A 144,179-nucleotide genomic window follows, 5' to 3' on the forward strand; every position below is an offset into this window, starting at 1 on the left:
AGGAACACTAGTATCGATGATCAATATTGGTATCAAGTAAATTACAATATAAATACAAATTACATGTTAGTTTTACATTTGGTGACATGCTTTAATATACAAAATATACTGCAAAAATATTCAAAGATTCTGACATAATTCACAGGGCTTTGTCCATTTAGAAACGACTGCACTTGACATGACAGGGTTCCTGTGCTAAGAGAAGGTTAAATAGATTAGGGTCTTTAAAATAGATGAAAGCAGTTTTAGTAGTTCAGATGCTTTTGTATATTAAATAAGCATGTTTTCAGTATTTTACAATAGGATACTTAGTGACAATGTTAAGGGTGTCAGGAAAAGTGCGCCGGAATCAATTAGACGAGAAGTCTATTCTCAAGAGCTGCCAGTTTTTTTGTGAAGGCACCTAGTATAAAAATTGTTAAGGACAATATTGCATGAGTCAAAACATTAATCTTCAGTGTTTTGTATAGAAGTGTTCCAATGGTTCCAAGTTTTCATTGAATTATTTATCTTCAATCTACACCATATATGTGCACACAAACATGAACCTGTCACACATCAGCTAACTGACAGTAAATTCCAGGTACTTAGCAGTCAAGTAACAACTATTTCTACTGTTCAAAAAGTCAAAAATCAATTAAAAGACACCTACAAAATTTTTGTAGATAACAGAGGTTTCTTCCTTCCACACTTCCCATTGCCTTGGAAAAGCAGCCAGCATAATCAGGGACCCGAACATTCTCTGTTTCACCTTCTTCCATCAGGAAAAAGATACAAAATTCTGAGATAATGCACCAATCGACTCAAGAACAGTTTCTTCCCTGCTGCCATCAGGCTTTTGAATGGGCCCATCTTATATTAAGTTGATTTTTCTCTATAGCCTAGCTGTGACTGTAACACTACATTCTGCATCTCTCCTTTCCTTCTTCACTGTCCATCCCTAATTTTTCCTTAGAAGGCTATCTTGAACTGCTGCAGTCCATGTGATGTAGGTGCATCCACAATGGGAGTCCCAGGTTTTTGACCCAGTGACAGTAAAGTGGCACCCATACATTTTCAAGTCAGGATGGTGTGTGAACTGGAGGGGAGCTTGCAGGGAGTAGATGTTCCTCTGCACCTGCAGCCCTTGCTTTTACAGGTGTGTTGAAGAAACCTTAGTGAGTTGCTGCAGTGCATCTTATAGACGGTACACACTGCTGCCATTGTACGCCGGTGGTGGGAGGAATGAATGTTTGGTGGATGGGGTGGCAGACAAGCAGTCCGCCTTGTTTTAGATTGAGTGTTGTTGGAGTTGACTCATCCAGGCAAGTGGAGAGCATTCCATCACACTCTGACTTGTGCCTTGTAGACGGTGGATAGGCCTTGGAGAGCCAGGAGATGAGTTATTCACTGCAGAATTCCCAGTCACTGACTTCCCTTGTAGCCACAGCATTTATATGGCTTTCCAGTTCAGATCTGGTTAATAGTTACATCCAGTATGTTGATGGTAGGAGATTTGGAATTGGAATGCTACTGAGCATCAAGGGGAGGTGGTTAGTTTCTCTCATTGCCACAATGAATTCTCATTGTGTGATGAGAATGTTACTTGCCACTTATCAGCCTAAGCCTGAATGTTGTCCAGGTCTTGCTGCAAATGGGCACCAACTGTTTCATTATCTGAGGAGTTGTGAATGGGACTGAACACTGCACAATTGATGAACATCTCAATTTAGACCGAATGATGGAAGGAAGGCCATAGTTAAGCAGCTAAAGATGGTTAGGCCTATGAGACTATGCTGAGGAACTCCCGTAGCAATGTCTTCAGGCTGAAATGATTGGCCTCCACCAAGCTCAAGCATCTTCCTTTCTGTTAGGTATAACTCTAATCATAGTGGAGAATTTTCTCTCTGATTCTCGTGGAAGTCAATATTGCTAGGGTTCCTTGATACCAAGCATGCTTAAATACTGCCATGGTGTCAGGGGCAGTCACTCTCACCTCAGATCTCGAGTTCAGCTCTTTGATCCATGTTTGGACTGAGGCTGTATTGAGGTTGGGAGCCGAGTGGCCCTGGCGTACACAAACTGAACATCAATGAGCAGGTTATCTGCTGAATAAGTACCACCTGATAGCACTGTTGATGGCACCTTCCATTATGTGTGCATCGGTCATAAGCAGCAATGCGTATTTCACAGCAAGAATTCAGAGCAGAAACATTTATACCGTCTTTTTTTTTCCATTATGATGTTAGGGGGATTTTCACAGTGATTTCATTGCAGTGTTAATTGAAGTCTATTTGTGACACTAATAAATTAATCATTTTACAGTTAACATGTGGATAATTGCATCTTAGTGTATTTTTATGGTGAACCACACATGGGATTAAAAGGATATGTTTCGATGTCAGTGTTTTAATTATTTTCTCGACCTTTCTCTGGAATTCCACAAGTGATTCGCAGGCACACGGGTCTTCGGGTGGTGCAGCTGAAAGCAAAATAAAACAGGTGATGGAAAAATGCAAACATATTCCAGCCATGGCCACCAATCCCTAGCTGCAATGCAGAACGTGCTTACTGGGATGTTAAAAGCAGTGAAATTGAAAATGCTTTGGTTTCATGAATGATACTTGGATCTGGGTCTACACAAGGCAGTTTTTGTGCCTTCCTCTGTGATGCTCTTCGATATAGATATATTGGTTGTGACACAATGTAACTGTATCCAAGTGCCCACTCTCATGTGGTAAGGGGCAGGGGATTAAGTGAGGAGTTTCCCCAGAAGGTGGTGGGAACCTGGAACTCACTTTGAAAGGGTGGTAGAGACGGGAACTCTCACAACATTTAAAAACCATTTAGATGAGCTCTCGAAAAATCATAGCATACAAGGCTATGGGCCAAGTGCGGGAAAAAGGGATTAGAATAGTTAGCTGCTTGAAGGCCAGCACAGACATAATGGGCCAAAGGGCCTCCCTCTGTGCTGCAATGACTCTATGTGCAGACATGGCATGAAGAATAATTGACTCAGTTCTCTTTCCTCTTATTCTCATTTCTAGGTCTGATTTTCCCGTTCTCCCCATTTTGCGGGGTTGCGGGGGAGGTGGGGGTGCAGAGGTGGTAAATGGTGGGGTTGTTATAACATCACTGGACTGTTGTTCTAGAGATCCAAGCTAATGCTCTAGGGACCTGGGTTCACATCCCACCTTGAGCTGATGGCATTTAAATCCAATTAGTTAATCAATTCAACTAATTAATTTTTAAAAATCTGGAATTGAAACCTAGGACTAAATATTCCTGTCCTGCCTGCCACAGGAATTGTTGGGAAGGTCCGTTGACCTCTGGCAGGATTTTCTGATTTTGGGGCGAGTGTGGCTGGAAAATTCCACCCTAGTCTCGGTAAGATGACCATGAAACTCTTAACATCTGTCTGAAAAATTCACCTATTCTTTGAGGAAATAAATTTATCTTTTTAACCTGGTCTGGTCATATTAACTGCCCTCGGAAACGTAACAAGCCACGTGGTAATAGCAATTAAGACTCAGCAACAAATGCTGACCTTGCCAGTGACATCCTGTGCATACAGGTTGCAGCAGTAATAGATTAAATTACCAACAAGTGGCGAGATCTTTTCCACGATGCTAACAGACGCATGTGCTCGCTGCCATAGACATTGGTTATTTGCCCACAGACTGCGTAGGATTTTGCTCCATTAAAATTAATTGACCAAGAATCTTAAAAAAATCTTTACAGTTTAATAAATCATGCCATAGTCTCTTGCTCTCTGCACTGAGTTTAATTCAGGACTGTGTAGTGCAGTCAGTATGTACACATAATGTTGCACTTATTTAAATTAAAGGACATTTTAAGACATCTTAAAGGACACTCTAACTATGACTGTAACACTATATTCTGCACTCTCTCCTTCCCTTCCCTATGTATGATATGTTTTGTCCACATAGCATGCAAGAAACAATACTTTTCACTGTATTCTAATACATGTGACAATAATAAATCAAATCAAATCAAAACCTGCTTGCATTAGGCTCGATCCCCTGGGGCATTTAAATCTGCTTACAGAGATTTCTTCTCTTGCATAGTCCTGATACTTGCATACATTTTTGTGTCACCTGCAACCTGTGGACTATTTGTCCAATGCTTTTTCTGGGGCCAGTTAAGAAAATAGTTCGGTAACCTTTTAACTTCCCCAAACAATTCTAGTTGACTGGTTAAACACAACATCCTTTTCCAGAAGCCATGTTGAGTGCCTTTGATGATATCTTTTCTATCTCAGTGATCCCTTATCATTCCCTGGATCCAATTTATCTGCCTTTATGAAAAGCAGCACGAAGTAAGCACGCTCCCAATTCAAAGAAAATATCAAAACCCCACGGACTGTTAAAAATAAGGGCAAGAGGCTTGCAAATCAAAAACAGGAAATGTTAGAAAATCTCAGCAGAGCTGATGAAGAGTCATCCAGACTTGAAACATTAGCTCTATTCTCTCTCAACAGATGCTGTCAGACCTGCTGAGATTTTCCAGCATTTTCAGTTTTTGTTTCAGATTCCATCATCCACAATAAATTGCTTTTATCTGGGTTTGCAATTCACATGCTTCAGACCATCAATCACCCTCAGACCCACATCTCAATCTACATCAAGGTTCTTTATTCCAGCTAGGATACCTTCCCCTTTCATTATAATATACCCAATTCTCATCTTTCCACACAATTCATGTCTGATAACTTTCAATTGACCAACGCAATAAAAATTAATTATGTTATGATCACTGTTGCTTGGGTGTTCCACCACATGGAGTTGCAATACAGTTTAAGATCAGTACTGAAAGCCCATGTCACATTATAATCAGGTAAAACATGTAATTATTGAGACAAATCTTTTAGCTAATTTACACAAAACACTTTGTCCATTTTATGCAAAGGACGTTGAAGTCACCAATAATATAGACAAGGCCTGATTCAGACCTGTGGACATTGTATTTCTGTTGCTGTAAGCTATTCCTGCAACAATAGCACTGTATCCCTTTGACATTGTCTTTCTGAAATTACAATATGGGTTTATAGATAAAATTTCTCAACAGTCCTCAAGCTCATGGCAATGTTACAGAGTCTTCAGAGTGTGTCAATATTTGCAAGGTTTCCCAAACTGAAACGTTTGACAATGTCCAGATTAAGACAGCAATAATGAAAGACTGAATTGTATTGAAAGATTATCCCTTACCACATATTTTGACCTGTAATTTGTCTGCAATTTGATTCATTGTCTTGAAATCTGCAGTATAATGATAATGATCCTTAACTGGATCTGAAGCAATTATCCTTAATTCTTCCTCAAGTGCATTCCCCACTCCAACTGCAAACATCCTAATTCCTGAAACAGATGAACATGAATTTCTAATTACGTTTTGTACATAAAAATCCATGGGGACGAATATCAGCATTGCCGAACATTTTGTACTTAGAACTTTCTATGGTGCTGTTGTTACTGCGGACTCAGTTCTTTGGGATTGTGTAACATAGAATAACAAATATTGCAGAGCCATCTGCTTGATGGATAATTGCAACAATGAGTCAGATCGAGTGGCATGTTCATCCCTAATATTAACCGATTTTGTCTAGAGCAGGGGAATTGGTGTTATTGGTGGCACAGTGGTTAGCACTGCTGCCTCACAGTGCCAGAGACCCGGGTTCGATTCCAACCTTGGGTGACCGTTTGTATGAAGTTTGCATGTTCTCCCTGTGTCTGCATGGGATCCCGCCGGGTGCTCCACTTTCCTCCCACAGTCCAAAGGTGCGCAGGTTAGGTGAATTGGCCATGCTAAATTATTCCTTAGTGTCCAAAGATGTGCAGGTTAGGTGGATTGGCCCTGCTAAGTTGCCTCTTAGTATCTCAAGATGTGTAAGTAAGGGAGATGAGCTGGGTAAATATGTGGGGTTATGGTGGTTGGTCCTGTAAAGACTCGCATTCTAATCAGTATTCTGTAAACTGTGTGTGCGTTTATATATCCTGTTAGTGATCAGAACTTCCCATTCACCTGACGAAGGAGCAGCGCTCCAAAAGCTAGTGGTGTTTACTACCAAATAAACCTGTTGGATTTTAACCTGGTGTTGTGAGACTTCTTACTGTGTTTACCCCAGTCCAATGCCGGCATCTCCACATCAAAATCCTAGATTGACAGGAACAAAGCAGCAGATTGAGTTGTTGCTTTTCTACTGCTCCTCTCCCACTCATCATAGTTAAAAACACCTCTTATAATTTTGTTCAAGCTTGGAATGTGTATCAGAAAAATGTGCTGAAACCTTGATGAGCAAAAAAAGTTAACATTTTTAACTTACCTCTGTTTAACCCCTTTAATCCAATGACACATGATGGAATCATGACATCAGCAGCCCTTCAAAACGTCACAATTTAGTCATTCCCCAGTATAGAATCCCTGCCAGAGAGTCGGTGCATATTCACTGGGCCAAATGGCCTCCTTCTGCATTGCAGGGATTCTATGAGTTTTAATAAGAAGAGGAATTATCGATTTCACATTACAATCAATGACTTCTGTTGTATATGTGGGCAATTTATTGACGTTGGAATGGAAAGATTTCAATGATTAATTAGCCTGCCATCACTTTTATGTTGACTTCCAATGGGCCTCCAATTCTCGAGGACTGATAGATAGATACATGACTGCCACGCACAGAAGAACAGTTAAGGACTGTGATAGATATAGAGGCAGATGTTGCAATAGACAGAGTCAGATTTCTAGGGCAGAATTTAATGCCCGCTATACAATTAAAGTTTATTTATTAGCCACAAGTAAGGCTTAACACTGCAATGAGGTTACTGTGAAATTCCCCTAGTCGTCAACTCCGGTGCCTGTTCGGGTCAATGCATCTAACCAGCATGTCTTTGGGAGGAAACTGGAGCACTTGGAGGAAGCCCATGCAGACGCAGTGAGAACATACAGATTCCACACAGACAGTGACCCAAATTGGGAATTGAACCCAGGTCCTTGGCGCTGTGAGGCAGCAGTGCTAACCACTGTGCCACCATGCTGCTATTGAGGCAAGTTTGCAGGTTGACAGACAGAACAAAGCATTTAAATTATTTGCAGAATTTGCTTTATTTTGTTTACTAGGCAGGTTGTTAAATAAATTGAAATGTAAATGTGCTGGAATATAGAAACAAAATATTTCCTTGTTAATGGTATTCTTCTAAACATGCCTTTCATGAACCTTTAATTTTGAAGAAAGTGCAATCTAAGTTCACATCTTCTTCCCAATTAAATTGATTGAATAAATGAGCCTGTGTTTCTAGTTTCTTATTTAGTGAAATCAATGATTCCATTTCGGGATGATTCTGTGAATGAAAAGCAGAGGGAGTTGAAGAAATATGAAGGCAGAGCAGGAATTGACCAGATTAGATATATAGGGAAAACTGAGAAATTTAAAGGCAAATACCTGATGTTTTAAAGAGTAATGTGCTCAGTAATACATGTTTAAAATTGCACAAAATGTCAAGATCCAAATTGTTGCAATCTAAAACCAGTATAAATCCAGTTTGAAATGAGTGTTAATAGTTCACTCAATAAACTTGGTTCCACAATGCGGAAGAAGGAATAATGCCACTTTGCTACAGTGAGGGTTACTGTACTATGGCTAAAGGTGAGGAATATTGTGGGAATGGAGTAGTGGAAAGCCTGTTCTCCGTTTACATCTGCTGCACCTGACTTGGGTGTGCTCCATCACTAACAATGGGCGTCTAAAACAATTATTTCACACAACAGCACTGACGTTGCTCATCTTGAGGAGTTCAGAAAATTAAGAATGTAGATGGAGCGGCGCAGTGGCACAGTGGTTAGCTCTGCTGCCTTACAGCACCAGGGACCTGGGTTCAATTCCAGTTTTGGGTCACTGGCTGTGTGGAGTTTGCGCGTTTGTACCAAGTCTGTGTGGGTTTCCTTTCACATTCCAAAGATGTGCAGGTTAGGTGGGCTGGTCATGGTAAAATCCCCCTTAGTGTCCCAAGATGTGTAGATTAGCCATTAGGAATGTGTCTGGGGTTATGAGGATAGGGCAGGGGAGAGGGAGATTCTGTGTCAGAGAGATGGCGCAGACTTGATGGGCCAATGTCCTCTTCTGCACAGTAGGGATTCTATGATTTAAGAGTAAAAAATGAGCAGTTAAAGAAATGGATAAATGTTCATTTGCATTTTAATTAGTTCAAATTCTACAGCCTGTCATTGTTCAGACAATCCTGGGTTCTTAGTAACATTGCCACAAATAATCTTCATAGAAAATAGGAACAGGCCATTCAGCTCTTCAAGCCTGCTCCACTATTCATTATGATTAATCCCACAAGTGATTTCCTCAGTCTATTAGCATTAGATTTATTTTAAGTTGTCTGTACATCAAATGTTGCACCAGGGATCAGCAGGTTCAGCTTGTCACACAGCGCATTTGGAATTAGACTAATTAAAAAAACTGTTTCTAGGCAGCAATTAACCCTGTCCTGATGAAGGAAGGGAGAGATGGAGTATGGTGAGGTCAAGGGAATTTTGTCTTTCTGATCTCATACACTTTGTGGCATTTAACAGTAACACACACAGTCGCTAGGAAGCAGGTCACTTTTTTGATATCCTGATTACAAAATAAACAGGAGCATAATGCATAATGGGAAGGTGTATAAAGAGAAGAAAATGGAGGCAAATCACAGCACAACTTCCTTATACAAGCAGAGGGAAAGCTTTTCCAGCCCTTCCTGCTCATGGGGTTTTCCAGTCCTACCAAAGTCAAATGGGATTTCAATAGATTGCCCATCATGTGAGGGAGCACCATCTGTGGCAGGGTCTGAAAATCTGGCCAAGAGTCTCAGTGGAGGCCATTCAGCCCCTTGTGCCTCTGACATCCCTTTGAAAGAGCTATCCAATTAGTTCCACTCACCTTCTTTTTTCCCATACTCTTGCAGTTTTCTCTCCTACATACAAGGATTGTGGATAATGGATTTTGTTGGAAAAAAAGTAAATTTTTCAACAAGTATTACCTTTATCTTTAGCCTTCTGAGCAAAATCATTAATGTAATCCTGTGAACGGCCATCTGTAAAGACGATTCCAACTTTTGGAATGTTCTCTCTTGCTCCTTGCGAAGGGACAAAAATTTTTTCAGACAGATGTTGCAGTGCCAGGCCTGTCATTGTTCCTCTCTCCATGTACTCCATCTTCTTGACTGCGGACTTGATGTTTTCTTTAGTTTTGAACTTGTTGAGAGGGAATTCAGTCCTGACTGAGCTTGAGTATTGGACGAGGGCAATGCGTGCATTCTGATCCCCAACTTCCAGGGCATCAACTATTTGATTGATGAATTTTTTTACCAGTTGGAAGTTTTCAGGTCTCACACTCTTTGACCCATCAATGACAAAAGCTAAATCAACACCTCCTGCACTGCAAGCTGTGCACAAAGTTAAAAGCAAGAGTTAAAGGAGAAAGAACTTACATATTCCCCATGAACTATAACAATGAATTATAATATGAGCCAGAGAGGTAACCAAGGAACATTTCCCTTGAGGGCTGTGTAGATGAGGCCAAAAAGAAGATATACTCAGGATCAAGGTCTTTGGAAGAGGTTCAAAAAAGTGTAAAAAGGTTCCCCTAATCTAAGAAGTGAGAGAAAAGTTGGTTATTGTGTTGCATTTGAGTTAGAATGTCCAATTCAGATTCCTTTAGAGCATTGCTGCTAGTAGGTGCATAAATGCAGCAAGAATATTAACCTCTGATCCAAACAATACTTCCACACATTTGATGGATAGTGCAGTCAGTATCCATTGAATCCCTACACCATATACATCAGTACAGGTGGGTTAACTTGTACAATGCATACCTGACCATCACCAGCTTGACATTGTGTACAAATGTGGGTACCATACAGGAGAAAAAAAAGGCCAGTAATCAGATAAATGAAGTTGGCTGCCTCATTCATGATGAAAGGCTAATGGTTACACACATACTTACATTGGAAAAATTGGGAAAAAGGCAGCTTAGAGTTAAATGTATTTGCAGATTCAGAAGCTTTTTCCCAGGGTGAAAGAGCCAATTACTAGGGGGCATAGGTTAAAGGTGTGAGGGGCAAGTTTTAAAAGAGATGTACGAGGCAGATTTTTTACAGAGTGGCGGGTGCCTGGAACTTATTGCCGGGGAGGTAGTGGAAGCAGATACAATAGTGACTTTTAAGGGGCGTCTTGACAAGTACATGAATGAGACGGAAATGGAGGGATATGATTCCTGGAAGCATAGGGGATTTTAGTTAAGTCAGGCAGCATGATCAGTGCAGGCTTGGAGGGGCAAAAGGCCTGTTCCTGCGCTGTAATTTTCTTTGTTCTTTGTTCTTCATTCATATTAATGATCTTCAAGAGAATTGGTGAACTGGATTCCAGAATAATGTTTATTACCAAATATGCTCTGGGACAATGAAGCACAGAAAAAGTTAAGATATTTTTTCACATCGAGGGTGGCAAATATATAGAAAGTTTATTGAGGATAGTTAGTACAGATGGTACATAGAGAGTGAAGTGACCCTAATTGCAAGCGCCTCGGGCAACATCGCCTCTGCTTCAAAAACCATTAAATAAGGGACTGGGTACAGGACAGCAGGACCTGCTGGCATACGCCCACATCTTGGGTTTCATTTTCACTGAGAGGCACCAATGTTCTTCCTACACTTGCCCAGATTCACAGCTGCGTTGACACTAATGGGCTGATTTGGGAAGATTGAGAATAAGCAAATCACTTCGGTCTATCTGAAAGTTGCCACTAGCTCCTAGTAAAGGCTAGGACAAATCTAGACTTGTACATTTGATCATTTATCAAGGGCAACCTTGGTCTCCTGAAGTTAACTTGACTGGGTTAGGGAACTGGGGAGGAACTTCCCAAATTCATCCTGAAAATAGCCACATTTGTTTTTTACCCCTGTGTTGGCCCATGTGCATTGCTAGCACTGGGATGGGGCAGTATATAAAATTGCACAGCTGAATGGATAGGGCAAGCACCTTATATTCTTACCTTATGAGTGTAAGGGCAGGTTAGGTAACTTACAGTTTAATAACTTTGTGATTCCACGCTGAAACAAAACTTACTGCCGCACGTTCTTCCATCCGGATTTAATGTGAATCCTTCTTTGCAGGCACATTTATAAGAGTTAGGAACGCTCACGCAGATGTGCTCACAGTCATGATCTCCACTGGCACACAGATCCGCCACTGCAACACCAAGATTCAGGTAATGTCAATCACAATAAAGGAAATATATGGAAATGTGTGCATCCAGACTCAAATACTGAGAGTTTCAACAGGATTATCTGGTAATTGAAATGTGTTTAGCCACAAGTCAAACTCCCCAGAATTCTATTCCTCTCAAATTGTTTGATCAATGATTCAGTTGATGACTTCCAGCCCAACTCTTTTATGACACATACATATACTGTTAATGTAATATTGTTAAATCCCTATATTAGAGAGAAATACAATATGCAATTATGGTTATTATTTTAAACTGTGCAGTACTGGATTATATACAGTAATGACCCCTGCCATGAATCATCATTATCATCATGTGTTCTGATTGAAGGCAGGTCCTTGGCTTATAGTCTTCTCATGTCTCTCTATCCTTTTGCCAATAACTTCTTTCAATTTTCAAGCCTTCAAGCATTCTTATTCTCTTCCTCTTTTTCCTCCAAACCTTCTCTCTATAACATCTCGTACTGATCTGTTTCCTCTGAAGATGTTCCCTGCCCAATCTCTTTTCCGAATTACCTTCAGCAATTTTCTTTGTTCATTCAATCTCATCATTTGTCACTTCTTCTGTCCAACTGATCCTTTCTATTCTCCTCCAAACTTTTCAGAGCTATTTAGCATTTTGGTCTTCTCTTTCTGTCAGATCCAAGTCTCACATCCATTCAAAACAACACTCCAAATCAGGCTCTTTACAAGTTGCTTCTTGAGTTGTTTATTCAGCTTTCTGGTTAACAATTGTCTCTTGCCAAACACAGCCTTTTGCATTGCTATCTTTGTTCCTATTTCTTTGTCAAAACTCCCACTTGCAGATGTTATGCCTCCTAAATACTTGTTCATACAATCATACAAATTGGAAACAAGAGTAGGCTACAAGGGCTCTCAGGCCTGCTCTGCCCTGTTCTATTTCTCTTTCTCCCATGAATACAGGAATGTCTCTGGGAGATTTCGAGATGTGCATCACCTCAGTTTTGTCAATGTTCACTTTTATTCCAAAATTCTTGCCTGCTCTTACTAGTCTTTTAGCGCTTGTAATCCTTCTTCTGCGCTTGCTGCAAATGCTTTGCCATCTTCAAATTTAACAGATCATTTCACCCCCCCACCCCAATCTTTACGCCAGGTCCCATATATTGAAAGGCTTCTTTAATCGTTGTTTCAGCATAGGCATTGAAGAGGATTGATGATAAGCAACACCATTGTTGAACTGCTCTTCTAACTACACATGAATCATGTCATCAGTAAATAAAATGATTCTGGAAACAGAAGGAGACCATACCTGCTTGAGTACCAGTTTAAAAAGGGTACCAGTCTAGTTTGAGCACAGGCTGGTCAGTATTATCGCCCAGAATTATGATCGAATGGGCATGAAGACTGAGGCAGCCTCTTAACTGTGACATTACTGGACCGACATCATTCGTCTTCCTTTGGTGCTTTACTCACCGCAAAATGCTTCTTGGAATTTCTTGGAGAGTTTCTCTATCGCACTGTAGCTTTCCACATAGTCTAAGTGCTCTTCCAGGGGCTCGCTGGCAATCTCACGCAGTGAGCTCATCTCTGCCCTGCCCACGCCAATGGCAAAGATCTCAATGCCACTCTGTTTGGCTTGTGTGGCTGCCTCCTGTACTCGGTCCTGTGGCCGGCCATCAGTCACAATGATGGCAACCTGAGAGCAGATAGGGCACAAAAAATGGTCAGCTTCTTTCAGTAATGAGGACTGATTAGACATCACCCACTGTGGATTTTATTCTGTTGCTGATTTTTCCTTTGGCGTGTAGCGATGCCAGAAAAGCCCATGTATCTGTGCTTATTACCACAATTGAGCCTTAATCCATAACCACTTCAAAAGTACTTTTTAGTCAATGCTTTTTAAAGCATTTAACCTTAGAAATGATACTGGCACCAACAGGAGGCATAGTCCTTAAGCAGGGATAGACCAGGGACACAGCCCTGAGGTTAGTGTTCTAGGTGCAGAGTATTAAATGCTGTGACCATGTTGCTATGTTCATTGGGGTTTGTGGATAGATTTATGCTTTATGCACTTGGAATTAGTCCATTTTTATGATATAAAGCTCAAACCTGTGAGACAAAATGATATATTTAACACATCATTTTGGTAACTAAGTATTAACAGAAGTTAATATTTGTTTGTTTTGGAGGCATTTCCGCCCCGCCCCCAATCCCCTAAACAGTCATTTAATGAGTTTACATTATGTGTTTTCTACTATTATAGGTGAGCAGTGAGTAATGGTCTTTGGCCTGTATTTTCTCTATTGAAGAGAATGAAATGTTTATTCTGTTGTTTATGATGGAACTGACTAAAAGGGGGTATCAAAAGCACCACACTAACTCCTCACTAACTCCTCCTAAACCTCACTAACTCCTCCTAACTCCTCACTAACTCCACATTAAGCTTGCGTGGAAAGAGTATCTTGATGTGTGGAGTCTGCCCATTCTCCCCATTTCGGCGTGGGTGCTCCAGTTTCCTCCCACATTCCAAAAATGTGCAGGTTATGTGGATTAGCTATGGTAAACGTGTAGGGTTAAGATGCTCTTTCGGTCAGTCAGTGCAGACCTGATGGGCTAAATGGCCTCCTTCTGCACTGTATACAAGACAGAGAGTCTCTTCATAAGACCCACATACTACATCTTACAACTCTTTCTGACTTTATGCTCTTGTTAAATAACTTTTTCTTGAACACTGATCCTTCTAAAACTATAACTTTATTCACTGTTGCATAGACACACAATTCCACGGCACACACATACTGTACAGTTCTCAGACTGTACCTCTTCACAACTACAACAGGACTTCTTTGTTCTCTGTGCAATTTTCAGATTGGTATTTACCATTTGAAAGCAATTTATTTTATTTGATTAAAGTCAACCGAGACCCAAATTCTCAGAGAATATTTCTGAAGGGAATAGAAATATTTGGAGGCATTCAGCAGTTAGGATATAGTGGGCTATGTTAGAAAAAGGATATTTAAAACTTGAAATTAGTTTGTGGTGGAAGTAGTTGTTAATTCACAACAATTCTGATGAAAGGCCTTTGGTCTGAAATGTCAGACTGATGCTTCTCTCACTGCGGATGTTGCCTGGTTTTGTCTTGGATTTCCAGCATCTGCAGTGTTTTGCTTCCTGCTCACCAACTTGGATTTTAAAGGAGACAGAAATTTTAGCTTTTTTTTTCCCAACTTTGGAACGATAATAATGGAAGAGAAAACAAGTCAGCCTATGACTGCAACCCACTGACTTTTGATAAAATACCAACATCATGGTCGCGATTCTCCCAAAAATGTTCTAAGTGTTGAATTCGTGGGAAAACTGGTGTAAATTACGCTAGTATTTTCAGTGTGAGTTTAGACAAGAATCTCTCACGCTCTGTTTAATGCAGAAGTCACAATTGGGAATATCATTAAAAGCACAGGGGATTTACTCGGAGGCTGACTGTTCCTGGCCTCTGCACACGCGTCTGATGAGCAGTGTCAAGGTGCCCCCGGGCAAGGGCACTTTGCTCCTTGGGCAGTGCCAGGGGAACAGGCTGGCACTGCCATGCTGGCCATGCCCAGGGGGCAAACTCTCCCTGCTGCCCATCCCCCTGCAGAGTCCCGGTTTCCCCCCCTTCACTCCAGCAGGGTCGTCCCACTAGTTCCCTGAAAATGAAGAGTTGGTCTGAACCCTGCTGGAGATGCTCATGAGCCCCGAGAATTCAGTCCTGGACCCGCTAATCAGGTTTAAATTACACTAAAAGTAGATTTAAATCACCTACCTCGTGTTCCCACCAGTTTTCCAGCACGGCTCAGATGGCACCGGATATCCGGAGCTGGGAGATGCACACGCGGCGGGAACGCATGCGTGAATCCTGTGAATCTGCGCACACGCAATTCTCCCAGCCCACCCTGCTAAAAAATTAGTGCAGTGGGATGGGAGAATCACCCCCGCCATGATTTTAAAATGCCCGGAGAAGACCTGTTTTATTGGATGGTAATGAAGATTCCAAGAAAATCTCTGAAGAGTATTGAAAGATGATGTGTGAATGGAACTTGGTGTGAGTTAAGATACAGACAGTAGAAATGCGGGTGAGCTGAAATAGTGTTGGTTATGGGTTGAGAATGGGATCAGGCTTCACATTAATGCTTTCTCAGGTCAAACAGCCTGGACTGTGCACTAAATTTGAAAAACTCAGGTGAGGTTTTGTAAGCCAGTTAGCACGTGAGGGTACTTTACTGAAATTCTACCTTTCCAAGAGAAGAGGGGAGAATCTCGTCCACCTGACGCTACCCCCGACATGTGATTGGATTGAAGAGGCTCTCAAATGGTGCAAGACCCATGTGGCGGGGACTAGTCTAGATTGACAGCATGAGACTTGTTCTTGAGGATCCAAACCTCACTGACCCAACTTGAAAGCACCTAGACAGCCATTGATAAATGGCTTCTCGTGTTCCTTAATGTTGAATTACCTTTGATAAGTCTGAAGCATCCAGTCATGCATGTTGGCAGATTAAATTGTGTAATTAGAGTGCTGTATTCAACAACCACAAGAATAAAACACAATTAGCAATGCAGCCTCTTTTTAAATTCATGCATGGGGTGTGGGTGTCACTGGCTAGGGCAGCATTTCATTCCCATTCTAATTGCCCTCGAGAAGGTAATGGTGGGCTGCCTTCATGAACCTCTGCTGTCCATTTGTGTAGGTACACTCACTGTGCTGTTAGGAAAAGACTTCCAGAATTTTAACCCAGTGACAGTGAAGGAATGGAAGAAGTCGGGATGGTGAGTAAATTAGAGAGGAACTTCCAGGTGGTGATGTTCCCATGTGTCTGCGGCCCTTGTCTTTCGAGATGATAATCATGATGTGGAGAAGCTGGTGTTGGACTGTGGTTGGCCATAAGAAGTCTCACAACACCAGGTTAAAATCCAACAGGTTTATTTGGTATCATGAGCTTTTGGAGCCCTGCACCTTCGTCAGGTGAGTGATGAAGATGGCAATGTCGTGGGTTTGGAAGGTGCTGCCAAAGGAGCCTTGGTGAGTTTCTGCAGTGCATCTTGTAGATGGTACACAATGCTGCCACTGTGCATTGGTGGTGGAGGGAGTGAATGCTTGTGGATGGGGTGCCAGTAAAGTGGGCTGCTTAGTCCTGGATAGTGTCAAGTTTTTATATTATTATTGGAGATCCATTCACCCACTTGCCCGGATGAGTGTAGCTCCAAAACCACTTCCCAGTGTTTCCAGATTCCAGCATCAGCAGTAATTTGCTATTATATTAAGGATGGAGATATTTATGAAGCCTCCTCCTCCAGTGAGTTGTTTAATTGTCCATCACTATCCATGACTGGATGTGACGGGATTGTACAGCTTAGAGCTAATCTGTTGATTGTGGATTCTCATTGCTCTGTTTATTGTTTGCTGCTTATGTTGTTTGGCATGCAAAGAGTTCTCTGTCAGAGCTTCAGCAGGTATACCTAATTTTTTAGGTATGCCTGGTGCTGTGTCTGGTATACTCTCTTGTACTCTTCACTGATCCCCTAGCTTGGTGATAATGGTAGAGTGGGGGATATGCTAGGCTCTGAAGTTACAGACTGCGCTTGAGTGCAATTCTGCTGCTGCTGATGGCAACAGCACCTCATGGCTCAGTTCTGAATTGCTAGATCTGTTCGAAATCTGAGCACGGTGACACTGCCACATGAGAGGATGGAGGATGTCCTCAATGTGAAGACAGGACTTTGTCTCCAGAGGGACCGTGCTGTGATCATTCTTGCCGATACTGTCATGCACAGATGCACCTGTGGCAGGCAGGTATATGAGTATGATTGGTCAGCTGTATGTTTTTTCCTCTTGTCAGTTCCCTCACCACTGTTTGAAAGACACCTTTCTTCTTCAAGGAAGATCTCTGAGTGCATGCATTGTTTGCAAATTACAGGCCTATTACATCACTAGGTTCTGCTGAATCTATAAGTAGTGATTCTGTTGTGGCAGGAGGATAGGAATATTAGGAGTAATTGGTTGGAGGAATACACAAGTATTGCAGTGAACTTCTTACTCTCAATCCCACTAATCAAATACCGTACAATAATGCAGTTTTGTTTTAACGTTGAACTGTTGGCCACTTCAAAGGTCAAGGGACCATCAGCTCCCCTTTGACCTAAGATAATCTGAACCGTACTTAATAAATGGCAAGCACCAACAGTTTAAATCTTTGCACTTTGCATTGTGACTGGTCAGGTATAGGGGACAGTAGAAAGATATCAGGCTTGGCAATGCCATTTAATGAAAAGAGAAAAATGTCCTTTGGTGAATTGGCTGAACATTTCAAAGCCACTTAACCCTCACCGCAACTGAAACTCAGAGCACAATCAAATTGATTCTGATCAAATCACTTTAAATACAATAAAATTATTTTTTTTATATGAAGAAAAGTAAATTTTAAAGTATTATTCAATACCAGACTGTCAAAAGAAGTTTCCATAGATACCTTGCTGGCAGCGTTGGCTTTGACCCGCGCCCCATTAGACTCACTGAATGCAACATTTGTTGCAAACTGGATGGCGAGGCCAGTCATGGTGCCAGAGGAGAGTGGCTGGATCTTGGAGACAGCTCGCAAGACGCTGGCCTTGTTGCGGTGTGCCTTGAGGGTGAATTCATTTTTGACGGTACTGGCATAATTAACCACCCCAACTTGGGTGGCATTTGGACTAATGTCGAGGGATTCGATTACCTGGGACACAAACACTTTCACCTGTTCAAATTCAGAAGGGCGTACACTCCGTGAGCTGTCAATGATAAAGACCAGGTCAGTTGGTTTGGTCTTGCACAGGCCTGTAAGAGAGAGAGAAAGAAGCAAAGCACAGAGTGAAAGAAAGCAAAGTAAAAGTGATAACAGAAGTCATTTAAAAAAAATGTCTCTTTAGCTGAAGCTAAAGGGCAGTTTTACAAACTTGAGATCGATGTTAAATTCAGACTTTGTGGTAAAATTACTGAAAAAGTCAATTTTTAAAAAGTTAAATTTTAGTTGCTGATGTAGTATTTTAAAGTTAATCTTTGATTGGTCAGCTGCTGCTATTAGCATGGACAGTTTGTTTTATTGAAAAAGTTCTGCTCTTATCCTGCATGTATATCCATGCAGGTGTTCATTCTAATTTCCAATGTTACAGGTGGAAGGCATGGTTAGCACAGCGGTTAGCATTGCTGCCTCACAACTCCAGGAATTCAGATTCAATTCCAGCCTTGGAACAATGACTGTGTGTGTGAAGTTTGTGGGACTCCCCATGTCTGCATGGGTTTCCTCTGGGAGCTCCAGTTTCCTCCAACAGCCCAAAGGTTAGGTAGTTTTGCCATCCAAATTATCCCTTAGTATCCAAAGATGTGTAGGTTTCACAGGGTAAATGTGTGGGGTTAGGGGGATAGTTTGGGGGTTTGGCCTGGGTAAGATGTTTTTGGAGTGTTGGTGCAGACTTGATGGGCCGAATGGCCTCCTTCTGCACTGTAGAGATTTGATGATTTCTCTGATATTGCTCTATATAGGGTGCAGTTCTGTCAAGGAAGCTCATTGTCTGCCTTTTCAGCCAATTGTCCATTCATGTATGTATAAAACCAGACAGTAATTTTCAACAGATAATTAGGTCACAAGGGGACTGGAGCCAAGGCCTACCCTCTTCTCATCCAATATCCATCTACATTCTGCCTTCCAGCAGGGAGTTATCTTCTCCACTTCAGCCTAGGGGCACTGAGGCCGACTGAAGTATCCCTACCACTACCTCGATAGAATCAGTCAACAATCGACACCAGGAATGTTTCCACACATTAATTATAGTAACAACTTGTTTAACAAATGAGCTACTGTGAAGTAATAGCACAGCACCCTTTCTTAAAAATAATGCTCTGCTTGTAAGTTGGTAGCAGAAACTTTGCAATCAACAGTAGAATGCTAGGATCATGTACACACAGAAGTGTGTTGAATACAGAGTGTTATCACTTATTTCTGTCTCAAATTAACCCTTTGTGTTGGGCAACCCCAGAAAGATCGAGTTCAACTTGATCAAGTTCACTTCCAAGACCATGAGTTCTGATTAACAAACTCATTGAAACTGAAATGTTGGCCGCGATTCTCCCATTGAGACTGCAACTTTTCTGTTGGGTCGCTGTGGGAGATGCTTGTCTCTTGCCTTGAGCAGGAATTTACATATGCACCTGGAACGCACGTGCATCTCCCACAGCCGATGAACAATAGCCAGCTAGACCACGCTGGAAACTGGTGGGAAAGCAGATAAGTCATTTAAACCTTTTCTGCATATATTTGAAATACGTTTATTAGTTAATTATTGGGACCGTTCCCATCCTGCTTGGAGTACTTCATTCCGATGGGGTTCAGACTAGCTTCCCACCTTCGGAGAACTAGCAGGAGACCCCGCCGGATGAAGAGGGGGCGTCAATTGGGGCCCCCAACAGGTTTATTTGGAATCCCAAAGGGGTCGGGCGGCAGGAGGGTAGCTCCCGCTGGCACTGCCCAAGGTGCAAAGTACCCATGCCCAGGGGAACACCTTGACACTGCCCATTGGGCATCAGGCTGTGCCAAGGGGCAGGGCCAGGGGCAATTGATGGAGTTGAGGGGGTCCTGCTCCCACTCTACATGGGGATCAGTCTGGGATGGAGGGAGGGCAGTGATTGAGGTGGGCTGGTGGGTTGGGGGTGGGGTTGATCTGTCAGGGGGGCCTGCCTCTGGGGGGTTCTGACTCCCGGGGTCAGCGGGAGTGGGGGGTCTGCTGCGGTGATGGGGGTGGGGGCGGATCGCCACTGCTGGGGGTTGGGGCCTGGATATCGAGGCACTCCAGGACCGGTAGGTCAGGGCTGGACCGGGAATTATTGTGGGGGCCGCGATTGGACTGTGAGTCGGGGGGGGGGGGAGGGGGGGTGGTGTGGTCGGAGGGCAGCACTGCAGGGGTCCTGGGCTGGTCAGTGATTGAGCTGGCAGCAAACAGAGACCGACAGATCAGGGCCAGCTCACATTCGCAGAGTTCCAGAGCTGTCAGACTCCAGCGTGAATAGACCCCGCCCCCTGGGTTTTTGATGAGATTCTTGATTGGGATCTCTTCAGCGCTCAGAGTGTGGAGGTTCAGGTGAGAAGCTGAACTGACCAAACAGTTGGGATTTAGAACAGCTCCCCCACCAATTCAGCACTTTTGGAAGAATTGCGGCCATAGAAAATTCCCAGCACAGAATGAGGCTATTCAGCCCATTGTGAACATGCTGGCTGAGAAAGAGCTATCCCACTTTCCAGCACTTGGTCTGTAACCCTGTAGGCTATGGCACTGCAAGTTTACAGTGGCACAGTGGTTAGCACTGCTGCTTCACAGTGCTATGAACCTGGGTTCAATTCCCAGCTCGGGTCACTGTCTGTGTGGAATTTGCATGTTCTCCCAATGTCTGCATGGGTTTGCTCTGGGTGCTCTGGTTTCCTCCCACATTCTGAAAGATGTGCTGGCTAGGTGCATTGACCTGAAAAGGTACTGGACTGTGGCAACTAGGAGAATTCCCCAGTAATTTCATTGCAGTAAGCCTTACTTGCGACTAACAAATAAACTTTACTATATATATGTATATTTGGTAAATGCAGTGGGAGTTTCTGCATCCACCACTCTTTTAAACAGTGAATTCCAGACCCTGACCACTCTGTGGGTGAAAAGTATCTTCTGAACTCCCTTCTAAACCTTGCACTAATTACTTTAATTTCATGTCCCCTGTTTATTGACCTCTCTGCTCAGGGAAATTGGTTCTTTTCTATTATATCTCAGCGCCTTATAATTTTATGTATTTTGTTTAATGCAGCATAATTTTGGCAAACTGACTAGACAGGAAGAGTTTTGCTGTTTGTGTTAAGAACAGCAAGCAGCGTAATGCCATGAAATCAACACCACAATGGTACAAATCATGATTAATCATTTGCAAATTTGATAAAGAACAACCACTATTAAGAACATAACGGGAGGACATAAGAATTTGGAGCAGGAGTAGCCCATGTGGTCCCTTGTGCTTGTTCCGCTGATTTGATTGTTGCCTCAACTCCACTTTCTAGCCTGCTCCATGTAACGCTCAACTCCCTAGTAGATCAAAATTCTGTCCAAGTCAGCTTTAAATATATTGCAGCCTCCACTGCAATCTGGAGTTGTGAATGCCAAAGATCAACGATCCTCTGAGAGAAGAAATTCTTCCTCATCTCCACCTTATTTTGGAATTGTGCCTAATGATTCTAGATTCCCTCATGAGGGGAAACACCATCTCAGCAGCTGACAAGCTGACTTCTCCCCTGCACCCCACCCCACTCTCTACACCACCCTCCCACCAAACGTTTCTTATATGTTACAACAAGATCACCTCGCAATCTTCGAAACTCCAATGAGAATAGACCAAGACTGCTCAACCTTTCCTCATAACACCATCTATTAGAAAAGGAGAGATAATTGTAATGACCAATCCAAATCCCAGTAAGAAGTATCACAGCACCAAATCAAAATCCAACAGGTTTATTTGGAATCACAAGTTTTTGGAGCACTGCTGATCTTTACAGGTAACCAAGGTTACCTGTAAAGACTCACATTCCAACCCTTATCTTGCAACTGTGTCTCTGTCTATGTATGCCGTGTTTGTGAATTCATCCCTCCACTCACCTGATGAAGGAGCAGCACTCCAAAAGCTCGTGATTCCAAATAAACCTGTTGGACTTTAACCTGGTGTTGTAAGACTTCTTACTGTGCCCACCCCAGTCCAATGCTGGCATCTCCACATCAATCCATAAGAACATAAGAACATAAGAAATAGGAGCAGGAGTAGGCCATCTAGCCCTTCGAGCCTGCCCCACCATTCAATAAGATCATGGCTGATCTGTCGCTGCTCAGTTCCACTTTCCCGCCCTCTCCCCATAACCCTTAATCCCCTCTCTTATCAAAAACCCATCAACCCGCGTCTTAAAAATATTTAGCGAGGCAGCCTCCAGCACTTCAACGGGCAGAGAATTCCAGAGATTCACTACCCTTTGAGTGAAGAAGTTCCTCCTCAACTCTGTTCTAAACCACCCCCCTTTTATCTTGAGGCTGTGCCCCCTAGTCCTACTGTCTTTTTTGAGCCGGAAGAGTCTTTCCACCTCTATCCTATCCATCCCATTCATCATCTTATACGTCTCAATGAGATCTCCCCTCATCCTTCTAAACTCTAACGAGTACAAGCCCAGTTTATTCAGCCTCTCCTCATAGCTCAACCCCCTCAACTCCGGTATGAGCCTAGTAAACCTCCTCTGCACTCCCTCCAAGGCCAAAATATCTTTGCGCAGGTGTGGCGCCCAAAACTGCACACAGTACTCCAGCTGCGGCCTCACCAATGCCCTATACAGCTGCAGCAAGACCTCCCTACTTTTATATTCAATCCCCCTCACAACAAACCATTACAGTGCAAGTAGAAAAATCATTTTGGAGCACTGTGTGCAGCAGATACATGATCATTCACATTATTATTTTTATTCATGCAAATTTCTGCTTCCAGTGAATGCCAGCAATATCTACAACACCAGCTCTGACATTACTAACCACTGGAATAGGAAACATGCAAAAAATCCTTTCCATTGATTATTACCTCAACAACCACATAATGCATCAATAAATGAGTGATATTGATGGTTAAGTTTGCCCTGTGTAATGTGTACTGAGTCATACAGATATGAAAGTCCCCTAGAAGGCCACCTGGGGCAGCACGGTGACACAGTGGTTAGCACAGCTGCCTCGCAGCGCCAGGCACCTGGCTTTGATTCCTGGCTTGAGTCACTGTCTGTACGGAATCTGCGTGTTCTCCTCATGTTTGCGTGGGTCCCCTCTGGGATGCTCCAGTTTCCTCCCACGGTCCGAAAGACGCGCTGGTTAGGTATATTGGCCGTGCTAAATTCTCCCTCAGTGTACCTGAACAGGTGCCAGAGTGTGGCGATTAGGGGATTTTCACAGTAACTTTATTGCTGTGTTAATGTAAACCTACTTCTGACACTAATAAATATAAAAATATAGTTTCATAACTGATCTGTGCTGAGTTAGCCCATCTTGACTTTGGTAGCAACTGTGATGCTCCAGTTGGTTTTACCACTCAAAATATCCCACAGACATAATGAAGTCTGACTGACACAAAAGTGATTCATATATTCTGTGTGTTTGAGATAAAGTTTTGCCCAATGATTCTGTAAATCCATAAGACTGCAGAAAATTAAACAAAAACTCCAATTCTTCAGCATCTTGAAGCACTAATTAATCACTAAATAATCACTAATTATTTAAAGGCATATGACTATTCACCTGCACATTGAGTTTAAATGCTAAGTATAATACACCTTGAAAGACTGACTGAAGTCAGGTTGTACTCTTTAGCCCAGTGACAATAATAGCGATAACCAAGATTTCAGCCAGAAATTTCCACAACCCAGAGACCAGATAATCTGTAGGAAAATTACCGCCTGAATAGCAGAGTCAAAATGTTGCATTAACCACAATTTCAGATATAAAATTGCAATAACATCACTAATTGTATTATTTATCCAACATCATATTGATTTGAATGCAGCAGAAATTTCCCCAAAGTCATTTCAAGTCGGGTGAAAAATCTTAAACAGCAATTTAAGAAAACTAGTTCTGAAGAAGTAATTTTTAACTTGAAACTTTAACTCTGTTTCTCTCTCCATAGATGCTGACTGACCTGCTGACTACTTCCACTGTTTTTATTTCAGATTCCCAGCATTTGCAGTATTTTTCTTTTAAGAAAAGTTAGAAACTTTTTTTTTAAGTACTGGTGATTTTCTGTACTTTATAGGTTAGAAGGGTCCAAATATCATCAAAGAATCAAATTGAACTAGTAGGCAGAGTTCTTAGTTTTTTAAAAAGCAGTGATGCGCGAATATAACGTCTTACCAGCTGGAACCTGGGGACCAGGTTTTGCAGATCTGACTTTGGGCACTCCCTTAACCTGAACAAGGATTAGGGCAAAAAGAAGCAATCCACTGAGCAGTCCCTTCATCTTGATCAGAAGTAGTTGCAGGAGTCCCGGCTGCAGACAGAGTGTGGCAGAGAGCGGTACTTGGTCCAGGTATTAACACGCCACCCCTCATAGAGGCTGGAACACAGCCTGACACGTGCGGAATACCTGAAAGGGGTCCAGGAAAAAGAGATGAAATTTAACTCTTTGACAAATTATTCCCCAGTCTTTAGCGGTTTCTAGATGAGAAAATAAAGCGGGGGAACAAGACAGACAAGAATTCAGAATGAAATATCGAAAACATCCCAGTAACTATATTACCAGATTAATGTTTGATTTTTTTTAACCACATGAATATTTGAATTTATCTTTCTAGAAAGGTTTGATTTGTGTAGAATGCTGGGTTTGAGTTTTCGTTGCAATGGTTTACATTTCAATAATGTTTATTTTCTTTTTTAATAGCCTAACCTCGACCAACCCACACTCGATGACTGTTTCGCAAAAAACAAAAATGACAGACAGAAGGCACCAGATTGAAACCTCACAATAACGTTTAATTCCTCAATTTCCCCGAGATAAGGATACAATCTTTGCCGCTAATTCCAGGCACCAGCTAATGAATATGATTGGGGCAGATCACACTGTAGCGTTGATACCGCTGAATACTTTCTGCATTATTGATTTCAGCTGAAAAAATAAACTGCAAATCTGTAGGCACTTTTCAGCACTGAAGCGTGTTATTGTACACAGATACAGACAGTCACTGCTTTATTCTCCAATCCTGTTCTTTGACTTTCAGTAATCTCGAAAATGATGCGCTTAATCGGGAATTGGTTTTCGATCGTATTTAGATTTCTTTACCTCTTCTATATTGACACAATTTAAAACGACTTCGCCTCCCTACCACAGTTGCCCCTCGTTGTTTGTCTTATTTGTGATTTATTAAAATTACCCATCTGCCAAATGATCTGAAAAGGTTGATCTTGTGTTCTTTGAAATACCCGTCCGATGCATAAATCCTCCTAACTCTATAGCCTTTCTTAAACTAATTCCCAAACTTCCCCCTATTCAATGATCTATTGCATCAACCGTCCTCATATGCAGCTACATCCCAGATAATGCACAATACTCACTTTGTCGAGGTAAAGGAAATAAAATGATTGAAGAAGAGTTATTTTGATTATTGCTATCCTTAACGTATAATAGTTTCACTGTTTAAAGAGATAACGAGTAATTATGGCATTCGTTTGAAGAAATTAGCAAATTTGAAAGTCTGTTCACAGTGGCACAGTGGTTAACACTGCTGCCACATAGTGCCAGGGACCTGGGTTCGATTCTTGGTTTGGGTCACTGTGCAGAGTCAGCACGTTCTCCCCATGTCTGTGTGGGTTTCCTCCAGGTGCTGTGGTTTCCTCCCACACTCCAAAGTTGTGCAGGTTAGGTGAATCGGCCATGCTAAATTCTCCCTCAGTGATCCTGAACAGGTTATTGGAGTGTGGCAAATGGGGATTTTCACAGTAACTTCATTGCAGTGTTAATGTAAGCCTGCTTGTGACACTAATAAATAAACTTTTCAAGTTTTGTAGCATTTTTGGTTTTGTTCCTTCATTTGAAACTAAACAGGGAAAATGATTTGATTTGATTGGATTTATTATTGTCACATGTTCACATACAGTGAAAAGTATTGTTTCTTGCACGCTATACAGACAAAGCATACTGTTCATAGAGAAGGTAACAAGAGAGCGCAGAATGTAGTGTTACAGTCATAGCTAGGCTGTAGAGAAAAATCAGCTTAATGCAAGATAAGTCCATTCAAAAGTCTGACAGCAGCAGGGAAGAAGCTGTTCTTGAGACGGTTGGTACGTGACCTCAGACTTTTGTATTTTTTTCCTGATGGAAGAAGGTGGAAGAGAAATGTCCAGGGTGTGTGGGATCCTTAATTATGCTGGGCGCTTTGCCGAGGCAGTGGGAAGTGTAGACAGTCAGTGGATGGGAGGCTGGTTTGCGTGATGGATTGGGCTATATTCACGATCTTTTGTAGTTTCTTGCAATCTTGGGCAGAGCAGGAGCCATGCCAAGCTGTGATACAACCAGAAGGAATGCTTTCTATGGTGCATCTGTAGAAGTTGGTGAACGTCGTAGCTGATATGCCAAATTTCTTTAATCTTCTGAGAAAGTAGAGGCATTGATAGGCTTTCTTAACTGTAGTGTCAGCATGGAGGGATCAGGACAGGTTGTTGGTGATCTGGACACCTAGAAACCTGAAGCTCTCGACCCTTTCTACTTCATCCCGTTGATGCAGACAGAACATAAGAACATAAGAAATAGGAACAGGAGTAGGCCATCTAGCCCTTCGAGCCTGCCCCGCCATTCAATAAGATCATGGCTGATCTGTCGTGGCTCAGTTCCACATTCCTGCCCTCTCCCCATAACCCTTAATCCCCTCGCTTATCAAAAACCCATCAACCCGCGTCTTAAAAATATTTAGCGAGGCAGCGTCCACCACTTCAACGGGCAGAGAATTCCAGAGACAGGGGAATGTTCTCCACTATGCTTCCTGAAGTCAATGACAATCTCCTTCATTTTGTTGACATTGAGGGAGATATTATTTTCACTGCATCTCTTCACGAGATTTTCTATCTCATTCCTGAACTCTGTCTCGTCATTGTTTGAGATCCGACTCACTACAATGGTGTCATCAGCAAATTTGAAAATCAAGTTGGAGGGGAATTTGGCCACGTAGTCACAGGTGTACAAGCAATATAGTAGGGATGAGAACAGAGCCTTGTGGGGCACCGGTATCATCCATTTTCCCCACGTACAACAAAGCTGTTTAAATGAGGTGGGTCAATTATTCTTTGTATCATTTTGAATAACTAAATAAATTGAAAAACCATTGTTATAAAATCACTTGTGGCTGTATTTTCTCCTATTATCACACAGATCTGGCATTACACATCAACGTTGGTGTCTTTGCTTCAGGGGAGTTTCCTGACTTCAACAACATGCCATTTTATTCCTTTCCACCCTTCTGTACTCACCTGGGTTTCCCTAAAGTGAATTTGTGCTCCTGGCTTTAATCATTCCAGTGGTAGACAGTTCCACACTCGGATTGAATACAATTCTCCTGAATTCTTTAATGATCAACACATGGAGTTACGGGGATAGGGCAGGGGAAATGAGTCTAGGTAGAGTGTCCTTTCAGAAGGTAGCTGTAGAGTCAATGGGCACTGCAGATTTTCGATGGATTTATTGGTGAATATCTTTTATTTATGAACTGCAGTTTTTCTAAGTTACAAGTCGAAACATCAAACCACTTCACAATTTTGAAAGTGAACCCTTATAGAGAAGAGCCCCACTCTATGATCTTTCCTGGCAGCAATAACAACTTAGCTTAGGCATTATCCCTCTAATTATTTTTGTGCACCTTGTCCTGTATCTCCAAGACTTTTTGGTTATATGGAGGGCTGAACTTTGTACAGTGCTCCTGTGTGATAGCTAAAGCATTTAAATATTTGCCGTCACCTCCCTTTCCCCCTAAATTGGAACATTTGCAAATGTTCTGTGAAATCTTACACTGCCCGAAGGAAACAAAATGCTGCTTATATTCTTCACTGGCGGACCGCGACTGATTAAATCAGGAACATACTCCAGCTTAGTAAATATTTACTTATTCCGGCATTTTTCCAGGAGTCCGTTTTTACAACAAATCCTCATCTATATAAATGGCCTCTATAAAAGTGGAGAAAGCGGTTTCAGTGCAGGTGCTTGTGTTTGCTGCAATTTGGACTTTTGTATGATCAGGGGACCTGCACATTCTCTTGCTGAGGCGGCACTATGGCACAGTGGTTAGCATAGCTACTTCACAGCATCAGGGACCTGGGTTCAATTCCTGGCACATTCTCCCTGTGTCTGTGTGGGGGTGCTCTGGTTTCCTCCCACAGTCTGAAAGACGTGCTGGTCAGGTGTATTGACCTGAACAGGCACTGCAGAGTAGCAACTAGGGGAATTTCACAATAACTTCATTGCGGTGTTAATGTAAGCCTTACTTGTGACTAATAAATAAACTTTAATATGCTGGATGGAATAGTTTGAAGAATTCAACGCCAGTTGCTGTGTGTGATAACTGGTCCCATGAGGTCCATCCAAGTCACAGTTTGGGAGGCTGTAACCCCAGGGAGCTTTAAGCACTTCAAGTTGTTTCCCCCCCCCACCCCACCCCCCAATCACCATTCATCCTCAAATTTCAGCTTAACAGTGAAGGTAACAACTCCTTTGCTTGACTGCATCATGCTACTGGTCGGAACATGACCAGAGTCTGGAGACATCTCTAACAAACTAGGCAACATTAAAAAAAAGAAAATACTGGAAAGTCCCAGCAGGTCTGACAGCATCTGTGGGGACAGAACAGAACCAACATTTTGAGTCTGGATGACTCTTCGTCAGAAGATCACATCAAAACAAAATCCAGGTGGTTGGATACTTGGAATTTTGAAGCCAAATTACTCACTGCCAACCTACACATTTGCAAAGGTTCTGATTACAAATTCGAGTGCATCAGTGTTTCCATGGTATAGAGAAACTCTAGTCTCCGGCAGCAATATTGGGGTCATCAAGGAGCCAATCCATAAAAGAATTATCAGGCCTGATTGTACTAGGTTTTATCATCCACTTTTTATTTTTGTTACAAAAAAAATTCAGAATATCGGATTGGATGAAGGTCAAAGCTGAAATATCAAATTTAAAAATTCTATGGAATTTTTAGCATGAAATGGAGATTATTTTCAAGCCCAAAGGATTGTTTAGCAAGAATTGTTTCTAAACAGCATACGAAATTAAAGTTACATCACATTATGATCCCAATCAAATTGATAAATTTAAAATAAACTTCCCATTATCGCTGGATGGATGGAAAGTTTACTATAATAGTCTAAAACCACTATTGACAAAACATAATTTATAGGCAACTCAGAAACAGAACGTTTAACAACTGAAAAAAACCACTACATTATCATAGAATCTTAGAATGCTACAGTGCAGGAGGAGGCCATTTGGCCCATCGAATCTGCACCAACCACATTCCCACCCAAGTCCTATCCCCATAACCCCATGCATTTATCATCGCTAGTCCCCCTGACACTAAGGGGCAATTTAGTATGGCCAACCCACCTAGCCCACACATCTTCGGACTATGGGAGGAAACCAGAGCACCTGGAGGAAACCCATGCAGACACCAGAAAATGTGCAAACTCCACACAGACAGTGACGCACGCAATCTTTGGGTTGTGGGGCAGCAGTGCTAACCACTGTGCCACTCTGCCGCCCAGGACCATACTTGTCCTTCAAGTAGAAATTCTATTTTTCCCCAAATTAAGTTCTCCCAGAATGACTCCAATGTGATTTTAGCTCCTGGGAATTAATTTCCAGTCTCTTCCTTTTTCAGCTTGAAAACATTTAACTCATGCTGCAAGTTTTCCTGGAGACTTCTCCCTCTAGCTAAAGTTAGGCAAATATTCCAGCCCCATTTTTAATTCTTCACAAATTTGGTGTTTTCAATCCATGCACAAGCTCTCATCTGCATTCCTGTGCAGTGAACAATCTGATTTCTCTCTCTCTCTCTTTGGGCCCTGGAAGATTATCTTGTCTATGATATTTATCATTATTTTAGGAAAATGTGTAACCTGATTTCACAATGACATCTGTTTCCTTTCCTCTCAAAGTCTATCACATGGCAACATGAATCTCACAGAGCTTGCAGAAACACTGATTAGTTTTTTTTTTAAAAGGCCGCAACTTTATTTGTGGAATTAAATTGACGGTTTAAAGCATAATCATTTATAATATGACATATTCAATATGTTCCTGGGACTTTGAAGACTCTCAGGCTATCAACTGTTAGCACATAGATTCTTGCCTGAGACAAGGTGTAAACACATCATACCTTCTTTCCAGTAAAACAATCTGGATCCCCTTTAATCTTTTGCCATCAAACCACAGTGACTTGCTGTCAGACAGACTGCAGAACAGGTTCAAGCTCCCTTAAATTACGAACAGTCCCAAAGCATAACACTCCCAAAACCTCATACAATTTTAACAATAAAGTTAACTTATTCAAAGGGATTTACTTAACATCAGGTTAATCACAGGTGGTGGACCAGACACTAGTTTAAATATGCATACAGCTGAAAATATGTTCATCACAAACAGAATATTATCACTCAAATATATCACAGAATGTTTTCAACCAAATTTTAAAAAAAGTTACAAAATGCTGCCTAATTTCACTGATTCGTAGCAGAGTTTATGTTCATAGATAAGGAAATGATTGATTTGGGTGAAGTAAACACTTCTCAAAAATTAGAACAATTTTGAATGCAATTTGTACGCAGATTGCCAATGGCACTCGGTGCTGTGGTGCCTGTAAAAATGAAAGATTTTACAGTTGTAGGTGGAAGTGCTCTTAGTTCTTTGTGCATTTTCTTCAGCTGAGAGACTTGGAATTGTGGTAAATGATGAGATAAGAAGATGGTGCTGATAAAGCTCTGTGCACTATAACTGAACATGGATTTTTGCATGGGGGAGGGGTCTCACATTGGATATGAGCTTCAAGTTTCCAACAATTTAGGTTTTCGAACGACTCAAAACAAAATTTGTTTGTACAATTTATTTATGGAAAAGCTCAATTTACAGAAGCAGAACCAGCTTTAAAAATCATGTTATTGATTGCACAGAAATGTGAGGACAGTTGCATTTGTCACAGTTTAGCCATAACAAAGTATCACAGATTTCAAAATGTCATATAAAGCTTTAAAATGCAAGCAAAGGTTACATTTTAGTCATTTCACTCTTACTAAAATTTACACTTAAATGATCTTAGAGGTCTCAATCCTTTCAATGCTTCATTTCTCATTCTTGCAAGCTGCGGATATTAAACAACACAAGTAGCAAGTATTAAAGCCAACTCAGTTTTGAAATGGTTAATACATCACGGATAAATTGGGAATTTTATAATGGACTCAGTTACAGGTATTGCAGTTAGAACAGTACAAATATGCAGTAATATAGAAACAGAAAATGTTCAATCAGCATTCAAGTAGCGAACAGGCAATACTAAAACCTCAGCTATCCCATGCCTCAAAATGCAACAGTAAATAAGATATTAAACATGCGTGTAAGGTTTTGATACATTGTCCTTTCAAATGGAAATGAAAGAAACCAACTGTTTTTGAAAAAAAGTTCATAATGGATTTGACCAAATCAATTTTGAGAGGAGAATTTCTGTTGTTTGTTTTAGTAGTGGCAAAATCAAAAATGTATAAAGATCAGGTTTATGATTACATTAGAATCATATGGGGCTCACTTGACAACTTGATAAATTGGTTCTGACCTGATGCATCTCTGTTGGAGTACCGATTGTTCGTTTCCTACTTGTGGATTGTTCAGGAATCCACTGAAGCTTGCATCTTCTACATTAAAACCCCAGTGAATCGCCTTCTGCTGATCAACCTACACATTCTTTGACTAAGGGTCAAAGTTGTACCGGAGATGTTAGACGAAAGCAGTGTGTGCCATTATATTAGAAAAGTTATGAGTCGTTGGTCAGAAAAAATATGTTAAAAGCCTTAAGGATTCTTGAATTAGTTTGTAATGACACTGGCATGTGCAACACCCAAGCAGTTTCACAGTTGAGCATCATCTAATAATTGTCAATAATACTCTTTAATATCAATAAAGCTCTTAAAATACAACTATTAGGCAAGTAAAACATGATGGGAGACGAATTTTTAAGTTGGTAAATGCACTTATGAGGCACTGTAGTTTTGTGAAACAAAATCTTGCTATTTTCTGTTTAAAATATCTTAACTGAAAGTGCGTAGCTATGAAAAATTCATTTCTGAAGATCTGTTGATGGGTTACACTCATCAATCAAGAAATGCTGGAATGGATTTGATGGTGAATAGAAAATCTAGCCATGCTATACCTGAACATTTCCAGTGTTTTCTGTTTCTAATTCAGAAAATCTAGACCGTTATCTAATAGTTCAATGCAATACCCATCAACTTTACTGGAGCACAGCTGCAATGTATTAATCCCAACACACAAGCATTGTCATCAATGACCAATATTAAACTTTAATATTTACTACAGATAATACACATCTGACCCTGAAATGCCCACACTTTTATAGACACTGACCTTGTGATTTCCATTTTATACAAACAACTGAAAAACTCCTCAAAAATCACAAGAGTAACAATTATAAAATTCATTCATTGGACTGTCAAAAAAAATACAAGTAGAAGAATGCTTCGGAAACTTAGCACATTGCCTAATACAATACTGTTCGCTAACATTATGATAGATACTGAACATATGCATGTTCACATTTGGCCATTTTAAATTACATTGGTGTGTAAGATGGTGGGGACTCCTTGTGTGGCAATTCTTCTGGTGCCTTCTTTACAACTTCCTCATATAATGGCAACTTCATAATGTCTTCTTCATATGCTGGTGACTTGGCCTGGATGCAAAATGAAGTACTTCATTATGCAATTATATTAATGAATACAGTTCAAGTAAATCAAGAAGTATTTCAATTCAGCTAAAATGCATAAAATGGTGGAAATTTGAAAACGGTTGTTAAACCAGTTCTTCAGTTCAAAGAACAACCAGAAGGAATAAGTATTGAATTATATTCATGATATGATCCGATTTCAAAAGAACCATGAAGAAATCTATCTCAAATAGCAGAAATCAATAGGTTAAGAGTGCTCTAAAAATGTAACATTCTCACAATTGCTCTGTCCTAAGTTGACATACAATCCACCTGAGTTTTTCTTCTATAGATGATTTAGACAATTTGTAACTGTCTATGCTAAACTATACTCACTATTGAGTTTTCGGTTTATCTTCTGGTGGAGATCTTTCCTATTGTAAAACCCAAAGACAAAAAAAATTTACGTTTTCAAGACAGAAGTCGATGTCTTAAATTAAGGGAATTCAATTCTCACATCCAGCATACGTATGTTAAACACAGACAAGTACACATTTTGACACTTCTACTTGTTCCCATCCTAGCTGCTTGAACTGATCTCAAACTTCCTTTCTTTAGCTAATGAAATCAATACTATGCAGCAGACTCTTCAGTATTAATACAATTGCACACTTGGGGAAAACATTATTCAGTATGCTATCAAGCCATAGAATCAAGAATGTTACAGATTGGGCTAGATAAACATAACTAGGACACCAGGAGTTAAAACTGCTAAGGGGATACTGGGGGATAAGATAGGAGGGATGTACAGCAATGACTTGCTGTTCACTATGCAGAATTCCTACTTCAAATTGCAATTGTGTTAGATGTGATTAAAATGATCCTGATACTTAAATATCTTGCAGATAATTTACCATGAAAGATGGTCAGTTGGTCACATTACTATGCAAGAACAAGTGGCAGTGGTGGTGGCGGAGTGATGATAGGTACTCTTAATTTTCCACTGTCAGTAACAACCCATAAAGACATACCAATTTCTTAATTGTGAGACATTAGATTCATTTATAGAGTCAATATTCATGCTAAAAAAAAACTTGCCTATTACAACAAACAAATGTAAAATGCTGTTTTGATTATACAAGCTTTACTAGTTTTGTTACATTTAACAGCTCACCCTTCTCCTAGTTTGTTTTTTGCATATGTAAAATCCTGAGATTTTACAAACTATAAACAGCATTGGTGAGTACAGAGCAAGGTACCAAGTAAAATAAGCAATGTTGAAGATTACATGGCAATGTAAATCTATAATAACCAATATGGCGTTTTACTAATACATCAATTAACACAAATGTACAATGAGCAATGAGCTTTAACTTTAAAATATTTACAGACCATCATAAAATATCCAGGTAATGTAGTAGCCCTGATCACAATTGTGCTAAAATAACAAATTATCAATGATAGAAGTTAGTTAACGAGTCTGGGCGAAAAATCATTTGTGGTTGTGAAACAAATAGACACTCAAAATTCTACAATGTTCAGTCTTACAGACATGGGTCCACAATCAATCTCCATGTTATCCCAATGTCAGTATAATTAAAAGGCATTGAGCATATATTTTGAGGGAATTCAGAATCTGTTTTAGGATGTACTCTACTGATCACATCCAAATAAAGGAAGACAACATATTGGATATGCTCATCTATCTACTTCCTGCTCGTTAATCAACAAGCCATGATAACCTTAACAACTCTTACCCGAGAACGAAGATTAAGGAGAGTGTCGACTAAGCTGCTTTCTTGTTCCAATTCCTTAATAAACTTGTAGCAATTCCACATAGAGTAAATGAAGAAACACTACAGGCAAAAAATCAGAAAATGACTTGGATCAAGATACAAAATTTATTTTAAATGCTTCTCATTGTAGTTTATTGGTATCAAGTAAGGATTTCCACTATGATGTTAAAAATGATTATTTTAATGGGATGAATGCCAAGCTGCAAATCAATTTGCACAAAGTTGGTAAGCAGCATGTATTAAAACTTGTTAAAGTTTTAGCTTAAACTGATATTTGTTCAGGCTGACAAGCAAAGAGCAGAACTGTGATTGCTGTGTTTTTATTTTGACTCTTAAATCTCCCTTGATATAAGTACAGCAGATAAACATCATTTTTCAGCTCTAACAAAGTGAATACTTGAACTAAATAGCTTGTGTTTTCACAGTGGATATTGACTGACTTAAGTGTCTCCAGCAATTGTAGAATATTCGAGTTTAGTTACTGAAGAAATCTGGATACAAGTTAAAAAAAGGATTTTATAGTGCAACTATCAGTGCTTATGTACAGTCTAGTTCAGAATGATACCATGCTAGTTGATGATACCAGCTCCCTAATACAAGAAAATCAGGTATTTTGGGTAAAAAAGTAGCATCGATCATCAAGGGCAATGCATTTCATCCCTCCTTGTTATACAGAGAGTATAGTGAAGGTTTACCAGGCTGAATCCTGGGATGGCAGGTCTGTCACATGAGGAGAGACTAAGTCGGTTGGATTATATTCATAGGAGTTTAGAAGAGTGAGAGGGGATCTCATTGAAACTTATAATATTCTGACAGGGTTAGACAAGGTAGGTTCAAAAAGAATATTCCCAATGTTGGGGCAGTCCAGACCTCAGGGTCACAGATTGAGGATAAGGCGGAAACCTTTTAGACCTGAGGTATGGAGAAATTTCTTTATCTAGTGGCTGGTGAATGCCTGAAATTCACGACCACATAGTGTAGTTTAGGCCAAACGTTTTATTTCAAGAAGAAATTAGATATAGCTCCTGGGGCTAAAGAGATCAAGGGGTGTGGGGGAAAGGTGGGGTGGAATCAGGATATTGAATCTGATGATCAGCCATGATCAAAATGAAAGGCAGAACAGGCTTGAAGGGCCAAATGGCCTACTCTAGCTTTCAATTTCTATATTTCTATCCTTTGCCTCTGTTAGAACCAGTATGTTAGCTTGAGAAATTCAATCTTTTATTTTTGAAATAGGCAATCTGGGAACATAAAACATCTATTAACACCCAAGCCTTCACTTTAAAATGAATAGATTCAGCATTCTAAGTTTACAAAACTGCATTTTTTAAGATGTGACGATACAACAGTAAGTCTATCAGGTTAAGTTATTGTCTCGAAAGAGAGGAAAGGACAAAAGAAAGAGCAACCTGAACAATATCAGTATTCGAGTTCCCAGAGTTCAGTTTGAAGCCCTAATTCAGATTATCAAAGATTTTACATAGAATTAACTGCTCTGAAACACTCCATTCAACCCAACTGGTCTATGTTAGTGTTTATACTCAACACAGGCCACCTCCTATCCAAATTACCTTTTCCCATCTTATCTCCGTAACTTCTATTCCTTTCACATGTGTGCATACCTTGCCTTAACTGTCATACGTCAATGTTAGCTATGTCAATGTTATCTGCTTCAACCTCTTCAACAAAGGAATTCCTTCTTAAATTCTTTGGTCAAATGGCTTTGCTCTGATGGAAACAATTTCTCCTCAGCTACCCTATCAAACCCCTTCATAAAATTAAGTCTCTTTTTCTCCTGATAAAATAACCTCAGACTGCTCAATTTTCCTGATACTTGCATCCTCTTAATTCTGGCAAAATCCTTGTAAGTATTATTTACATTTTCTCCAATGCTTCCGCATCCTTTCTGTTGTGTGAAGAACAATATGTATGCAAGTATGATTTAACACAAATGACCCAAAGAAATTTAACATTTTGCATTCTATTTCTTTAAAAGCAAACCTTAGTACTCTGTATCTGCATTCTCAGATCTCTTTATGCTCTACTCCATTTAGTGTATCTTCGAAGGGATAAGTGACTGCCTTACTCCTCCAGACAAAATGACTTGCCTTGCTTTCACCATATTGAAGTTTATTTAACACTTATCAGCTCCCTCCGCAAGCACGTTTTGTTGTCCATGTATTTTGCCGTACTTCTTCTTGTTATTAGCTATAGACCACTGTTTAAGGTTATCTGAAAATTTTAAGTCCATGCTTCCAATTCCCGAGTCCAAATCATTTATGTACATGATAGAGTGACTCTGCAAATTCAGGCAGCACACTATTTACCACTTTCTGCCAGTCTACAAACGTTAACTTGCATCCTAGATTTTTCGCTTTGTAGGAATCACTTAATCCATTAATTTAAGGCACCAGCTCAGGAAAACAGATAAAATAATGCCTTGTATGCAGTGGCTGGGCTATAATTTACTAACCAATTACAACTAGGGAAAAAATGTACAACAGTTTCAACTGACAATGCATCTGCTTGGAGAAGTAGACTATCAAACTCCTTCAACCCTCAACTGTCTCTTTTCTAAAGAGAGCCCCAGACAGTTCAGCTTTTCTTGCCAAGTATATTCTAACAGTTCAAATACCATTCTTGTAAATCTGTTTTGCAACTTCATCAGTGTTCCTCTGTTTTACAATATGGAGAGTAGAACTGTTGTAGTATTCTAAAAGAAACAGGAGGGGTCAAAGATAGATTCTGGGAGGACTTCAAAGGTTATGGTGCTCGAGTAGGAAGATAAACTGAAAATGTTTTTGAGAAAAAGTAAGAATCACAAAGGTGATTCTCAGACGACAATTTGACAGATGGATGACAGAAGAGCTGTGTTGAAGGGATATGTTGTGGTTAACCATGTCCAATGCTGAAGACAGGTCAAGAAATGATGAGGAGGGATCGCTTACCATGGTCACAGTTACTTAAGATGACATTTGTGAAGCAGTGAAGATCAACACTAGTCAGCCCAAGGGATTTCAGGGGCCAGTAGTTATAACCTACCATTGCTATAGATAATTTTGGCAGTATTTCTACCAACTTTTGTTTTTATTTCAAATTTACAGCATCCACAGTATTTTACTTTTGTATTAGCAAAACATTTTCACCTTAGGGCAAATTAGCATATGGAGGCATGTACTTAGGATCATCATTAGAACAAAAGGGTAGTTTGGATAAATGTTTAGATCTGTAGAATATGAAATCCAGGGACAGGTAGATACATAGATTATTGTATATATTCTGATGCAAGATCAACCATTGGTACGGGGCTAAATAACCTTTCTGCGCTGTAAGTGCAATGAATCTACAAAAATGTCATATTAACATTGACAATATCCAATGGGTTCAATATGGACTCCAGATATTTCTGGTTAAGCATTAGCTTTTGAACAAAGAATTAGATTTTGAACTATCATAATAATAGCCAGTCGACAGGATACAATGTATGTTGCTGATTTTAAGTCTTTTAATTTAATTTTATATTAAATTTTGCATTCAACAATATTCAAATTTCTTACCTTCAAACATAGAAAGCATAGAAATATAACCGTGTACAATATAGTGGTTTTAGAGGAGTCCGATTGAGTCACAATTTCTCTTTCTGGGAAATAAAACTTGGCAGGAAAATTATCAGTCATTTAGAAATACAAACCATGTAACATTAAATGAAAATAAAAAAAAAAATCTAAAAATCACTGACACTTCACATCAATAAGGGGTGTTCCATTCTGTCAGACTATGTTTCCTCTTACATATGTTAAAAGGAGGACTGGATGATATAATAATTATCAGCATCTCAAAGCACTTTTGAAATCAAGCCCTGACTGATTGAATGAGAATCTCACCTGTCTGTTGGCTTTAAAATTAATATGTATTCACAGGAAGAAGCGTGGCAAAGCGGTATTGTCACTGGACGAGCAATCCAGCGACCAACGGTAATGTTCTGGAGGCCTGGGTTCGAATGTCAAACAGATGGTGAAATTTGAATTCAACAGAAAAATCTGGAACCAGCATCGATTTTTGGAAAAACACATCTAGATCACTTTGGGAAAGAAAATCTACCATCCTTACCTGATATGGCCAACATGTGACATCAGTCCCACAGCAATGTGGTTGACTCTTAAAGGCTTTCTGGAATGGCACTTAGTTCAAGGGCAATTAGGAATAGACAACAAATGTTGTCTCAGCCAGCAACACCCAAATCCCATGAATGAATATATTTTAAACAAAAATGACATTGCAGATACTACAGTGTCTGGATGACAAAACCAATTGTAGGCAATTGTAAGCTTTTACATTTGAGAGATTAAATTGACAATACATCAGAGAATGATACCATGGGGATGATTCTCCCAGTCTGCTGTGCTGCTTTTGTTATGCCTGGGAGACTCAAGCTGAGGCCATTCTGTGGGCTCCCTGCTGGGCACCACAGCCTCCACGTGTCTTGGGCAGCTGGATTTCCGGTGCCATCAACTTCATGCCTGAAATCAGTGTGGAGCTGCATAATTTATGCAAATGACAATTTAAATCTATTTTACATTTCATTAGTGGGCCTGGGATTGAAGTCTCCAGGTCCACAAACATCTCCCTTCTCCACCCAAAGTGGTTCACTCCAGCAGGACTTACTACAACTCCCACTTGTGAGGACCTAGCAACCCAAGCCTGCTGGAATGAAGGGGTGCAATCAAGGTCCTCCAGAGGGTCCAGGCCAGAAGGGGTGGGGTCATTGCCACCTTGGCAGTGTCAGCCTGGCCCCTGGCTCTGCCCAAGTGGCAATACCCAGGGAGCATCTTGGCATTGGGCTGGGGGAGGGGGTTCTAATGGGGGCAGAGCCTCTAGGGGGGAAATTGGGGGATGGACGGGTCCCGCTGCATACAGATTGCAAGCAGAGGGAGGGAGGCCAGTGGGGTTGGGCATCAGGTGGGGAGGGGCGCCAATGCAGTGGGGGGGTGATGCATGTTCAGGGAGGCCAGCGAGCAGGCCACTGGGGGAGGGGAGGGGGCGTTGTACGGGCAGCTATGGGGAGGCCACTGCTTGTGTGCTGATCCCGATGGGTCTGTTCAGTGCTATGCTACCCTTCTCTCCAGCGGGAATAGGCCTTGCCCCCAGCTTTTTGGAGTGATTTATGCTTGTGCACTCTACAGTGCACAGGAGTGTGGGAGATTCATTTTGAAAGTCCTGCTGGGAAAAAAACAGCTGGATTTACTCCAATTTTTATGCGAATTCGACACTTAGAATTGTTTTGGGAGAATCGCCCCATACATATCTTGAGATCAGAATCCTTGTATCGTGTTGCAATTGTGGACCTTAGCTCAACTGAATCAATGTTCATTCTTTTAACTCAAAAAAGCAAGTGGTATTTCAGATCTTTGATCAAGTCTGAGCAATTCGTATTCACACACTTCCTTCAAAGCAGGAAAATATTCCAGGAGCATTATCAAGCAAAAGTTGACAGAGTTAAAAGTCTGACTAAAAGGTTGGTTTTGAGGAGCAAAGGTTCAGGAATTTTCAGGGTTTGGAGCCTTGACATAAAGGTAAAGGCATAGCCAATGGTGGGAAAAGGAAGTGCAGAATGTGCAGGAAGCTAGAGTTGGAGGATTGAGGAAAGCAAGGCTGGAGAAAATTACAGAACTAAAATGAGGAGAAGCAGCTGTGGAGTGATTTGATTATGTGGAGAGAGCTTTCATAGAATCTTAGAACCCTACAGTGCAGAAAGAGGCCCTTTGGCCCACTGAGTCTGCACCAACCACCCAGGCCCTACCCCCATATCCCTATATATTATTACCCACTAATTCCTCTAACCTAGGCATCTTAGGACACCAAGGGGCAATTTTAGCATGGCCAATCAACCTAACCCACACATCTTTGGACTGTGGGAGGAAACCGGAGCATCTGGGGGATACCCATGCTTTGAGGTGCTGATACACCAGGAGCAGACCTAAGTCAGAAAGTAAAAGATTATTAAGATACGGAGTGCAGCATTTTGTATAAGCTCAAGTTTATGTGAGGTAGTAGAAGTATGGATGGTTGTTTTGAGCACGATGATTGAGGTAGAGAGAGGTGGGTGATATTGTGGAGGTGAAAGGAGGCAATCTTTACGATGGAGAGCATATGGAGTCAGGGGCTAAGCTCAGGTCAAATAGGAAGCCAAAGTTTCAAATAGTCTGGTTCAACCCACAACAGTCACCAGGAAAAGGGTGGGGTGGGGTGGTGGGGGGAGAGTGGTTCAGAATCAATGGCTAGGAAGTGGAGTTTGTCACACAGCTAAAATCAACAGCATCAATCCTTCATTGTGCAATTGCAGACAATTACTGCTCATCCACAACTAGGCAAAAATGCTGACAATACAGATGTAGGTCAAAGACTGTCGGATCAGATCACATGAGGGCAGCACACAAATGGGAAAGGGTAGGCAGCCAAGGATAGCATGTGAGTGACTCTAATGTTAATGGCATGGGGTGGGAATAGGAGACATTGCAGAATATTTGCAATTCCCAAATGGATATTTGAAAGTGGAATCAGGCAAGGGCATTCCCACCAGTTGGGCAACATGAAAATGTTATCAGAGGATGGCATGGTTAACCATACTAAAGTTTGCAATGCACACCAGGCTCACATTGGTAGTGGTACCACTTGGGACTTGACTAGGGATGTTTCAGTACCATAACTGCAGATACTTGGTTGGGGATGTTCAAACAGAGCTGTAGGAAAATGAACATAGAATTAGAGGGTAACAACACGTGGGGATGAGGTGGTAGTTTGGAAGGATAGTGAGATGATGGTGTCGACTTTTTTGAGAAGTTGATAATAACAGATTTCCAAAGGGAGGTGGGGACAGTAAGCAAGCCAAGGGAACTATCATTATCAATCTTATCTTCAGCCAAGGATACAAATACAAAGAAAAAAGTAAAAAAAAGCATAAAAACTATTCCCTTTCAATCAGAAAATTCAAGACCCTGAGAGATAAAACTTACCACATTTTGAATATAATACTTGGCATGCATATATCCTGGAAGTTCAACATAGATGCCAAGCACTTCTAGACAATAGATGATGATGTCAGCTACCAGGTAACATATAAATGGAATCAGAAAATTTGGAAAGTACTGGACAAGAAAAAATAGGAAAATAGTCAATAGAAGCACATGTCTCGCCAAGAATGTTTCTTGGATAATTGAAAAACTGAAATAATTATCATTGAAAATGTCTTACTCCATGTGTCATGGGTGTACATTCCTTCTGGGTTCTGCTGGTATTTCTTCCTCCCCACACCTCTGATTGCGCACAAAGTCTCCATCCCTTACTGACAACTGTATACTATTCTTCTAGACCTCGGCTGCTGCATCCTGCCGCCAGATTCCCCACATTACCTGCCCTCAAGTGGCAAATCTAGACAGCTGTCAGGCAGGATTCTGTAAATGCTTATTCAAATGAGGTTCTGCTGATGATGTCATTAAAAATTTGGGGTTCACTGCATGCTACTGGAAATCCCTGCACCCTTACATGCCCCTGTAAAAATCACGGCATGAGGATATGCAAAAGATAAAGAACAAAGAAAAATAGAGCAAAGAAACAGGCCTTTCAGTCTTCCAAGTCTGTGCTGATCATGATGCTCTAACTAAACTAAAAAATAACCTGCTGCCCTTACTTGGTCTGTAGCCCTCTATTCACGTATCCATCCAGGTGCCTCTTAAATGTTGCTAATGTGCCTGCTTCCACCACTTCCTATGGCAGCGCGTTCCAGGCACCCACTACTCTCTGCATTAGAAACTTCCCCCACACATTTCCTTTAAACTTTCGCCCTCTCATCTTGCCCCCTTATAATTGACACTTCCACTCTTGGAAAAAGCCTCTGACTGTCCATGCCAATGCCTCTCATGATTTTGTAGACCTCTATCATGTCTCCCCTCAGCCTCTGTCTTTCCAGCGAAAACAATCCTAGTTTATTCAACCTCTCCATATAGCTAACACCCTTGAGATCAAGCAACATCCTGGTGAACTTTCTTTGCACTCTCTCCAAAGCTTCCACGTCCATCTGGTAGTGTGGTGACCAGAGCTGCATGCAATACTCCAAATGCTGCCTAACCAAGATTTTGTACAGCTGCAACATGATTTCCCAACTCTTGCACTCAGTGCGCTGATGAAAGCAAGTATGCCATATGCCTTCTTAATCATCTTGGCCACCTGTGTTGCCACTTCTGGGGAACTGTGGACCTGCACACTCAGATCCTTCTGTATGTTAATATTCCTAAGGGTTCTGCCATTTACAGTTTCATTCACACCTAAATTTGATCCACCAAAACGCATCACCTCATATGAGTCTCTGGCCTCTGGCAAAACAGACCAGGACTTGAGCACACTTGTGCCTGGAATGCGAGGATGTATTCAAGTTGCACAAGGAAAACACTGAGCAAAATGCAACTTTGGATTATGGCTTTGCTTACAGAGGAGGGGGCAAAATTTCACAGATCAATTTTTGTGGGCCTATTTGGAAAGAAAATTGCAGATAGTGAAGTAAGACTTCTGCTGTGATTACTCGTGGTTTAATGCAGACCTCACACTGAGATAGTGTTCCGGTATCTAGTTTGTACTGGAGCAAAATGAACTCCTGTGTCTTCATAGGTAAATGATTGCCTAAAGCTCAACTCTCTGCAGTTGTGAAACAAAAATGCCACTGTTGTCCCATCTTAAAAGAAGCCAACCAATCCAAAATGAAAAACCATCAGGATGTTTTTATTTCTGAAATTTAGAAAATAGGCTTTATACCAGGTTCCATTACATGACAGATTCTGTGAAGCTCAATCTCTTCAAGGTGGTGCCACATTGGGTCCACTCTCCATTTTGTCAACCAGATTGGCAATCTCAGAACAGATGTACAAGTTTAAACTAATGCAATAGAAGTTTTATATTATCAAAGGTTGGTACCTAATGTGGTTAAAATGGACTGTTTTAATGAATATAACTGTCTGCTAACTTTAATATAAAATTGGTTGATCCTTACCTTAATAACACCATAAACTCCTAAGCCACTGATAGTAGACATTGAAATGTCAAAGACAAGAGATGTAAAAGTCTCCACTGAAAGATATAGTGCATTTCTATGCATTAGTGGAAAATGGCTTTGAACAGTAGAATTAAACTGAGACAATTAATCATCGAGTTAGGAAACTGCCTTAGCAAAGATAAGTGACAGAAGCACTATATATTCAAAATTTAAACTCATTCCATGAAACTGTTTTAAATTAATTAGCCTGTATTTTAACAGTAAGGTTGAGAATGAAAATTTTATTCAATTAAGCTTTCAAGCATATTTATAAACCAGCATATTTTTGTATTTATGTATAGTTTCAATTTTGCCCAGCACTGACATTGGATCTAAATATGAGTATCAGGCCCAACATTCAGCATCAAAAGGGATACACCAATTTTCATTTAACTTGAAAGTAGCTGCCAAAGAGAAATAAGTCACTTTTTCCTGTCTCTCCTGCCCACCTCCCCAAACTTAGACTTAAATAAGTTATTACGAGACCACATTAAATTAATTTTTATCTCTGGTTGCACTGGTATAGACTGCATCAATGGGAAAATCTATAGTGATGTACCTTTGAATTTAATATATTTTAATGTGTGTGATTGCTTGCCACAATCTACAGTGCTAAAATAAAATATTGCCACACTATGTGTGAAACATTTTCACAGCATACTGCAGATTTTCTACTCTAAATCACTACAAATTAAGACAGGAGCATCCAAAATATTTATTTACCTCTATGAAAGACACCTTCAAGACGAATACCAACCATAGAGACATCTACTTTTGAATCTGGCCTGAACAGTCTCACCAGCTCAAATCCAGCCATTATTGTCCAAAGAACCTGTTGGAACAAAAAAGCATTTTGTTATTTCTAAATACATATTGTAATAGTGATTGTCCAATGGTGAGCTGCAAGATGCACAAGGCTGGACACAAATGCCGTTCCAAGTCTTGATGTTGCTCAACTGCAGAGCATTACATCAGATGTACTGCACAGAAATCAATCATTTGGCTTAACTAGTCCATTCCAGTGTTTATGCTCCACTTAAGCCATTTCCTAACTTTTCTCACCTAAATTTACCATCGCAACCATCCATTCTCTTCTCCTTCATGCTTGACTGGTTTGCTCTTAAATGCTATGCATTTAATACCAACTAAATACCATTTAAATACTATGCATTTTCTAGCAAATTCCACATTCTTTTGGTAAAGAAATTTTCTCCAAAATCTTTATTGAATTGCTTGGTGACTTTCTTAAATCAATGTACTCTAGTTGTACTCCAGTTGTACTATTTCCTAAAACAGAAAATTTTTTTCTGTATCCATTCGATCAAAACCTTTTCTAATTTTAAATACTTCTATTAGGTCACCCTCAACCTAATGTTTTCAAAAGAAAAAACCTAGCCTATCAAACCATTCTTGAGATTTATATCTCTGTATGTTTAGATCCTTTTTCTGATATGGAGGCCAGAACTGCACAGAGTACCCCAAATGTGGTCTGTCCAAGGTTCAATATGAGTTTATTATAACTTCTATACTTTTCAATACTATCCCTCAAAAAATAAAGACTAAAGTTTTGTTTGTTTTGTTTATGGCCTTGCTAACCCGTGCACAACTTGTGATTTTGTACTTGTACTCTTTGTTCCTCTACCCCACCAGGTCTTGCACTTTCCAAGTCACAAATGACCTCTCCCTGCAAGCTTATTAATGCCCTCCTACAATCTTATGCCATCCTCCTCAGTATTGTATATCCCCACATCATCAATAAATTTAGAAATTGCATTTTTGATTCCAAGTCCAAATTGCAAATGTAAATTGTGAACAGCAATGCTCCTTCCACTAATGCTGCAAGCTAGGAGAAAAAAAAAAGAGATGGGTAGTTAATTAATAGTTAACAAAGAGTGACATTAATACAATAGCAAGAGATGACCTTTATTCTAAAGATCAAGATCTGGAATTAGTTTGGGTGGATAAGAAGTCACTTGTGGGAGTGGTTTATAGTCCCACAACAGTGACATCACAGTAGGACAAAGTATCATAGGAAGAAATAACAAGGGCTCGTAAGAAAGGTACTGAAATAACAATGAGTGATTTTAATCTACGTTTGGTTGAACAAATGAGATTGGTAAAGGTAGTCTGGAAGATAAGTTCATCATATGCTTTCATGACAATTTATTAGATTAGCATGTTCTAGAGCCAACCAGAGAGCAGGCTATTCTAAACCTGGTATAGTAATGTGCAATGAGACAGGAGTAATTAATGACCTCTTTGTAAAGGAGCCTCTAGATAACAAAAATCATACGATTGAATTTCACTTTCAGTTTGAGGGTAAGAAGCATAGGTCTAAGACTAATGTTTTAAACATAAATAAAGGTAATTACAAGGTAAGAAAGGCAGAGTTAGCTAAAGTGAACTACGAAATTAGGTGAAACGTTAGGATAGACATTTGAGATATTTCATAACACTCAGCAAAGATACATTCTAATGAGAAAGATAGACTCTGCGAAAGAAACATCACTTGTAGCTAAGGAAATTAAAGCTAGTATCAAATTCAAAGAAAAAGTGTACAGTATAATTCTGTGAAGATTAGTGGTTGGCCAGAAGTTTGGACTGAATTTAAAAACTAAGATAAATAGAAATAAGGAGCGCAAAATGACAGTATGCTAGCTAGAGATAAATAAAGATAGTAAGAGTTCCTACAAGTACTGAGAAAGGAGAATGGCAACTAAAGTGAGTGTTGGTCCTCTAGATATAAAGACAAGTGAGGCCAGATGATTGAGCGCTGGGCTCACTAAACAGATGCAAATGAAGATTTGAATAAATTAACATATTCAACCTCCAGCTGGAAATGGGCTAGAGGCTGACCGCGCTTGAAATCCACTTCTGGTGAGATTGTGAGGGCCGAGAAATTGGGTGCAATCCCGATTCTTTGGCTCTCGTATGACTTTACCGGCTTGTTCCTGCCCATTGAAGGGCAGGGCCAACCGGTATAATTCTGCCCCATGTACCTGTCTACTGTAGGAGACACAAATAACATGCCAGAAATTTTTGTAAATCAAGACATGAAAAGAAGGGAGCAACTTTAAAAAATTCCATTCACCAAGGAAAGAGTACTGAGTAAACCATCAGAACTACAGACTGACAAGTTCCCAGAACCTGATGACCAGCGTCCCAGGGTCTGAAATGTGGCTGAGATCATGGGTGGGATTTTCTGGCCTCGCTTGCCCTGAAAATCCCATCCAAGGTCAACAGATCTTTCCATGATCTGCCCCTCACCCACTCAGATTCCCATGGCAGGTGGAATGGTAAAATTCACCCTCATATGTATTAGTTGCAATTTTTCAAAATTCTCTACATTCTGGAAGGGTCTCATCAGATTGGAAAATAGCGACTGCAATTCCTCTATTTAAGTGAGGAAACAAGAAACAATAGGCCAATTCACCTAAATTCAGCAAAGGGAAACTGCTAAAATCTAGCATTAAGGGGTCATGGTGCATGGGGATAACAAGGGGTTGAGTAACTAACAGGAAACAAAGAGTAAGGATAAATGAATCATTTTCAGGTAGGCAAGCTGTACCTAGTGGAGTGCCGCAGGGATTCAACTATTTCTAATCTATATCAATGACCTGGATGAAGGGACAGATTGTGTGGCTGCTAAATTTGCTGGTGACAAAGATAGGTAGAAGACTAAATTATGAAGAGTCTGCAAAGGGATAAAGATGTGTCAATTCAGTGGGCAGAGATTTGGCAGATAGGGTATAATGTGGCAAATGTGAACTCGTCCACTTTGGCAAGAATAGTAGAAAACCAGCATACTATGAAGTGGTGATAGATTGCAGAACTTGGTGGTATAGAAGGGTGTGTACATGAATCACTGAAAGTTTGTACACAGGTACAGCAAGTGATTATGAAGGCATCTGAAACATTTGTCATTTATTGCAAAGGGAATGTCAGGCAAACATAGAGATGTTTTTCTATAGTTGTACAGAGATTTTTTAAAGCCACATCTCAAATAAATAGTGAGGAGGCCCACATCTCAAGTACTGTATATAGTTTTGGTCTCCTTGTTTGAGAAAGGATACATATTAGAAACAGTTCAAACAAGGTTTACTCGACTGATTCCTGAGACGAAGGGCTCATCTTATGATGAAAGATTGGACAGGTTGGGCCTGACCACTGGAATTTAGAAGAAGGAGATGGCCTTATTGAAACATACAAGATACTGAGGGGACTTGACACAATAAATGCAAGAGGATGTTACTCCCTTCTGGGAGAAACAGGAACTAGGGGACAGTTTAAAAATAAAGGGGTCTTCAATTTAGGATTGAGATGAGCATTTTTATTTTCGGTGGGTTATTAGCCTTTGGGATTCTCTTCTCCAGGGTGCATTTCAAGTAGCATCATTGAATATATGCAAGGCTGATAGATTCTTAACTAACAAGAGGCAGCACAGTAGCACAATGGTTAGCACTGCTGCTTCACAGCTCCAGGGACCTGGGTTCAATTCCCAGCTCGGGTTACTGTCTGTGTGGAGTTTGCACATTCTCCTCATGAAGGCGTGGGTTTTCTCCGGGTGCTCCGGTTTCCTCCCACAGTCCAAAGATGTGCAGGTTAGGTTGACTGGCCATGCTAAAATTGCCCTTAGTGTCCTGAGATGTGTAGGTTAGAGGGATTAGTGGGTAAATACGTAGGGATATGGGGGTAGTTCCTGGGTGGGATTGTGGTCAGTGCAGACTTGATGGGCTGAATGGCCTCTCTCTGTACTGCCGATATTCTACGATTCTGTAAGAGAGTCAACGGTTATGGAGGTAGACAGGAAAGTAGAGTTGAGGCCCCAACTTTCAGCCAGAAATGTCTAGTGGATGATCCATTTCAGCCTCCCCCTGGGAGTCCCTAGACATTATAGATGCCAATCTTCAGGCATTTCAATTCACTCTATGTGATATCAAGAAATGTCTGAAGGAAATGGATGCTATAATGGTAACAAGCCCTGACAACATTCCAGTAATATTACTGTGCGCTCCAGAACTTGCCCTGCTATTTATTAGTCAAGCTACCATACTAGTATCTAGCTGGCAATGTGGAAAATTCCCAGGTATGTCCAGTCCATAAAAAGGATAGATCCAACTCGGCCAATTACTAACCCATCATTCATCAGAAAAATGATGGAAAGTGTCATTGACAGTGCTTTCAAGCGATATTCACCAATAGCCTGTTTACTGGTGCTCAGTGCAGATTCCACCAAGGCTACTCAGGCTACTGATCTCATTACAGCCTTGGTCCAGACATGGACCAAAATTGTTGGACTCAAGAAATGCCCTTGACATCAAGGAAGCATTTGACAAAGTGTAGCATCAAGGGGCCCTAGCAACACTGCTGTCAAAGGGAACCAGGGAGAAAACTTTCTATTGGCTGGAGTCAAAGTCATATCTAACACAAAAAAGATGGTTATAATTGTTGGAGGTCCCACACCATCATGATAGGAGTTACTCAGGATAGTGTCCTAGGCCCACCATTTTCAGCTGCTTCATCTTCACTTCATCATAAGGTCAAAAGTAGGGATGTTCATTGATGATTGCACAATGTTCAGTACCATTTGCGACCACTCAGATATTGAAGTAGTCTGTGCCTACTATGTACAGCTAGACCTGGCCAATATTCAAGCTTGACCTGAGAAGTGGCAAGTAACATGCATGCTACACATGTGCCAATTAATGGCCATCAGGTGAAAGAAAGAAACTAACCATTGCCAATTATCATTCAATGGCTTTACCATTGCTGAAACCCCACTATCAACATTCTGGAGGTTACCAATGTGCAGAAATTGAACTGGACTAGCCATATAAATATCGTGGCTACAAGTGCTGGTCATAGGCTGGGAATTCTGTGGAGATTAACCCACTTCTGGATTTCTCAAAGCTTCTCCACCATCTACCAGGTGCAGGTCAGTACAGCGATTGAATACTCTTCACCTGCCTGGATGAGTACAGTTCCAACAACATACCAGAAGCTTGACACCATCCAGGATAAAGCAGCCCACTTAGTTGGCATCCATTCATGAACAATCAATACCTTCATCATGTGTACCATCTACAAGGAGCATTGCTGGAACTCACCCAGGTTCCTTCAGAGGCATCTTCCAAACCCATGACCTCTACCATTTAAAAGGACAAGGGCAGCAGATACCTGGGAACACCACCACTTGGAGATTCCCTTCCAAGTCATTGACTTAGAAATATATTGTCGTTCCTTCACTGTCATTGAGTCTCAATCCTAGATCTCCCTCTCTAACAGCACTGTGAATGTATCTGCACCTAGGAACGACAGCGGTTCAAGAAGACAGCTCACCAATCCTTCTCAAGGGCAACCCAGGGATGGACAATAAATCCTGGTCTAGCCAATGACACCTACATCCCATAAATGAATTTTAAAAACTCTTCGCTTATCTAGATGAGTACAGCTCTGACAGCACTCAGAAGTTTGGTGAAGAGTAGGGTGCCATCCAGCACAAAGCAGTCTGCTTTGTTGGCACCCCAGTCCTCACCTTCAACATCCACTCCCTCCATCACTGCCACATAGTGGCAGCAGTGTGTACTGCCCACAAGATGTACTAACAGCAATTCACCAAAGCTCCTTCAACAGTACTTTCCAAACCAGCAACCTCTACCATCTAGGACTAGGGCAGCATGGGAACAACACCACCTGAAAGTTCCCTTCCAAGTCACACACCATCCTAGCTTGGAACTATATTGCCATTCCTTCACTGTCTCTGGGTCAAAAGTTGTGGAAGTGACTCCCTAACAGCACCTGGGCGTACCTACACCGCATGAGCTGCAGCTGTTTAAGAAGGTAGCTCACCAGCACCTCCTCATGAATGCTGTCCTAACCTGTGACACCCACATCCCTTATTGGTATAAAAATAATCAACCATGATCTTATCAAATGGCACAGCAGGCTTCAGGGGTCAACTGGCCTATTTGTGCTCCTAGTCCTAATGCTCGTTGATCACCTCTCATTCTTCTGTGCCTAATCTACTCAACCCTCTCCTCAGGGCATTTCCCTTATTACACGAACCATTCAGTGCTCTTCACTGCACGACAAGTATGACACTATACACAATAGAAACTGCACCACCCTCAGCTTCTCTTGCTTCTACCTCATCAAAAATCTCATTTATCAAATATGATTTGCCCTGAACCGCAAACAACCATTGAAGTAATTTAGATCAACACTTTGGACTGCTAGTGTGCTGGCTGCTGTATTGGCAAGGGACAAACATGAGACAACTTTTAACTAAAACCAAGAAAAATTGTTTAGAAATGCACAGGGCCTAACAAAGGGCATAATATGTGCATGGCATAATATATGTATGGGACCAGCAAAGCAAAACTGGAGACACAGTCATTACTGACAGAGCTCCAAAACGAATACACTCTTAAAGAACAGTTGCAATAAAAGAAGGTCAGTTGTTGACCTAAATGAGGATCTGGGAGGATTACAGCTGCCTTAAGAAGCATGCTGATTGTTGCCTCTCCTGGTCTTATATTGCCATTCCCTGATGACCCTCCTCCCAGTCAAGAGATTTTCGACCCACAATTTCCTTTGGTTGAATCGCTGAGAACGCTGACTGCTCCCTCCACTGTGTTTCAGGGCCTCTGGTGCACACTATGGGTGACAATAAAGGGAGAAGTATCTCAAAATCTGCATACCGAATTCTTTCACTGTTGCAGATCAGTAGAATCATAGAATTCCAATGGTGCAAAAAGAGGTCATTGGCCTATCAAATCTGCACCGACTCTCTGAAAGATCATTTTACTCCAAGCACCACCCCAGCCCTCCCTACCATGCTGCCCATTTACCACAGTTAACTCACCTAACTTACACATCTTTGGACTGTGGGAGAATACCAGAGCACCCAGAGGAAACCCATGCAGACATGGAGAGAATGTGCAAACCCCACACAGACAATCACCCAAGGGTGGAATTGAACCCAGATTTCTGGCACTGTGAAGCAGCAGTGTTAGCCACCTGAAGTATTCTTCAAGGTTCTTCTTATGTTACAAGATTAAATTCCAGGATAAATAGCTCCATCACTGTGTCAAATTCAAGTTAATATCAATTAAACCTAAAGTCAGAAAGATAATGAACCTTAATTATGCAGAAATTGAATCAATTGGGGAAAAGACCTTCTGAACATAGTACACAATCTGTACAATACCTGATAATGCACTGCTGCCTCACAGTGCCAGGGACCTGGGTTCAATTCCCAACTTGGGTCATTGTCTGTGTGGGTTTCCTCCGGGTGTTCTGGTTTCCTCTCAGTCTGAAAGACGTGCTCGTTAGGTGCTTTGGTCACGCTAAATTCTACCTCACTGTACCTGAACAGGAGCCAGAATGTGGCAACTAGGGGATTTTCAGAGTAACTTCATTGCAGTGTTAATGTAAGCCTACTTCTGATTAATAAATAAACTTTTTAAAAAAAATTACACTTCCAAGGATAAGCCTGCAATGTAGTGAGCAAAGAATATGCAATATAACCACTTCCTTTGAGAAAAGTTTTCAGTCATGAGCAATTATAACAAAACCAGAATTTAGGCAACCTCATACACGCATCTGGTATTTGCAAATAATTGTAGTAAATGGTCATTTTAAACAAGCAATGCTCTTTAATTGTGTTCAATCTTGCCGCAGCCACTGTTTTAGTGAGCAGCGAGCAACTGCACAAATCAAATTCCACTCATCTTTAAAAGATTCAGAATAACTGAATTTCATATTTTGAAATATAATCTCCAACTTAACATGGTATGTTGAGAAGTAAGAAGTTAAAAGTTTTATCAATTTGCAGTATTTTCCTACAATTAGGATTCCAGGGACAACCATTCATAACCGACCCCTTATATAACTCCGAAGGATCAACGTATTCTCAAAAGCTTTAATTTGCTTGTTATTTGGTGTCACCAAATGTTATTTATACTTAAACTAGGATGAGCACCAAATGCAATTTTCCTTGAATCCCAACAGTAGCAGCAGCGACTTCTGTTTGGGACATTACAGTAAAGTTCCACGGGGTTCTATTTTGCTACCAGGGGGTAGCATTTAATGTTCACAGAACATTAAAGGTAGCATCACAGATTGATAAGGCCATTAAGAATAAAGAGATAATGAAATTCTAAGTTTTCCCTTAACTGGCATAGAATATTACGGCAGGGTGGGACAGCGGTTAGCGCTGCTGCCTCACAGCACCAGAGACTTGGGTTCGATTCCGGCATTGGGTCACAGTCTGTGTAGAGTTTGCACCTTCTCCCCATATCTGTGTGGGTTTCCTCCGGTGCTGCGGTTTCCTCCCACAGATCAAAACTATGTGTTGGTTAGGCACATTGACCACACTTAATTCTCTCGCCTGGTGTAACCAAGCAGGCGTTGTGTGTGGTGACTAGGGGATTTTCACAGTAACTTCATTGCACTGTTAATGTAGGCCTACTTGTGACTAATAAATAAATAAAGGATAATGATCAGCTTATATAAACCTAAGATGATATGCTGGTACAGTGGTTAGTTAGCACTGCTGCCTCACAGCGTTAGGGTTCGATTCTGGTCTTTGGTGACTTTCTGTGTGGAGTTTGCACATTCTTCCTATGTCTGGTGGGTTACTTCTGGGTGCTTCGGTTTCCTCCCGCAGTCCAAAGATATGCAGGTTAGGTGGATTGGCCATGGTTAATGTGCAGTGTTACAGGGATAGGCTCATGGCTGGCTCTTTCCAGCTGTCATCAAAGGGAAGTTCAGCAGCAAAATGGAGGTGGGGTTGGGACAGGTTTTGGGAACACATATTTATTGTTCCTTGTCCTGCAATAAAAGATCAGGGAAATTGAGTCTTCTGGTTTCAAATGTTCTTCCCAATCTTAACCTAGTGGGAAAGCCACATTTCAAATTGTAGTTAGGATCAATTAAATTGTCCAACTCCAATCTTTGTTTCTGATGATGAAGGATCCTGCTAGCTTCAGATCAGCAGATTTGTCATCTGCTTAGAACAGTAGATTAAAATTGAAGGTGGCAGGTTCTGTGCAGGATGTCAGAGGGCAAGTCGATTTTAACTACCCTCCCAGCACCAGCCAGATGGGACTAAAACAGTTTAAAACTGTTTTGCTGTTGTGACTTTCACGTCTTTGAACATTTATTTGAAATGATCTTTTCATTTCTATGTCTCTCAATCACTATCCTTATTTTTTCATAGTTAACTACAGGAGTGCACATCATGCACAAATGCTAAAACAAAATCTAACTACTGTACTTCGCCTCTAAAATCAGTTCTACAACTGTTTTTTGAAAGAAAGGAAAGGAAAGATAACACATAATCAGGAAAAATGCCCATCTCAACAAGACATCCATTCTCTTATTGATACATGCTTGGCAGTTTTCAATGCACATTTCAAACAATGCTTTTGGTCTTCAAGAGGAAAAGCATTTTGGATTCTGCTTTTTTAGTGTCAGACAAGTCTGTACTGGCCTCCGGGACAGCTTGAAGTATTGCTTCTTGTATAAACAAGCTGCTCAGACAACACAATCACCAGAACAAAGTACCTCAATGATAAGACTTCACTACAACAAAAATATTTTCATCCATGTGATTTTTTTCTAATATTTCAACTAGTTTATCTCCAGATTAGAAGTGTGTGCCGCTTCCATTAGCTCCCATTCTAGGTTACTGCTTTAGTAACTTTTTTAAAAAAATTAAGAATCTCAAGGTATACTTTTCTGCATATATGAAGTTTTTAAGAAAACACATTTTATTTTTATAACAAGATCTGGGTTATTAGCAATTGCTGTGTAAAAATGTTCTTCCTTGCATCTGGCTGGTTCAACTCTTGTTCAAAACCTTAAATCAGTGTCTTCATGTCCTTGTACCATCATCTATGAAAATTAGCTTGTATTTTCCCCACTTTTCTCCCTCAAATCTCCCTTCAACGTCCTTTGCTCACATTGCTTAGATTTCAGATGAAGCTTGTTTGACATATCCTTAACGAATAACAAGGCCTTTCGATACAAGAGAAATACTGGAGCCACCAAGGGACCCAATCTTAAATCTGATCTAAAGCAAAATACTGCAGGTGAATCACAGACTCAACAGCATGGAGACAGGCCATTTAGCCCAAACTGGTCCATACTAACCAAAATGCCCATCTAAGCTAACCTTTTTTGCCTGTATTACATAGAATCCCTAAAATGCTGAAAGAGGCCATTTGGTCCATTAAGTCTGCACCGATGCACAATCCACCCATGCCCTATCCCCATTATCCCATGCATTTACTCTAGCTAGTCCCCCGACACTAAGGGACAATTTAGCATGGCCAATCCACCTAACCTGCACATCTTTGGAGTATGGGAGGAAACCAGAACACATGGAGAAAACCCATGCAGACATGGGGAGAATGTGCAAACTCTGCACAGACAACGACCCAAACTAGGAATTGAACCCAGGTCTCTGGTGTTGTGAGGCAGCAGTGCTAATCACTGTGCTGCCCATTTGGCCCATATCCCTCTAAACCTGTTCAATCTATGTATTGTTCCAAATGCCAATGTGTTTTCCAAACGCGGATAAACGTGCAGTGGTCCGTTTTGGCAGGACCAACAGGATGCAGGAGTACAATATCAAGGGTAGGAGTCTTAGCTGGGTTGAAGAGCAGAAGGATCTTGGGGTCCAGGTCCACAGGACTCTTAAATCGGCCTTGCAGGTGGAGGATGTGGTCAAGAAGGCGTATGGTGTACTGGCCTTCATTAATCAAGGGATTGAGTTTAGGAGTCGGGAGGTAATGCTGCAACTTTATAGGACCCTTGTCAGACCCCACTTGGAGTACTGTGCGCAGTTCCGGTCGCTTCACTACAGGAAGGATGTGGAAGCTATTGAGAGGGTGCAGAGGAGATTTACAAGGATGTTGCCTGGATTGGGAGGTATGCCTTACGAAGATAGGTTGAGGGAGCTAGGTCTCTTCTCCCTGGAGAGACGAAGGTTGAGAGGCGACCTGATAGAGGTTTATAAAATGTTGAGAGGAATAGATAGGGTGGATTCTCGGAGGCTATTTCCCAGGGCTGAAATGGTCACTACGAGAGGACACAGGTTTAAGGTGCTGGGAAGCAAGCACAGAGAAGATGTTAGGGGTAAGTTTTTCACTCAGAGGGTGGTGAGCGAGTGGAATCGGCTGCCGTCAGTGGTGGTAGAGGCGAACTCGCTGGGGTCTTTTAAAAGACTTCTGGATGAGTATATGGGATCGAATGACATTGGAAGTTACAGATAGTTCTATGGCTTGGTAGGTATAGATGTGGTCGGCGCAACTTGTGGGCCGAAGGGCCTGTTTGTGCTGTGGTGTTCTATGTTCTATGCCTTTTAAAAGTTGTCAATGTGCCTGCCTCAACCACTTCCTCTGGCAGCTCATTCCACATACATACCACTCTCTGAGTAAAAAAAGTTGCTCCTCAGGTTCCCAGTGATCCTTTCCCCTCTTAACTTAAACCTATACCTTCTGGTTCTTGAATCCCCAATCGTGGGAAAAAGACTGAGTGCATTCACCTTATCCATGCCTCTCATGATCTTATACACCTCTATAAGATCACTCCTCAGTCTTTATTTGCTCCAAAGAAAAAAGTCATAGCCTGTCCAATCTCTCCCTATAACTCAGTCCCTTGAGTCCTGGCAAATTCTTGACAATCTCTTCTGCATTCTCTCCAGTTTAATAAAATCTTTCCTATAGCAAGGTGACCAAAACTGGACACAATACTCTAGGTCTGGAATCACCAATGTCTTGTACAAATGCAACACAACTTCCCAACTTTCATACTCAATGCCCTGACTCACAGAGGCAAACATGCCAAAAGCCGTCTTCACTACCCTATCTACTGGTGACTTCACCTTTAGAGAACTGTGCACCAGAACCCCAAGATCACTCTGTTCCATGATACTCCCTAAGGTCCGATCATTCACCGTGGAAGTTCTACATTGACTTGACGTTCCAAAATGCAGCACCTCACATTTATCTTCCTTGAACTCCATCTGCCATTTCTCGGCCCACTTCCTCAGCTGATCAAGATCCTGCTGCAATTTTTGATAACCTTCATCACTGTCTACTATAACACCTATTTTAGTGTCATCAGTAGTCTGACATGAAGTTACTGTGAAAATCCCCTAGTTGTCACACTCTGGTGCCTGTTCAGGTACACAGAGGGAGAATTTAGTATGTCCAACGCATCTAATCAACAAGTCTTTCAGACTGTGGGAAGAAGCTGGAGGAAGCTGGATAGAGGATTGGTTGTCAAATAGGAGGCAGAGAGTGGGGGTCAATGGGTGCTATTCGGATTGGCGGTTGGTGACTAGTGGGGTGCCCTAGGGGTCGGTGCTGGGGCCTCAGCTATTTACCATTTATATAGATGATCTGGAGGAGGGAACCGAGTGCAGGGTGTCGAAATTTGCTGATGACACCAAGATTGGGGGAAAGGCAAATTGTGCGGAGGGTGTGGAGAGTCTGCAGAAGGATCTAGATAGGCTGGGCGAATGGGCCAGGAAATGGCAAATGGAATTTAATGTTGGCAAGTGTGAGGTGGTCCACTTTGGTAGGAAGAATGGTAGGAAGGACTATTATTTACGTGGCGAAAAACTGCAGCAGGCGACAGTGCAGAGGGACCTCGGGGTCCTTGTGCATGAGTCGCAAAAACCCAGCTTGCAGGTGCAGCAGGTGGTCAGGAAGGCAAATGGGATGCTGGCCTTCATAGCGAGGGGGATTGAATATAAAAGTAGGGAGGTCTTGCTGCAGCTGTATAGGGCATTGGTGAGGCCGCAGCTGGAGTACTGTGTGCAGTTTTGGGCGCCGCACCTGCGCAAGGATATTTTGGCCCTGGAGGGAGTGCAGAGGAGGTTTACTAGGCTGATACCGGAGTTGAGGGGATTGAGCTATGAGGAGAGGCTGAATAAACTAGGCTTGTACTCGTTAGAGTTTAGAAGAATGAGGGGAGATCTCATTGAGACGTATAAGATGATGAATGGGATGGATAGGATAGAGGTGGAGAGACTCTTCCCGCTCAAAAAAGACAGTAGGACTAGGGGGCACAGCCTCAAGATAAAGGGGAGGCGGTTTAGAACGGAGTTGAGGAGGAACTTCTTCACTCAAAGGGTAGTGAATCTCTGGAATTCTCTGCCCGTTGAAGTGGTGGAGGCTGCCTCGCTAAATATTTTTAAGAAGCGGGTTGATGGGTTCTTGATAAGAGAGGGGATTAAGGGTTATGGGGAGAGGGCGGGAAAGTGGAACTGAGCCACAACAGATCAGCCATGATCTTATTGAATGGCGGGGCAGGCTCGAAGGGCTAGATGGCCTACTCCTGCTCCTTATGTTCTTATGAAACCCATGCAGACATGGGGAGATCACGCAGACTCCCCACAGACAATAGCCCAAGCTGGGAATTGAACATGAGTCCCTGGTGCTGTGAGGCAACAGTGCTCATCCAGATTTGAAAGATTAGCTGGCTCTGTCGAAAGTAATCCAGTTTTGAATCTTTGGCAGCGATTTAACCATTTTCATTCTGAATGCTGGGGTGGACATGAAACTGGGAGTGTTTCAGATCCAACTTTTAGGCCTGTTTTTAGTCCCCCCATATGCACTTTTTGTGCAAAATTTTGAGAGCATCTGATCTGTGCTGCAGAAGGCTCTGGGCTTAACATGCCCAAAAGACTGCAGAGGGAGACAGTGCACATATGCAGGCCTCTGATGTTGCACATGAGAGCTGTCAGGCCCTGCCACTGCAGGCTATCTGAAGCAACTCCCTCTCCATGTAATCACGGAATTCCGTGGCCCAAGATGCAGCTCCTGCCAAACCCCCTTGCCACCCTGATTGATCATGGGCCCCCCCCCTTCCCCACCAATCGCAGAGTGGCAGTGAGCCACCCTTCCTCTCCCCACCGATCATGGACTGCAGAGTGGCAGTGGATCCCCTCTCCCTTCCTCCCCACAACTGATCATAGACTGTAGAGTGGCAGTGGACTCCCTCCCCATTAACCCCTCCCCCATTGGTCCCACCCACCCATTAGCCAGTGGGCATTGCCTGGGTGCCCAATGGGCATTGCCTGGGTGCCCAATGGGCATTGCCTGGGTGCCAGGGTAGTACTGCCAATCTGGCACTGCCCAACAGGCACCCCCTTGCCCTCAGCCTCCCCAGGGAGAGAGCCTCGATGGCCTCCAACGTCACTGGCGAGGCCAAATTGACTTCTCCCCATTCAAGGGGAGCATGTCTACTCCTCGCCGGTGAGAACCTCTCCCAGCGAGGTCATAAAGGGGGCCGAACCCGGATGACTGAGCGCCAGGCTCGCTAAGCAGATGTAAACGCTCATTTCAAAAGATTTAAGTACAATAACCTGCCTCTCCCCATTTCTGGCGAGAGGCTGACTGCGCCGGATATCAGGCACTTGTAAAATGGCGCCAGTTACGAAAATTGGCGCTAATCGCACTCAGCTTTTTAAGGCCACTTTACCACCGCGTCGTGACTGAAAACAGATGCGACGGTAAAGTCGCCCCAATTGGCTCTATACTCTCTCCACAGATGCTGTCAGACCTGCTGAGATTTTCCAGCACTATCTTGTCTTTTGTTGCAAACTCCAGCACCCGCAGTAATTTTGCTTTCATCCCTTGAGAACTTGCTGGATTTGGGAACATTCTCAAGCGGACGGTATTGTAATCTCTTCCCCCTATTCCTTTTTAAAACCCATCATGTATTATTTAAAGCGTTAATAATGACATAAAACAACATCCCGTTTGTTGTTTTTGCGGTAAAGTCGAGCAACGTTTAATTCGAATTTCAAACGGTAACCGCTGCTAACGGTTTCTCCTCGCGCCTGGGGACGGTTGGAGCCGGAAATGGAGGGAGGAGGAAGGCAGGAGCAATTAGACAACGAACTGCCCTCAAACCACCGCACCCCAAATGTCCACCTCACAGCAAGTGCCTCCTTTTGTTTCTCTTATTTTGTTTAAATTAAGGTATGGTGATAAAGGGCTTTGAGGCGAACCTGATTTTATCCCCCCCCCCGCTTTCATACAGATTTATTTCTGAATAATTATTTAGTCTTATTTATTCCACTCACCGTGTAAGAAGCGGTCAGGATGATGGTTCCTGTTCGGACATGGCAGAAGAGACACCTGTGACTGCCGTGGTATATACTAGAGACAAACTTCACCATGTTGAGCCTTGTTGTTTCGTGGTATTAATGGGCGAACAAACAAAAAAGGAGGGGGTAAAGTACTATATGATAGTGGGGGGGGGGGGGGGGGTGGTGCAGGCTCTTTAGCTTTAATGTCACCTCTCCCTCTCTCTCAGGGACCCGTTAAACGGCCCAGGATGGAACTTACAGCTTCGCCACTTCCTGCTTCTATCTCCCATGACAACAACTTGAGAAAGTTTCACAAGTTGGCTTTGGGTCATCTGTTTTGCTCTCTCCATCTGCCAGTGTGCCCTGAATCTAACACCAGCCGGGTTAAAAGTTTTTTTTTAAAAAAAAGAAAACAGAAAGAACGAACTCAACATTAATGGGACTCCAGGGATAAATAAAGACCGAAGAGAACAATCGAGGGTGGGAAAAAGAGGCATATATTAAAGATAGCAGAAGAGGCATGATCAACAAGTTGCAGAGACTAGGGAGGAAGTAAAAAAAAGTAAAAAAGAACTATAACATAAACCAAAATAATAAAATATTTTATAGACACATCAATTAAAAAAAAGTTCTGATGAAAACTAGGTTTAAGTTTTTTTTACTTTATTTATGAGTGTCGCGAGTAAGCTTATGTTAATACAGTTAATATGAAAATCTCCTAATCGCCACACTCTGGTTCCTGTTTGGGTACACTGGGGGAGAATTTAGCATGGCCAAACCAGCAAGTCTTTCGGACTGTGGGAAGAAAGTGGAGCACCCTGGGGGAAACCCAAGCAGACATGTGGCGAACGTTCAGACTCCACACAGACAGTGACCCAAGCTGGGAATCGAATCCAGGTTCCTGGTGCTGTGAGGTAACAATGCCACCAAAGTATGGTGGACACTGGAATCGGAAACACAAACAGAAAATGCTGTAAAATCTCAGCAGGAGACCTTTGGGGAGGTGATAGCCTACTGGTATTATCACAAGACTTTTAATCCAGAAACTAAAAGAGAAAATGCTGGAAAATTTCAGCAGGTCTGGCCTCATCTGTAAGGAGGGAAAAGAGCTGATGTTTTGACTCCAGATGACCCTTTGCTAGTATTTTCTCTTTTAAGATTCCTGTATCTGCAGTAATTTGCTTTTATTAATCCAGAAACTCAGTTAATGTGCTGGGGACCTACATTCGAATCTTGTCATGGCAGATGGTGGAATTTGAATTCAATAAAAATATCTGGAATTATGAATCTGCAGATGACTATGAAACCATTGTTGATTGTTTGGAAAAAACCCATCTGGTTCACTAATGCCCTTAAGGGTAGGAAGTCCGCTGTCCTTACCTTTGGCCTACATGTGACTCCAGAGCCACAGCAATGTGGTTGACTCTCAAGGGCAACTAGGGATGGGCAACAAATGCTGGCCAGCCAGCAATGCCCATGCCCCACGAATGAGTAAAAAAAAACTAGCTATATCTTTTCAACCTCTCGGTCCCACAAATGAATAAAAAAAAGTCTGTTGGCACCTGTGGTCAGAGGATAGAGCCCTGTCTTCCATTTTCTTCTGTCACGAAAAAGACACAAAAGTCTGAGATCACATACCAACCAACTCAAGAACAGCTTCTTCCCTGTTGCCATCAAACTTCTGAATGGACCTACTTTATATCAAATTGATCTTTCTCTTCACCCTAGCTATAACTATAACACTACATTCTCCTTTCCCTCTTTTTGTCTGTATAGTGCGCAAGAAATAATACTTTTCACTGTATACTAATGTGGGTGACAATAATAAATTAAATCAAACCAAAGCCAATGTTTTGAGTCTGGAAGACCCTTCGTCAGAGCTAAAGACAAACATAAATGTTGTTATATATTTCATGGTCAATTCAAACTTTATTTTGTACACAGCATAGGCTGCCAGGGACACGTTGGCCTCTGTTAAGGTCACCCAGGGATATATTGGAATTGCCCACCATTCATCCATTCATTTTTTTTTTTGTTGCCTATTTTTATCTCATTTCCACCCATGGCAATCTGGTGTTCTTGAGCACATGTTCTGTCTGGCATTATTGGAAGGCTAATCTCAAATGGGAATCAAAATGTAGGCAGGTCCTTGCTTGCTGAAAATTCATTAAAACCAATTCAGCTTTACGAAATCAAATCAGTGAAAGAAGTATTGTCATTTGGTAAGCAGGGCACATATTTTTCTGAAGTGATTTATCCCAGAATTGTAGACAAGGATTTGCAGTCTGGATTTCCCACTGTTAAAATTCACAATTATATGGAGAAGGGTAGTACTTTATCAAACTTATTTTATTGTATTATAGATCATAGCTGACCTACATACATGTTTTTGCTTTCTCTCACCCAATCCTCCAAAATATATATGCTGCTGTAACAGTTAATTTGATGAACAATATTTCAATGCACTATTCTTTACAGTTCTGCGAGGGGATAAATGTGGTTTTCAATTTGCAGACTAAATCCCAGGAAATGAACGACCTGTTCAGTTTTTTGTTTGCTGATGATGGCTGAGGGAGGAAAGTTAATTTTTAAAAAATCATTTATGGGTTTTCAGCATCTCTGGCTAAACCAGCATTTATTATCCATCACTCGTTGCCCTTTAGAAGGTGATGGTGAGCTGCCTGCTTGAACTCTGCAGTCCCAGCGGTGTTAGTGAAGGAGTTCCAGGATTTTGACTCAGCAACAGTGAAGGAAGGATGATATATTTCCAAGTCAGGATAGTGAGTGACTTGGAGGGGACCCTCCAGATGGGAGTGTTCCCAGTGCTGCTGTTGTTCCTCTAGATGGTAGTAGTCGTGGGTTTGGAAGGTGCTACCTTGGTGAGTTCCTGCAGTACTTCTTGTAGATGACACACATGCCTGCCACTATTCATCGATGGTGGAGGGACTGAATGATTTTGGAAGGGGTAGCAATCAAGTGGGCTGCTTTGTCCTGGATAGTGTTGAATTTCTTGAGTGTTGCTGGAGCTGTATTCATCTAGGTAAGTGGAGAACATTCCATTACACTCCTGACCTGTGCTTTGAAGATGGTGGACAGGTTTTCTCTGCCCGTTGAAGTGGTGGAGGCTGCCTCGCTAAATATTTTTAAGAAGCGGGTTGATGGGTTTTTGATAAGAGAGGGGATTAAGGGTTATGGGGAGAGGGCGGGAAAGTGGAACTGAGCCACGACAGATCAGCCATGATCTTATTGAATGGCGGGGCAGGCTCGAAGGGCCAGATGGCCTACTCCTGCTCCTATTTCTTATGTTCTTATGTTCTTATGTTCTTATGTTTTGGGGAGTCAGGAAGTGAGTTACTTGCTGCAGAATTTCTGGCCTTTGATCTGCTCTGGGTGGAATATTCCCCTATTTGAGTACTGCTATGGGATCTTTTGTGTCCAAATGTTCAACGTTTCATCTGAAAGACAACACCTTCAACAATGAATCACTCCCTTGACACATATACATGTCTTCTTTCTTGCTACTTAACCTTTACAGTGTCCAGCATTAAAGACTGTCTTCAACAAAGAATAGTCAGTGAATGAAAATAGAATACAGCTGTATGTTACGTTTCCTTTTGCTTGTAAAACAAATCCACATTTTGAGCAGTAGTAGATTATGAGCAGCTATACAAAAAAAAAGCAGAAAGGCCTGATCTGCAAATGAATCAATGATAAGCATTTGCATTATAATCAAGTGGAAAAGGTAAGGTAGTTTACCTTAAATTTAATATCTCATTCTGATCTGTAGATCGTTAATCATACTTTCTTGCATAGTATTGGATATAATTTTGTGAGTCAGTGATTTATTTGTTTTGTAATTAAAAATCAAGTTAAAAACCTGTGTAGTTGATTTAATAATTATTGACTCAGAAAATCACAAGAAGCTTGTTGATTTTCCTAATGTATAATCACCACCCACATTAAAAAATTGCCAAGTGTTAATGTAATTAAAAAATATAGTTTTAAATGAATGGTTAACAGACTTTTTGAAACAAGAAATCTAGATGGAGTACATTTACCCAAGTTTGAAAAGAGGAAAAGAAAAGTCAAGATATATCAATAACTTATACTTCATCTACTTGTATTTTTAAAGGCAATGTGGATACGGCTTCTAAGGATAGAGTAATTGTTTGGAAATAATAAATTAGATTAAAGACCATTGCATTGGGCTGGAATTTTACTGGCGTATGCTGGGTCCTGCGGCCTGGACCAAAAGCGGATCCTGAGCGTGGGTGAATGGCAGGTTTGCAGAGGGGATTTTACTAGCTTTGGTCAATTAAGAGGCAGCTGTACAGATATCACCAATAGAGGCTAGGGTGGCTGGGGATGGAAAGGGCACCTCCAATTTGAGGCTCTCTCAAAGGCCAGTAAAATTTTTTTTAATGTGCTGGGTATGCAGGCTATTGCCACCGAAGAATCCCTCCAGGACATGGGACTTCAGGAAGGAAGGTCCATTCCTTGCCCCTGGCAAGCCATCTCACTGAACCTGGCGATATCCCCACACGGCAGGGATTGTTCTGACACCAATAAAATCCTTTCATTGTGGTAAAATGGCTATTAATTGGCCCTTTAGCTTTGAGAACCCACTGTCCTTAGCTGGATGATGCACCTGTCCTCGGGATAAAATCACTGCTATTCCCTATTCAATGTGGATTTCTGCTCCCCATCTGAGCCTGATGGCAAGGTCCTTAAGCCTGCAAGGAAAATCCTGTTCCACACCTTCAAATAACTTTACCCTGAATCATTCTTCAATGTTGTTCAACTATATTTGCCTCTATCATCTTCATGATCTTCCTCTTGTTTTCTTATTAGTAACGAGCACCAATGAAGATGGAACAATTGTTTGGAAATAGTAAATGAGATTAAAGATCATTGCATTGGGCCAAAATTTACTGGCATATGCTGGATCCTGCAGCCTGGACCAAAAGCAGATCCTGAGTGTGGCTGAATGGCAGGTTTGCAGAGGGGATTTTACCAGCTGTGGGCAATTAAGAGGCTATTATGTTGACCACTTGATTGTTCATCACATTCTGCACTGAACTCCTGCAAAGCATCACATAATGCACCAAGAGGCACAATGGTGCAGTGGTCAGCACTGCTGTCTCACAGCACCAGGGACCCAGGTTCAATTCCCAGCTTGGGTCACTGTCTGTGCAGAGTCTGCATGTTCTCCCTGTGTCTGTGTGGGTTTCCTCTGAGTGCTCCATTTTCTTCCCACAATCTGAAAGATGTGCTGGTTAGGTGTATTGGCCATGTAAATTCTCCCTAAGTGTACCCAAACAGATGCCAGAATGTGGTGACTAGGGGATTTTCACAGTAATTTAGTTGCGACGTAAATGTAAGCCTACTTGTGACATTAATAAACTAAACTATATTTAGAATGATTCCAGTTTTATATATGTATTGCATGCATATACATTGAATTTTGAATATAAGGCTGTTGACCAAGTACTGCATTTCACCATCTTGATATTTTGTACTCAGACTAAGGAACAATTGATAAAACAGTTTTGTAAAGGTGAATGGGATGCTGGCCTTTATAGCGAGGGGGATAGAATATAAAAGCAGGGAGGTCTTGCTGCAACTGTAAAGGGCATTGGTGAAGCTGCAGCTGGAGTACTGTGTGCAGTTTTGGTCGCTGCACTTGCGCAAGGATATTTTGGCCTTGGAGGGAGTGCAGAGGAGGTTCATTAGGCTGATACCGGAGATGAGGGGGTTAGACTGTGAAGAGAGACTAAATAGACTGGGTCTGTACTTGTTGGAGTTTAGAAGGATGAGGGGGGGGATCTTATAGAGACGTATAACATAATGAAAGGGATGGATAGGGTAGAGGTAGAGAGATTCTTCCCGCTCAGAAAGGACAGCAGGACTAGAGGGCACAGCCTCAAGATAAGGGGGGGAGCAGTTTAGAACGGAGTTGAGGAGGAACTTCTTCACTCAAAGGGTGGTGAATCTCTGGAATTCTCTGCCCGTTGAAGTGGTGGAGGCTACCTCGCTAAATATATTTAAGGCACGGGTAGATAGGTTTTTGACAGACAAGGGAATTAAGGGTTATGGGGAGAAAGCGGGAAAGTGGAACTGATCCAGTTCACATCAGCCATGATCTTATTGAATGGCGGGGCAGGCTCGAAGGGCTAGATGGCCTACTCCTGCTCCTATTTCTTATGTTCTTATGTAAATTTTATAAGTTATAGCATAATAAACCAGCATGCATGACAACAAAATAAAACACTCATTAAATTCACTTTATCATTAATACAACAGACTGAGCTCAAAACATGGATTCCCCTGTCCCTGTTCTGTCAATGTTTCATATTTTTCCTATGGATGTGTTTTATTTTCTACATGTGCCTGTTTACAGGTTTTGACTTTTTATATCAATTTTAGACACAGGTTCTTGAATAGGTATTACAATTTCTCATTATTGATATCCAGCACAAATGATAGGAGGTTACAGAATCATTTGAGACCTTAGGTGCTGGTTATTCCTGCCTGTTTGCAAGTTTTCTCATGCCCAGGAAGAATCTCATGTTCAGGGTTATGAGTTAGACCAAGGCCGTAACTAGCAGATTTTCAGTGGTGAAGGCAGATGAGAACCCCAAGGGACAACAGTTGCTCACAGCTTGAGGATCCTTCAGGGAGTGGTTTTGTGTTTCCTTTAAGCACATATGAGGAAGGCTGTCGATAACTACCTTATATATTCTTTTCCCTAGTCACAGTACACATTGAAAATTAGATGGGATGCTCTTATGAGCTACAGAAGGGACAAGTGCAAGATCGAGGGGTTTGAGTAAATGCAACTCACTTACTGCAAGACAAATGATAGATACTAAAATGATGATGTTTGATGTATATAGTTTAGTTTGGAAACTTGTTAATTTGTTTTGTTTCAAAATGATCAGTCACTGTTTCTGACCTTGATGCAGTAAGTATGGCACTGCAACATCTTGATGTGAACAACTGCAACTCTTTCAAAATGATAGGTATATGACTATCACTATTAAATAACCAGATTGATACTGGAAAGTTGACCCCATCAACTCAAATTCGCTGCTGGGGGATTCCTTGGGTGATGCTTAGTAGGATGAAATTTTGATAGTATAGTTAGCTAGCAAGCATTAAAATGCAAGGAAAAATACATAACCTTTCTGAACCAGTAGTTCCAAGCTCCATTCTTAAACTGTGGTGAGTTCCATGTGCGTTTGAGGTAAACCATGGTGGTCCATATGACCCTTTGTGGTTAGTTTATTTTTGGCCCATCTGCAGGCATCTCTAAATCTTTTGCACTCATTCTTTTCTGGCTTTGATATTCTTCTTTGTTTTGGCCTGGTTTTGTGGGTCTTGTGGGCCTTTTGAGCAGCTATCTTCTCAGATTTCTTTTTCCTAACCACGGAGCTGAGTTATGTGTTTGATATTTTTTGACATTTCCTCCACATTGAGGACTTCTGATCTATAAATTGTTTTTCACACAGCACATTGAAATAAGGTCAATTTGCATCTTTTTGCCTGTAGCTATGAACATTTGGCTGGAAATTACTCTTGAAGGTCACAGGAACAAATACATTTGCCGATATGTTAAGTCAGAATAGGGAGAAAATGTGAAATTTAAAAATGTACATATGAAGTATGGGTCTCATTTATAGCAGAAATATAAGTTACAAAACTAGAAATATCACTGACAATTTAGTAAATAATTGTTTAGCACACTTGTATGACATTGTTGTGCCTGGTATTGGATCAAATATTAATTATTAATTAATTGATTTAATGGACTAAAATGACTATTAAAGTAGTGACAGAGGAATGTATTATATGTATTAAACTTTCATCTCCCAATGATGTTAATATGGGCATTGTATATTTTGTCTATTTTTCTTTCCAAGGCCTGAGCTGTGAATTTCCACTTTTTAAGTAATCAGAAGAATTTTTTTCTTCTTTTAAAATTAATCATGGCCAATAAAACACAGATAACTGTAGTTTTAAAGTGTGTGATTTCTGAGAATACAATTTTGCATGCAGACCATCAATTATGGAGAAAGATGGGAATTCTTATTTGTAAAAGAGATTTTATTCTCATCTTGCTCTGTAACATATCTGTCCAGTTTTTTTTTCACTTGATGCTTTCTACTACTGAAAGAGAAAAGTATATTACAATAATGATTTAAACACTGTTCTGGATATTAATAACATGATATCATTCATCCTAAGATAAAATTACAAATAGATTTAATACTTACTAACCTGCTGGTTCTGTAATGACCAAAAGTGGCTCAAGTATATTGATCACCATAGGGAAGATACATTTAACCTCAGTCAAACTTTTAATGATAAGAATGGAAATGTACCATGGCAAGTTCCTTGAAATCTTTCCAAATGTCTGAAGCAGGAATCTAAGGAGGAGTAAGTAGTTTATAAGTCACAGTTTTACAAAATCAGAATCGTGTTTCCTCTGGCCAAGACTGCTTCCTACCACACTGCATCTTCTGTAATAGTACCTCTATTTGCCTATTAAGCTTTTGCAGACTGTTGGAATGTGAGGTAGTCAAAGGGCACTCAGTTACATTCTGTCCCTGAGAACTGCTTGAAACTAGCAATCAAAATAGTGAATACCTTCCACACAGTTACAGTGATTTGCAATTTATAAAGAACATGGCCACAATTTCTATTTGTTTTTACACATTTCAAACCAAGTTCGGCCATGTTACATTCAAGTAGCCCTCTAGACAGAAGACTTCTGTCTTTGCAGTACACTGAGAATATCAACAAGAGGTGTTGAACAGAAAACAGGGTTAGAATTATGAAGCACCTTTTATTTTATCAGGAAATACCATATCTTCCTGTGACTCCATTTATATGTGTTCTGTCTCCTAAAATTCCAGAAACTGAACTTCAATTGCAAGACCAAGAAAAGGTTTTACATATCAGCTCATTTACTTTTGCAGCTGAAATGACAAGCCATAACATTTTTTTAACTTATAATGAATCTTTCATATCTTAGGCCAGTGTAGGTATCATGGAGAAATGCAATAGCGCTCCAATATTATGTTTTCTCTTAGACTTTATAAGGTAACGAATATAACAGTGCAGTAACAATCTGTTGTCCATGTTACCTCAAGAGTTGACTATTCCAATATTCTTCTGGCTGGCCGCCCTTCATTGAGCTCATCCAAAATTCTGTGACCCATATTCTAACTCGCACCAAGTCCTCTTTCACTCATCATTCTTGTGCTAGCAATCTACTAACTCACAGTTCAGCATTGCCTTGATTTTCTAATTTTCATCCTTGTTTTCAAATCTCTTTGGGACCTTACCCTTCTCTATCTCTGTAAACTCCTTTAGCCCGATAACCTACCAAGATCCCTTCACTCCTCCAATTCTAACTTTCTGTATATCTTCAATTTTCATGGCTGTAACACTGGAAACTTGCTATTCACTTGTCAGTCATCACCTTCATAAAATTATGGTTTTGAAGAAACTAATTAGACTATGGTTTTCACCTCGAGAGCTCTGGTTAGAATTTAACCCTGATAAAATGGATGAAAGCTTCTTCTGTTTTAAACTGTAATGAGCATGAGTTGAATGGTATGAGTTTAGTTTACAGTGGCCACCAACCCAAAATACCAAATGGCACCTTATTTACAATTGCTTGGTATTAAACTGACAATCCTACTCCGGAAGACCATCAGAAAGCTGTTCTTGTAAGTCAAATCTGTCAGACTAGTACAATAAGCATCTTCCATTGCAACTGGTGCACTGTAGATGAAGTTTTATACTTGTATACTTGAGAGTGCTTAACAGTTATATTGATACCTCAAAAAGGGAGATGTATGCCTCATCTTGCTGAACACAAATTCAGCATTAAAACCTGCTAATTAAGAATTAATTTAAGTAGTTGTTTGGCTGTACAGAACTTGACTATTGCTGAAAAAAGAGACATATTGTTGAAGATTTTCATCTTGTACTCACCAGGACAAATTCACAAGAAAATCAATTGCAAAAGGAACCACAATTTAACAAGTGGTCTCTAATTGGTAGAGGTGTTGCCATGCAGAATATACTAGGAAACAGTTAACTGCCAAACTTTTGTTTAAATTCAAACCAGGCAGGTTGACTCTGATTGGTCAAGACACTGCCATGGGGAATGATCAGGGAATCGTTGTCCCCAAAGATTTTTTTTTAGTTGAAACAGGTGCAACCTGGGGACGTGCTTGTTCTGCCTGCAAAGGACAGCCCCGCGTGTGAATATATGTAGCTTCTAGTACACATGAGTGAGCCACACTGTGAGCACAACTGATAACCTTAAATCATTGTAATTCTTAGTACATCAGGGCTGTTATTGTCATTCTTAGAACATCTGATTGCTCAGCATTTGTTAAACAATCATTGGGTCAATGTTGAATGCTTTAAGTTTTTTAAGCACGGGCTGGTTGGATATTGCCAGGACTTTGCCTGTTGCAAACAGCTGAAGTGACATGTGTTTGACACAATCTCCTAGTCTTTGGGACATATGACCTATGTACCTGGCGTCATGAAATTCATATACCACATTACTTATTTGTGTGATAGGCAGAACATCTTTTTGGTTTGATGACAGTCTCCTGTTTGTGTGCAATATGACTTATTTGGCTACTGCATAGCAGCAGTATAAAACAGCTAGCTTCATCTATTGCTCAAAATTACCTTCTGGGATAATTTGATGTAGACTGGGCATTTTCCAAGACTGAAATTAGCAGCTTGAGGCCCATTCATGATTTGGTGTGATCTGCAGAGAACAGTGATCTGAACAGGATAGCCTGTGGAACATGTGGAGGGGCAATTTTGCAAACACATTAACTGTCAGCCAGAATGGCAACACAGACACAAAATAGTGCGAGTGTTGGGAAACATGATTCTCACCAGCAAGATCACATTTCCTGATTTTTCCCTGCCCCCAGCCAGTGACATACAAGGGTTCCACCCGGAGAGGGAAGGAATGTCATTTAAGTGTATCAAAATCAATTTTAACAGTATGTTTTCTTGCCACATGATCCTCCTGGTGAAATATTGAAACCTCACAGCTGCTCTAGAAGATGGGAAAAGTCAAGGGATCCCACCGGGGGCTCCCAGGTAAGTGTAGACCCTGGTGAGAGAGGAACAAGCTCAGACAGTGCCAACATGTGCCAGGGCAGTGCCAGGGGTGGGCCCTCAGGGGAGGCCCATGGAAGGGGTTCCTCTGAACTGTGTCCCCGAGACTGTGGTGATGGGAAGAGGGGGCTCCTAAGACCGCAGTTGTGTGGGTGAGGAGTTGCCCTGATGTTGGCCTGGTGAGGGGTGGTTGGGAAGAGCAACAAAGCCTGCAGAGGGGAGTGGGGAGAGCCCTGATCCCTGAAAAAGGGTGTGGGGAGTGGTGACAGGAAAAAGCCCGATGCCTGCAAAGGGGGAGAGGAGCCATTGTTGGCCTTGTGATGGTGGGGAGTGCCCTGTTGCTTGTGCTGTGGTGGTGGAGGCCTCGATTCTGGTGAGGGGGTTCTCTATTTTGGGATGGGGGCTGGGGGCATTTACTTAGTGTTGATTGGGGTGCTTTTAAAGATGGCACTCTGATCTTTGCGGAGCTGACCTTGCTGGCTGTATCATGCCCCCACCTTCCAAACTGATGGATAAACCACACCTACTGATTTTTTTTCCAGAATGTCAGAAAATCTGGTCCAAAAAGTCAGCTGGAAGCTTTTCCTGGGAGGTGATAGGAAGAGATCATCTTATGCAACCGTGGCACCTCTCTCGATTCAGGATTTCTGACTCAGCTTCCAATCCCTCCTCTTCTCCTACATCCTGCTCCTCCCCCAATAAGCTGTCTCCTACCAAGACCTCATTGTCCTCATGCCCCGCACCTCTTTAGGGGGCATATAATGAATAGCTCAGCAGCCAACCACAGTGACTGAGGTTATTGGGAGTCACCACAAATGTCAGAATGTTTTCTCCTGAAGTTCAGCCATATGTGATTCAGAGTGGGATTCTTCACTTTTATTCAAGAATTTATCAAAACTATGTTCAAACACACCACACCACACAATAAGATCAACTTACAAGCACAATTTCAGCTTTTTGGTCAAGCTGAAAACTAACCCTTCAACTGGGTTTCCATTTGCAAGTTCTCCTTTGAAGCATGTATTTTCTTGACTTGGAAATATACTGCTGCTGTGTCAAAATCCTGAACCATCCTACATAACAACATTGTGGGAGCAACTTCACTACATGGACTTCTCACTATCCCCTTCTGAAGAGCAATTGGGGATGGGCAATAAACGACCTTGCCAGCGATTCCCACATACCCTGTGAATAAAAAGAAAACGTTAGCGTCTGCTTTTCTTACGAACTTAGAGAAACTGAACTGACCATATTTTTCAAGGTTGACATATCTAGCAATAAATATTTAATGTGAGATATTTTGGACACAGTGTGTAGATAAATAAGGAAACAGGACACTCCTGTCTCCATTCATTTTCACTAATATTCCATTAAAGAGAAAGCATAGCCAGGAATTAATGCTTGGATTGGATAAGCCTCATTAATTTCATTTGTATGTTTAACAGCACTGTAACATGGAGCAGAAAATATATTCTTTCCGATTTATTCCCCACAGAGCTTCAAATAACATTTACTATATTCAACTGCAACCCTTGGCACCAGATCTTTGATGTCAAGATTAGCACAACTTTTACAGACACAAGATTACAAAAAGTAACTGGAAAAGTCCTGTTATGCATTTCTGAGAATCATCGTAAAAATCATTTCACGTTTATCCTATCTATTTTTCATCAATGTTTGTAGAAATGTCTCATTAGTTGCAGTGTTTTTTGTTTTTGTCAATAAACAAAACCGCTAGAAAAAATACAGAACTTAGAAATCTTTCTGACATGTAAATATATATTCAACGTAATACCAATATTTTCCTTACAATTGCTTTGTGAAAAATCAAGTATATTTCATTTGCAATTAATGCTCTATTTTTGTTCATAAGCTTTTTAAGATTGATATTCTAGTCTCCTTGCTGCAATTTGACAGCCAGTTCTCTAAAACTGGCAGATGACTCTCGTCCATTTGCCAAATGGCAATGTAACATTGAACTACAATGCAACACCTTGTTGCCCTTGAATAGAATGAATAATTTCACTCTAATTCATTTGAGGTCTAATAAGGAATATGCAAAAAGGACCTGTTTCACTAATATTCTTCTTGAAAACTAGCACCTCTCAACAATTTGTATTCCCAGTAATCCTCACATGCAGAAATGTCACTTATTCACTTAGAAATGAAACACTGAACATGAAATGGATGGAAGAAGAAAAAAAGTGATTTATTGAGGAACAGGATAATGGTGAGAAATAAATAAAGATTTTAAGCATGTTCTTGAAAGCATGACAGGAGATTTCATAAAAGCAAAATACTGCAAACGCTGGAAATGTGAAATAAAAGAAAGTGCTGAAAATTCTCAGCAGATCTGGCAGCATTTGTGAAGAGAGGAATGGAGTTAATATTTTGATGTTCTTCCATTCTGAAGATGAGCTATATTCAACTCAAACACAATCTTGGTTTCTCTCTCACAGAGTTTTCAAAGGCAAAGTTTATTATAATAATGAAAGAAAAACACTAAATTATGTCTGGAAATATTATATTTTAAATAACACTTTTTAAAAAGGACATACAAGCCAAAAATGGCTGTGAATATAAAGTCAGTCATTGGCTGAATTGCTAGAGATGCTAGGGGAGAGACAACTCTGAGAGATAATGGAGCCTCGTCCTGTTTCCATATAAAGATATTTCTAAAGTACACTTAAACTAATTGTCATCTCTGGTGGAGATAATGGGACATAATGGGAGCTGAACATCATCTCAGCAAAAAATATCTATGAGTAATGTCCAGACAGGTTGGTGGATATTGCCTTCCAGGAATATAAAAGACTGGGATAAAGACAGCTGAAAAGTTGCCCCAAGTATGTGTTTGTGAACCAGTGCTGAGATGTCAGAACATGTGTGACGCAGAAGAAGAAGCCAACCAGCGACAACATCCCTGTAAAAGCTTTTTGCAGGTATATCCCTATCTCTCTCTTTGAATGTTGAAATAAATCGAGTCAGCAAATAGCTGAAATGGAAAAAGGGAGGCTTCTCCACCAAGCTGCCTAAAACTGGAATCTCAGAATGACTATTCACCCGCTGAAGTTAGGAAGAGAATCTCATATTGCAATGGCGGCAATGCTCAGTCATCTATCCCTCGTGAGTCAAGGACTGTTTTGTGTACTTTTTTAAATTGATCTACTTTGGACTCAATTCTAATTTCTAATCTGTATGAATACATATGCATGTGTTTTATCATTTTCTTGCCTTTAGTGGTTAACAAACTCATTCTAGCTGTTGACCCATGAAAAATAAATATCCATGTCAAAGCTATGCCATGAGTGTGTGGGCAGTATATTCACAAACAGACCTCAGTCCTCAAATACATTTATTAATTTTATTTCTGCCCTGACAGCTCATCCTGCCTGGATCCAGCTACAATGTAAAGGCTACCTGGTCAATCGGCCTGCATGCCAACCGTAAAAGCAGACCGGCCACATAAAATTGCACCCAATTGGCCCTTAATGGGCTAAATTGTCTGCTTGATTGTTGGCGGTCAAGCTTTAAATTCTCGCACTTGCTCACAATATATTGCTTGTGTATGACAGTTTTGTGACATGCACCTGACTACTTGTATGTTTTCATGTACTACCAGGCATTCCCGCCTGAGCAATGTAAATTCCGACCAATCCTTAAATGTTGTTGGTTTTTACTCTATTCCACTGCAATAATCATTTTTGGATTTCACTGCAGTCCAAATCAAATATACATATCAACCCTTCAAAAATGTTACTTGGGTAAAAGTCAACTTTTCGCCTAAAAGATTTGATTTGAATTATTATTGTCACATGTATTAACATACAGTGAAAAGTATTGTTTCTTGCGCACTATATAGACAAAACATACCATTCATAGAGAAGGAGATGAAAGAGTGCAGAATGTAGTGTTACAATCATAGCTAGGGCGTGGAGAAAGATCAATTTAATGCAAGGTAAGTCCATTCAAAAGTCTGACAGAAGCAGGGAAGAAGCTGTTCTTGAGTCGGTTGGTATGTGATCTCAGACTTTTGTAGCTTTTTCCTGAAGGAAGAAGATGGAAGAGAGAATGTCCAGGATGCGTGGGATCCTTAATTATGCTGGCTGCTTTGCTGAGGCAGCAGGCAGTATAGACAGAGTGAATGGTTTGGAGGCTGGTTTGTGTAATGGATTGGGCTACATTCATGACCTTTTGTAGTTTCCTGCAGTCTTGGACAGAGCAGGAGCCATACCAAGCTGTGATACCATGAGAAAGAATGCTTTCTATGGTGCATCTGTAAAAGTTGCTGAGAGTCATAGTTGACATGCCAAATTTCCTTAGTCATCTAAGAAAGTAGAGGCGTTGGTGGGCTTTCTTAACTATAGTGTCAGCATGGGGGACCAGGACAGGTTGTTGGTGATCTGGACGCCTAAAAACATGAAGCTCGCGATCCTTTCTACTTTGTCCCCATTGTGATAGACAGGGTCATGTTCTCCTTTACGTTTCCTGAAGTCGATGACAAACTCCTTCGTTTTGTTGATTACAAAAAAATCAACTTTTACGCAAGTGAATATGTTAACTGCCTTTCTTTCTGCGCAATTTTTAGAAACAGTTTGTTTTGACTTGATTGTGACGTTTGAAGAATATTAGACATGTTGGATCTAAGACTTCAATATATAATCAACAAAAATTACAAATGATGCAATCAAATTTGCCAAACATCCAGTCACCATTACTCATTTTTTAAGCTTTTTCTTCAATTTGAGTTGTATCAAAAGCCACAAATTACTGATTTTTAAAAACATCAACCCTTCCAGGTTTTTGGAGACATTTTTATTAGGTATGGGTATCAAATGATATAGAGTTCAGGTGTGTAAATAGAAATGAGGCACAGAACAGCTAAATATTCTTGGCACATTGATGGAATGTTTCGTCTGGCTCATAATATGCATAATAATATTTTGAGACTCAACAGATATCATGCAATAGTTTACATAACCTTGCTTTGACACAAGGGCAAGGAACAGGCAAAGGAATTAGGACAGACATTCAATTTGTGAACATTGAAATGGGTGACATCCATTTACAGCATTTACTCTTATATTGTGAATGTTATTTCCGCAAGAATGTTTTTAAGAAGTTATAGAATTACTTTTTTGATTGTTACAATTATATTTTTTACAGCACAATGTGTTTAAAATTAGTGCTTTTTTGTGCTAAAGTAGGCAAAAGGCATCACTAATGGAGTGCAATGTCCAATCTGTTTATGCATCATAGACGTTGCCACTGTGGTAAAAGCCTCTTTGCATGTGTCTTGATTGACTGTCTAAAACAGACACCATAAGTGCCTTTCATGTGCAAGTTTGGACTTCAACATTTGTTTTTGGTGTCTGCAGAAATCGATTTGGATTAAATAAGCAGGAGCTATAATTGTCAGATAACAGATCTTCATTGCCTTGTAGAAAAGTGTATTTGTATAAAATTCCTATCCAGTTGCCAATATTTTGCATTGGGTTGTACTATATCTTTTGAGTTTACTCACTAATTTTCCTACCCATGTGTTACGATCCCTCTTGATGTTAGAAATGAACAGGAAGATCTCCAAATGGAACCCTGGCTTAAAAGACCATAATGTTTACTTTTTTTATAAACATGGAGAATGGGGTCAGGGGACCACTATTTAGTTTTAGGCAGAAAAAACATTTATTAAACATGAAAAAAAATGGATAATGACACAATACTCCTTTACTGCCCCTTAGCTTAACAATTATGCACAGATTTTAAGATTAACACAATACAAAGTACATCTTAAGCTACAATGGTCTCATTAATTCACAGGCTGGGATTTTTCATCCTCACTCACCTTGAAACCAGAAAATCTCGTCCAAGGGTCAGTGGACCTTTCCATGGTACGCCCCTTGCCCAGTCTTATTTTGGTGACAGGCGGGATGACAAAATTCTGGTTGCAGAATTCCTTTCAAGCACACTGTGATCAAATATACACACCACTCTAAACTCAAGTTAGTGTCTGTGGATTTCTCTTCAGAATCCCCACAGATGATTGTCACATGAGAGTTTCCAAACTCCACTTCCCAAAAACATACTTTAAAATCTCCTTTCACAAGGATTTCCATCGGCAATTTGCATTCTGAAATCCAATCCAGATTTTCCAAATGACTCTCTTAAACATAGGTTCTCCTCCGTTTTTCATAGCGAATCCAATCCAGGTTTCACACGCCATCTTTAGGATTTCTTCGTCTTGACTGCTATATGAACTGTTCACAATTGCCTTAACTTTTGATTCGCAGGCTGTAATCAAATGGCATCAAACTTCAGATTTATCTAATGTCTGCTGTCCACTTTTAATCTGATTACTACAATAGTTTCTTTAAATCAGAACACTTCTCTGAATTTTTCTGAACAATACCTTAGTCTCTATTTTCTTAGTTTCAGTTACCTTAAGACATTCTTTCTGTCCCAATTTCCTGGTTATCTGGTTCCTTCGGAAGCCTGCCTTTTTGCAACTCCTGTCCTGTCCAGTCTTTCCTCTGACAGAGTTGAGAGACGTTCACTCCCTGCTTTCTGTCTTCAACCGCAATATATTCTGCTAAAACTAAAGCTTAAAACCTTTCCTACCTTACAAGGGCCTCCAGTTACTAAGTGACCACTGCTACTACTATTTATTCTTCACACTGTGACCCGCGCTAAATACAATAGAATCACAATTGGATTTGAAACCATCCCCATACATACAAACATCTTTATCCAGCATGAATCTAACTATAGGTTTTACCCTTCCAAACACAGAAACATTAAGTTAAACCCACTTAAAACTAAACCTTATTTCCAATATTTACCAATACAAATATAAATCTCTTAAAACTACCTTTGCTTTCCTAGCACATGTTCTGAGCAACTAGTAGATACAAATTTCAGTTTTGTTTATTGTTAGAAGTAGATTTACATTAAAATTGCAATGAAATGACTGTGAAAATCCCCTAGTCACCACACTATGGCTCCTTTTTGGGCAAACTGAGGGCCATGGCTATGCACCTAACCAGCATGTCTTTTGGATTGTGGCAGGAAACCAGAGCACACAAACATGGGGAGAATGTGCAGATAGTAGCCCAAACTGGGAATTGAACCCAGGACCTGGCACTGTGAGGCAGCAGTGCTAACCACTGTGCAGCCCATTTAGAATTTTTGGAAACCAGCATTTTACAGTGTTTTGTTCTTTTGAGAGATAAAACCAGGCCTCATTTTCTGTAGTGTGGAGGCAAAATATAAATGAGCCTTTCAGGCTTTACACTGAAGTCCAGTTCAGATAATGCTGACTTTATGGCGCTACAATATTCTGACAGATTGATAGTTTTAAGCTTCTCTAGGGATATTTCCATAATGGTATTCTAATTGTTCCCCGCAAAAGCTTCTAGATTTTTATTTCAACTCCAGCTGTCTCCTTGATAAGAATTGCCCACAAATTGGGTCACTGAAGGAGCTCTTTTCCCTACTTGATTTTGAAATTGTCTTTGTCATTCAACGTCATCTCCAAATAGAACTTCAAAAAAGTCGATTGAATTTCTTGACTCCAGCATGGAACAACTTAGATAATGCATCTTATGATGGAATAGTTATAGGACTTGTCAATTAATTCAACATTCTTTGAGCCCATACTTTATACTTTTCATTGTTTGTTCATTTTTTTTCACAAAAGTGTGATTGCCAGAGTTCTGACATCAAATGACATATCAGCACATTATACATATATGATCAATGTATTACTGCAAGTCATTTCACATTCAATCTTTTACAAAGATGGTTCCTCTGATTACTTCACTTTGACTTTTGACTTACTGGAAAAGTACTGTGGAATTCAGATGTCCTTCTTTCATATTTTATTTCTTTAACCACACCTCCTCATCACTTGTAGGCTAAACTTTATCAAAGCAGCAGTAGGCCCCTTGAATGAGTGTGCCCAAGGTTTTGTTTGCATGATCTGCACAGATGCACAGTATGGAACCTTATGGGTGCCATCTGTAATATTATCTGATTGTGCTGTTCTGATGCAGGATTTATGCAGAATTGAAACAACAATTTTCAGAAAAGCCCTTTCCAAACCAGGTCTCCAATATTTGAAAACAGCAAAACAGAAAATAGAAAATATAACCACAACTGAGGCAGAATTTCCTGGTATTCAAAAAATTGTCAGAGCCCAAGAGCAACCTATGTCTTTAAGGTTTGCATGATGGATACACTATTGTATAGTATCTAAAGTATCTATAGTATTTACCAGAATGTTAGGGAGTGGGATAGCTTGATCTTGGGTTTGGACATAGCTCAGCACAACATTGAGGGCCGAAGAGCCTGTACTGCTCTGTACTGTTCTATGTTTCTATGTTTGTATGAAAAGTGAAAAGATGTTCCATTCCCCATTTTGATAAGTACTAAATATACTAACAATATGAATTCAAAATTTCCTAGAATTGTCCATCAATCCAAATGAATTGCATCATTACTCTTTTTTTTGAGAGCCTAAAACATAGCAGAACTTTTGAACCGAAAGGTGAATAAATGTTCCAGATTTAAAGTGCCCAATAGCGCTCCATAGCTTAAAATGAATGTCCTCAACTTATTCTCGGTACTGAAACGTCATAACCTATTAATGATTCTTTCATATTCATGTTTTCTCAGTGAAATCTGAACTCATTAGAAATGCACCAAGGAAAAAACTCTAGATAGGTGGCCTTGACGGATTGAAGGCCTTCTATTTGAAACCGTTACTACGTCATTATGTTTCTCTATACCTTGGCAGTCAGAAAAAAAAACATGCTGCCAACCTTTTGCACTTTACCTAAATTTTTGTTGGCCCATAAAACCAAACAAAGGGTAACCAAATTGGCTCCAGCTCAGTACAAAATGGTTCCCTCGAGCCTGGGTTTCATGTCAAACCTGAACCGACTTGGGCAACTCTTATTATTTGTTCTCTTTTGAATTGCAGCAAAAGATTTGTGAATGTTTGAAAGTGTAATTTACAATAGCTTTAGTGGAATTCTTATCCCCAGTCATTTCAATTGAAAGCCTGTAAATCTGTGAGAAAATATTTTTTGGAATTAATTCTGGAATCATAGTTGATATCAATTGAGTTGCATTTCTGCAAGTCTGCCTTGCAATTATTTGCATGATTGAACTACATTACCTCACACAATTTGATTGTTCGCAGAGAGATCAGGTAGATGTTATAAGAAATGCAAATACCATTCCCTTCATTTTATTGCAATGATGAGGTAGCTGCATTTTCAATGTAAGGCTGGTCCATAACTGTGCCAAATGTGAAATGACTTCTTCATAGTAACAGCTATTAGTAGAAAGAATTCAAAAACATACACTCATTATATATAATTTCTGTGTCAGTTCGATAGATGTTGCCTCTAAATAATTTGACCTTACTATAACATCAAAAGAGCAAATTCAGTATATCAACTGCATTGCCCAGTACTACTTTGGTCTTTTTAAAGAGACTATCAAATAAATGTAAATTGATGTTAATTTGTGGAAAGTTTGATTTTTTTATCATATTGTTCACAAAACATTGATATATCAGTAGCTGATATTTGTATAGCACCTACTAAAGTAGAAAAACACCCCAAAGTGCTTCACTGAAGCATAATCTGACATTGAGCCAAAGATCAAAATTAGGAGTGGTGACCAAACACTTGGTCAAAGGTATGACGGACAAGAGGGAGATAGAAAGTTACTGATTTTCAAAAGGGAATTTCAGGACGTAGGGTCTAGGTGATTGAAGGCATGGTCACTGTTTGTAGTGATTGTAGTAAGAGAGAGACCAGAGTGGGAGGAATGGAGAATTATGAGGTGGTTGGTCTGAGAGGGTTGATGGCTGAAAGGCTGCAGGTGATTTTGTATATGTAAGGACGGGTGAGATTATCAAGTGATTTAAACATGGGCCTGAATCTTCAGCTTTTGCTGGTGGTGAGCTTGGAGGTGAAGATCATGTAATTAGGCAGGATGGGGATATACCAGAACCTTGTCACCTTCCTGCCTTCACGAAAATTAAGTTCTGGGTGGGAAAGCTGTTGGGTGACCTTCCTGCCTCACTTCCAATTGAGACCCTTAAGTGGCTAATTAGTGCCCATATGAGAGCCATTTCTGTCCTTCACTGGTATTAACCAAGCTGCAGGCAGCCTTGATTTGATTTGATTTATTATTGTCACATATATTAGCATACAGTGAAAAGTATTGTTTCTTGCGCATTATACAAAGAACACAGTTCATAGAGAAGGAAGGGAGAGAGTGCAGAATGTACTGTTACAGTCATAGCTAGGTTGTAGACAAAGATCAACTTAATGCGAAGTAGGTCTATTCAAAAGTCTGATGGCAGCAGGATAGAAGCTGTTCTTGACTCGGTTGGTATGTGACTTTTGTATCTTTTTCCTAATGAAGAAGGTGGCAGAGAGAATGTCTGGAGTGTGTGGTGTCCTGAATTATACTAGCTGCTTTTCCGAGGCAGCGGGAAGTATAGACAGAGTCAATAGATGGGAGGTTGGTTTGTGTAATGAACTGGGCTTCATTCACAACCCTTTGTAGTTTCTTGCAGTCTTGGACAGAGCAGGAGCCATGCCAAGCTGTGATATAACCACAATGAATACTTTCAATGGTGCATCTGTAAAAGTTGGTGAGAGTTGTGGTGGACATGTCAAATTTCCTTAGTCTTCTGAGAAAGTAGAAGCACAGTGGGCTTTCCTAACTATGGTGTCGAAATGGGAAGTCCAGGACAGGTTGTTGGTAACTGGACATCTAAAACTTGAAGGCTTCGAGCATTTCTATTTCATCCCCATTGATGTAGACAGGGGCATATACTCCACTACACTTCCTGAAGTCAATGACTATCTGCTTTAATTTTTTGATATTGAGGGAGAGATTATTGTCATTGCACTTGTTCACCAGATTTTCTGTCTCATTCCTGTACTCTGTCTCATCATTTTTTGCGATCTGATCCATTAAAGTGGTGTCAACAGCAAACTTGAAAATCGAGTTGGAGGGGAATTTGGCCACACAGCCATAGGTGTATAAGGAGCAGAGTATGGGCTGAGGACACCCACAATTGTTGCCATGCAATGTGCATAATAGGTAAAACTTGTCAGGGGCGATTCTCCCAAAAAAATTCTAAGTGCTGAATTGGCGGGAAAAATGGTGTAATTTACGATTGTTTTCTCAGTGGGAGTTCATACTCGAATTTCCCATGCTCTGTGCATTGCAGAGGCCATAATCATGATTATCATTAAAACCTTGGGGGAGGCCTATTCACGTCAGATTTGACAGTTTCAGGCCTCTGCGCATGAGCAGTAATCCTGAACTGTCAGTCTCCCGATCACTGACTAGCCAGGGACCCTCTTGGCCTGATTGCAGTCTGATCGCGGCCCATACAAGCATTCCCTAGCCAGCCTTGACACCCCTCAAACCCAGAGCACCACAATCTCCAGCAGCCACCCCCCACCCCCCTGAGCAATGACAATCCCCTCCCTACCTCTCCCAGCAGAACCCCTCCCTGCAGACCTTCCCCCAGGAGCCAGACCTCCCCCCGCCCCCCAAACGGGAGGCAGACTCCCCCCGGCAGACTTCCCCCCCCCCCCCCCCCCCCCCAAGCCCGTCCCGACCGCTGACTTCTCTCCAGCCCAGACCAATCCCAATGCAGAGTGGCAGCAGGACTCCCCACCCTCACTGATCTCCCCCGGCCCTGCCCATAATTTGCCCTGCCCATAGATTCTGCCCCCTTAGCACTGTCTGATACTCTGTAGTCAGCGCCAAGGTACCCCCTGGGCAAGCCTGCCCATGTCCAGGGGCACCACCTCCCTTCCCATGCTCAGGGGGCACTACCTCCTCACCGCTCGACCCGTGGGGGGTCCCGAATACCCCCCTTTCACTCCAGTGGGGTGTCCTGCCAGTCACCTGAAAGTGGGAGCTAGTCTAAACCCCACTGGAGTGAAATACTCCTGGCAGGGTGGGAGATACTATCGGGCCTGGAGAATTCAGACCCGGGCTCGATAATGACATTTAAATTACATTCCAAATAGATTAAAATCATTTACCTGGTCTTCTCACATGTTTCCAGCATGGTTTCGACTGCACCTGTTTTCTCACTGGTTGGGAATGCATGTGCAAATCCAAAACATGGCCGACACGCATCTCCCAATCCGATATGTCAAAAAACTGGCGTGTCGCAATGGGAGAATCAGACCCATCGTCTCTGATGGAGGGAGGGCGGGAGTTCCTTAGATCAAAGGCACTCTGGAGGGACAGGACATTTTTGGGGGGGGTGGTGAAACTGAAACCAGTCCTTGCTGCTGACCCCTTTTCTGCCCACGAAGAAACAGAGCGCAGCATTAGAAATCAAGCGGCAGGTTGAGCTCAAGGATAAGGAACATAGAAACATACAGGTGGTAAACCTTCAACTTCCAGGACAAACACAGTAGACCACATTGAGAAAGAAAACCCAAGTCCACTCTATGAATGAATAGAGTGTACATTCCCTCTGGAAGGAGAGGGATAAGTCACTGGAATCCAACCTAAAGAGACAAAATTATAACATAGAAGAATACAACACGAATGAGCGCAAGAAGTGAACCAGATGTTGACAACTGAAAACTAGACCAACAACACCAGCCCAAACAGTTGAGATTTCCACTCCTCCAAGATTGAAAAGAACAAGATCTGGAAAAGTCACAAAGCTTCCAGACGATTTATATTTGTAAAGATTTGGGAGAAGAAAGGGTAGTATGTGAATATCATTGTGAATAATTTGAGTAAAAACTTAAGGGGAGATGCAGTATTAGGATGTTCGAGACTGTAGGGGTTAATGAGGGACTGGGGAAATAGTACCACCCACATGATGATGGAGAGTCATATAGGAGTAGTAGAGGTAAGTAGTGTCTGGTAGAGTTTGAAACAAAGCTAGCACCCAGTCAAGGCTGTATCTGTAGATATGCATATAGTTGTGCGTTATTAATAAACAGGTATTGTTCAAACATACAAGCCTCAAGGCCTCTTCATTTAAAAAAAAAACTGGCTGGCCAGCATTTATTGCCCATCCCTAGTTGTACTTGAGAAGTTGGTGGTGAGCTGCATTCTTGAATCACTGCAGTCCATGTTCTCTAGGTTGACCCACAATGCTGTTAGGGATGGAATTCCAGGATTTTGACCCAGTAACTGTGAAGGAATGGCGATATATTTCCAAGATAGGATGGTGAGTGGCTTGGAGGGGACCTTGCAGGTGGTGGTCTTCCCATTAATCTGCTGCTCTTCTTCTAGCTAGAAGTGGTTATGTGTTTGGAAGATGCAATCTAAGGATGAATTTGGTGAATTGCTGCAGTGCATCTTGTAGATGATACACACTGCTGCTATTGAGCTTCAATGGTGGAGGGATTGAATGTTTGTAGATGTGGTACCAATCAAATGGGCTGCTTTGTCCTGGATGGTGTCAAACTTCTTGAGTGTTGTTGGAGCTGCACCCATCCAGGTAAGTTGAATTGTGCTTGTAGATGATGGATAGTCTTTGGGGAGTCAGGAGGTGAGTTACTTGCTGTAGTATTCCTCACCTCTGACCTGCTCTTTCATAAGACAACATACAATCTTATAACATGGAAGGTTGGAGCCAACCACACAAACTTTGGAATAGTTGAGTTTGGAGGTGATAAAGTCATAAATGAAGGTTTCAGCTAACTCTTTCCAGATATTGCTGCCAGACTTCTTTCAGCGGTTACAGGGATTTGATTTAATATTTATAATCAATTATAGAGGAATTTAAATTCAATATCATTGAAGTACAGTTGAGAATTGTTACAGTTCTCAAAAATTGGACATTTTATTTACTTGATATAGAAAGTGATGCATTGATCTGTCAACACTTATTAACTCTGAAAAAAATTACTGACTTTACTAATCAAAAATAACTTTTTCACTGCAACTCAAATAAACTCAGCTTTATTCACCATGAATGAGTTAGAAAACTGTCTCACTAGTTGCTTTCATCAAATCTTACTCTTAATTGGTAGTGGTCTTGACCAATAACTGGGAAGCTGTGGTACACAGAATGCAATGTATATTCTGGGAATGAGGAAAACCAAGAAGGAAATTGTTATATCAACAAGGGTTAAATTGCCGAAATTCAGCATAAAGCAAATTTTGTTTCTCATTGAAACCAATCACATTTCTGTTGCAAATATTAACACATACTGCAGCAACAACTTACATTTATATAGCACCTTTAATGTACAAAACCTCCCAAGGGATTTCACGGAAGGATTATCAAATGAAAATTTGACACCAAACCACATGAGGCGATATTAAACCAGGACCAGAATTTATGTGATTAAGGTGGATGCATGCCCATCCTGAACTCATGTGAAATCATATGAGAAGACATTGGGCGTGTTTCCCGGTGTCATGGTGCATTGTGAGCGATATTGTAGTCAGTGGGTGGATGCGGGATTGGAAGCACATGTGCTTACACTTGAAGAGCCAATTAAGGGTATTCACTTACTAATTGAAAGCAATTTTACATTACCCATGCAATTTTGCAGTTGTCGCATGGACAACATGGGAAGGCAGCCAACACATTTTCCTTGAGTTCTCAGTCATAAAAGGGCCCCAGAACAAAGGCTTCATCTCCTTAGTTTAGACTTTATTGCTGTGAAGTCGATTTGATTTATCATTTTTGGTGCATTCCATCCTTGGATTGTTTTGGAATACTTCCTCTTGTCTGAAGATTTCAGCAGAGCACAGTGTATGAGACAGTGTTTGTGCATTTCTAATGATAGGCTTTGTATGCTCAACTGGTGGGATCTCCTCTGGAGAGGGAGCGTAGGCCAGATGACTTCAGGCAGCATTTCAGGAAGCAGCCTGTGGAACGAGAGGCGCAGGCCCAGGGGCTGCAGAGAGTGCAAGGCCGAAGGGTCGCCAGGAGATACCACCACCTGCCGCCTTAGTGGACAGGCAGTGCCTCAGCTACCTCCATGTCCGAGGTCCTGTGCCAGGGCAGGCTCGGCCTCTCTAGGGACACAGTCACCACCATATACCAGATTGGGCTGTAGATCACCTCCAACTGTATAGGTGGACATCCTATGCCAGTGACTCTGAAGGTCACAGTGATCCTCAACTTCTGTCCCAAAGGTTCTTTCCAGGGCTTCAGTGAGAGAATCATGTGGTGTGTCACAATCTGCTTCCCCCTGTCAAACTTGTTATTAGTGTTCCGTTCAGATGGGTGGTGACTGTCACCATTACTGAATGTATAAAGTCAGCCAGGCTGAGAGACCTAGAGGCTCTGTGGCAATTGTAGGCTTCTCCTACATCTAGAGTGCCATCAAATGCACTCATTTGGCAATCAAGGTGCCTGTAGGTGAGTCAGGAGCCTGCATGAATTGGAAGGGGTTCCACTCAAAGAATGTGGAGATTGTAACTACAAAGCAGAGATCTTGCAAGTCTGTTAGTCTGGTGGTGGGGGGGAGGTGTGGTTCGGGGGGAGAGGTGGGAGGTGGGAGGCAGTGATCACTGCAGGTTGAAGATGACAAGGCAGCTCCGGATACGGTGGCGGTTGAATCTACTGATGGGCTGGTTAAGGAGCCCAGATAAGGACAGTGTGAAAATTTGGAGACAATGTCTGGAACCTTCGGAGAGACAGGGACATCAGGGAAGCCTTGATAATGCACACCATGGAATCATTCCCAGCTCATGTCAAGGACGCTGCGTTTGTACAAGACATTTGTGATGCACAAACTCAAGACTCTAAACCACAGCCTCTGCAAAAAAGTGTAAATCCCCTGACAAGCTCTGCACCTGTGACAATCAAACATACTCAGGCCATTAACCAAAATCAATGGTTATTATTCGATATTCAAAGAAACAAGAAACAAATTTAACATCTTCTGCTATTAATGATCACGCCATCAAAAATGAACAAAAATATTGTTAGCCCTGCGAGGCCCCATTTGTGCTCGAGGTGCCTTAAACTCAGATAAAGGTAAAATACTGCAGATGCTGGAACCTGAAACAAAAACAGAAAATGCTGGAGAAACTCAGCAGGCCTGACAGCATCTGTGGAGAGAAAATAGAGCTAATGCTTTGAGTCTGGATGAGAAGCAAACTCTGAACAGTACAAGTGTTGAGTTTCGAAGTGAGGGCTCTGGAGAATGCAAAGATCTGAGAAGGCAGCAGAAGGTTGATTGTTCTATGCTAAGGGCTGCTATGATAAATGTAAACACTGGTATTTTACTTGGAGTGGCTGAAGAGCTAAAGTTGTGCTTTTGAGTTGATTCCAGAGTGCAGACTCAGAAATTCAGGGGAACAAAGTCTTGAAATACAAGATTGAAATCCTGTGAGATGAACCATGTTGAAGCAGTCTGAGTCAGATCAACGTTTGGGGAGAATTCCAAGGCTAGATCTTCAAAAGTGAAAACTGGAATACGTCATGAGAGAGATAAAGATTCAATGAGATTAGTTGATCAGTGTTTACTGATATCTGAGTGGATTGCAAAAAAATCTGCTGGATCTGTCTAGGTTACATCTGCTATTTAATGTGTAGTGTGGGTGATAGACCAAAGCTTGCCTATTAATTCACATTTACTTCATGTTAATCATGAATGTATAAAATGTAATGCTAGAATGAGTATAAAACAGATGCCGGAAATTGCTTTGTCTTTCTGACTTTGTGTAGTAAAGATTATTTATGTTTGTTCAATGAACACAGAATCTTTTGCTTTATTCTCTTAGCAAGTGCCTCAAACTTGTCTACTTTAAAGAAAATGTTATTGGTCCCTAATCCGATCATACCAACAACTTGGGGGTCTTGTTCAGGATCAGAGCAATGTACACTGTGACAAACTGAAATTTGTGCAATGCACCAATATTTATTTTTATTCTTTCTCTGGATGTGGACATTGCTGGCTAGGCCAACAGTTAATACGTATGCCTAATTGCCCTTGAGAAGGCTGTGTTGAGCTGTATTCTTGAACTGCTGTAGTCTAGCTATTGTAAGTACACCCATCATGCTGTAAGGGAGAGAGTTTCAGGATCTTGACCCAGTGACAGTGAAGGAACAGATAAATAGTTCCAAGTTAGGATGGTGTTGGCTTGGAGGGGAGCAGTGTTCCCATGCATTTGCACTTTGTCCTGAGGTGGTGGAGTTAATGAGTTTGGAAAGTATTGAGTTGCTGCAGTGTATCTTCTAGATGTTAGACATAAGAACATAAGAACATAAGAAACAGGAGCAGGAGTAGGCCATCTAGCCCTTCGAGCCTGCCCCGCCATTCAATAAGATCATGGCTGATCTGAAGTGGCTCAGTTCCTTTCCCGCTTTCTCCCCATAACCCTTAATTCCCTTGCCTACCAAAAACCTATCTACCCGTGTCTTAAATATATTTAGCGAGATAACTTCCACCACTTCAATGGGCAGAAAATTCCAGAGATTCACCACCCTTTGAGTGAAGAAGTTCCTCCTCAACTCCGTTCTAAACTGCTCCCTCCTTATCTTGAGGCTGTGCCCTCTAGTCCTGCTGTCCTTTCTGAGCGGGAAGAATCTCTCTACCTCTACCCTATCCATCCCCTTCATTATCTTACACGTCTCTATAAGATCCCCCCTCATCCTTCTAAACTCCAACGAGTACAGACCCAGACTATTCAGCCTTTCATCATAGACCAACCCCCTCATCTCCGGTATCAGCCTAGTGAACCTCCTCTGCACTCCCTCCAAGGCCAAAATATCCTTGCGCAAGTGCGGCGACCAAAACTGCACACAGTACTCCAGCTGTGGCCTCACCAGTGCCTTGTACAGTTGCAGCAAGACCTCCCTGCTTTTATATTCTATCCCCCTTGCTATAAAGGCCAGCATCCCATTCGCCTTCTTGATCACCTGCTGCACCTGCAGACTGGGTTTTTGCGACTCATGCACAAGGATCCCCAGGACCCTCTGCACCGTAGCATGCTGCAGCTTTTCGCCCTTTAAATAGTAATCCCTCCTACTATTATTCCTGCCAAAGTGGATAACCTCACACTTGCTAACATTGTACTCCATCTGCCAGGTCCTCGCCCACTCGCTCAGCCTATCTAGATCCCTCTGCAGACTTTTCCCACCCCCTGCACAATTTGCTTTTCCACTTATCTTCGTGTCATCAGCAAATTTCGACACCCTACACTCAGCCCCCTCCTCCAGATCATCTATATAAATGGTAAATAGCTGAGGCCCCAGCACCGATCCCTGCGGCACTCCACTAGTCACCAACCGCCAATCAGAATAGCACCCATTGATACCAACAATAGACACTGCTGTCACTGCGCATCAGTGGTGGAGGGAGTGAATGTAGAAGGGGGTGGATAGGATGTCAGTCAAGTGGGCTGCTTTGTCCTGGACAATGTTGAAATTCCAAAGATGTGCAGGTTAGGTGGATTGGTCACGCTAAGTTAGACTTTAGTATAGGTTAGATAGACTAGCCATGGAAAAATGTGTGGAGTTACAGGGGTAGGGTGGATGAGAGGGCCTGGGTAAGATACTCCTCTGTCAGATAGTCAGTGCAGACTTGATGGGCTGAATGGCTTCTTCTGCACTGTACGGGATTCAATAATTCTGGAATGCTATGATTCTTGAGTATTGTTGGAATTGCACTCACCCTGGCAAGTGGAATGAATAAAAAAAACATCCTTTTTACACTGAGCTTGTGCATATGTTTTTTAAAAAACAGATTTACTATTATTTTAGAAAATTGGAAGAAGCCTAAAAGAAAATCTGAGAAGGGAATCATAGAGTCATAGAATGCCTATGGTGTCAAAGGAGGCCATTCAGCTGATCGACCCTGCAACGACAACAATTCCACCCTGGCCCTATCATAACTGTAACACCATATACTTACCCTGCTAGTCCCCCTGACACGAAGGATCAATTCAGCATGGCCGGTTCATATAACGTGCATATCTTTGGACTGTGGGAGGAAACAAATACAGATACGGGGAGAATGTGTAAATTCCATATAAACAGTGACCGAGGCCAGAAGTGATCTCTGGTGCTGTGAGGTAGTGGTGCTAAGCATTGTGCAAACTCAAAGCAAATTCCCTCAAGTTCTCAATTATATACGGGAATCATTAACTTGGAATAAATCACTTCTTTATTACTAATAAGAACTGACTAAAAGTAAGTGATTTGCATTATTTCAGGCAACTACCACGATTATAATTGCCACAGCTGGTTAGGAATCTCCTATCAGTTGGTCAAATCTATATTACATAAGAACATAAGAAATAGGAGCAGGAGTAGGCCATCTGGTCCTTCGAGCCTGCCCCGCCATTCAATAAGATCATGGCTGATCTGTCGTGGCTCAGTTCCACATTCCTGCCCTCTCCCCATAACCCTTAATCCCCTCTCTTATCAAAAACCCATCAACCCGCGTCTTAAAAATATTTAGCGAGGTAGCCTCCCCCACTTCAACGGGCAGAGAATTCCAGAGATTCACCACCCTTTGAGTGAAGAAATTCTTCCTCAACTCCGTTCTAAACCGCCCCTCTTTTATCTTGAGGCTGTGCCCCCTAGTCCTACTGTCCTTTCTGAGCGGAAAGAGTCTCTCCACCTCTATCCTATCCATCCCATTCATCATCTTATACGTCTCAATGAGATCTCCCCTTATTCTTCTAAACTCTAACGAGTACAAGCCTAGTTTATTCAGCCTCTCCTCATAGCTCAACCCCCTCAACTCCGGCATCAGCCTAGTAAACCTCCTCTGCACTCCCTCCAAGGCCAAAATATCCTTGCGTAAGTACGGCGACCAAAACTGCACACAGTACTCCAGCTGCGGCCTCACCAATGCCCTATACCGCCGCAGCAAGACCTCCCTACTTTTATATTCAATCCCCCTTGCTATGAAGGCCAGCATCCCATTCGCCTTCCTGACCACCTGCTGCATCTGCAAGCTGGGTTTTTGCGACTCATGCACAAGGACCCCGAGGTCCCTCTGCACTGTCGCCTGCTGCAGTTTTTCTCCACGTAAGTAATAATCCTTCCTACCATTCTTCCTACCAAAGTGGACCACCTCGCACTTGTCAACATTAAATTCCATTTGCCATTTCTTGGCCCATTCGCCCAGCCTATCTAGATCCTTCTGTAGACTCTCCACACTCTCCGCGCAATTTGCCGTTCCACCAATCTTGGTATCATCAGCAAATTTTGACACTATACACTCGGTTCCCTCCTCCAGATTCTCTACATAAATGGTAAATAGCTGACGCCCCAGCACCGACCCCTGGGGCACTCCACTAGTCACCATCCGCCAATCCAAATAGCACCCATTGACCCCCACTCTCTGCCTCCTATTTGACAACCAGTCCTCTATCCACGCTAACACCCTACCCCCAACTCCATGTCCCCTGACCTTCTGCAATAACCTCTTGTGAGGTACCTTGTCAAACGCCTTCTGAAAATCAAGAAAGACCACATCCACCGGCTCTCCTCTATCCACTGCCCTAGACACATCCTCATAGAACTCCAGTAAATTTGTCAGACACGACTTCCTCTTAATGAAACCGTGCTGCGTCTGCTCTATCAAGCAATTCCCCTCAAGGTGCCTCGCTATTTCCTCCTTGATGACGGATTCTAACATTTTACCTACAACAGATGTTAAACTAACCGGCTTATAATTCCCCGCCTTTTGCCTGGCACCCTTCTTAAACAACGGCGTAACATTAGCCGCTTTCCAATCTAGGCATCACTAATTTAGTCTTTTAAGATCTTTTGGAGAGCAAATCATTTATTACAGACAGGCGCCACGAGCAAAGGCACTATTATCTGCACCAAGTTTCCTCGTTAATAACATTCTCATTGCAGATCAGGGCGTCTTATGGCACATTGGGTAGCATTCCTGCCTCTGACCCCCAGAAGTTTCAGATTTGATTCCCACCCAAGGACCTGATGGCCAAGGAAGTGTTGTTCAGAATGTGGCCAAACAGATTATCAACCTGCAAATCCTTCCAACCCACCAATGAGATTGGGAGAGATTCCTGGTCAGTGTGTGATGCAAAGAATGTTGGAGCTCTATCATAACTACCCATAGACCTAAACTACAATACTATATAGCAATTCAGACTCTCTGAGTGAATTGTAATACACAAGCTCCTATACAAATAGCAGCTCTCAGTCACTTCTCCTTTTTAATTGATTGGGCTATTGTGTGGGTAATGTAATCGATGGGCAGAATTCTCCCATTCTCCTCATGGTGGGTTTGGTGTCAGACATCAGTGGAGAATCTAATGGAGCAAAAAGTTGAAAACCTGCTGATGTAAAAACAGGTTGCAGTTCTCCCAATAGCCGGTTAATGAAAGTTTGGGTTATCCCACTGCCTGGTGCAACGTACCAGCATTTGAATCTCATGAGTATTCATTAAAACAGATGCTTGCTGGAACCTGCCCATGCTTTCCAATCTTGTGTCATGCCAGTAGGAAACAATGTTGGCCTCAAACCAGTTTGAACAGGAGTGCGTGTACAAGGTGGACTTCAATTCGCTCAAGTTTTGGAGAGGAGCGCAGCATACAAAGAACAAAGAACAAAGACAGGCCCTTTAGCTCTCCAAGCCTGCACCAACCATGCTGCCCAACTTAACTAAAACCCCCTACCTTTCCGGGTACCATGTCCGTCTATTCCCATCTTATTCATGTACTTGTCAGGACACCCCTTAAAAGTCACTACCGTATCTGCTTCCGCTACCTCCACTGGCAACAAGTTCCAGGCACCCACTATTCTCCGTGTAAAAGGTCTGCCTCATACATCTCCTTGAAACCATGCCCCTCGCACCTTAATCTACACCCCCTAGTAACTGACTTTTCCACCCTGGGAAAAAGCTTCTGACTATCCACTCTGTCCGTGTCTTTCATAATCTTGTAGACTTCTAGCAGGTCTCCCCTCAACCTCAGTTGCTCCAGTGAGAACAAACCAAGTTTCTCCAACCTCTCCTCATAGCTAATGCCCTCCATACCAGGCAACATCCTGGTAAATCTTTTTTGTACCCTTGCCAAAGCCTCCACATTCTTCTGGTAGTGTGGTGACCAGAATTGAATAGTATATTCTAAGTGCGGCCTAACTAAGGTTCTATAAAGCTGCAACATGACTTGCCAATTTTTAAACTCAATACTCCGGCCGATGAAGGTATACCTTCTTAACTCCTTCTCCACCTGCATTGCCACTTTCAGTGACCTTTGTACTTGTACACCCAGATCCCTTTGCCTATCTATACTCTTAAGGGTTCTACCATTCACTGTATATTTCCTATCTGTATTAGACCTTCCAAAATGAATTACCTCACATTTGTCTGGATTAAATTCCATCTGCCTTCTCTCCGCCCAAGTCCCAACTTATCTATATCCTGCTGTATCCTCTGATGGTCCTCGTCACTATCTGCAAATCCACCAACCTTTGTGCCGTACTTCCTGCTGCCTCGGCAAAGCAGCCAGCATAATTAAGGATTCCATGCATCTCGAACATTCTCTCTTCCACCTTCTTCTTTTGGGAAAATGATACAAAAGTCTGAGATCACGTACCAACTGACTCAAGAACAGTTTCTTCCATGCTGCTGTTAGACTTTTGAATGGACTTACCTTGCATTATGTTGATCTTTCTCTACACCCTAGCTATGATTGTAACACTACACTCTGCATTCTCTTGTTTCCTTCTCTATGAATGATATGCTGTGTAGTGCACAAGAAACAATACTTTTTACTGTATGTTAATACATGTGACAAAAATAAATCAAATCAAATACTTTGTGACATCTAGTCCACTACTTCAAAGTGATTTTCTTATAGAAAGATAGGTGTTGGTTCGTAGAGAGGTTTCACTGACAGCCTGCTTGAATTCTAAAGGCTGTAATCCTGATAGTTGGCTTTGTCCAAAGCCCTTTACGTTTGTCTGCCAAATCTGGCATTATGGTGATCAGTTGGTAATGCCTGCTTTTGTTGACTTGCTTAGATGTCTGGCATCGAGGAGGGGTGTCAATGTCCCTTTTCGCCTTGTGTTTTTGTACTAGTTCTCGCAGCATGTTCTTTATTAAGCTGGCTTTCTTTACTCTGTACTATCTAACTTAATAACAATTTTGTGGGTAGCTCGGTTGCTTGGCTTTCCCAATGCAATTTCAGGTGTTTCGCTACCTCTCAACAATTGCTTCTACCTTTATAATTAGTTACTTGTAATTTTAATCCATAGATTGAAATCAAAGTAAGGGGAGTAAACCAACAAATCGTTCTGAAGATTTTAATAACCTAGGTTTAAAAACCCACTGTTTATTGAGCAATAGAACACAAGAGCATTGGAAAAGATTATGGATTGGACAATCATAATACTTAAACTAACCTGTAATAAAAGGACTACTCCATCTTCAAGAGTGGCACTATTAAGCGCAACATTATAAGATGTGAGAACTACGTTTTTCATTTAAATCTCGGATAATCCATTTCAATGGGTATCAGACAAACACTATGTTTTTTAAAGTACATATCAATAACCCCAGTTTCAGGGAATTTTATTGGAAAGGTGAGTTTTATGTTTTAATCTCACAGTTTTCACCCGCAAAAAAAGCTTTGAATGTGTATCTGGAAATTACTTGAATATTTGTGGGAAGATGAAGGTATGAATGAGGAAATGTGCGAAAGACCTTAAATAACATATTCGTTGAATCTTGGCTTATTGAAATAATGTGGTTGCTTATTTAAACTTCTTTGAAGAGCTGCCAAGGTATTTTGCTAGTAAAAAATGTGTTAGAAAAATATTGGAATAGTATTATAAATTAAGATGGAAGGTATAAACTGCGACTATAATTTTTAATGATCTAATACTTCTTTGATAAGTCATCAATATGTGAAAAAGACTCAAAAAAGTTATCAATGTTTTAATTTTTGATAAAATGAGGTAATTTTAAAAGTGTTGAAAAGTATAAAAATGTTGCCTCTCCTTTAACTTCTAAACAACTTTCTTTCTTTAGTCCATTTTTTGAATTGGTAATTTATACTTAGTAAATAATTCTGTACTTTGTGAAAGAATAGGTTATGAGGTCATGATGTACAGGGAATAAATAGACTTGAAGACCATGTTTGATAATGAAGCAATTTAAGTACTAAAGGTGTTCTCCTGTTTATGCTGTCAAATGATATGCATTCAAATACTCACAAGGAACATACTGCACACATGGCAGCCACTCATGTTTGAGCTCAGATAAGAATATTTTTGGCTTGGATTCATGCCCTGAACAAAATGAATAGAAATCATAGTAATTTCTTTTCATAGGCAGAGGTCAGTGTGACATCAAGGCCACATTCAACTGAGTGTGGCATCAAGGAGCCCTAGCAAAACTGGAATCAGTGGGCGTTAGGGGGCAAACACTCTGCTGATTGGAGTCATACCTGGTACATAGGAAGGTGGTTGTGGTTGTGGAGGGTCAGTCATCTCAGTTCCAGGACATCCCAGCAGGAGTCCTTCAGGGTAGTGTCCTAGACCTAACAATCTTTAGCTGCTTCATCAATGGTCTCCCCTCTGTCATAAAGTCAGAAATGGGGATATTTGCTGATGATTGCACAATGTTCAGCACCATTCACGACTCTTCATACACTGAAGCAGTCCATGTTCAAATGCAACAAGATCTGGACAATATCCGGGCTTGGGCTGACAAGTGGCAAGTAACGTTCACGTCACACAAATGTCAGGCAATGACCATCACCAATAAGAGACACTCTTACCACCATCCCATGACATTCAATGGTGTAACCATCACTGAATCCCCCACTGATCTACAAACGTCCACTCCCTCCACCACTGCCACTCAGTAGCAGCAGTGTGTAATATCTACAAGATGCATTGCAGCAATTCAACAAAGATCCTTAGACAGCACCTTCCAAACCCATGACCATTTCCATCTAGAAGGACAAGTGTAATAGATAAATGGGAACACCACCACCTGCAAGTTCCCTTCCAACCCACTCACCATCCTGACTTGGAAATATCACCATTCCCTTGCAGTTGCTGGGTCAAAATCCTGGAATTCCCTCCCTAACAGTATTATGAGTCAATCCACAGAACATGGACTGTAGTAATGCCAGAAGGCAGCTCACTACCACCTTCTCAAGAGCAACAAGAATGGGCAATGAATGCTGGCCAGCCAGCAACGTCCATGTCCCACGAATGAATAAATAAAAAGTTCTCCCAAAAAAATTCTAAGTGTCGAATTCATGTGAAAACTGGAGTAATTCATGCAGTTTTTTCAGTGGGAGTTCAGAAAAGAATCCTCTGCACTTCATGCACTCCAAAGGCCACCAGTGTGAATATCATTAAAAACTAGGGGCCAGGTCCTATTTCCACTGGAGAGGCTGAAATCAGAGCACTGAGTGGGCCACTGCACATGCGCTGATCTGTCAGCGCTGGTATTGGCACATGCATAGTGGCCCCACACTATCGGCTCCCATTTGCTGGCCAGATCGATTACTGGCCAGCCCCGTGACCCCCACAATGCTGGCTCTCTGCCGCCCCATGGCCTGAATGCTGGCTCCCGACCATTCCTGGGCCCAGACCCAATCCCTCCCTCCCGGTCCGCCTCTATCTCCAGCCCCCTCCTCCTCCCAACAATTACTCCCCCACAGCGCTGACCCTCCTGCAGTGCCGGCCTCCTCAACAGTGCCAATCCCCACCACCCCCAACAATCCCAACCTCCTGTCTGCCCCCATTGCTGGCCTCTCTTTCTCTCCCACCAATCCCTATGCAGAATGGCAGTAGGACCCCCTACGCTCACTGAACGCCCCTAGGCCTTGTCCTCATCAGGCCCCACCCCCTAGACCCTGCCACCATATGCCCTGCCCCCTTAGCACTGCCCCATGCCCATTGGGTAATGCCAAGATGTCAGAGACTTCAGTCCAGGGCCTGCTAATAGGATTTAAAATATATGGTAATGTTAATTACCATAATTTATGTGCCTCCCCATTGATACCTGATGCGGAGTTGATGCCGCTGGAAATCTGGTGCTGAGAGACGCTCGCAGGCCGGGACGTCAGTGTGGATCCTGCGCATTGGGTTCCTCTGGAATTTTCCAGCCCGCTGTGCTAAAAAAATCTGCACGGAGCAGACTGCGCTGGAAATCCAGCGCTGGGAGACTGGCAGCGTGAGAATGCTCTTGGGAACCCCACGCATTGCCCTGCGTGATTCTCCCTATAAAATCAGTGCTGTGGGATGGGAGAATCACCCTTTTTTTATTTATAAATTTGGATCTTGTTAGAGGCCCTCTGAAGAGAAGCCAATTTAATTTAATTTTGATTTATGAAACCTGGACCATTCAGCTTGGCCAATCAGAAGAGCAGATAGGAATTCTCTTATTTCTGTCCTCGATATGAAATGAGTTTGAGTTCATTTTAACCAGTATTCTGTTCAGTGCTCGTAGCTCAGGTCCAATTCACAGAAAGTTGATACACTCTCACAGAAACCACAAGGATCATTGCTATTTTTATTTGCTACTGTTTTTAATTTAGTTTCTAGTGATAGCACTATAGGAGTAATTAGAATGTCAACCATTAGGTAATGGCTTTACCCACAGTCTATATCATTCAGATGTTGGCCTTTGGGAAAAGAAGGAGCAGAACTAATGTTCAGCTGACAGCCAGTGAATTTAAAATGGAACTTACGGTTTTCAATGGAGCCTTAACTGTAGCCTTGAAAATGAATCTGCGCTCTCTGTTTATTGAGCCCTCCACTTATGGAAAAAGTGCCTTCCTATCCACCCTATCTATGCCCCTCATAACCTTATACACTTGTGACCGAATGACCTGCAGTGATTTAACTTTTAATACGCTGAAAGATTTTCAATCAAGCAAACCTGATTTATGGCCAAAGTTGTTTTTTAAGTATGCTGGATTTCCTGTCACCAAGCTAGCCTGAAATTTATCAAAGGACACAAGATGTTAGATGTAATAGCTTGTTCCCAAACAAGAAGAAGTTCTTTACAGACAGTCTGGAGCCAGTACATAGAATCATAGAATCTCTACAGTGCAGAAAGAGACCATTCGGCCCATCGAGTGTGCACCGATCACAATCCCACCCGGGCCCTATTCCCGTAAACCCATGCACTTTCTCTAGCTGGTCCTCCTGACATTAAAAATGCTAAAGAAAGCGTTTGTGTTCACTGGAAAACCTGGGACCAAAGCTCACAGAAAAAGACCAAATGAGAATTTTTTTTGTCTTTATTCCAATTCAATCAAATCAAGTCCAATTCAGAGTCTCAAGAAGTTAAGATGTTCCCGATTCAAGCTGACAAGACAGGGCTCTCACCTCTTATCTTGCACTTGATTTACATGATCCAAGCTGATTGGAGTACGCATAGCTCCTTCTCCAAGGCTTGATCTCATTTGCATTTTAGCCAAAAGGCCGAGATGCTGCTTTTAAAAATTGCTTCAAATGAAGCTAAAATGTAACCTAATGACCTCAACCAAGCACAGCATGTTGATACTACACTTAATCTTAGCCAAAAGGCTGAGAAGGCCTCATACGCATGAGAAAATCAACCTTAAGTTCAGTAAAGTAACAGACAGTGAGTATTTAGTTTAAGTATTGCAAGGATTGACTGTTGTCCATGTAGCTACAAAATAAAGGAAATTGTGCTTAAGTATCTAAAGGCGACTTTGTGTCTTTATTCACTGGGAGAGGTTAAAACATACAGCTTTAAACAATACACATATCAAATCCCCTCGCAATCTTCACTGCTCTAAGGAAAACAGTCCCAGCCTACTCAATCATTCTTCATAGCTCAGATCTTCCAGCCCAGGCAGCATTCTGGTAAATCTTATCTGCATCTTTTCCAGTGCAAATACATCCTTTCTATCATGTGATGACCAGAACTACATGCAGCAATCCAGTTGTGGCTTGACCAATGTTTTATACAGTTTCAGCATGGCCTGCTTTGCTTTTGTATTTTATGCCTCAACTAATAAAGGCAAGTATCCTATGTGTCTTCTAAATTACCTTATCAACCTGTCGCCTATAGAGATCTGCGGATGTGCTGCTTTTATTTTAGTCTAAGTAAAGTTGATGAAACTGTAGTCAACCCAGGTCACAACATGCTTGCAGATATTTGGAAGCTGGACAAAAAAAACTAATGATTATTAATTCTGCTTTATAGTAGCATGTACTAAAAAACAAAGTACAATGCCACAGATTAACATGTTTTATAAAACTGCTCCTTGATCTATCTTTAGCTTCCACTAGGGTAGGCATATTATTGACTGATGCCTCGGAGTAGATTGTCTGCCTATATTAATTCAGGAATAATTCAAGCTATGGGAGAATTTTCCAAAGAGAGAGAAAGAAAATTACTCACAATTCATTCAACCACAGGATAAAAATATTATTTTTGCTGGCTGGCACAGACATGATTGGCCAAAGGGCCCCTTTCTGTACTGTCAAACGCTATGGCCAGAACTTTCTGGCTGTTCATGCTGCCGGAATCTTCTGGTCTTACCGATGGCACACCCCCACTGAGGGTTTTCCTGGGGTGGAGTCAATATGAAATGTCATTGGCAGTGGTGAGACCAGAAGATCCCACAGTGAGAAAGATGCCACGGGGAAGCCAGAGAATAACACCCTTTGACTCTATGACACTCCAGAGTGCCTCTGATCTTCAGTACTTTCCAGGCTCCTACCATTCACGGTGTAACCTTTTGCCTTGTTAGCACTCCCCAAACTGAATGATCTCACACTTTTCAGGGTTGAATTCCATTTGCCACTGTTCTGTTCACCCAACCATTGGTATCCTCTTGCATTCTATGGCTATCTTCCTCACTGTTTACCACCCTACCAACTTTTATGCCATCCGCAAACTTCTTGATCATATCCCCTCCCTCCCTCCCTCCTTCCCTCCCTGCCTCAGACAACCTCCCTCCCTCCCTGCCTCCCACAACTTCCCTCCCTCCATGCCTCAGACAACTTCCCTTCCTCCATGTCTCAGACAGTTTCCCTCCCTCCATGCCTCAGATAGCCTTCCTCCCTCTACACCTCTGACATCCTCCCCCTTGCTCCTTCCCTGCCTCAGACAGCCTCCATCACTGCCTTGGCCAGCCCTGTCTTCACCTGATCTCCTTCATGGACTGTTTCAAGTCAACACACTGCAAAGAGGAAGAAGCAGTGGCTATTCACTCAAACTCTTGCAAGCCGCATCTTGCCTGTTACATGCCACATAGATGCATTTGTGAATCTGAATATTTCTCCTTCATGTAGAACTTAATTTGAATGATGTACTTAATTCTGGCGAGATTGCCTTCTAATGAGCAAGCAGAAACATGCAAACGGGTTTTCTGATGTTTGCCATCAGAAAGTTTGACCTATGGCCAAACATCTGAGAACCTAATACCGTGGTTTCATTCTGCCGATCGGAAGCTGACTTTTGGCCTTCTGCAAAATTAAGTTTTCCCAATTCCTGCGAGCAGCACAAGATTCTGCTTGTTAGAACTGTTTTGAAACCAGTGAGCTATTCAATCTTACTTGTACTGATCCTGGGCTGTAAACACTGTACAGGATGGTGAAACACTGTGCAAACAGGTAGGTGGAAAACAACTTAGATTTATCACTTTTATAATTTAGATTATCGCAGCTTGGTATGGCTCCTGCTCTGACCAAACTGCAAAAAACTACAAAGGGTTGTGAATGTAGCCCAATCCATGATGCAAACCAACCTCCTATCCATTTACTTTGTCTCCACTTCCTGCTGCCTCAGAAAAGCAGCCAGCATAATCAATGATTCCAGACAGACCAGCTTCCACCTTCTTTCATCGAGAAAAGTCTGACATTACGTACCAACCGGCTCAAGAACAGCTTCTTCCCTACTGCCTTCAGACTTTTGAAAGGACCTACCTCGCATTAAGTTGATCTTCATCCATACCCAGCTATGACTATAACATTAAATTCTGCATCCTCTCCTTCCATTCCCCTGTATGTACTCTATGAACGGTATGCTTCATCTGTATATCGCGCAAGAAACAATACTTTTCAGTTCATCCCAATACATGTGACAATAATAAATCAAATCAAAAATAGAAAATAAGGAAGCTGGTCACTACACTAACACTACTATTCTTAAAAACAACTCCTCTGGTTCATCACAACCATATTTTCAGAAATTAACTCGCACTGATCAGACATGCACTTTCAACAATTTTAAGTGTGAAAGATTAAGAATTCTAAATCTGTTCTGAATTCTCTCTACCCTAAATGATTTGATCTTGTGATATTGGGTGTATTTGTTGCTCTGGGAAGGTGGTAGTGGACTGTCTTCTTGAATCGCTGCCGTTCTCATGGTGATGCCATTCAACAATGAACTCCACAATTTTGACCATAAGAACATAAGAAATAGGAGCAGGAGTAGGCCATCTAGCCAAGGGCTAGATGGCCTACTCCTGCTCCTATTTCTTATGGTTGTGATGAACCAAAGGATTTGTTTTTAAGAATAGTAGTGTTATTACGATTGCACTTGCATTATTTTAATGGAATAGAAGGATTAATTTTACTTTAATAGCCATTTCCTAATGGGGATAAAGAGATTGCTTTATGAAAAGCAGATTGCAGCTGAGGTGAATCTACATTTAAGATGGCTGACCTTTAGCTCAACACAGTTGAATTGCTCCAGAATACCTGTGTCTCAGAGTCAATTAGATGTTAATTGATTTTGTGGATGGAAGTTTGCCCTTGAAGAAGCAGTTGTTTTCAATCTTCTAGCTCATGCATTTGTGGGAAAGCCTGATCATCAAGGTCAGAAGAAACTATTAGAAAATTATTAACTTACCTTCTCAATTAAAAATGTATTTCAACATGCTCTTTATTCTGTGGCTAAATGGGCCACCTAAAAATGGTGATTTACTAGGCACTCTGGGACAATTGGGCAAGAACTAAAACAGCAGGCTGCAGCCTAAAATACAGAGATAAACAGGCTGCAGCTCAGACAACTGAATACATAGAAAATAGGCCATCTCTAGGGACTTTCTGGTCAAAATGGGTTGTTTATCAGACATAGGGGCACTTTAAACCCTTATTTGTGAGGAAGGTATGTGTCCTATGTGCCCCAGCACCTATAGGCATGGTTGTTGGGGACACACTCAGAGATTGGTGTGGCAGTGGCCAATTGGACTTTATCGATCAGGGTGATAAAATCCTAATAAAAGGGATGTGAAAACTAATAGGGTATAAAGAGTGTTGAGCAACCAAGAATCTCTCTCTCTCTCTGACCCCATGAATGAGCTACAACAACAGTGACCAAGGTCAGCAATGACCAGCAGAAGGAGAGCCACCACACCTGAGAAGGAAGGAAGACCAGAGCCAGAGTGCCAGACCAGGCCAAAGGAGTAGACTATGCAGAGGACTACAGAGACCAGCACACAGATAAAGATCAATATCTGCCTGGATACTTGCCAGTCACACAAAGTTAAGTCAAGGTCTAGTATTGGACTTGAACTTTAATATTTCTATAAGATAACTTTTTGTTGGGTGGGTGATCATTGAATGTGTTTAAATAAATATTGTTGTACTAACAAGAAGTCTACTTGCAATTTTTTTGTCCACCATATAAGGGTTAAAACAGACTGCGGCAGGCACAACAATTAATTGACAGATCCCCCTTTATTGCTGTTTCATGGATGTGGTTGTTGAGCCAACCAGGTGATGTATTTTGCATATATGCTACTCATATGATGAATGTGCTAGGTGTAGCACAGCTTTTGCATGGATTCAGGTGCAGTAACATAGAAGCCAGGATTTAATATGAATCAAGGTTAAACCGAAGCCCAGCATTGCAAGACTCCCTCAGTGGCAGAGTCTTCCTGGGTGTTGGTCTAGATAAATTCTGGCTATTTTCTTCAGATAACAATTGGGCATGCAAGTCCTACATGTTGGGGCCAATATTGTTCTTAGCAGAACGTAAAAGCTGCTTATGATTTTAAATAAGCTTGCACAGTAACCTTTTATTTTTCCTGAAATATTAAATTACATATCTTTGAAAATATATATAAAATATCAACATGAAAGAAAATTGGCAGAAGATTTCCCTAGGGCTTCTCCTGCATTGATGCCATAGCTTAGAAGGAAGTTTGGCGCAAACCTTGTTTACTCATGTAAAAGAAGTTTCTGCCAACATTGTGGTGATGAAGTGGGAGAAACCATAAGAAAATTCATACATGTCATTGAAATATTCTTTTCTCCCCTTGTCTTGGGTAGGGCTATCAATGCTGAACCTGTCTGCAATTAGCATTTTATTTGACTGGTGAGATATCGTAGTCAAATTTTACTCTGTCCTCGAGTAATATCCACTTGCCACACATTGTATCTGGAGATGGGTAGGGGAGTAATTGGATAATTATCTGGATTAATTAATTGTCTTTGCCTTCAACAGTCCCTTATCTCACCAAGAAAAGGGCTACCCAATTTCACTCATTCTTTTTATTTAAAAGAAGTATTTCCTTGCAGCTGAAGCATGTAGGAGAAATCTGTGGAGTTTTAGTATAAATAAAATCTGCATTGTGCCAGCCAGAAGTGTTGTGAAGGTAAAAATGTTCTTTTCTAAGTAGCAGAAAACCAAGTTAATTCAATGAATTAAATAAATAAATTAGTGGTTTAGTAATCAAAACATGAGAGTGATTTATCATTCAAGTGTGAATATAATGTGTAACATTTGGTATCAATCAAATTAGTGACCTTTATAAAAGGGAGTTGATAAACAGAACATAAACACTAGAGCATTTTATGAATGTTATTCATGAACTTTTTGGGGCAAATTTCTCAAGCCTTTACAAAAAATTGAAGATACATTTCATGCATGTGAATGTGACATATAATAAATCAAGCCGGTTTTTTTCTATGCATATTCTGGCAAAGTTTTGGTAAGATGGTGGCACAGTGTTTAGCATTGCTGCCTCATGGTGCCAGGGACCGGGTTCAATTCCAGCTTTGGGTCACTGTTTGGAGTTTGCATGTTTTCCATGTGTCTGCGTGGGTTTCCTCCAGGTGTTCGGGTTTCTTCCCACAGTCCAAAGGTGTACAAGTTAGGTGGATTGGCCATGCTAAATTGCCTGCTAGTGTCCCAAGATGTGTAGGTTAGGTGGATTGGCCATGGTAAATGCACAGGGCTATGGGGATAGGACAAAGGGGAGGGCCTGGGTGGGATACTGTTTCAGAGCGTTGGTGCAGATGCAATGGGTCAAATGGTCCCTTTCTGCATCTCAGGAATTCCATGGTTCTATGGATTCTATATCAATCTTCCCTCACCCTTGTGACAAGCGGTAATTTTTAAAGGGCCGAGGGTTGGGAAATTGCAAGCCTGGAATTGACTGGTTGTTAGACATGTCAAAGTGCTTGTTAACAGGCTGAGGAGGTACAGAATCAAATTTTCAAAGATAACAATAAGAAGAGTGAATGGACGATGCCACGTTAGTACATAGCTTTCAGGAACACAGTGGGATGACATTATTGATTGTGGCTGCTGATAAAAGGTCTCAGAAAAGGATAGTCAAACTGAGGTGATAAAGCAGTGGCTATAAAATTGCCACTTGAGTGAGCGGTTGGGCACTTGTCTGGTCAATCTGCTGGACCTCTGTTTTTCTGCAAGCCCAGTTTTGGCTGCTGCTTGCCTTTAAAATTGTGCTTCGTCACTGGTCCCTGCCACCAGCCTGGGACTGGCAGCTATGATTGGGAACTAGGGCCCTTTCTTTTAAAAATCATTGATGTTAATGTAGTGTGGGGTTGGGACCTGGAAATTATTGCGTGCCAGGCACCCTGTTAACCTTTGATACCCTCTTTACAGGTGCTGTCTGCAGGCCTGTTGAGTACTTGCAGCATTTTCTGCTTTTTTTCAGATTTCCAGCATCTGGAGTATTTTGCATTTGTGATTTCTAGTGAGCCTTGTCAATAAAATTCATGAAATTCTGGCCCAAATGTACCCTTAACATTCATTTTGGATGCATTTTTGTATTCTTTAACATCCATTTTCATCCTTCTATGTTTTTTCCTTGTTTTGTTTTCCTGTTGCAGATTTACATTCAATGAGTCTGCAGCTAACCTCTGAATTGATGAAGCCAGCATACCCACTACAAGTTAAAGTTGAATAACTTGTTAATTGGAAATGAACTAGCACTGATGTAAGTTCATTTTCTTTGATATATAGTAATTATTTTATTTGGTGTCATAAAAGCAGAGCAATTTATAAGGCATGTTTACTAGCTTCGGTAGACAGATGGGACTTTATAGTCTGGAGTATGAAACTGTGCAAAGTTTGGAGTTTTTAACGGGATGCCAACTCATGTATATGGATGGACTGTTTTCTGTATGCATTGAATTTTTCTTCAAGCAATGTTTTGAGGAGGTTTAGCCCGTAAGACTGTGACTTTATTCAGCTATTTACAGACACACTTTGTCCCATAGGCTGTCACATTCATAAAACTCTCCGCTCTACACATCAGAGATTCATTTTGGCTACGTCAATGGGAAAGAAATGAAAGTTCTAATAGACATATTCTTCAAGCTTAATGCACATTATCTTTGGCTAAGTTTCCATTTGAATCTTATTCCAGTTTTACGCTAACATATTATCAAATATAAAACCTAAAATTATCTGCTATGTGATGTTATTGTGTCTCTTGTTATTAATAATACACTTTTAACTAAAACTGAACTTTCATTATTCCTTCAAAATGATGTGGGATGTTCGCTGTCTGAATTGTGTATATTTAACATAAAGAAATATCTTTTCAGACCTTAACAAGCGTCTTCAGACGACAGATGGGAAGAACTGATTGAAAAGTTATAAGTTTACAGCTGAATTTTACTAAGTTATGTTTTATGAAAGGGATTGTTATTATTTATGTAAATTACCATGAAGTCTGAACGCAAGTAACCTTTGACTTGGGAGATTTTACTTGTGATGAATTTTCATGTTAAAATAATTAAGTTCTGATTTTTAATCATGGAATCCTACAGTGCGGAAGGAAGTCATTTGGCCCATCAAGTCTGCATCGACTACAATCCCACCCAGGCCCTATCCCCATAATCGCATGCATTTACCCTAGCTAGTCCCTCTGACACTCAGGGTCAATTTAGCATGGCCAATCCACCTAAACACAGTAAAAAGTCTGACAACACCAGGTTTTAGTCCAACCTATTTATTTGATAATATACTCACAAGCTTTCGAGGGGACTGCCTCTTCGTCAGGTGAATGGAGAGCTCTGGCCTCAGACAGAGCATATAAAGCACAGACAGTTTAGAGATTACTGATTAAAATGCGAATCCTTACACCTAACCTGCTGTTCAAGACCTGAAGTGGCTGATAATGTGAGTGGAAGGAGCACTGATCACAGTTTAAAGAGATGTGTATTGTCTCCAGACAGTACAGTAAGTGAGGTTTTGCAAACCCAGGCAAGTCACGGGGGTTACAGATAATGCGACATGAACCCAAGATCACCTAACCCATAGATTCTTGGATTCTGGGAGGAAACCGGAGCACCCAGAGGAAACCCACACAGATATGAGGAAAATGTGCAAATTCCATACAGACAGTGACCCAAGCTGGGAATCGAACCTGGGTCTCTGGTACTGTGAGGCAGCAGTGCTAACCACTGTGCCACCTTGCAGCAGTCAGTGTCCGAAGCTATTGTAATCAGACTGCTAATTCAGGGTGTTGAGTGCAGTATGGAGCCAATTTATGTAGATGAGAAGCTCTTACATAAAGAGCTTGTACTGGGCCACTTAAACTCCCAGGTCACATTTTGAGCTGGTGGAAATGACTGTTGGGGTCAGCAGGCAAGAATGGAAAATCCACATGGCAGCAGCTGTCGCTGGGGATCCGCGAGGTAATGACAAAAGCAGGAGCCATTGCAACCATAGTCAGGGTAAGATAAGCCTATGGCAGGGGAGAACAAAGTATTCTTTGTTAGGGGTCCAGAGAAGGAATTTTTAAAATTAGCCGCTGGGCCTCTTTTGTGGCAGGATTTCTTAGTGTGTTGACTACTGTTTATGACCTATTCGGTCCATGCTTAAAATGGCACCAAGGTCTGCTGACATTGATGCATCCTGGAACTTGAATATTCATGAGGCTGCCTCTTGGCTATGTTGAGGGCCTCACATCTTCCCCAAACTGGGAAATAGAAACTGGCCAGTGAGCTACATCTTGACAGGTGCTGCTGTGATTTCAACCTCCACTCTTCACTTTAGTTTTGGTGTTGAAACTGAGCGTAGACATGGTGTAAACAATTGTTACATAAAATTTGTTATGTTTTTTAGTTCTACTTTCTATTGTTTTCCTCCTGCATTATTACAATAAAAAACCAGAATGAAATTTGGAAGGTAATTAGCTGTTTATAGACTTTTCAGAATGTATGTCAGATTAGTCTACTTGGGAAATGCTGTCTTTTCCAGGTTTCAAAGAACAAAAAACAAAGGGTACAGTAAAACATAGGAACAGGCCCTTTGGCCCTCCAAGCCTGCACCAATCATGATGCTTGCCTAAACTAAAACCGCATGCACTAATGGAGTCCGTATCCTTCCATTCCCATCCTATTTATGTAGTTGCCTATTAAATTCCACTATCTTACCAGTTTCCACCACCTCCCCGGGCAGCATGTTCCAGATATTCAGCACCCTCTGTGAAAAAACTCCCTTGCATATCTCCTCTAAACTTTTGCCCACACACCTTAAGCCTTTGTTCCTTAGTATTTGACTTTTCTACCCTAGGAATGAGGATCTGACTACCCACTCTGTCCATGCCACACATAATCTTGTAAACATCTATCAGGTCACTCCTCAACTTCCTTCGTTCTAGTGAAAACAAACTGAGCTTATCTAACCGCTCCTCATAGTTAGTACCCTCCAAACCAGGCAACATCCTGGTAAACCTCTTCTGTACTCTCTCCAAAGCATTCACATCCTCTGATAATGTGGTGAGCAGAATTATACACAATATTACAAATGAGGCCTAACTAAGGTTCTGTACTGCTGCAGCATGATCTCTGAATTTTTATACTCAGTGCCCTAACCGATGAAGGCAAGTATCCTGTATGCCTTCTTGACTACCTTCTCCACCTGCATTGCCACTTCCAGTGATCAGTGGACATGTACACCCAGATCTTCTTGCCTAGCCATATTCCTAAGAGCCCTCCCATCTACTGCGTAACTCCTACATGCATTGGACCTTTCAAAATGCATTACCTCACACTTGTCCGGATCAAACAAAGTATCATTTTCAGATCAGTTTCAGACAGTGCCACTTTTCAATTGGTTGCAATTCCACTCTGCATTTGTGTAGAGATTGTGTCCTGTGGCTGTGAGCACAAAAGCCTTGGTCCTTGTTTTGAGTTTCAGCTTTCCTTTCCCTGTGGTTACAGCTTCCCTGCAAGTTCCAACATTAATGATTTGAATGTAGGCAAATTCACTGATGTGCGCACTTGGCCACACATTAGCTCACTGCATTTGACCAGTTGGTCTGGTTGGTTTTCTGCTGCTCATGGTAACCATTAAGGAAATTCCTTCATGATATTATGTGGTTTGAGTAAGAATATATTAGAATATTTTTGGAATCTAACACTCTTTTGTTGATACATTCCTTACTTAGAGGCAACACTCGTAGTAATGTGAAACCATTCAAATATATTTTTAGTTTTTTTTCCTGTTTGTCCAAAAAATGTTACGGTTATGAGAAATGCGAACAGCTTCAGAGTCATTTCCTGTTGCTTAAAGTCCTAATATGATTCATTTTTGCACTGAACTGTCAAAACAAACACTGATTTAATAAAATATTTGTCATGTAACTGCACAAAAGAATTAATTAGATGATTACACATTAAAATCATTGTCAAATAACCAATCACTAAATGTATATTTTCTCTGCCTGTGATGGCAACTTTTTTTTCCAATGGAATTTTGGGAGAAATGGGCATACAGAAAAAATGATGCTACTACTATAATTAGCTGGGCAGGGTGGGAGGTTTGTTATATTCTTTAACCCTACACCTGAAAAGCTGTGGATTGAAGTTCCAAAGGAACTAGAGCAATCAGTGTTTGAAGCTGTTGTAATCGACTGCATCCGTGCCCAAGAGGACAATCTCAGTCTGATATATAGATACAGAGCAATTACGTGCCCGTTGTGCGTGGCAGTGGCATATATGCTTTGAAATTTGGAGCCTTAGCTTCTTAAGATGCATGCTATGTATTCTGATACCTTCAGTGACACATTGGGTGCCTAGAAGGTCAGGGGAATTAGTCTCCTTACAGCAAAGACAACCTGCAGAATAATGCTAATAGCAAACTCTTGACTTGTAGTGATATAGCTGCTAAGCTCTCTTAAAGAAATCAGTCATTAATAGAAAACGTTTCATTTCTGTTTTTTGGGCTCCAACATTTTGTTATGAATTTATTTAGTGTCCTTTTCAGGTCAATGTTAAAATTTCTGGATCAACCATGTGTGAATTCTATGAGGAGAAATCATACTGTATGAAATTAGTATTTGAGCATTTAATGCATTTTTTAATAAAATTCCTTTTTCTGCAGATTTAATGGAGGCATTAAGCTGTTTAGTTTAAATAGGATAGCTCTTCAATTAACTCTGTTAGAATCATTTCACCAAATGTGATTGCCTGCTAATATCAGAAGATGCAGTTTCACTAACTGTAGTTAAGTTAAACTGTGTAAAGGCTATTGCAATAAAAAAGGAATCTTAGAATCACTGAGGCACAGCAGAAAGCTACTCCGTCTAACACATCCATAGCGACTCGCTATAAAGAAATCCAATCAGTCCCATTCTGCCACTCTATCACTGCTACCGGCAAGTCTATTGCCCTCAAGTGTTCGTCCATTTTCCTTTTGAAATAACCATCGCTGGTTTTGCCATCTTTTTGGGCAGTCAGTTCCAACTCATTACCACTTGCTGTGTAAAGAAAGCTCGAATTCGCAATTCACCAGCACCCCCACACCTCTTCCTTGTGTCTGTCCCCTGGTCCTTGGGAACAGCTCACGTGGACAGCTTTTTTTTGTCTACTTTATCTAAACCTGTTAAATGATTGTACAGCTCTATTGAATCTCCCCTCGACCTCCTTTACTCTAAGGAGAACAGCCCCAGTTTCTCCAAACTAGCCATGTAGTTAAAATCTCTCATCCTTGGAATTATTCTGGTATATCTTCTTTGTACCCTTTCAAGGGATCTCAATTTTTTTCCTTAAGTGTGATGACCTTCAACTTTGGCCAAGCCAGAGATTTATAAAGTTCAGCATAGTTCTCCAATTTTTTCCCCATCTTCTTCTCTTCCCCCTGTATATGTGGATTCCTTCTAGGAGATGGTCCCATGGACACCAATAGCTCGCCAAGGTAACTGTTCTTTATTTGTGAGTGACAATCAGCACGCTGTCTGACAAGTGGTGACATAACATCTGCATTGCATTTGCTGATCATATCCATTTGAATTCAGGATGCACTGGATAGTGCTCAGAAACAGGAACCCTGATTCTTACCCTTGTTAGAGTAAGAGGAATTTTTATCTTGCATTAATATTTCTCTACCTGCAAAGGCTGATGTTGTGTCTGGAACTGAAGTGTTTGTGCCCTAATAATGATAACTTTTGTTGTTTTAGCTGAAGATTATCAAAAGAATTGCTGCAGTATGTTTTCTAGTTTTGCCCGTCCATTTTTCTTTTATCTTTTATTGAACTTGAATATTTCAGCAGCTAAGGAATGTCACTGATGATAATTGGCGCATTTATTGCACAAGTGTACTATAGTCACTAGTCTATAATTATAGATTCTTTTATAGTGATCCAAGTAGTGGGTAAAGTGGTACCTCTTCTTCTGATACATAATGGGATAGCTCAAGGAATACAGCTTAAGCCTGATTTCTGAAAAGATCTTTGTATTGTACCAGGGAAGGGTTGAGAGAAGAAACTCCATTTTCTCATGGTATTATGAGGATGTGCTTAAAGATATTAACTGCAATTTTCCCAGTCTGCTGTGCTGCTCTAGTAGTGCAGTGAGCTGGGAAATTTAAGCGGAGGAGGGGCTAAATGGGATTCACAACTGGCCAGATCTTGCCATCCACTTTTTTTTTGGATGTAATCAGCCATGCACTGGGGAACACACTAGGCTGATTAACAAAAGAAAATCAGAATTTTCATCTACTCAGTGAACCTGAGACTCAACCCTGTCCAGGCTCACTAAAATTTCTGCCTCCGCTGGTGGAGGTCACAGCAGCAGGAATCATGTATGGTCCCCACCAAAGGGGACCAGGCATGATGGCCTCGCTGGTAGGACCAGAAGCCATTGAGGACTCCTGTGAGATCAGTGGCAAGGGGTTGGCCTTTGGGCAGTGTGAGCCTTGCACTGGGCACCCTGGTACTGTCCATTGAGCACTGGGAAGTGCCAAGGAGGCAGGGCCAGATGGGGGCCAAGACAGATTGGAGTTGGGGGGAGGTAGCACGGCAGAAAATGGAGGAATTCTACATTGGGGCTGGGGACTGCTGGTGGGGCTGGCATTCAGAGGCTGGCCATTGGGATTGGGGGGTGGGGGAAGTCACAGGCCAAGCATTGGGAGTTGGTGGGGGGGGGGTGAAATCAAGACTGGCCATGGGGGAGCCAGCCATTGGGAATCAGGTGCTGCCATCAGAAGATGGGTGCAGCCATCGTGGGGCTGGGTCCAGCTGTCAGGAGGCCAGCCTCCCAGTGGGGGCAGGGCAGGGAGGTATGGAACCTGGACACTAGCAATGGTGTCCAGTAGGAATCGATTGTAAACTGATCTCCCAGTAGACTGGGAAATGGGCGCATGCACACTAGCCCCCTCTGCATCCGATGCCAACTTCTTGGGCAGGGTTAGGCTCAACTTCCTCCCCACCATCACCCCAATCCCCACTGATGTAAATCCCCCGATAGACTCTGTAGTGCACAGATTGCCATAAATTCATTCCACTAAGCATGCCCAAAAAACAAGTGGGGGAAAATCTTCTGTATTCCCATCCATTGGGAATTTATTTGGGAAAATTGGCTGCATAAATTCTAATTTGTCTTTTCCTGGCTGAATTTAAAATAAAACTCCAAGACACAATGACAAAGCTGTTATAATACATGTTTGTATTCTACTAAGTGAAATGAAAAAACAGAGTGTGAGAGTTCCCATTTTTTGTTGGCTTTATATAACCCTGAGACTTCTCAAATGAAATGAGACAACCAATTATTGATTCTGAAACAACAACTGCAGCAGACAAAAACTAATAGAATGTCTCTGGAATATACAGCCAGCAAGTTACTTTTAAGGATTACTTGCCAAACAGGAAGAAGACAATAAAATATAATGCTGTACTAGATACAGAATGCAGAAAGTTCTCTTTACCTTATTCAGAATTATTGTGTCCACTTTTGAAAAGTAACCATCCTGAGAAGAGAGATTTTACACTGGACTAAATCATTCTGGGGGAAAAGAAAAAATGGGCCTGAATTTTCAGGATGGCCCTGACAGGTTCAGTGCTCCCAGAACCTGAACAGGAGGGTGGCCAAAACCTAAAGGGACCTTCAGATTGATTTTTCCGCCCCCCCGCCCCTACTCCTTTCCAGTCAAGATAGAGTTTTGGGACATTTTTAGTTTCCCACCCTGCTTTGACAAGTGCCCACTAGCCTAAAAATAGGAAAAGGCCAGTAAGTGGCTATGTTAAGTACTTTAATAGGGTCAAGAGTGGGCTTCTGGCTTGAGGCTCTACCCACCGCACTGTTAACCTATGTCTGGGTTGGGGCAAGTGGGATCCTGTAGGGAATCCCATCCATGTAATTCTATACTTCCCTGTCTGGCGTAATACCCAGTGAAATAGTTTCAATTAATTTTTTCTTTGTTCAATCCAAGAAAATCTGCCTAATTCTTTAAAACCTGGAGAATAAATATTGGTAATCCTACAGAATTGGCAAAACATATCCTCTCTAAATTCTCACAAAACTCTGTTATGGTCATAGCTGGAGGAGGAGAACAGGGGAGTCATTTCAATTCTCTCCACATGATCCTCATACTCCAGCCACTGAAGGTAAGCATGCAGGCGTAGCAGCCAGTAAAAAGGATAAATAGTATGTTGGCCTTCATTGTGAGAGGATTCGAGTACAGGGACAGGAATGTCTTGTTGCAATTACACAGATCATTGGTGAGGCCACACCTGGAATACTGTGTGCAGTGTTGACCTCCTTATCTGAAGAAGAATGTTTTTACTCCAGAGGAGGTGCAGAGAAGGTTTACCAGACTGATTCCTGGGTTGGCAGGTCTGACGTATGAGGAGAGATTGAGTCAGTTAGGATTGTTTTCACTGGAGTTCAGAAGAGTAAGGGGATCTAATGGGACTATACAGGGTCGATTCAAGAAGGATGTTCCCCATGGTATGTGTGTCCAGAACCAGGGGTCACGTGAGGATTCAGGGTAGACCATTTAGGACAAGGAGGAGGAGAAATATCTTCACCCAGAGAGTGGTCAGCCTGTGGAATTTGCTACCAGAAAGAGTACTTGAGGCCAAAACAGAAGCAGATAGATACAACACTTGAGGCAAAGGGGATCAAAGGATCTGGGGATAGGCAGGATCAGGTTTTTGAGCTGAATGATCAGCCATGATCATAATGAATGGCGGAGCAGGCTTGAAGGCCACATGGCCTTCTCCTGCTACTATTTTCTTTGTTTTTATGATTCTATAACAGAGGTTTTTGAATGGGAATAAATATTTATTGTCAATTGCAAATCGCAGGCATTTAATATTATGGACCCCATTGGACTACCTAAGATTTACTGCCCAAAGGTATTGACACAACACATTAAATAATCCCACTGCAAACAACTCTTCCTGCTTATCTTCCTTTTACAAACGACAGGTTTATTCAACATCACTGGAACATTGTTGCTTGGTTTTATCATCCATGCTCTTGAATACTGCTGAATGCTGCATTAATAGCCTTGGATCATTTTATTTTGGTATCTTAATATTACAGAACAGGAGCTGCCGAAGAGAGTGGACTACCATTCCAACAGTCTGTTGTATTAAACTTGTTGAATCGATACATGGTTTGAAATAATCCCCTAATAACTGGTTATCAAATCTTTTGAGAGGAGCTGAATTTTGAAAATTATTTTATTGGAGAAGTGGATTATGGTAATCTTGTTCCTAGGGGAGGGAGTGGCATTCTTAGGAAAAGGGATTGCAGTAATAGATAGTAAAGCCATTGTTGCCCTCCGGTCAATGATACCATTTTCTTAGATTGAGAGATTAAAGTTGGCTGTTGAATGGAAAAGTATTGCCAATTTTGAGAAGGACAACTGCTGAAAGAACTGGGGAATAAGACAGGATACGAAGGAATGTATTGAAAAAAATGGTCAGTAAAGTTTAGCTGTTTCACTGGTTTCTTAAGAGAGAACACCATGCCCCAGTCAGTTAAACAAATTTATTTATTGTTTTGTGTCAACATCTTTGGGCAGTAAATCTTAGCAAGCCCTCAGGTATCAGCATTTAGCTCCTCTGCCAGCCCAAACATTCCTTCAAATACTTATTGGTTTTGTTGGTTGCACAGTAATGAAAAATAGTATTCACTGAGTCTCAAGTTGTAATCTTCAATGAATAGGGCTTTCTGAATATTTTCGGTAATTCATCTGTCCAATTTCTTTCCTCTATAGCTGCAGAAAAAAAGTCAGAGTAGCAAAAATATTGCAGATCCTCTTGAGAGTGTCCGGTTCTGAAATAAATGGGAGCATTAAATACAAATATGTAAACAAATTACAGAGGGCCACCTTTATGCTCGCAAATGGAATCTTTCACTTAAAAAGTCACCAGGGACTCCCCAGACAACGTTCTCAGATTGCACTAATTATAGAACTGGGAGAACCTCAGACAGACTCTCATTGTAAATTAGATTGGAAGAATGATTAATAGATTGGTTTTAAGGAGTATGCATTTTAAGTTCATGGAATACAATATGCTGTCTGGTGGGATTTGTTTCACAAGCTACAAGAGTAGATTGTTCTCATTCCTAATTCATCAGGATCAAATGGAAAATTAAGATACTTTCAGCAGCAACTGGTCTTCTGTGTAACCAAACATCTGGTCTGTAAGCCCTTGTATCCTTGGAATGTTTGGGATATGGCTTCCAGTTTATAGGTCTTAAATCCAGCAGGGACATATTTCCATTTTGATGAGTGGGTCCATTTTGTTGAATAAATGCATTCCTTTTAACCCTTTTGTTCACCTATTCTGCACAGCAAGATTTTTGATACAGATGTTAGGATGTAATGTTTTGTTTTTACTTGTTCTTAATGAATTCAAATTCACTTTTCAACAGAAATGGCAAAAATTTATGCAAAATGTGTCCAAATTTTCCAAAGCAAGAGGGAAGACTGGTGACCTCCAAAAGAGCTGGACCAATTTGACTGAACGCTATGTGGCAGATGACAAAAATCTGGGTAACTTGTGCTCCAGTTTTCTGTCCCGTTCTTGAGGTCAGTGTGTAGTCTTCATTTCCACTGAGATTGGAAATGGCTATTGCATGAATGGACAAGTATCCTTTTGTGTCAGAGTGGAGTGCACCATCACAACATTCAGATATGAATGCTGCATCCCAGGACAACAACCCCAACTGAAATCAATTTATCTAACACAAACTGGGAATTGGATATGAGATTTGTTTCGGATTATTGCTAAACTTTATGAACTAATTTAATGTGGCTATATAATTCATATCAGTGTGATTATTCCACATGGGTAATGGAAGTTATAATAACTTCAGGTATGGAATTTTACCAGTTCGCCTTGCCCATTGGTGGGTGGAGCAAGCCGGTAAAATTGCACGAGAGCCGAGAAATCAGGATTGCGTCTGGATTACAGCAGCTGGATTTCCAGCACAATCAGCCTTTTGCCCATTTCTGGCAAATGGCTGAATAAATTTATTTTAATATCTACATGTGATTAGTGAGCCTGGCATGTCATCGTTCTGGCTCGCTTGCCAGTAAAGATTCTGTCAGGCGAGGAAAACACCTGCTTCCCATGAACAGGGAACAGTCATATTGGCCTCGCCGATAGAACCAGAGGTCATTGACAGCCCCCAGGGAGGCCAAAGGCAAGGGGGGGTTTACCCCTTCGGTGGTGCTAACCTGGTACTGCCAGCCTGGTACCTTGGTGATGCCCACCAGGCACCTTGGCACTGCGCCCCAGGTTGCGCCAGGGTACAGCCTATGGGGCTGGGGCCTATGGGGGGGGGGGAAACAAGCCTGAAAGAGTGGGACTTATGGGAGAGACACCTAGAAGGGGGAGGGCTTATGAGGGTGAACCTAAAGGGACACCCGATCGGGGAGTGAGGGGGGTCTGCTGTGCACTCTGCCTGTGACTGGTGGGGAGTGAGGTGGTGTCCCATTGCCACCCTGCCTGTGATCCGTGGGAGGGAGAGGAGCACGATCGGTCTAGGTGGCAATGGTGGGCAGCGGTGGCTACATTTCTGGGTGGTGTGGGGCTCACAGTCGGCCGCGGGCTCCCGCAATTGCTGCAACAGCAGAGGTCTGACAGCTCTCTCTCTTTCTGTCAGATCTCTGCTGTTGCTATTGCACATATGCAGCGTTAGAGGTCTGCACATGTGCAATAGCTCTCTCTGCTGTTGCTATTGTGCATGTGAAGACATAGATCTTTGCAACTGCAATAGCTCCCTTTGCTGCTGGCTGGTGAATTATGCCCTGTCCACTACCTGTAGTAGCTAGAAACAGTTTAGCCAACTTTTTCATACACTATGTGCGCAAGATTTGATGTAAAAACTTGCCCAAAAATGGATCTGCAACTCTTCCATTTTCATACTAGCTGGCCACTCCGTCCCAGGAGTCAGCTGTAAAGGAATGTTGTTTTATTGTACAGAATAAAACAAAGCCAAAACCACAAGCCTGCGATGAACACAAACAGGTCCCAACTGGACAATACAATAATGGACCCACTCGGGCCTGCTTTATAAAGGGCTCGGTATATGAGCTCCACCTAGTGAGTTAATTACCAATCACCATGGAGCTCATATTCTATGAATCCTACAGGGCTGATAAGTCAGTGATTCCCCACGCCAGTCCTGAGGGTTATCACAGGAGTGCAAAAGAATTTGGGCAGTGAGTTGGGCTGATAACATAGAATTCTAATCCACCATTCTCATGTGAAATGGTATTTGTGTCATAGTCTCTAAGTGGAATAAAGGATATTTCAGAAGTAAGAGGGAAGGAAGCTGTGTTGAATAAATTACTCCAGGTTGTTTAAGTACGTCTATTACAAACAGTACTTTTCATTTCTACAAGATGTCCCAAATGCTTTGCAATTAATTTCAATACACGTTCACTGTTAAATTGTAGACAAACACAGCAGCTGATGTGTGCATGGTAAGGTCTTGCAATGAGATAATTTCCTTGTTGATTTATAATAGCCTCATTGCTTTGGTGATATTGGTTGGGTTAAATGTCAGTCAGGACATCTGGACAACTCACCTATTTCTCATTTGGATACATGCTTGCACCAGATGGAGCCTTTGTTTAATGAGAAACATCACTTCCAACTATTCAATATTTGCTCAGCATTACACTGAAATTCCGGTTTAGATTATATGCCCCTGGAATGGAGATTTGAATTCACAATCTTCTGATCCTGAGTGATAGCATCGAGTCAGGGAGATTACTGTTATAAGGTTAATAAAAACAGAAAATGCTGGAAGAACTCAGCAGGTCTGGCAGTATCTGTGGAGAGAGGAACAGAGTTAATCACCAGAACTCTACTGCCCCACTTGCCATGAGAATTGGAATGGGCGAGAGGCGGACAACGGAAAGGTCTGTTGACATTGGATGGGAATTCTAGTCTCGGATCGAGCGAGGCAATAAAATTCTGCCCAATTTTTCAAGTCCATATGATGTTTTTCAGAGCTATTGTAGTGTCTCACTAAGAGGTCTGGAGGCTTATTTGGTTGAACATGAACCATTTATTGTTGCTTCTCTTCCTGCACTAATGGTGCCCAAGATGGACTTTTATCTGATTCCACAGTGAGTTTTTAACCTAGGATAAGTTGCTAGTCTGGTGCCATAGGCTTATAGCTCGAGGGGTACCACTCTGCACCAAGCGTGACTAACTAGGAATCTCCCCCACACTTACCGCCGGCCATTGTGTTGAAAGGATTTACAGGATGATATTCAGCCTATTTGGCCATGTTATGAATGTAGCCACCTTAGCCATCAAGTCGTGGGGTGGACTCGAATGCAGAACTTCTGGTTCAGAGGTTGAGATGCTACCTTTTATATACTTAAGTTATTGCATGATTACTTTAAAAGCAAGTCACATGATTTGATCATCAGGTCAGGCTTCTGGTTTCCGTTCTACGCAGGGAACATAAACTGTTGTGTGGTAAGTACAAACCGCGTCTTCTATTTGTTTAAAACCCACAACCCCAAACATAGTTAGGACATTCCATGACCCACTTCACCATAACACCTCCTCTAATCTGTTTATTGGTAACTCATAACAATTTCCAAGATATAGACTTATCTAGTTATTATCTTTATGCAGACTTCTTTCTGACCCTTGCTGCATCCCTCTGCCCTCTGTCTACTGCCATGTGTCTCTCTACATCATATTGTGGGTGATACCGTATTCCAGTCCCACATTTAACTCTTGCTATGTCAAACACCATTATGTTACACCTCCCATAGTCTTCACCGAACATAACAATACAATTTTTATTTACATTTTATCCCATCTCCCCCACCGATGAGAAGTCTCTGACTTTTTATAGTTAGACATTCTGGAGGCTTTATGACTCTTCCAGATCTCATTCTTTCCCCAGTTAGAGGAGTGGTAGTCTCAGTTACTTTGGGCTGACTTTGTTGGTTCATAATTGAAATTGTTGTATTTGGTATTTGAAATATTCAGGTTTCAACATCAAGTTCACTCCTTGTACACTTTAATGTTACTTTATTCTTTGTCTACATCTGTCTGGTTTGATTGGATACCATTGGTTTGTTCTATCCCTTCTGGAGAGAGTATTTGCTTTGTTCATTTACAGGGTGGACTCAGTATTCTTTTCTCCATGGGGTCCGCCATGTTCTTTCCTGAACTTGACGTTTGAAAACTGGAACCTTCTGTTTCACAATTTCACACAAATATTTGTTTACTCTTTTATTTTCTAAATCTTTTTCAAGCAGTGTTATCTGCAGAATCATAAGATAAACTGAATAACTTCACCTGGGCATTCAGTTCCTTTCAGAATTTTCCTTCCATGGTCACTGACTGCTCCTTGGGAGGCTTTCAATTCACTGGCTAAATCCTCAGTCTGTTTCTTAGAACTTTCCTTTTCTGTTTTCAAAATCTGGTTTTGCTCTTAGTTTATTTATAGTGTCACAAGTAAGGCTTACATTAACATTGCAATGAAGATTCAGTGAAATTCCCTTAATTATCACACTCTGGTGTCTGTTCAGGTCAAAGCACCTAACCAGCACATCTTTTGGACTGTGGGAGGAAACTGGAGCTCCTGGAGGAAACCCACGCAGTCACAGGGAGAACATGCAGACTCCGCACAGAGTGACCCAAACCGGGGACTGAACCCTTGTCCCTGGAGCTGTGAGGCAGCAGTGCTAACCATAGTGCCACCATGCTGCCCAGATAATGCACTGCTCATCTTTCATGTTCTTCAGATTGGACTGAAGTTCAAGAATTTAATGGGTTTTTGGTTATGAATTTTGCATTTAACCAACTGTCCTAATTCGTAATTCCTTTTCCTGTCCCAGAAATGTTCATAACACTTAAAAAACACTCCTGATACTTGAAATTCATCAAGCTCTGACTTTTCATTACAAACTCATCTTCTGTGTGTAAAATTTGGTTTTCTATATAGAATAGTTTCTCCTTAGAGCCTGCTTCCTCTGTGCTTCTTTTGTGCTTCCTCTCTGTCAAGCTCACATTCTTCAATGTTAATTTTGTGAATTGTTTCAGAGGCTCTTCACCCTCTTTTGTGAGAACTTTTACTTTCTCTTGCAACTGTTCAACTTTTTCTTGACATTCTAGGCTTTTGATTTTCATTTCAGCCAGGTCATTTTTCAACAATTCAGTAAGTTTCAGGCATTCAGTGCTTTCCCTTCTACTTCCTTAATCTCAGCACTAGCTTGAAAATTTCCAATCCTATTTCTGTCACTTCTTTCTCCACCTGCAGCAGACTTTTGTCCTTGTCCTTCACTTTGGTTTTACTGTTGGCCAAGTCTATCTCTAGCAAAATCTTAACTTGTTTTAATTTAGTTCTGTACTCGTGCTACTCAAGGCTTCATTATCTGTTCACAGCTTGGGAAATTATTTTCTATCCAGCTGGTTCTTCAGCTCTGCAATCTCTTTCTTGTACTTCTTGGCTTCCTTCTGGTATGTGAAACATTGTTGAGTCTTCTCTGCCAACTCATTCTTCAGTTTGTTCAAAGTGACATTAAATTCTTTTTGCTTCACTTCATAGTTTTCCAGAGGGACTAACTTTGACATTCATAGCGAGGGGGATTGAATATAAAAGTAGGGAGGTCTTGCTGCGGCTCTATAGGGCATTGGTGAGGCCGCAGCTGGAGTACTGTGTGTAGTTTTGGTCGCCGTACTTACGCAAGGATATTTTGGCCTTGGAGGGAGTGCAGAGGAGGTTTACTAGGCTGATACCGGAGTTGAGGGGGTTGAGCTATGAGGAGAGGCTGAATAAGCTAGGCTTGTACTCGTTAGAGTTTAGAAGAATGAGGGGAGATCTCATTGAGACGTATAAAATGATGAATGGGATGGATAGGATAGAGGTGGAGAGGCTCTTCCCGCTCAAAGGACAGTAGGACTAGGGGGCACAGCCTCAAGATATGGGGGGGGGGGGGGTGCGGTTTAGAACGGAGTTAAGGAGGAACTTCTTCACTCAAAGAGTGGTGAATCTCTGGAATTCTCTGCCCGTTGAGGTGGTGGAGGCAGCCTCGCTAAATATTTTTAAGACACGAGTTGATGGGTTTTTGATAAGCGAGGGGATTAAGGGTTATGGGGAGAGGGCGGGAATGTGGAACTGAGCCACGACAGATCAGCCATGATCTTATTGAATGGTGGGGCAGGCTCGAAGGGCTGGATGGCCTACTCCTGCTCCTATTTCTTATGTTCTTATGACATGGGGGATTCTTAGAGTATGCCAAAGACTTTAAACAGATTTTCTTTTTCTTTCTGAATCCCAATTGCCTGGTCTTCAGTGATCTTGTAAGTCAACTTTTTTCTGCTGTTTAAGATAGTCTTCATGCTGCTGAAGGGTTATGTGCTCTTTTTGCATTTCATCTGAAGAGCAATCAGCTGTTGTTTCAACTGTTTATTTTCATACTGACTGCTTGCTAACTCATATTGTTCTTCAGTGCATTGGTTTGTTGCTACTGATATGGTTCAGATGATTTTCCTTCATTTGTAGCCCTCTGCTTATTCAGCACTGTCACCTGCTATTGCAGTTTGGGTAATGTACATTAGCATTTTCAAAAATCCTGTCCTCTGTGGTTCAATCATGTTTGGCGATGGAGATCCACATGCTGTGTTGGAGTCATGTCTGATGAATTTGACTTCTGCTCTTCAGGCTCTGTGTCCACATTGCGTCTTCAAATTGGGTACACTTCATTCAGGTCAGGCTTCTGATTCTTTAATTTTTCATTCCTTAGGGTTCTGGGTTCCTTCTCCAGATTCTTTGAGGTTACAAGTTCATTCATTAGCTGCCCTGCAATTTCGGGGTTCTTCTCCCACTACACTTACACAACAGCTATAATTCAGTTAGACTCAGAACTGGGAATTTAGCAGTACTTCCTGAGCATCAATCAAAAGGAGCCTAATGGAGATGAAAAATATTGCTACATGACTAAAAACACAACAAGCAAACTTTTCCCTCTGGTGAAAATTTAAATAAACTGAATGGATTTCATGGATTATGAGATTTTCAGAATAAGTAAAAGGCGAACCTTTGTACAATCTCATCCATCACCTTCTTGAAGAAACTGTCTTATTTTAGGTTGCGGTTGAAAGTTTATTTTTGTGAAAGCTTAAATTATTTTCTCAATGAAGCTTTAAAACTTGTAGATAATTCTATTGGTTAACTGTTAGTAAAAATCAAAATTCTTTTTTTTAATTTTACTGATAACTATTTATACTTCACTAAAACAAAATCGGTTGTGTCTTGTTTATCCATTACTAATCCAGATTGTTGCTGCGGTATGGATTGATGTTTAAACCAACCTATGCTGAAAATTAAGTTAGAATACAGTTTGTTCAAAACTGGACAGCTTTATCTTGATTCTGGCTTTAATACGACAAGGGGAGGTCATTGCCTAGTGGTATTGTTGCTAGACTATTAATTCAGAAACTCAGCTAATGTTCTGGGGACCTGGATTTGAATCCCACCATGGTGGAATTTGAATTCTGTAAAAGATAACTAGAATTAAGAATCTAATGATGACCATGAAACCATTGTAGGAAAAACCCATCTGATTCACTAATGCCCTTTATGGAAGGAAATCTGCCATCCTTACCTGGTCTGGCCTACTTGTGACTCCAGAGCCACTGCAATGTGGTTAGCTCTCAACTGCCCTCACATAGGCACATAGAGGTGGGCAATAAATGCTGGCCAACCAACAATGCCCATGTCCCGCGAATGAATTAAAATATCTGTTGTATACAGGATATTTTAAAAACAGCATATTTCAGTGATCTGTAAAGCTGTTCTGTCCATGGTGGCACTTTTCCTGAGTTAACACTTCTGATTGTAAATCAATCCCAGGTTTCAGTTGACCCACATTTTCTCACTTTGGGCTGTGACATTGAGATTGTAACGATTCAGTCTCCTGGTGAATGTGCAGTGAAAGTTCACAAACTAAGCTGGTGCACACAGGCTGGACGTCCTGTGATTTGAGAGAGTGGAACATCTGCCCATCCCAAACAAAATAGGGCAAGCATTATTTTTAAATGATTCTTTCATGCGGTGCGAGCATTCTGGGAAGGCAGGCATTTGTTGGTCACTGCCCTTGAGAGGGTGGTGGTGAGCTGCCACTGCGAACTGTTGCAGTCCATCTCATGTAGGTGCACCCACTGTGTTGTTAGGAAGGGAGTTTCAAGATTTTGAGCAGCGGCAATGAAGGAAAAGATGATGAAGTTCCAACTCAGGATGGTATGTGGTGCGGCAAAGAACTTGCAGTTGGTGATTTTCCCTTCTAGATGGCAGAGGTTGCTGATTTGGAAGGTGCTGTCAAGAGGATTGGTGAGTTGCTGCAGTGCTTCCTGTATATCATATGCAGTGCTGCCTCTGTGCATTGGTGGTGGAGAGAGTGAAAGTTTAAAGTAGCGGATACATTGCTTATCGAGCTGGCTGCTTTGTCCTGGACTGTGTTGAGCTTTTTCCTAGATTGTGTCGAGCTGTTGGAGCTACATTCATCGAGGCAAGCAAAGAATATTTCAACATATTCCTGACTTGTGCCTTAAAACTACTGGACAGGTTCTGGGGAGTCAGAAAGTACCAATATCCTCAGCCTCCTTGAGGTCCAGTGGATGCTCACTGGCAGGTATTCACAGTGAAAAGCACATTGGCGTGCAAAGGAATTGACTTCTCCCGGACACCATAAACTTTGGCTATGTCAACAACACAATTTAGTAGCACGTGAGATTCCAATGTTTTTTCTGGTAATGTGGCCTATGCATTTTCAGGACCTTAGTGATTACTTGAATATGGGAGGCATGGAACAAGATTAGACCATAAAACTGACATGTTTCTCCCCCAAATGATAAACAGTTTTTCCACTTCTGGAATCACCCTGATGCCCTGTCCTCCATGTATCGCATTTAAAAGCTTCATTTTCTTCTTTATATCTCTCGATAACTTTGCCCTATTTTCTATATGCAATTTCATCCATCTCAATGTTCTTGCCTCAACACTCCTGCAAACACATAGTTCCTTTGAGTATGGCTTATGAAAACCCCCTCTTATGCTCCAACTGTCATGATGGGAACTCCTGCCAATTGGAGTCTTCTTTCAGGATTCTGCCTGTATCTTCCTTTTTAAACCTTCTCAAAACCCATCTTTTTGACCAAGCATTTGTTCTCTCCCAATTTCTTTTTTTCTAGCTCTGCAATTTTTCCTCAAATAGCTCATCCTGGAAATAAAATAATGTTAATTGAGAAAAATTTTCTTGAAATTTAGGTTTTGACTCATCTATTTCCCTGACACTCCATGAGCATTTGGTGTGACTGGAAGAAGCATTGTTAGTATGAATTGCCGTTCCTCTTCCATCAGGTATGAGGCCCTAAGTGGGCATTGGTGACCATAGACTTCTATTTGAATTTTCCATGATTATGATGGTAATGCTCTGCAGTGGTTTGCCATTGCCTTCTGCAGTAATAGCTGACCAGGAGACTCTCCCACTCTTACTGCCTGCCATCAAGCATATTGGATGGATTTACAGGCTGATAATCTGTTTGGCCACATTACGAACACACCTTCCATGGCCATAAAGTCCTAGAGTTGGACTTGAACCCAGAGCTATTGGCTCAGAGTTAGGACACTGCCATTGCACAGCAGGACCTCGATGCATTATTGTTATTGTAGATTAATTTAGCGCTGCATGTTGGAGGCAGTAAAATACAGAATGATTGACAATACAATATGGAATTGATTCCATCGAGGGCATATAATGTTTTCAGTGTTGAGTGCCAGTAGGGTTTATGGAAGATGAAGACTGGGTGCTAGATTGCAGTGACACTATTTGCAGAATCTGCCTTGGTGTGCAGTGCAAACTATCATGTATCAAAACAGCAACTTGTTGCATTAGCACACACATTTTTTCTGTGTGATTTTGCATCACAATATCTAGAATTAATTAAGACTGGACTCAGGCTATGACTTCAATCTGAATTTTTGTTCTCATATCAGATTTATGGGGTCAAGAGAATTCCCAGCTCCATGAATAAGTATTCCAGAAGTTTGGATTTTACTTCCAGAGGAGCTGGGTTTTATGGGGGTGATTCCTGGCCACCCGTGGGAAGAGGTGCAAGGGTTGCTGGGTGTGGAGGTGGGCTGGGCAACAGGTCCACCTTGGTGCTCTGGCACTTTATTTAAGCTGTGAGAAGTAGAATGAAACAATAAACAGCCTGCCAGCACTTGCAGATCATCAACTCGCTGACCCACAAACACACTCCCTGTGCCCATCCATTCCAATATATGCCCCTCCACCTATCCCCATAGTCCTTCATACTCAGCATGCCAACCTATGCTCCTCCCAGCCATCTGCTGGCCCTTCATAGCCCCTTTTGTAAACCCCTTCACCCATCCCCCCACCATGATCCTTCGTTCCGTATGTCAATATATGCCCCTCTATTCACCTCTATGGCACTTTATTTTCCCATACCAACTTATGCCTCATCCGTCAGCCTTTAGCTTTACATTCTCCGTGCCAATTTCCCTAATATCAACCATCGGCAGACTTCAGGGTCCGTGCTGAGATTCAATTAAATTACTAAATGACCAATAATGAATTCATGATTTAAAACAAAACTTGAACTGATAAAAACCCATTCACTACATTTAACTTCATCAAATCACTTACAAGAATAGTATATGTATTTATAGTCATACTTCAAATACTTTATAAGTACTTGGAGGTGTCAAGTCAAACTGTGAACTGGCAGGCACCTCATGATAATAATAAGTTATGAATTAAGTCATGCAGCACTAATCAAAGAGTAGGAATTAATGAGTGTTTTTCAGATTGCAGGCAAGAACTAGTGGGGTGCCACAGGGATCGATGCTGGGACCCCAGCTAGTCACAATATATATCAATGATTTGAATGAGGAAATAAAATTTAACATCTCAAAGTTTGCAGATGATACCAACTTGGGTGGGAGGATGAACTGTGACATGGATGCAAAAGTCTTTCAGAATGACCTGGATAAGTTGGGTGAGTGGGCAAATCAATGGCAGATGCAGTATAATTTGGATGAACGTGAGATTATTCACTTTGGAAGCATACATAAGGCAGATTACAATCTGAATGGCTGTAAATTGGGAGAGGGGAGTGTGCAGCGGAACCTGGGTGTCCTTGTGAACCAGTCACTGAAGGTAAGCGTGTAGATGGTAAAGAAGGCAAATGGCATGTTGACTTTCATTGCGAGAGGTTCTGAATACAGGAGCAGGATGTATTGTTACAGGGCCTTGTTGAGGGGGAAGTTTTGGTCTCCTTTTGTGAGGAAGGATGTTCTTGAGGGAGTGCAGTGAAGGTTTACCAGGCTGATTCCAGGGATGATGGGACTGATGTATGAAGAGAGATTGATTAGGTTAGGATTGTTTTCACTGAAGTTCGGACGAATGAGGGTGGATCTCATAGATACTTATGAAATTCTAATAGGACTAGACAGGGTAGGTACAGGGAGGATTTTCTTGATGGTGGGGGAGTTCAGAATCAGGGGTCACAGTCTGAGGATTCAGGGTAGACCATTTAGGACAGAGGTGAGGAGACATTTCTTCACTCAGAGTGGTGAGCCTGTGGAATTCATTACCTCATGAAGTAGTTGATGCCAAAACATTGAATATATTCAAGAGGTGGCTGGATATAGCACTTGGGGCGAATGGGATCAAAGGTTATGGAGAGAAAGCAGGATTAGGCTATTGAGATGGATGATCAGCCATGATCATAATGAATGGCAGAGCAGACTCGAAGGACCAAATGGCGGCCTCCTGCTCCTATCTTCTACGTTTCTATATCTCTAGCTCTGTAATTTCAGCCCTTAGGCTTATGTTAAGAAGAGGAGTGAAGTAGTTCCACTGAATTTATACCTTTTTTTACAAACATTCATGTCTACAATTAACAATCCCAAAGGGCACTTACCTTTTCCCAAAGGGAATTGCTGTGCACTACCCAAAAGGCACTCAATGCAGTGAAAACAAACAGCAGTTTCATTCACAAGTATGCACCCAGAGGAAATGCTCTCTCAGAATACTCTAAGAAAGGCATTTGAAGTTATACAGCCTCTGCCAATTATTTATACCGTAACTGGGATACCTCCTCATTAACTCACAATGTTCATATCTTTTATATCTAGATCATTACATCTTTACAATCAGTCAACAACGTATGTATGAATTTACTTGTTCTGTTACAAAGGAATCTGTAAGACAATCATGAAATGACCTTTAGCATAAATGATATCCAAAGTTTATTCTGAAATGAACTTCATGTACCTATCCTGACTTTCACTGCAGTGCCTAGTCATCTCCTGCCTTAACTTGACCCTGAAGTTAGACAATTAGTTTTTCATGGGAAAGCTTTTGAATCATTCATCATCTTATTTTATCATGATCCAGAGGTCATATTCCTTAGCTTGTGAACTGACCCATAAGCCAGTCATCATCTTCCTGGCCTTGCCAAGATGTCATATTCCCTACAACACCAATTCTGGATGTTTTTATACACAGCAGACACTTTTAAAACTTCTATTTATAACTTGGCCAAACCTGGGTGACCTCATGATCATGTCATTTCAGACACCTTACCCTTCCAAAGAACTCTGGTAAGGTTAGACCTTCATTTCCCAAGTTGGATGTTCACAAATCGTGTGTCCCACTTTAACCTTGTGAGAGTCAGATCAGGCTGAAGGCAGCTACACTTTAACATATGCAGCAGCCTCCATAAACCCTGGATGTCCAAAATTTAAACTGACTCTGTTTTTCCCCTGTGAAAATGATGGGGGCTGAGTTTGGGGGCAGGATGCCCTAAGTCTGGCTTCAGCATTTTTGCAAAAACAGACAGCCCCTCTGTGTGAAAACTCAGGCCTTTATATTTGACAACAATACAGAGCTTCATGCTTCATCAGAACTTTTTAGCCAATGAGGTGGTATTCTAATATAGTTACTTTTAGAAAATAATTAAACCAATATTAGCTTCATTCCCTCTAAGTTTTAAGTTGAATCTAATGAAATGCTTTGAACATTTTTTTCTTTAGGTTTAAAGCACAATGATCTTTTCAGTGGCAAAATGGTGGAGCAGAGAAACAAATTGTTGCTGGCAATTTTCGAGTAGTATTTGGCCAACAGGACAAGAGATAGATTATCATCAGAGTCCCCATTACTCAATTGTTTGGCCAGAAAAATTGTGAAAAAACTTTCGCTTTCTGCACCAGATCAGAAGCATCCACAATTCGGCCTTCTAAGTCTGCTCTGCTGTTCAGTAAGATCATAGCTGACCTCACTGTAACCTCCCACCTACAAGCAGTAACCTTTTACTCCCTTATTTATCAAGAATCTTTCTATCTTTACCTTGAAAACATTCAAAGACTCTGTCTCTAACACGTTTTGAAGAAGAGCCTTCCAAAGACCCACTACCTTCTGCAAGAACAAGTTTCTTCTCATCTTGTCTTAAATAGGTGACCCTTTGTTTTAAAACAGGGACCTCTAGTTCTAAATTCTCTAAAAAAAGGAAACATCCTCTCCACATAGACCATGTCAAGACCCCTCGGAATCTTGCATGTTTCAATCAAGTCACCTCCTACTCTTCTAATCTCCAGCAGCTACAAACCTGGCTTGTCTAGTTTATCCCCAGAAGATAATCTGCCCATTCCTGCTATTAGTCTGGTAAGCTTTCTCTAAACTGCTTCCAGTGCATTTACATCCTTTCTTAAATAAGGAGACCAATGCTGTAATGTTGTATTCCAGATGTCGTTTCATCAGTGTCCAGTACAGCTGAAGCATTACCTTCCTACTTTTATATTTAATTTAATTCCCCATGTAATAAATGAAACATTCTACTAGTTTTTCTAATTACATGCTATTTCTCTATACTAGCCTTTTGCAATTCATGTATTAAGATTTCAGAACTCTGCAATCTCTCACCATTTAGATAATACGCTTTTTTATTCTGTGTGCCAAATGGACAATTTCACATTTTACCACATTATACGCCATATGCCAGATTTTGCCCACTTGCTTAACATTTCTACATGTCCTCCTAGCCTCCTTGTGTCCTCTTCAAAATTTATTTTCCTACCTATCTTTATATCATAATGTATCAACCCTTTTTGCATTCTAATATTAAGTTTGTTTTATATCTGTAATAAAATGGAATTCCTGAAAGGTGATAACAGATTAAGTGTTTTGAAGAGAGAGAAAAATTCTCTACGCAGAAAATACAAAAATGCTATCAATGTGTGTGTGCATATTGGCAAGGTTAACTTTCAGTGTTCATTGCCTTGCTGCCCTGAGATATTGTTGGTGATTGTCCATCTTCTTAAACCAGTGAAGTCCAACCCCAAATATAGCCTCAAAACGTGCTTTTAACACATACGAAAAACCTGCTGTGATCTTCAGTAGAAATATTGCAAGTGATTATATATAATTCTTTCTTGAAGATATCCAGACTAAACTTAAGGCTCATCAGAATCTTAATCAACAGCTCCCACCTGTGGTTCACTTAGTCCACTGACCACACTCGACTGAACGCTTTTGCTGAGTTTCTCTCAGAACCTATGAAAACATTTCAATCCCACTGGTTTCTATTTTCTCATTCATTGGTTGTTTCCTTTTATTTTAGGCACAGTAAGCAGCCTCACAACATCAGGTTAAAGTCCAACAGGTTTATTTGGTAACATGAGCTTTTGGAGGGCTGGCCTTTCGTCAGGTGAGTCCTTTTTTTAGAATATAGAGAATCTCCATAGTGTAGAATGAGGCCTTTCGGCCCATCAAGTCTACACCGACCACAATCCCACCCAGGCCCTATCCCTGTAAATGCACATATTTATCCTGCTCATCCCCCTGACATTAAGGGGCAATTTTGCATGGCTAGCCTACTTAACCCACACGTTTTTGGATACTAAGGGGCAATTTTGCATGGCCAATCCGCCTAATCCGCTTGGGTTTCATCCCACAGCCCAAAGACTGTGGGAGGAAACCAGAGCACCTGGAGGAAACTCACGCAGACACAGGGAGAACATGCAAACTCCACACAGCCAGTCACCTGAGGCTGGAGTTGAACCTGAGTCCCCGGCATTGTAAGGCAGCAGTGCTAACCACTGTGCCACCCCGCTGGTCCAAACTCTCCTTTAGATTTTGCATTCGTAAAGTTTATTTTCTAGTGTTTTCTGTTATGTTGGAAATAATTGACTTCTATGAATGGAAAGACAAGAAAGGTTTATGGCTGATCCAATAACTATTGCCCAAATTTAAAATTACTGCCTTTGTCCCCCAGTAGTGCAGGGTAACCATGGCATAATTTCTGCATTGCTATTCTGCACTCATATCACGAACCCTAAATTTATATCTTCACCCTGAAAATAAGCTTTTTGAATATGCACACATCAATACTGACAACATCCATATGAAACTCCTTTGTTTTAATTGGTTGTAATCTATTTATTTTAGATGTTAGTGGCAAAGAAATTTCTTAACTGATCTGCCGATATTTAGAATATAGAGCATACTACAGTACAGCACAGTACAGGCCCTTCGACCCTTGATGTTGTGCCAAGCTTTATCCGGACCCAAGATCAAGCTATTCCACTCCCTATCACTCTGGTGTGCTCCATGTGCCTATCCAATAACTGCTTGTAAGTTCCTAAAGTGTCCAACTCCACTATGTGGGTATGCCGGCGTTGGACTGGCGTAAACACAGTAAAAGTCTGACAACACCAGGTTTTAGTCCAACCTATTTATTTGATAATAATATTATCAAATAAATAGGTTGGACTAAAACCTGGTGTTGTCAGACTTTTTACTGTGTCAACTCCACTATCACAGCAAGCAGTGCATTCCATACCCCAACCACTCTCTGAGTAAAGAATCTACCTCGGATATCCCTCCTATATCTCCCACAATGAATCTTATAGTTATGCCCTCTAGTAACAGCTACATCCACCTGAGGAAATAGTCTCTAAACATCTACGCTATCTATCCCCCTCATCATCTTATAAACCTCTTAAGTCGCCTCTCATCCTCCTCCTCTCTAAAGAGAAAAGCCCCAGCTCCCTCAACCTTTCCTCATAAGACTTACCCTCCAAACCAGGCAGCGTCCTGGTAAATCTCTTCTGCACTTTCTCCAATGCTTCCACATTCTTCTTATAGTGAGATGACCAGAACTGCACACAATATTCCAAATATGGTCTCACCAAGGTTCCATATAGTTGCAGAATAACCCCACGGCTCTTTAACTCAAACCCCCTGTTAATAAACATTAACACATTAAAAGCCTTCTTCACAGCTCTATCCACTTGAGTGGCAACCTTCAGAGATCTGTGGATATGAACCCAAGATCTCTCTGTTCCTCCACATTCCTTGGAACCCTGCCGTTGACCCTATAATCCGCATTCAAGTTTGTCCTACCAAAATGAATCACCTTGCACTTACTAGTGCACTTACTCCATCTGCCACTTTTCGGTCCAGCTCTGCATCCTATCAATGTCTCTTTGCAGCCTACAAGAGCCCTTCACCTCAACCACTACTCCACCAGTCTTGGTTCATCAGCAAATTTACTAACCATCCTTCAGCCCCCTCATCCAAGTCACTGATAAAAATCACAAATAGCAGAGGACCCAGAACTGATCCCTGTGGTACCCCGCTGGTAACTGGCTTCCAGTCTGAAAATTTTCCCTCCACCACCATCTTCTGTCTTCTACAAGATGGTCAGTTATTTATCCAATTGGCCAAATTTCCTTCTACCCCACACCTCCTTACTTTGAAGAGTCTAATTTCAAAGCATGACTCCTTTACGAACAGTGACATTTACCTTTCTGCTGGATTTCACTTCTCTTTTTTTATTTCAACCTTGATATTTTACATCACACCTTACCCTTCATTTACATTTCACAGCTGAAATAAAAAAAGTTATCTGTAGCAAGATACAAATGATCCATGTGGCACAGCAATAACTTTGCCAGTCCTGAGTTTATCTTTATTCTATTGCGTCTCCTGATGACAAAATTTAATTAGAACACGAGAACATAAGAACTAGGAGCAGGGGTAGGCCACCTGGCCCCTTGAGCCTGCTCTGCCATTCAATAAGATCATGGCTGATCTTTTCATGGACTCAGCTCCACTTGCCCGCCTGGTCACCATAACCCTTAATTCTTTTACTGTTCAAAAATTTAACTATCCTTGCCTTAAAAACATTCAATGAGGTAGCCTCAACTGCTTCATTTGGCAGCAAATTCCACAGATTCACAACCATTTGCGTGAAGAAGTTCCTCATCAACACAGTCCTAAATCTGCTCCCCCTTATTTTGAGGCCATGCTCCCTAGTTCTAGTTTCATCCAACAAAGGAAAAAACCTCCCTGCTTCTATCTTATCTGTTCCCTTTTATAACCTTATATGTTTCTATAAGATCTCCCCTCATTCTTCTGAATTCCAATGAATATAGCCCCAGTGTACTCAGTCTCTTGTCATAAACCAACCTTCTCAACTCTGGACTCAACCTAGTGAATCTCCTCTGCACCCCCTCCAGTGCCAGTATATCCTTTCTCAAGTAAGGAGACCAAAACTGTACACAGTATTCCAGGTGTGGCCTCACCACCATCTTATACAGCTGCAACATAACCTCACTATTTTCAAACTCTATCCCTCTAGCAATTAATCTAAAACCATAAATTACACTCTCCACCTCAATTCCTGAAGATAGATATCTAGCGATAGTGATGTCCTTTATAGAATCACCAAAAATTGTGACTACCTGAACTAATTTCTGCTTCATCCTTAGCTATTCCAGCCCTATTCATGAAGTATCCTTTCTTTCATGCAGCATTTTTCTGCATCATCTTCCATCAGCCATTATGTCTACATAATTATTTTGTCCATTTCAGTCTTTTACAGCTGAGCTGCTTTGTCATCTCTACTGTTCCTCCCAGTTTGGCCTCATCTGCAAATCTGACCACCTTGCATTAAAGTCCTGAATCCATGATATTCATGTCAAAGGAGAAAGCAGTTCCAAGGTGGAGACAGAGGTACACCATTCACTCCAAATCTACTTACTTCCATTGCTCCCTTAGTTAATTAAATTTAGTTCTTGTTAAAGTCACATTTCCAGCTTGGGAATGTAAGGATTAATGTAGGATGAGAAAACCACCAGCCACATTATAACGTAGAGTCACATGGGAGTAGTGGAGTGTGGTGGTGAGTCTGGTCGAAATGGGAATAAAGATGGGGCAGAACTGTATCCTTTCTGTATGTACGTTGTTATGAGTTATATGGTTGAAATAATTGTTTCCTAATAAGATTCTAGATCTCTCCATGGGGCAATACACAACCTTACAATATTTCTAAGCTTGGATATTGGTGGGAAATCTCTGGTACCAATGACTGCAAGGCTGTTACTCTTTGGTGACTTTGGACAATGAGTGTTTCTGGTTATATTGAGTGCAGGAGGACATTGCAGTCAGGCCTTGTCCTGTGTTAACCTCACACCACCCATGGACCAGGGTCAGTAACTGGCGGGGGGGGTAGAAATCCTACCACATTTCACTGTCTCCACCCACATTCTTTCTTGGGGCACTGAAATATATTTTTGTGCTTCTGCAATTTCCTTATTTGAGGCCGCGGCAGAGCTTCTGGATTGGACATGGAATTTTCCTTCTTTGCATAGTTAAGTCTCACACCATGTCTTCTGTTTACTCAAAGAACAAAGAGAACAAAGAACAACACAGCACAGGAAACAGGCCCTTTGGCCCTACAAGCCCACGCCGCCATTTTAACATTCAGTGAGTGCCCTCTTCTACCTATGACCATTGTCTACGCCTATTGGACTCCACAATAAAGGTGTGCAAATTTAGAGAATTATAACCAGATTGAGGGACGCCTAATTTTAGGGACAATTTGTTAACACCAATCAGCCTAAGAGCACATTTTTGGGGTGTGGGAGGAAACCGGAGCATCCAGAGAAAACCCACTCAAGCATGGGGAGAATGTGCAAACTCCCACAGACACCAGCCCAAATCCATGTATCTGCACAGCAAACAGTGATAGTCACTGAGCTGTCATGTTGCCTGTCAGCTGGTCCAGTTTAAGCGTACACTAACAACGTGAAGCACTGGGCAACTCTTGAAGCAACATCCAAGAGCAGCCCTCGCATTACCCACCGCGTGAATGCCCCTTGTTGGACAACAAGGCAGACTCGTTTGCTCATAGCTCCCTTTGCTTTGCCATGACATACAGAAGCTGTTTTGGATTATTCATTGAATGCACCTAAAGATGACTACAAACATTTTCTCTGTTTAATAAAACAGTCATTTTCAGCCAATTTGCAAACGATGAATGATGTCTTGATGGTGTATTTCACAGTGTGTATGTTTCAGACACCCCTATCAGGTCCTTTGATTAAACAATGAATACTGTTCCTATTGATCAATGTGGAAATATTATGGAGTAGGTGCACAAAAAATAAAACACACTGGAATAATCAATTTGTCAAGCAGCATCTGTGCAGAGAAAGAGGGTTAATGTTTTGGATCAATGACCAGTTATCAGAACTAAAGAAGGATAGAAATGTAAATGGTGGACCGGCTTTGGGAGTTCGGGGGTGAGTTACTTGCTGCAGTGTTCCTAGCCTCTGACCTGCTCTTATATCTAAATGGCTAGTCCAGTTAAGTCTTTGGTCAATCATAACCCCATAATCATAATAGGGGATTCAGCAATGATAATGCTATTTAATGTCAAGCTGCGATGGTTAGATGCCCTCTTGTTGGACACGGTTGCTGTCTGTCACTTACGTGCATGAATGTTATTTGCCACTTGTCTGTCCAAGCCAGGATATTGTCCAGCTGTTGCTGCATTTAGACATGGGCTGCTTCAGTCGTGAATGGTGTTGAACATTGTGCAGTCATCAATAAACAACTTCACTTTGGACCTTATGATGGAAGGAAGCTCATTGATGACACAACTGAAAATAGCTGAGCCTGGGACATTACCCTGAGGAACTCCTGGAGTTATACCCCTAGCGTTGAGATGATTGATCTCCAACAACCATAACCATCTTCCTTTTGTGCCAGGTATGACTCCAACCAGTGATGAGTTTCACCCTTATTTCCATTGACTCCTGTTTTGCCAGGGCTTCTTGGCGCCACATTCGGTTACTCTCACCTAACATTAATGGAGCATGATGGGATAAACAAAGCAACAAGTCAAAGACCAATCCAGCATAACAAGAAGAAGAAGAAAAAAAGCCAAATCGTACAAGAGGGAGGCTAAGGTTATGATATAATGCTGTAAAGCTACACATTGTGTCCAGAAGGCTGTAGAGTGCCAACTTAAAGATAAGGTGCCATTCCTCAAGCTTATCTTGATCTTCACTGAAAATCTGTAACAGGCAATGGACAGGAAGTTCAACATGGGAGTAAGGTGGAGAATTAAAATGGCAAGCAGCTGAAAACTCAGGGTTATGTTTGTGGACCAAACAAAAGTGTTTTGCAAACTGATCACCCAGTTCCAGTGTAGAGCATATCATAAACAATGAAAACAGTCCAATAAAGTGGGAACACCACCACTTGGAACACTCCTTCCAAGTGAGTAGCATTTTCACTTTGAAGGAGAGTGTGGGCCGTGGACAGTGCTAAGGAGGAGGTGCAAAGACAGGTGTTGCATCTCCTACACCTGCACGGACAGGTGCTGGAGGGAAGGGAGGAGTTGTTTGGATTGATCGAGGAGTGGTCTGGAGTTCCACAAAGTGAGTGATTCCTGCAGAATGCTGAAAGGGGAGGGCAGGGGAAGATACGTTTGGTGGTTGAATCACACTGGAGCTAATAGAAATAGTGGAGGATTATCCATTGAATACAAAGATTGGTGGGGTAGAAGGTGAGGACAAGGGGCAACCTGTACATATTTCTGGGAGAGAGGGGAAAGGATGAGAGCAGTGGTGGTGGGATTGTGTATGTTGGAGGGATTTATCACGCTGGATGCAAATTCTCATTTGAGAAAAAAGTCAGACTTGTCAAAACTGCTAGTGTGGAAAGTTGTCTCATTGGAATAGATGCAACAGTGATGGAGAAACTAGGGAATGATGTTTTCGGAGGAAACAAGACGTGAGAAAGTATAGTCAGGGTAGCTGTCTTTGTTCATGGGTTTGTCGTAAACATTAATAAATAACCTATTTCCAGAAATGGAGGCACAGAAATTGAGGACAGGAAGAGTCAGACGCGGACAAGGTGAGGGAAGGATGTATCTGGATCACCTAATATCCTTAGCTTAGACCCTCATCAACAAGTTACTTTACTTGAAAAATACGAGCTTGTTTTTATGTTGAGTCACGAGTACAATTTGTTCTGTGCTGCTGGAGCAAAGTGAAATTTAAGAGAAAAGTATTTTTATTTGTACATCTGAACTGTGAATAGTGCATTTTTCTGAGAAGCAAATGTTTTGGAAGATGCAATCTCATCCAGAAAACAGACCTGTGGCTGAGGCGATCAGAAGAATTTGGGTTCTGTGAATTATCATTCCGATTTTTGCTCGCGATTGATGTCTAGTTGGATATGGAGCTGGAGGGTGGGAAGGAAAGCAGAAACTGTTGATGAAGAGTTTGGGAGGTACAGAGTATAGCAGAGAAGCTGCTCTCCATGTACAGGTTGGAACCCGTGAAGGAATGTAACAAGTGCCCGATTATGGACACTACTGAGAGCACAGAGCAGTGGAATGGAAGAAATGTTAAGTGAGCCTACAGAGATCTATTGTTTATTTTGTGCCATGTACACATTATTTATTCAAAGCAGTCACAGGATGTGAAGGGTGACCAGAGTTTCAATGTTCTGAACCGGGACTTGTTAAAATGTTTTGGGAAGGTGAGGATCCGTGATGATGCATATGTTGGGTGGCCAATGGCAGGAGCCTGGGGGAGGAGCAGTTAAAGATAGGAGGCCGTGTGGCAATATCTCCCAGAATACGTCCAGTCAGGGTTGGCAGCCCTAATGACCAATGGCCACAGTAACTTGGAAACAGACTCCAATGCCAAAAACAGCAACCCACAGTGACACTTGGTAGCTTCTTGTATGGCACTTGTGGCCTTTCAAAGATTGGCCTCTTCAGCTATCAGCAGAGCTGCGCCAAATGGATTTAGAATCATAAAATCCCTAACAGTGCAGAAGGAGGCTATTCAGCCCATCAAGTCCGCATCTGAGCCCTATTCCCATAACACCACATATTTACTCCACTAATCCCTCTGTCCTATGCATCCCAGGTCACTAAGAGGCAATTTAGCATAGCCAATCCACTGAACTTATTTGTTTTAATACAATCCGTAATGTGCAAAAGGAGACGATTTGGCTCATTGAATCTAACTGATTCTCAGCAGAGCATCCAACCCAGGCTCTATCCCTGTAAATCGATGAAGTTACTCCACTTATCCCCCTAATCTACATATCTTGGGACACTAAGGAACAATTTAGCATAGGCAATGCACTTATCTTTGGACAGTGGGAGGAAATCGGAGCACCCAGAAGAAACCCATGCAGACACAGGGAGAACGTGCAGACTCCACACAGATGGTGATCCAAGGCTGGAATTGAACTCGGTCCCTGGTACTGAGAAGCAGCAGTGCTAACGGCTGTACCACCATGCTGCTGTACACAGTTTGCTTTGTATTCATCATCTTTTATACATGAAAGGATGTGGGCAATGATGGATCAGTGAGTATCAATAGTTATTTCATACTGTGAGGAGAACAGTAGCAGCGATAGCACACCGAGAGCAGTCTAATCCTGTCCTTTTCCCCACACGCTCCGGCATTGGATTATGATCAGAAGTGGGTATCTCTCCTAGCCCCAGGCAAGTGTAACCAATTGTTGTGCTCTAAGATTCCTCAACACTAATCAGGAATCAAACCTAGGAATTCCATACTGGGTCAGTGTAATCACCAATTGATCCAGTGTAGAAATCATCCGAATATATTGCTGTCAGCATATCAGCAGCTTCCTTCATTCTCAGAATCAATAATATAATTTTCATTTTTATATGCCTCATGATTATCCATTGTCTCAGAGTTTGAGTACAAATGTATTTCATGTAGAATTGTAGCTAATTAAATACTGATATCCAGTTTAAATTCTCTAATAGCTGTTATCACATATTGGAACATGTTTCATCCTGCATTGAGCTGCACTTATTATTGAGGCACTGTAGATGGCAGTGTTGAGTTAGAGATTATAAATTACATCGTTAAGCATAATGTGTCCAAACCTGTCTCCAAACTCATGTCATGCTAGATCAGGAAGGACTGTTTTGGTGGATTTTAATTGTGAACTTGTCGGTATTAACATTTCTCAAACAATTATTTTTACACCTTTCTGCCATTTAGAATTTGGAAGGTTTTTACTCATTAATGTATTTAATTTTTCCTCTGGTTGCTATTCCTATTGGTATTCTCTGCTTAAAGCCCATGTCTCCCTTTTCACTATAATTGATATGCAAGGAACATGTATCCCATGTTATTTATAGCTGTGTTTCCTGCATTTTCAAAAAAAGCTTTCCCAAACACACGACACTCTCTTTTCATATAAAATCAAACATTTTTTTTTCTATTACATAGCAAACTGTGTGTGTGCCACTTTGCAACAGATGAAATAAATTCAACAGATGAAATAAGATCATCAGAATGCTAAGGGGAAAATCATTGCAGCGGTGAATAATAATTGGTGCAGTTTTCTTAACATCAGAGAACGAAGAATAAAGAACAGTACAGCACAGGAACAGGTCCTTCGGTCCATGTTGTCCTATCTAGACCAACTGCTTATACCTCTCTATTCCTTGTTTGTTCATGTGCCTATCAAGATAAGTCTTAAATGTGGCCAATGTAACTGCCTCAACCACCTCACTTGGCAGCGCATTCCAGGCCCCCACCACCCTCTGTGTGAAAAAAAACTTCCCCCGCACATCTCCACTGAACCTTTCCCCCCTTATCTTGAACTTGTGCCCCCTTTGTAATTGTGATTTCTGCCTTGGGGAAAAAAACTTCCCATTGTTCGCCCTATCTATACCTCTCATAATTTTATAAACTTCTGTCAGGTCGCCCCTCAGCCTCCGTCTTTCCAGAGAGAACAATCCCAGTTTATTCAATCTCAACTCGTAGCTAATACCCTCCATACGAGGAAACATCCTGGTAAACCTTTTCTGCACTCTCTCCAAAGCCTCCATGTCCTTCTGGTAGTGTGGTGACCAGAATTGGACATGGTATTCCAAATGTGGCCTAACCAACATTTTATATAATTGTAACATGGAAGGAGATACACAGCACCATCTTATCCACCTGCTTATTCATTTTCCCCTCTAAACTGCTGTCTCCTCCTGAGGTTGCTGACTGTCTTTGGGTAATATTTCATAGGTGCAATCAATCTTCAGGTACCTTGCTGAAGTAACTACAGTTCATGTGTGAGCCAAGATGGCAAGCAGCGACAGGCCATTTTAGGATAGATTGTCACAGATGCACCTTAACAAATCCTTCCTTGATGTCTTAGCATGTCAGTGGACTTCAATGCTTACTTTAAACCATGCTGATATTTTGCATACCTTAAACATCTCCTGCAAGTACAGATCTATTCCTGCCCCCTCCCTATCTAAACTTCCAAAAGAGTGTGTCAGCTATCATAGAATCCCTATGTTGTAAGAGGCCATATGGCCCATCGGGTCTATACCAACCACAATCCCACCCAGGCCCTATTTCCATGATCGCACATATTTACCCTGTTAATCCCTTGACACTAGGGTCAATTTAGCATGGCCAATCAACCTAACCTACACGTCTTTGGACTGCAGGAGGAAACTGGAGCACCCGGAGGAAACCCACGCAGACACAGGGAGAAAGTGCAAACTGTACACAGACAGTGACCCGAGGCTGGAATTGAACCCAGGTGCCTGGTGCTGTGAAGCAGCAGTGCTAACCACAGTGCCATTGTGCCTCCCATCTATCCAAAGGCAGAAAGTATTCCAGGGACTCAAGTGTATATGTTAGTTAAATTGGTATTTAAGAACAGTACTAAACGAGTAAATTATCCTTTGGCAATATTGAAAGAAGATAGAGTTTTACAATGACCTGGCCAACATTTCCCCCTCAACCAGCATCACAGTAGCTGACTACTTAACTCATTGTTGCTGTGTGCAAATTAATTGCCACATTGGCCTGCATAAACAAAACAAAGAACAAAGAACAACCCAGCACGGGAAACAGGCCCTTCGGCCCAACGAGCCCGTGCCGCCGCATCATCCTACACCTATTCTAACCTGCATATCTACGAATGGAACCCCTAACTTAGCCAGATTCAGGGGAGAATAGTGTCAATTTGGTAAAACCAATCAGCCTAAGAGCACATCTTTGGGGTGTGGGAGGAAACCGGAGCGCCCGGAGGAAACCCACGCAACCACAGGGAGAATGCGCAAACTCCCACAGACACAGGCCCATAAAAACAGAGCCGACACTTCAAGGAGTAACCCGTTGGCTGTGCAATACTTTGGGTTACGCTGAGGATGTGAAAGGTGATATATAAAAGAAATGTTTTGGTCTCAGAGGGATTTAGAATAGCGCAGGACTGGAAAAGGCTCTGCAATGCGTCTCACTGACTCCAAGGAATACATTCCATCACCCACTCCCTTAAATAACTGCCCAGTTCTCTCTATTTTGTTTCCACGGCCTCTCTCTACTGCAAGGTCATCATTATGGTTAAATATAAATGGTGCATCTTTCCTGTTCAAATTTGTTCCCGTTTCTAGCAACTATTATTGGAGTTGGATTTGTTTATTTCTTTTGAAATCTCACATAACTCCCGAAATCTTCTTTTCTTCAGAGTGAACAATCCCAGGCTGTTCAAACTCTCCTCATGGCTCAGATCAGATGCCGATAAGTAGCTGTCAGTTTGGTTCCCATTTCTGTGTGACTTCTGGTGTCTGGGCATGCTTTCATTAGCGCAACAGCCCGAGTTATCTACTCCGAGTATTTTGTCTTGCACATGATTGTTATGGCTTGACAGAATTTGTTCTATATCCCTCTGGTGATGTATCCGGGATCCAGTCAGCTTTCCTCGCTGGTTCAGCGAGTTATCCAGATCTCTCTGCAGTGTCCTGATCCCACTATATGCTTTTTCCCCCTGAATTTCATTATCTTGCCCTTGTCTTCATTAGATGCCAATTGCCACCTAGCAGCCTATCCACATCCCTTAGTATTTGAGTTGGATGGTACTTCCAAAATTATGACAAACCCCCACTATTGGGGTGGACTGTAAGAGAGTGCTTTGGGTGAATTACTCACGAAGACTAATTTCTTATGTTCTAAGTCTCCCACTCACTGGTGTAAAGATATCATACAGCAATGATGTAGTGAAGACTTGATATGGAGATGTCGGTGTTGGACTGGGGTGGACACAGTAAGAAGTCTCACAATACCAAGTTAAAGTCCAACAGGTTTATTTGATATCACAAGCTTTGGGAGCTCTGAAAGCTAGTGAAGACTTGGAATAGAATGTGCGAGAAACTATTGGGATTGATTCGTGACTTTTCATTCCGCAGCACAGCTTAGTTGAAATACAACTGTGCTATTCTAATGAAAAACCCAGCTTTGAGCCACATGCATTCAGAAAATTTGCATCCTGCTCAAGCTGTGGATCAAGTGAAACGATGAGATATATTATTAAGCACTAATAGCCTGTCTCAAAAAGTGTACCAGAATGTTCTTAGCTGTCTCTCACATTGATGGCTGGAGTCTGTGATTGAGAACTCATTATCTCTATGGTTTATTTAGATCAGTATCTTGTTATCAGGGGAGCCTTTCCCTGCCATTTGTAACAAAAATGAAATTGAAAGAGCGACCCATCATGTTAGGCTTGTCAGGATCTGTCTGAGAGAGCTACAGTTGCATGGCTCACAATGATATCTGCCTTTCCCAATGCTTCATTTGAGTATGATTCTACCTACTGCAGTATTGAACCATACACAGAATGGCCCAGAGTTTAGTTTGGACTCTACAGTCTAAAGGTCACTGTTTAAAATTAAGGTCCACTCATTTAAAATGGAGATGAACACGTTTTTTCTCAGTGTTGTGAGTGTCTGGAACTGTCTTCCTTAAAAAACACTGGAAGCAGAGACTTTGAATACTTTTTAAGGCAGAGCTCGACAGATTCTTGATTAACAAGGGGGTAAAAGGTTATTTGGGGTGGGCAGGGATGTGTGATTGAGGTTACAATCAAGTCCGCTATGATTTTATTGAATGGAGGAGCAGGCTTGAGGGGCCATGTGGCTTACTCCTGCAACTAATTCATATGTACATAATTAGAATTGAGATTGTTGATTCTGGCTATTGTTCTGGAAAAGGAAACACGTGAAGTTCAGGTGATCACGGGATCAACCTCAGCTGTCATTCTTTCTCACACTTCCTGTGTGGACACTTATTGACAATGTTCACATAGGGGGCGTGACCTGTTGGGTGAGTTACCAGAGGGCTGCAGTCAACTTTAGAATTATATTCCAGCATGTTCATTGAATCCCTACAGTGGAGAAGGAGGCCGTTTGGCCTACTGAGTCTGCACCAACTACAATTCCACCCAACCCATATCTCTGATACCCCACATATTTACTCTGCTAATCCCTGTAATGTACACACCCTGGGACACTTAGGGGTAATTTAACATGGCCAATCAACCTAACCTGCACATCCTTGAACTATGGGAGGAAACCAGAGGACTTGGAGGAAACTCACACAGACGTGGGGAGAATGTGCAAACTCCACACAGACAGAGTGACCCAAGCCGGGAATTGAACCCAGGTTCCTGGCGCTGTGAGGCAGCAGTGCTAACCATTATGCCACTGTGTCGCCCTAGAAAAAATCTCCAGCAAGGACATGGTACCTTCTGAAAAAAAATTATCATCACAGTGTGGATACCCTACATTTTGGGAAAAAATACTTGGTAATGATTAACTTAGGTTCAGTCTTCATTTTGCTATGTATAATGCTACCTATTGTAATTAGATTTATACAGCACTGTCAGTGCTCTGTGCTTCTCAGCAGTGGGTTTCCCACTGGCATTGGTGTGAAGTATAAACTTGTAACACTATTGCTTCTCCTGAAATTACACCATCTGACATTCTGTCACATTGCACCCTAGGCTCGAATTCCCGTTACATAATAAGTGACAGTAACTCTCAAACTTTTGGGGGAAATGATGGTAATACCTTTGGACCACACTAACTGCCAACTATAAGTCAACGGGAAGGCCATTTTGCCTGTGCTGGTTCTTTTGAATGAGCTACCCAATTAGTTCCACTTGCCCCTGCTCCTTCCACATTGCCTTGTGAAGACTTCCTTTTCAAGTTTATTTTTCACTTCTTGAAAGTTATGATGAATCTGCTTCCAATTCCCTTTAGGACAGCAGACTCCAGTTCATAACTACTCACTGCTTCAAAAGCATTCTCTGTTCCTGTCTGATGCTTTTGCCATTTTTGTTAAATTTATTCTCTTTGGTTATTGTGGTCCTTGTGTCAATGGAAGCTATTTCTCCTTATTTGCTCTATCAGAGCATCTCTATTAAATCTTTCTTAACCTTTTCCTGCTCTGAGGAGAATGATCAATCCGAGTTTCTTTATTCCCAGTTTTGTTGCATAAAGAAAATGCCTCATTGCTGTATGATATAATAACTGGGACTGACACTTCAGGGTCATCACTCATACAGAGGCTTCTCTGTACTCAGCAACTCCCCAAGCCACACGAGGGAAATTAGTTCCAAATCCTTGTCGAACAAACTTTGTATAGGAAACAACTTTATTGCTGCCATCGTTTTAATGGAAATACCGACAGCATTAGTGCCCTGTGCTTTTCAGCAATGCGTTTCCCACCGGCATTGGTGTGAAATATAAACTTGTAACAGTATTACTTCTCCTGAAATTACACCATCTGACATTACTGTCACATTGCACCCGGGGCTGAAATCCCCATTACGTAATAAGTGACAGTAACTCTCAAACTTTTGGGGAAAATGGCGGTAATACCTTTGGACCACACTAACTGCCAACTATAAGTCAACGGGAAGGCAAAATCACACATTGGGGTAAGATGTATAGAATTAATCCACTTGCTCCTGCCCTGTGGACCTGATGATTCCATTTAATGGGCTAATTTAATTCTAGCTTGGAACGAAAGCTAGAAACCCTGCTGGTGCTGATACAGAAAGACCTTGAACTGACTTTCACAGAGTAAACTGGGCAGAGAAAACTGTTCATATTGCCCAATGATGTCTGTGGGGGGGCCTGTGATCAGGCCTCATTTA

General features: G+C 41.4%; 2 protein-coding genes across 4 annotated transcripts; both read right to left on the reverse strand.

Annotated features, from left to right (window-relative positions):
- Positions 1-353: 353 nt before the first annotated feature.
- On the reverse strand, positions 354-24,298 carry matn1 (matrilin 1). The gene is made up of 8 exons (XM_080211233.1): positions 24,193-24,298; positions 17,733-18,076; positions 12,700-12,922; positions 11,107-11,229; positions 9,021-9,425; positions 5,208-5,357; positions 2,372-2,461; positions 354-406 (listed from the first exon to the last, which is right to left on the reverse strand). Exons 1-8 carry the CDS (start codon positions 24,296-24,298, stop codon positions 354-356), a joined length of 1,494 nt encoding a protein of 497 aa, XP_080067359.1.
- Positions 24,299-30,141: 5,843 nt separating this feature from the next.
- LOC145357918 (lysosomal-associated transmembrane protein 4A-like) lies at positions 30,142-59,859 on the reverse strand. 3 transcript variants are annotated; one of them, XM_080211490.1, is made up of 8 exons: positions 59,734-59,859; positions 44,352-44,460; positions 43,587-43,663; positions 41,560-41,691; positions 38,104-38,199; positions 34,508-34,606; positions 33,147-33,184; positions 32,670-32,777 (listed from the first exon to the last, which is right to left on the reverse strand). In XM_080211490.1, coding segments are annotated over exons 1-8 (648 nt in total). In that variant the 5' UTR covers positions 59,830-59,859; the 3' UTR covers positions 32,670-32,776. The 3 variants fall into 3 exon arrangements, with proteins under 3 accessions (XP_080067615.1, XP_080067616.1, XP_080067617.1); XM_080211489.1 differs by lacking the exon at positions 33,147-33,184 and having other exon boundaries at positions 30,142-32,777; XM_080211491.1 differs by lacking the exon at positions 32,670-32,777 and having other exon boundaries at positions 33,146-33,184.
- Between the last annotated feature and the right edge of the window lie 84,320 nt (positions 59,860-144,179).

The sequence above is a fragment of the Carcharhinus amblyrhynchos genome, chromosome 24 (genome assembly GCF_965287045.1).
Source record: "Carcharhinus amblyrhynchos chromosome 24, sCarAmb.v2.hapA, whole genome shotgun sequence".
NCBI classification, from domain to species: domain Eukaryota; kingdom Metazoa; phylum Chordata; class Chondrichthyes; order Carcharhiniformes; family Carcharhinidae; genus Carcharhinus; species Carcharhinus amblyrhynchos.

Coding starts and splice junctions, on each gene's coding strand:
- LOC145357918 (XM_080211489.1), bottom strand. CDS start 59,829: ATGGTGAAGTTTGTCTCTAGTATATACCACGGCAGTCACAGGTGTCTC. Junction 34,607..38,103: donor TATGCTTTCTATGTTTGAAG/GTAAGAAATTTG, acceptor TTTTGCCTGTAG/TGTTTCTTCATTTACTCTAT. Junction 32,778..34,507: donor TCCTTAATCTTCGTTCTCGG/GTAAGAGTTGTT, acceptor TTTTGCATCCAG/GCCAAGTCACCAGCATATGA.
- matn1 (XM_080211233.1), bottom strand. CDS start 24,298: ATGAAGGGACTGCTCAGTGGATTGCTTCTTTTTGCCCTAATCCTTGTT. Junction 11,230..12,699: donor ATTCCAAGAAGCATTTTGCG/GTGAGTAAAGCA, acceptor TTGGTGTTGCAG/TGGCGGATCTGTGTGCCAGT. Junction 2,462..5,207: donor ATTACAGGTCAAAATATGTG/GTAAGGGATAAT, acceptor TTTTGCTTTCAG/CTGCACCACCCGAAGACCCG.